This window comes from Lepidochelys olivacea (assembly GCF_965140295.1).
Source record: "Lepidochelys olivacea isolate rLepOli2 genome assembly, chromosome: 3".
Lineage (NCBI taxonomy): Eukaryota > Metazoa > Chordata > Testudines > Cheloniidae > Lepidochelys > Lepidochelys olivacea.
The window spans coordinates 25,411,727-25,555,905 of NC_140413.1; the positions used below are offsets into that span (position 1 = coordinate 25,411,727).

A 144,179-nucleotide genomic window follows, 5' to 3' on the forward strand; every position below is an offset into this window, starting at 1 on the left:
AATCATTTCCTCTTGAGTTTTCAAGGTGAGAGTTTTATTAGGAGACAACTGGCAGTCAAATAGATTCCTTATCCAATTAAATGTGGTTAGGTCACAATCAGTAACATATTTCAAAAACTGGGCTCAGAGTATAGAGACATGTTCAGTTACGTGTTCTTGTATATCCCCAATAGTGACATCATTGGATGAAAGAAAAGGAGTACTTGTGGTACCTTAGAGACTAACCAATTTATTTGAGCATAAGCTTTCGTGAGCTACAGCTCACTTCATCGGATGCATCTGATGAAGTGAGCTGTAGCTCACAAAAGCTTATGCTCAAATAAATTGGTTAGTCTCTAAGGTGCCACAAGTACTCCTTTTCTTTTTGCGAATACAGACTAACACGGCTGTTACTCTGAAACCTATCATTGGATGAGAATTCCAGGAGATTGTTCAGTGTTGAAAATATTTGAAAATTTTTGTTGTTGACTTGTGACTTCCAGAGATCCAGTTTTTTAGTAAAGGCATTAATTTTGTCATTGAGTTTGAGAATGTTAGTTTATTTTCCTTGTAGTGACTCATTCAATGAATTTAAACAACCATAAATGCCTGCTAGATATGCGAGTGCTACCAACCATTTGATGTCACTTAAATGCTTCGTAAGAGAGGAATCCACTTCAGTCAGAAAAAAATGCACTGCATCTCTCAATTCAAACAGATGAGTTGAACCCTTTCCTGTGTCAGCCAGCAAACCTCTGTGTGCAGTAATAAGTGCTGATGCTCCAATCCCATTTCTCCAAAGAGACTTTTAAAAGGTCATGAATTCAGTGGCTTTGCTTTAATAAAAATATCAATTGCTACATCTTGATTCAAAATTGATTTAAGATAAGGATCCATGTTCATGCTAGCAAGAGCCTCCCTGTGAATCATTCGGTGTCCACTAGGCTTCTGGGGCCACTTCTGTAAGTCTGCCTAGAAGTCCATGCTTGGTACCAGGCATAGCTTTTGCAGCATCTGTGCAGATTCCTACAGAGCTGTTCCAGTTAATGTGTTACCCCATTATAAAGGCAGTGCCTTGCAGAAGAGAAAGTCTTCTTTACCTGTGTTTTCTCAAATGTACCGAACATAGAACAGTAACTGTGCTGCTCCTGAAACATCGGTGGATTCATCAGTCTGTAAGGAAAAGAACTGCTCTTGTTAATCCTTTCCATCACTCGCTCTCATATGTCATTGGACATATTGTCAGTATGACAACTCATTGTATCATTTCATAGTGGAATAGAGCTCAGCTGAGTGGCAGAATCTTTGCCAATCATAATCTCACATATTTGTTTAGCTGCAGGAAGAATAAGAGAGGCTTTTTTGCCCTGGTGATTAAAAGTGAAACACCATAAGATGCCTCCAGAGTTTTGGCTGTCACAGTTGCTGATTTATGTTTAACAGTTTTTTGTTGCTCAAGTTCATGAAGAATTCTTTTAAAAAATTCAACATATATAAGTCACTGAATTTCATTTGGTTTTAGGGTGTTACTGCCCAAAACTTCACTGCACAAAACACGCTGGGGACTTGAATATCTTCTGAGCCAGTGTAAGTAAATCCAAATGCCAAAGAAAAATGAGTATTTTCTGTTTTTTGGGCTTTTTTACCGCTCAGAGTGGTTTCCTTTGTCAGTGAGGACCCTGGGGTTCAGAGGTGCATACGTGTGTCAATTCAGCTCTCACCCAAGGAAAAGGGCACCTTGCTTGCTCTGTCAGCTGAGCACTTGCTCTGGCTCACTGCCTGGCCACCTCGCCAGCCCACTGTCAGTCACCTTCTGCTGCCACCGGCCTCTCTGCTGTGACCTCTGCAGGTCAGTTTCTTAGTGATTTTCAGCTCTTTGCAGGCTGGGCAGAAACACTGCCCTATCAGAAGCAATTTCACCTCTCCTCTGAGCTCATTAACATAACAAAAATGCTCCTCATGAAGCCTATTTAGCTCTATCTTTGAACAGTGGGGAGGAATAGGTTAAACCAGGCTGGGGACTCTTCGGGAGTGTCCACATTTCCTGCCTAGGACACCTGTCCCCACCCCTCTTACTTTCACAGGGCTCTGGCATTCAAGCCCCTGGCTTAACAAGGTTCTTTCAGCTGAAGTTGACCCCCCTCATTTGGGACAAGTTAAGCACAGTTCTGCTCCCCTTTATTCATACAATACCGACAATAGCTACACTGATAACAGCATTTCACTACCCCTGCAAGTGATTTGTAACCCAACACCAGCCAAAGTTGATTACTTTGAGCAACATTGCTCTATCTGCTGGATATCTAAGCAGAGTAGATGTGTTTATGTAAATACAGTCTGCTCCTGAAGTCTCTCCCCCGCTCCTGAAGTCTCTCCCGTGCCCAGCTAGCTGTCAGGGGAGAATTCATTCAAACCCTGCTTACAAATATGCTACAAAAGGGTCACATTCCATGACAACAAGGCCATTGCTTAGGGAAATGATACAATCAAAATGGCCTTGTTGTCATGGAATGCCCAGCTCTGAAGGCAGAGCCACCGCCACCAGCAGCATAGAAGTTAGGGTGGTTTGATATGCAATTGCCACCTTTACCTCTGTGCTACTGCTGGTGTCGGCGCTGCCTTCAGAGCTGGGCACCTGGCCAGCAGCTGTCACTCTCGTAACCCCCCTTTTGGGCTGGGACCACCAGTTTGAGAAACGCTAGGCTAGAGAATCCATTTAGCAGCAGATCGGACCTTCCTGCCCCACCATCATACACAGCCCCAAAATAGGCATCCCAAATCTTGCCTTCCCTCATTCATTAGAACCACTCCAGTACCAGCCATAGGTCTTGTCTTCACTACAGTTTTTATCGGGATAGAATACAACTGTGACGTTTATAGTCTGTGCAACAATATAAATATCTTGGTTCAGTGTTGAGCTCTGATGGAAATCTGACTGCGGATGTTAGAAGTCACAGGAACAGCACTGGATGGAAATGGAGGGAGCGGACGGGAATTCTCTGTGGCAAAACTATGCAAAGAAAACTAAAATAATAATAAATAATAATAATAATAAGAAAGGTTAGGTCAGCCGTGACGTATGGGTCGGAATGATGGCCAATGAGGCAGAGAGAAGAACAACTGCTTTGCGCTGCCAAAATGGGAATGCTTTGTGGGTGCTGGGTGAGATGAGGTGATAAGCTATGCAATGAAATGGTACCGGCCATGATGCAGGTAGCCGCTATTATGGAAAAGCTGAGGGAATATTGACTGAGAAGGCTGGGTCAGTGCATGGTTTACTCCTCTGCTTACACTGGGCCTGGGGGGTCCCAGTGCCTGTTTCTTCACCTTACATTGGGATGGGGGGGTCCCAGGGCTTGCCCCCCCTTTACACTGGGGTTTGGGGTTTCCAGTACCAGTTCCCCCCCTTGCACTACAGTTGGGGGGAGGGGGGATCTCAGAGCTTGTTCCGCTCCCTTACGCTGGGTTTGGGGAGGGCCCCAGGGCCTGTTCTTCACCCCCCTCTCCCCCGGGTTTGGTTGGTCCCAGTGCCCAATGTCTGCCCGTTAGCTCGGTGAGTGGGGAGGTGCGAACCCGCGGCCCCGTCTGTCAGGCGCGAGGAGGCGGGGCTGGGGGCGAAGTGCCCGCCCATCGCCGGCTGGGAGGCTGTGATAGGCCACCAGGCGGAGGGGGTGGAGCAGTGTGTGCCGCGCCCCCTTGGCTGGGCGGGCGCTGGGGCTGCTGTCGCGCGCGGGGGAGGCGTTGGTGCGGATCCCTGCTGCCGGCGGAGCACCGCGGCTCAGGTAAGGGGTGAGGGGGCGGCGTCCGGGCGAGGTCCCTGCGCCCCGCGTGGGGAGAGGTGGCCCTGGGCCCGCGTCGCCGCTTGCGTTGCCCCGGGAGACCGTGCGGGTGGGCGCTGGGACATGTGGGCGCAGACCAGGCTACGGCTGCGCTCTTCCCTGCGAGCTGCCCCCGCCACGAACTGCCCCCCCCCCCGAATGAGGTGGGGGTCCTGCTGGCTCCGGGCTCCCCCCGCCACCTCATTCGCTGTGGAGGCGGGTGGCAACCGGCGTACTGGGCTGCTGCCCTCCCTCTCCCCCCCCCCCCCCCCCGCCACTTCACTGGGCTTTGGGTGGGGAATGCTGGGCTAATTTGTGTCTTCCCCCCCCGGTACATTAGGGGTGGGGCGGGCGCTGCAGGGCCCAGTCTGCTCCCCCTCCCCGCGTACGCGGGGGCCGCAGGGCCTGGTCTGCTCTCCTGGAGCACCTGCGGGGCTAGCACCGCACAGACACTTAAGCAAATAGGTGGGCAGTCAGATCCCCAAAGCGTGGACACGTTTATTTCAAACTATAGCAGGTGGATGAGGCAAGCAAAGTGGAGGGGGGAGGGAATAACGCACACCTATTTGGGTGGTTGAAGGAGTGGGTCCTTCGTGTCCACTGGGCTCTGTGTTGGTGTCCTTCCCTCCTTTATTATAACTTGTGCATCCAGAACACTGCAAAATGTATTTTAGGCTTTGAACTCACCATTTGCCTATAAATAAGGCGAGGCAGTACCAAGCTGAGACTCCATTCACCCTCTTTTCTTTTAAAAACAAAATGTACTTTGTTTTTATTGTCCCCCTGTGATCATTGAGACTGCTCAGGCCTCACCAATGCAGGAAAGTTTTACCAGTTACATTGGGATAGTTATATCTGTCTAAGCCCTATGAGGACATTCCTATTCTGGTATAAGGGTGCTTTTCTTTTTTTAGCTTAAACCTTTTTCCAAGTAAGATAAACTAAACCAAAAACTGCCTCTTGTACCAGAGTGGAGTGTACTACCGATACAACTAATGGTTTTAATTCATTCTCAGGTTATCCTGAAAAAATCTTTTTCTTCTAGCTGCTGTGACATCTGACTGTAAAGTGTCTTGACTTTTCCTAGACTAAACATGAAAATACTGAAGTTAGTTATGAGGATGGGTGGAAAAGACTTCTGTAACATTGACTCCACCCTCCTGGTTGAATCCCTAAACACCTCTCCATATTGTGATGTATCTGATGTTGAACTGATACCACACTTGATTTTACTTATTTTTTCTAATTTAGCTTTAAGGCAGTCTTCCTTTTATTTTATTGATCTGGCTTTCAATATGCTAAGCTCTCAGCATTCCTGTTTTATGTACTGACATTGTATGTTCCATAAAGCACTAGAAAGACTTTCACTTTGCACTTTTTTCCCTTTTTTATTTTTGTGTTGTCCTGTCTTTTTTATTATTATTATTTATTATTTTCCCCCTTCTCTTCTCCCAGCATCTCTCCAACTGCTTAGTTAGAAATGTATAATAATCTAAACATCATTTTCACTGTGAGCTCCTACCTGGAGGAATGAAATGCATTTGTCACATAAGACTGGAGAAAAATAAAGCTAATTCCTTGCCTGTTCTGTAAGGTGTGATGTTATTAAATTTTCCTTTTTGGTAAAGTATAGAGAATACTTGTACACCAGCAGTTTTGTCATTTTTCTCTTAGACATGATTTCTGTGTGATGAGAAAGTTTCTTTCCTAACTCCCCATATGTTTAGTTTAAATAAATAAAACTATGAAACTCTATAGAGACCAGGAATTTCTTAACCCTCCCAAGGCTATACTGTAATTTGTTCGTGGGCATAAAAGAAAATTACAGATTACATGAGAGTAACATTAAGAGCTTGATTTAAACCCACAAAAGTGGAAACTAACAGTTAAGGCTAAAATTCTTCCAAACATTACATTTTTGCCTAACTACTGCAGCACATCTAGTTTATAAGATTGTACCTAAATGCAGCTAACGATATCTAAGAGTTTTAGGATTGCTTATTAATTTATTTGCGTTCTGCGTACTTCATATTTTAATTTCCTTTTATGCTACTCTCTTGTATCCTTTATGTAGTAACTCTTGAATTCCTGTTTCCTTCCACCCTCAATTTAAAAAAAAAAAAAAAAAAAATGAAACATTAGAAGCCATTAAAAAGTCAGTACTTGTTAGTCAAAAGAAAAACATAAAGGTAACGCATAGGGGGAAACTGTAGTGATGTTGGATTAGTTGGATACCATTGCGTACTAACCGTTGGCAAATATTGACACTGTAATGGCCATCAGAGTAGCTGTAATTGTCATAGTGCTGGGGAGAATTCTTTATGGTCAGTGTGCTGAGGTTTAGAATGTCTTCATAACACTACTTTATATGCTCTGCTTTTGTCAGGCCCCAAAAAACATGTTGTTTAAAATTAGTGTTTAAAAATACATCTCCAAAGTATCTGGGCTAAACAGTGCAAATCATTTAGACTAGAATGAAAATTTCCACCTTAAAATAGAAATCCTTTTTTGCTTATGTATGAATAACTTCAGACTGGTTAGTCCTCTCCTATCAGTCATATTTATATGTATATCTGAATATCCTGTAATAATAGCTTTTAATTTAATTTGTTTGTGTTGGGCATGATGCAAAATGCTAGTGGCCTTCTTTAAAACCGTTTTAAGACTACATTCAGAAACTCCCTTTCTGCTACATATATAAAGTTTGATCATTCATTTGCTAATTAATATTTTTCTGTTTTTGTAATATTCAAAATCACAAGATTTCACTTTTCACAACTTAATCAGATTATTTAGCTGTAATTCTGAAAATAAAATCCTGAAAATAAATTTATTATGCTAATGTTAACCCTTAACTTTAATGTCCCAAGTGGACAATAAAACATGTAGTAAATATATGGGGATTTGGGGGCCAAGACCTGCTAGTGCTATCTATGTATGTAGTTCTACTGACTTCACTGCATGTCATGGTTTTGGCCCGTTATTAACACTCTGCTAGTAGTACATTTCATGAAACTCATTCCGTTTTACTCTTATTCCTGGGTATGGTGAATAGAGAAAATAATTTGAAATAGGTGAGTTAAAATATTCTATACTGAACTAGTCCAAAAGCTAAGGAAAAATGGGGTAAAATGGAATTTCTCTGAAATTATACATATGGTGCAGGCTATTGGGTTCTTATTTGTAGTTATAAAGTCAAACTATGATAGACAATAGTTTCCATAGAAAAGGGTGTAGGACATAATACTGCGAGCCACTGAGTGACCTCCATTTCAGTGAAAATGAAGAGCATGCTTTTATTTTTCTATATGTTTGTATGGTGCCCAATCCTAACTGGAGTTTTTTGATGCTACCACAATACAAATTATTTATTTACATAGGACAGTTTTTGGGGGGCCATATCTGATTGAGTATGGGGACACTCATACTCAATTCAGGTGTTTTTAACTGTTTGTAAAGTTTTGTTAATTTTGAGTTCTAGAAATGGCCAAAACAGGGGTAATTTTTATTTTAGCCTAAATAAATATCAGTCAATCCCAGTGAGATTCATATGAATAATCAGTTTTATTTCACAAACTGCTTTAATAATATACAAATCAGTAAAGCACTTTAGAAACTGCTGAGGTATGATTATCTAACTTAGCTCCTGAGTTATACTGATTACAGTCATTTCTCTGGGATTTCACTGTTTGTTCGCTCTCCTAGTTTATAGTTCTGTGTGTCTCCATGCAAATCAGCTTGCAGGATTAGGGGCCTTAGTCAATAGGAATAGTCACTGTGCTTGAAGTGAAGTGCACAATAAATCTTTGCCAGATTGAGCCCTAGATGTTTGAGAGATTCCTTTTCGTGTATGTGCCATTGTCTATGGCAGAGATTCTCAAACTGTGGTCCATGGACCACCAGTGGTCCGCGAGCTCCATTCAGGTAGTCCGTGGATAGTTCCCTCTAAGGTGCACGCCTGGGCAGTCGCACACAGAAGAATGAAGGGCCACCCACCTAATTAGTGGAGCCGTGCAGGTGTGGCTCCACTAATTAGAGGCCTGGACCCTGGAGAAGAAGCACATGTAAGGGGAGGTGGTGGCCCTGGGGGGAATAAGGGGTAGGTGGGTGGGGGCAGTGGGGTGAGAAGAGGGGGTGGAGGGAATGTGGGATGTGTAGGGCTGCGGCGGCCAGAGAAAGAGGCGACTTTCCCCAGCTGCAGGACTGTGGCTGCCTGGGAGAGACAGCCCTCCTTCCCAGCCTCAGCTCTGTGGCCGCCGTGGCAGGGGAGAGACCCCCTCCTTCCCAGCCCCAGCTCAAAGGCTGCTGCGGTGTGGGAGGGGGGAAGAGGGAGAGACCCCATCCTTCCTAGCCCCAGCTTGGAGGCTGACGCAGCACGGGGGAGAGGGAGAGACCCTGCCTCCTTCCCAGTCCCAGCTCGGGGGCTGCCTCAGCGGGGGAGAGGGGGCACATCTATCTCATTAGAAAGATAAGATTACTGATATTAAAATATGAGTTGTGTACTTTTATTTGTAGACCAAAAAATGTTAAAGGTTTTTTTATATATATTTATAGAGCTTTTATCCAAAGTGCTTACAATAGTTAACTGGTGGTACAAACGACATTTGGAAAGATCATTAAGTGGTCTGCTGAGACCCTCAGAAATTTTCAAGTGATCCTCCAAAAAGAAAGTTGAGAACCACTGGTCTACGGTACGATTCTGCTAGTATTGGAGGCCATTCTACCCAAAACTATCACTAATCCTGTTCGTTGTGGCACTTTATTGTGGGAATAAATATTGGCTCAGTTTGTGAATGTATTCCTCCTTCAGGGGTGGCCAACCTGAGAAGGAGCCAGAATTTACCAATGTACATTGCCAAAGAGCCACAGTAATACGTCAGCAGCCTCTCATCAGCTCCCCCCCGGCTCCTAGAAACTCCCACCCACTGGTAGCCCTGCCAATCAGCGCCTCCCCCTCCCTCCCGATCAGCTGTTTCATGGCATGCAGGAGGCTCTGGGGCAGGAAGGGGAAGGAGCGAGGGCATGGCAGGCTTGGAGGAGGGCGCAGGAAGGGGTGGAGTGGGGACAGGGCCTGTGGCAGAGCCAGAGGTTGAGTACTGAGCACCCCTTGGCGCATTAGAAAGTTGGCACCTGTAGCTCCAGCCTCAGAGTCGGTGCCTGTACAAGGAGCCGCATATTAACTTCTGAAGAGCCACATGTGGTTCTGGAGCCACAGGTTGGCCATCCGTGTCCTACTTTGATCAGGAGGACAGTATTGATGTGGCATGAGAATGATTGCTTATATATGTTGTGGAGTGTGTTTATCAGATTCCTGGGCTTAGTTCTCTAGCGCTCTGTGGTGACTTGTAAATTAATGAGTCCTAATTGGGCCTTAGATTTTGCATTCATAAACCTTCCTACTCCATTTGCTCCTGGGGGAATTCTGCACCTAAAAATTTATTTATATATATATATAAATTTTTATATATTTTAAAATTCTGCATATTTTATTTGTCAAAATAACACAATATAATCATGCCGGTTTCTATTATTTTGGTAATTTATTTTAAAATATCTCTCAGCAAATATGTTCATAACAATACAGACCAAATAAAAAGATTCTAGTAATTTTTTTGACAGATTTCTTACTAGGCACATTAATACAGAACTTTTGAGTAATTTAAATTACAGTACATAACTGTATTTCCTTCACCTGTCAGAAGCAGTGCAAAGGCTTGGGGGAGTCAGGGGTAATGGAGGACCTGAGAGAGGGAGAAGGAGCCTGGAGTGAACCTGGAGGGTTGTTGGGTAGGGGTGGGAGAAGTATGGAACAGGTTTTTGCGGGGGTGAGAGAGGTGGGATTGTGAGGGAGTTGGGAAGACTCCCCTATGCAGACCCTGGCTGAGCCCAAGCTGCTCCCATTCAGTCAGGCACGTGTTCCTCTGTTCCCACACCCCCATGGGTCTCTGCAGCCTCCTCCCCTATTACCATGTGACCTTGCCCTCGCACTCCCATTCAGCCCCTGGCTCAACGCTGTCACCCCACAGGCTTCTGAACCCCAGTCCGTGACCTCCCACAGCAGCCCTGCGTGCCCCACTCTGTCTGTTGTAACCTGGCTCAATGGGCAAGGTGCTGTGATGAACTTCTACTCCTGGGAGAATTCTGTGCAACTGTGCGCACACAGATTTTTTTTTGCCCAGAGAAAACACGTTCTGCCCCAGAAGTGCTGCAGTTCTTCCTTTTGCTAACTAGAGGCCGCTGTGGTGTCAGAACAGCTGGCTGAGTTCATGCTGCTGGCTGTTCCGATGCCAGAGCAACTTCTGGTGGGCAAAAGGCAGAAAGGAACTACAGCACTTCTTGGGCAGAACGTATTTTCTGTGGGGAAAAATAAAAATTATGCAGGACACATGAATTCTGCACATGCACACTGGTGCAGAATTCCCCCAGGAGTATCCATTATACTGTCGTGATAGTTCAGTGTTCTTAAGGGGGGAATTGTAGGCATACATTGGCGTTTTAAGACATAGAAGGTCCATGGTATACTGTAGTTCCCTGATGCTTTCATTTTGAAGCAAATTTAATGCATGGTTTGGAGGTTTTTTTAGTAGGAGTTTTTTGTGGAAAACATGGCATTTTTTCTCTCTCTCTAGCTTACCTTTTAGGGGCATTGTGCTTCAGTAAGTCTAAGGCAAGACTTGGCCAGATTATGACAAGATCATTTGTACATCAACTGACTTCTTTTTTTTTTTTCTTGAAGTTTTGTTTTTAGTGAGAGCTCTGGGTAAGAGCACAGTTTGAGCAGTGTAATTCAATCATTGATTTGTAGGTTGACCATGGCTGTTTGGATTGATACCATGGTCCTTTCTCCTATGTGTCACTTGAAGGCATGTGTTTGAACATGTAGTATTTTGTTTCACAGAGAATGAATTGGTACATACGCTAATTAATCCACCATCATTTCCATTTTCCAGAAGCCCAAAGTTCCATCTAGGTTGTCACATTGAAGAAAAGCTCAGTGTAAGCTCAAAAGCTTGTATCTCTCACCAACTGGCACTGGTCCAATAAAATATATTGCCTCACCCACCTTGTATCTCTGATATCCTTGGACCAACACAGCTACGACGACACTGCATAGATTGAATCAAAGGCTTTTGGGGGGAAAGAGAAACTTGAAATACACTTCCTAATTTTGTCTTTTTATATGTTGATTACCATTCTGTAGTGCAAAGATAGGGAGAATCTGTTCTGTGTTTTGTGTAGTCCGATGATATTGGCTCATCTTTTGATGATGATCAAGTAACTTGAATCTCTTACTGACATTTCTTCTAATACAGAAGAATCTGTTTTTGAGGGCTGAAGCAGTCCCAGCATGGTGGTTAGCCTGTCTCAGATAAATGGACTCCAGAACTATGTTGAAACAGTTCCTATAAGTCTTCTAGGTGTGCACAGTAATAAGATTGAAATTTTCCTTTGATATATTATTTGGGATTTGTTGGGTCTAATTTTCTGTGGATTTTATTTGAAATAATAGATTGGAATGGAAATGTCTGAAGACAGGTTACATAGGCTCCAAGGCCAGAAGGGACCATTGTGATGATCTAGTTGGACCTCCTGTATAACATAGGCCACAGATCTCCTCCCAAATAATTCCTAGAACATATCTTTTAGAAAAACATCCAATCTTGATTGAAAAATTGTCAGTGATACAGAATTGAATATGAACCTAGGTAACTTGTTCCAGTGGTTAATTACCCTCACTGTCAAACATTTACACCTTATTTCCAGTCTGAATTTGTCTAGCTTGCAGCTACAAGCCATTGGATTGTATTATATCTTTCTATGCTAGGCTGAAGAGCCCATTATTATAGTCTGTAGTCAAGTTACTTGTTGTCCTTCTCTTTGTTAAGTTAAATAGATAGGCTCCAGGAGCTCAATTTCTATAAGGAATATTTTCTAATCCTTTAATCATTCTCATGGCTCGTCTCTGAACCCTTTCCAATTTATCAACATCCTTCTTGAATTATGGGCATGAGAGCTTGACACGTTATTCCGGCTGTGGTTGTACTAGTGCCAAATGCAGAGGTAAAATAACCTTTGTACTCCTACTCCAGATTCTCCTGTTCATGCATCCCAGGATGGCATTAGTTCCTTTGGCTACAGCATCATATTGGGAGCTTATGTTCAGCATATTATCCACTATGACTCCCAAATCTTTTTCAGAGTCACTACTTCCCAGGATAGATTCCCCTATTCTATAAGTATGGCTTACATTCTTTGTTCCTATATGTGTACACTTACATTTAGTCATGTTAAAATACTTATTGTTTGCCTCACCTCAGTCCCTGGAAAAACCATGGAGCAGGTCCTCAAGGAATCAATCTTGAAGCTCTTAGAAGAGCGGAAAGTGATCAGGAACAGTCAGCATGGATTCATCAAGGGCAAGTCATGCCTGACTAACCTAATTGCTTTCTGTGACGAGATAACTGGACTTGTAGATGAGGGGAAAGCAGTGGACATGTTGTTCCTTGACTTTAGCAAAGCTTTCGATATGGTCTCCCACAGTATTCTTTCCAGCAAGTTAAAGAAGTATGGGCTGGATGAATGGACTATAAGGTGAACAGAAAGCTGGCTAGATTGTCTGGCTCAACGAGTAGTGATCAATGATTCCATGTCTAGTTGGCAGCTGGTATCAAGCAGAGTGCCCCAAGGGTTGGTCCTATGGCCAGTTTGGTTAAATATCTTCATTAATGATCTGGAGGATGGCGTGGATTGCACCCACACTAAACTAGGAGGAGTGATAGATATGCTGGAGGATAGGGGTAGGATACAGAGGGACTTAGACAAATTAGAGGAATGGGCCAAAAGAAATCTGATGAGGTTCAAGAAGAACAAGTGCAGAGTCCTGCACTTAGGACAGAAGAATCCCATGCACTGCTACAGACAAGGGACTGAGTGGCTAGGCAGCAGTTCTGCAGAAAAGGACCTAGGGGTTACAGTGGACGAGAAGCTGGATATGAGTCAACAGTGTACCCTTGTTGCCAAGAAGGCTTACGGCATTTTGGGCTGTATAAGTAGGAACATTGCCAACAGATTGAGGGACGTGATCATTTCCCCTCTATTTGGCATTAGTGAGGCCTCATCTGGAGTACTGTGTCCAGTTTTGGGCCCCACACAACAAGAAGGATGTGGAAAAATTGGAAAGAGTCCAGTGGAGGGCAACAAAAATGATAGGGGGTTGGAGCACATGACTTATGAGGGGAGGCTGAGGGAACTGGGATTATTTAGTCTGCAGAAGAGAAGAATGAGGGGGGATTTGATAGCTGTTTTCAACTACCTGAAAGGGGGTTCCAAAGAGGATGGCTCTGGACTGTTCTCAGTGGTAGCTGATGACAGAACGAGGAGTAATGGTCTCAAGTTGCAGTGGGGGAGGTTTAGGTTGGATATTAGGAAAACCTTTTTCACTAGGAGGGTGGTGAAACACTGGAATGGGTTACCTAGGGAGGTGGTAGAATCTCCTTCCTTAGATATTTTTAAGGTCAGGCTTGAGACAGCCCTGGCTGGGATGATTTAGTTGGGGATTGGCCCTGCTTTGAGCAGGGGTTGGACTAGATGACCTCCTGAGGTCCCTTCCAACCCTGATATTCTATGCTTGTGCCCTGTTTACTAAGTTATCTATATTGCTCTGAATCAGTGACCTATCCTCCACATTATTTACTCGAACTTTTGTGTAATCAGCAATGATTTTGTGTGTGTGTGTGTGTTTTGTTTGTTTTCTTTCAGGTCATTGATAAAATGTTAAATATTGTAAGGCCAAGAACTGACCCCTATGGGATGCCACTGAAAACACATGCACTCAGTGATGATTTACTGTTTAGAATTACTTTTGCAGTTTTTAATCCATTTAACGTGTGATATGTTAATTGTATATCATTCTGGTTTTTAAATCCAAATACTGTGCAGTACCAAGACAAACACATTACAAAAGTTTGAATATATTATGTCAGCACTATAACCTTTATCAGCCAAATTTATAATCTCATCAAAAAAGTTATCAAGTTAGTTTGACAAGATCTATTTTTCCATAAACTCATGTTGATTACGTTAATTCCATTACTCTCCTTAAATTCTTATTAACTGAGTCCTATTATCTTGCTGGGATTGATGTCAGGCTGATGGGCCTATAATTACCGAGGTCATCCCATTTACCCTTTATAAAAATTGACACAATATTAGCTTTCTTCCCATCTTCTGGAACTTCTCCAGTGCTCCAGAGCTGATTGAAAATCATAATTAATCTTCCAGTGACTTCCTCAGCTAGCTCTCTTAAAATTCTTGGATGCAATTTATCTGGACTTTATTAGCTTTTGTTTAATATCCTCCAGAGGTACTAGGATGAAGGATGTAGGATGAAGAGTATTTTTATTGCATGATGAAACTACATCATCTTTTCCCTCAAATACAGAACAGAAATATTTACTGAACACTTCTGCCTTTTTTGCATTATTAATAATGTATTATGGACATTACAATTACATTACATTACAATAATGTTGTTATGGACCCATATTATTGTTCCTAATATATATATATTTTTTAAAAACCTCCTTATTGTCCTTAACTCTACTGGCCATAGACTTCTTGTGTCCCTTGGCTTCCATAATCCGTTTTCTATAATTTTCTAACTTCTGGTTTATATTCCTAACAATGAGCTTTCCCTTTCTTTTGTTATATATTATTTTTAATTTTTTTGTAGCTGTCTTCACTTCCCCTCTAACTGTTTTTTTAACCAGCACAGTCTTCTTCCTTAATCATTGGATTGTGGCTTTTTGGGAATCTAGTAAGGTGTTCTTAAGTGATTCCCAATTATCATTCACATTGTTCTGAGTCAGTTCTTCCTTCCAGCTAATTGGCTCATGATTGTTTGTTTTCAGCTTTGTGAAATTGGCCCTGTTAAATCAAAATAAATAAATATATATAAAAATTAATTACTGGGTTGGACTCATTCTGCTTGTACATTATAAATATGATTTATACCAAATTATGATTACTTGTAGCTAAGCGAACATTAATTTTTTGTTCTGTGATCATCTCCTTGTTAGGACAAGTTCTACACTAATACATTTTTTCCCCATGTTGGCAGTACAATTTTGTAGTTGGGAAATTTGTAATCTGTAATGTTTAGAAGTTCCGAAGAAATTTTAGTACTGGCAACATGAGACCTCCAACATATATCATTTAAATTGAAGCCCCCCATGATCACATACCTTTTCTCCTATGTATTATGGATAGGGTGCATAAGGCGGTTAGCCTTTTCCCTATTGTGATTTGGTGGTCTGTTAGAACATTGATGCATAAGCATTCAAGATCATTTTCTTTTGAGTTATCAGTGACTTGGAAACAGGGAGGAAGGATTTTCTCATAGTATTTAATATTATTTATTTAAATGGCTTGTTTCTAGATTGGATCCTCTACATAAAATCTGGAAGTTGAAATTGCTAGGATTGTTTCTCTTCTGAGTTGTCATTATTTCTAGAAACTATTAGTGTCTAATGCTTCTTCAGCCTGATAATCCCCTCCTTCAGTGTAATTTGATTTCCTCTATTAGTATATCATTATGTAATTTTGTAGTTCTGCAGTTCTCAAACTGTGGTGTAGAGTAGACTGCTGGTGATTTCCATAGAGGATGTTGTGTGCTGCTTCAGCCTTGTTTTCAGATCTGAAGGGCTTGGACACCTGTAGGAACAGCTGGAAACAAGGCAGAGCCACCATAACGGATTCCAGTAGAGGCTCCTCCTGCATAGAAGAGGAAATGGGAGCTGTTTTATGTTCATCTACATTACATTTTTAATATCAGTGATGTAAGCTCTAGTATAGACCATGCTTAGGCATTTTCAGCACTGTCTCAGAGTAGGGTTTCACAACATGGTACTGAAAATGTCAGACGCTATCACCAGTGCAACTGTATCTGTGCTGGAGAGTGTGTATGAAATTCTGTAGTGTAGACAAGGCTTCAGGGACAGGAACTGTCATCTACCAGCTAGAATGGAGCTACCAATTGTATCAGGAGCTGTCAGTGAGACGGGAGCAACCCCTACCACTACATAACTCTCTTGTGGCAGTCCCCTTCTTCCTGCACATAGTTCTGGGTGTGGCAGGCTAGTATTGCAAGGGAGTGGGGGAAGAATCAATGAGTTGGGAGAGAAATAGTTGCACGTAGCAAGGGGAAAAAGTGTGACTTCCCTCCAGTAACAGGACAAAATAACAAACATAGCAAACACAGTAAACAATATCTAAATACTTTCCTAATGTTACATTTCCATATAAACAATCATAATTACCACAAGGATAGTTAGTGATTACAAATAAGATCAGGACTGGGATATTGGAAAACGGGGTCCATGAGACTCTCTCAAAGGTAGTCCATTTGAGAATCCCTGTTAGTGTGATAAGTATTGAACAGATTAGTGTCTATATGGTGTATGTCTTGAGGTTCTTTATCTTTTTCCTTTATATTTTTGCATCAAATATTACCTCTTTTTAAAAAAATTTCTGTTGTGTGCTTTTAATCATTTATGTTGGTTGATTTCAGATCTTGAGGTGAGTTTAGGCTATATTGTTTGATTAACTGATTGATTAAATTTTCTATGAGTAGAGAGGCTCATGGTTTGAATATTTTCCTTTTAATTGTATAGGTTTTGTGAACAGATCATAAAGGTTTTAGGTGTGTGGCTAGTTGCTTATCCATTAATATAATGGATGTAAAACCAATTAGTTACATTTTGACAAGCATGGTTGGGATTGGACTATTTATTTGTTCATTATGTCATAGATACTTGCATAGTGTCTTTTACTGAACTTAAAGAAAATCTACCTAAAAAAATTCCTTTTTGTTCTGCTACTGACTAACTCTGTGGGCTGCCAAGTCCTTGCAGTCACCACAATTGTAGTAAATGTTTATACTTTTGTGAAAGCAGTTATTCAGTATGATCTGTTTTATTTATAAATCAAAGGGTTACTGTCAGGTTAAAATTCACATTTAAGAAGCATATTCCTTGCTTATGTTTGAAATAATATTTGATTATGAAAACAAAATTAAAAACATTTGTCACTATTTATGCTGCTAAATGCAAAGAGCAAATCCTATGGCTCTAAAAATTAGACTAGTAAGTTTTCTAACAAATTTCACTTTTAGGTTCTCATGTACTAGCAGTGATAGGCTCGCAAAAAAAACCCAAAACCAAGTTGTTTAAAAATGGTCACATAACCCTGCATTTTGAATCATATTTGACCCAACAGTGTCCCTTGTTAAAAGTTTGCATTTCTTTCGGTTAGTTTTAAGGCTGTTATTTCAAATGCTTACACATGTTCTTAAGTTGGCCTGTGATCCTGCAAACACTTACACTTGATTAACTTTGTTTGCTGCATCAGTGCCCAAGAAAGCAGAGACAGCTTAGTTACAATATTAAGTGAAAATAGCTGAGTGACAACAGGTGGATTTTGGATCTGAGTCTGCAGCTCACATCCTATGGGGCTGGTGACTAGGCTGGACCTAGAAGTAATCTGTATAAGCAGCTATAGTTATGCAAATGTGTGCATATCAGGTGCATCATCTTATGAGTTGGGCCAGGCTTCCTAATTGTTGTATGAGTTACTGAGGCCCCAAACTGAACTTTGTCTTGCTAATAATGCAGGTCAACAACACTCACTGAAGGCATGCCACAACGGTGTGGAATGGCATTTACCTTTCTACAGTTTGGAGCCTTAAGAGGTTGACAGTGTTTTCTAGAAAGCCAAAGTTTTGTAACTTACATTATTAGTCTCTTTTCTGGTCCCTTTTTGTTGAGCTGCATTTGTTCAACAAGAGGATGTGGAGGTAGACACCAAAACATTATAGAACACATATAGTAATGTAGCCTAGTAAATACTGTATTACACAGTTGTGTATTTTACTTGCAGTTCTGAATCATTGTCAGTACATTTGACTCCAAAAGATAAATTCATATACTAGTGATATGGCATTAATACAAGAAGGGAATGTTAGGTAAGCAAATACAAATAAATGTCCTGCATCTTTTAGTTCTTAATATAGTCTTTAAAGTCTAGCCCAGAAATCATGATATATTTTGTGACAAGTAACTGCATATGTATTAGCAAAAATGTTGATTTTTGTGTTCTACGTTTGTGCTTTCAGTGTATGCACTTTTTTTTTTCCCACTGAAATAGGGATGAGTGAATAGGAGAGCAGCTCACAACATCCTTTTTCATATGTCGGTGCTGAAGGGAGCAGCTCTTGTAGTGGTGCTGACTTCCTTCTATTCTTTTGACCATAAAAGGAGAAAAACGCTACCATATGACTTGCACTGGAGAGAATCACAAGGCAAAAAATGCACGTTTTAAAAATCGCTTTAGGAAGTTTATTCTGTTACATTGCTTGCTGTATTCTATTTCATGTTTCTACTTTGGTAAAAATGTCTAAAGTAACTCAGATCTGAGGTCTTTTTATACTCCCCTTCCCTCCCCCCCCCTCCCAGTTTTGTGCATCTCTGTTCTTAACAATTTTTTTAAAAATAGAAAGGCCATATTACTGGTAAAGTGAAGAACAGCTTTAATTCTTCCTGGGAATATTTGATAGTAACATCTTCAATGAACATCTGCAGAATTGAAATATATTTTGTTCTGATGAATTTTTTTGTTAAACAACTTTGAACTGAGGCCCCAATTGCTCGTTCTTTCCCCTGATGAGAGAGGATTCTGATGGGGAGCTGGATGTAAAGAGGGTGGGAGGTAAATTCCAGCTCTTTCACCACCCATTTCTAAACCTTGCAGAAACATTTCTTCTGGGGCTGAGAAGAAAAGCTTTCCAGAGCATTCTCCCATCCTGTGTCAGTGACTACACACACAATCACTCAAGAATCACTTGGATTTTACAGCATACCATACAGTTTTGTCAATAGCATTGTTGTTTTGGCTACTTTAAGCTAAAATAGACCAGCAATTTGAAAATATATAGCAAAAAACTGGGATTATAGATTAGCAGCTGTACAAAATCCTTCCATTGTGTGAATATTTGTATACTGTCAAAAAATTGCACATACATTGCACAGTGGGAACCAGATTCTTTGCTGCCTTGCAACCCTGTGTAATCATTTACACTTATGCAGAATGGGTTAAAGCATGTTTTTTTGACTAGGCCAATGATACTCAGACCTCTGTGGTTCAGGAGCCAAATTAATGATCAACATTACCCAAAAGAGCTACAGTAGTGTGAATTCGTTTCATTTACTTTAGTAGTATATATTCATGTTTAAACAATATGACAGGAAATATTTAGTGTGTGTATAATTATATAATAAAAATTCTCACAGTAAAATGACCAAGTATTATTATTTTAATCACTTACAATTGGTTAATAACATAGTAAAAGCATCTTGATCGGTTAATAAAATCACCCAGAGTTTGAATATCACATGCTGCAAATAGTCGCAGGAGATGCATTGAAGAGCCTCTCACTTAGTCTGAGTATGTCTGAAATAGGCAGCAATTGATACCCACTTTGTACCTTGTGTAGCCATTTATGTAAACCACTGGAAAATCACACCACTGGTGATTAAAGAGCCATTGTTTTGTTTCTTTTCATCACAAATTGAGGGGAAACTATTGTATTAACTATGAAATTAAAATCTTAAAAATCTTGAGGTTGTGACTTTTCTTTAGGGGGAAAAAAGTTCTTTTAACAAATTGATATTAACAAACGAAAAGGATTATCTAGTCTGAACTAACTGCTATCGTCTACATCTACTAATCTGTTTTTGAAACAAGTGAAAACATAAGTAGATGTCACCCCCGCCCCATTATTCATAAACAGTAGCAAACATACAAACTCCTAAAAATTGGTGATTTTATTTTACATTCTCATTAGCTTCTCAAAGAGATCAAGTGTCCACTCCAGATCCCCACATAACAACCAGCCATCCTAATGAGTGGCAATGGAAGGCCATACGGTCAGCTGCTCTGTCTTGGCGTACCTTCATTGAAGCTAGTGGACCTATGCCAATTTATAGCAACTGACAATTTGGCCCAGAGTCTCTTCTGGTATTGGAAGCAATCCAAGGCGATTAGAATGAGGAGTCAGATGCTCAAATACAATAGAGGTGGGTACACTAGTTATTTTTATTATTAAACAGAGATTGAGAATTTCCAGGCTTCTAGGATAGAAGATGTACTTAAAATTCCAGATATTCCCCAAAGTGCCAAAAGTGTAGAGAGACTGTTGCCTTTGATCACTGCAGTATGTGGATTGATATACACTCGCTGAGGATCAGGACCTTTAACTTTTATCTAACAAAATATAGCAAACCTCTAATAACACTTTTAATGAAATGTAAAAAGGAGCTGCTGAGTACCCCTGTGATATACCTGGAAACTCAAAAAGATACTGTCTGCTGTGTCCCTAGTTAATTTTCAGAATTGTTGCTTCTGGAAAGCAGTGTCTCCAGAAATGGAATTGCAGCAACCCCCACTCAAGAGTATTATGTGAAGTATCACTTTTCAGGAAATTGTGATTCACAAACTTCCCATTGGTGCTGTGGGGTAAGCTATGACTGGTTTATCTTTAGACTTCTCAAACGATTGGCTATAGGCATCCAGCATGCCGACTATGGCTATTGGAGGAGGCCTTCCAGATAATTAAATTGAAGGCCGCAGCTTGGCTGCATGGTGATAGGCACACTCATAATCAGCTGAAGCGAAAATTTAACAGCTTACACTCCACAATCACGAGGCATATTATAACCAAGTGGCGGATGATGTCGAATTTGGCTTAGCCGGGGTGACTTGAAGCCAGCATTCTGTGCCATTTGCAACCTCAGCGGTCAAGAGGTAGTCACTACAAACTGCATCCTGAATGAGAGCCAAGGCCACCCATGTAAATCGGATGATGACCGTCTCTCATGGTGGGTGGAACATTATCACAGTGTCCTGAACCATCTTCCAGCTGCTGCTTATTCAGAGTTGGATGATCTGGCAGTCACTGCTGTTCCAGATCCAGACATTTGTACTGATGCATCAACAGTGGATGAAGTGAAGTGTGCCATCTCAAGCTGAAAAACAGACATGCAGCCAGTGCTGATGGCATCCCCTCAGAGCTGCTAAAATGTGCTATTGCTTCTATAGCAGAATCACTTCTGGCCATCTTTCCTCTGGTGTGGAGAACTGGAACCCTGCCAACTGCCTGGAAGGACAGTTTTATGATTTCACTCTATAAGGGCCCATGTTTGTCTAGGGAACTGGATGTCAGCACCTTTTACATCAGTATCTGGTATTAGGCAGGATTGTGTTCTGGCCTCTGCACTCTTTTGTCAGGCAATGGATTTCATAATGCAGCATTCTGTCAAGTCCATAGCCACTGAGATCGGTGATCTCTCGCTCACAGACCTTGACTACGCTGAAGACGTTGCTCTTTTAGTACAGAGCCCTGACAGGTTTCATGAGACACTCCAGCATATGGAGGAGGAGTCAGCGAAGATAGATCTCCATGTTTCGTGGTCAAAGACAAAACTGAAAAATCTAGGACCAGGTCCACCTGCGACTCCAATCTCTTTGAACAACGAAACCGTAGAATCAGTTTCTCGCTTTTGCTATCTGGGTTCTGTACTTACCAGCTCCTCCAGTTCTCAGGTGGAATTTCTCCATCGGATTGGCATCACAGCATCTGCCATGGGCCGTTTACAATGGATATGGAATCAACATCTTCATCTTAATATGATGACCAAATTCAGTATGTATTTGAGCTGTATCCTTCCCATACTGTTGTTCGATTGCATGGCACAGTGTCCATGTTTCGCAGACTGGACAAACCTGGAGACTTTCTACACAAAATGTCAATGTCTACCCTGGGCATAAAGTGGAATGACTTCATCTGTAATGCAGATGTTTGTTTGTTTGAGTCTACAGACTGCTGGGGCTATTGTCAGCGGGCGACACCTTATGCTTTTCAGACATGTGGCATCCTTGCGACAAGACGTTCCAGTGAATGCCATTCTCCAGGTAACTTGTAACATCTAGGATAAAATTCCACCAATTGTGGGGTGGAGGCAGAAGCAGACCTCCTAATACTTGGGTTCATCAAGTCAGTTCTGATGTTGGACTCAGGCTGTCAAGCCTTTGTGATTGCACAGGAACGGACCAAATGGCGAATGATTGCTACGGCCAATTGGCTAAGTGTTGAAGAGAAGAAGCTGGCTGTAGGAGGGATTCTAGCCACATTTAGAAAGTAAGAAGTGATATCTGGAAAAAACTGTTAGTATTAAAAATAATTTGAGGGACTCAGTATTGTGTAAGTGGTTTCTTTGGGGCATGTTTTATGTACAGCCAGCCTTTTGAAAAAGGTTTCTCATTTAAAAACCAAAACACTTCTAGTCACTTCAAACTTTTAAATAAAAATCTGTTAGCAGATTTTTACCCTGCTCTGTGCAGAGGATATGCACGCTGACTAGAGTCCAAATTTATCCCCATCTTCAGGTTTGCTTTGTAGTTAGTTAAAATAACAGCACCAACACACACACATAACCTTAGTGTGGCTGTTCCTAGGATTTCCTCTGCAGAATCTCCCTGCTTTTTGGAGATGCTCTTACTGCTTTTTATTATACTAAGCTTAAACCAACTGGACAAGCTTACCTAACCTCAAAGATTTGGCAAAAATACCTCTGCTTCTTAAGTAGGGTTCATACTGTTGGTATCCAAATGACTTAACAGAAGACCCCTAACGACAGGTGCAGGATCTCCCCTACATTCCTTTACATAATAGTTAAATAATACATGTCTGGTATGGCCAAATCCTTACCTTATTGAAACCATAAATCTTTACAACTTCAACATACCCTTAAGAGCTTCTATCTTTTTGTTTTCTGAAATCAAAATACAGAAAATGTAACTTGATTTTAGACCATGAAACTTGGTACCTTAAGTAATGAAATTCTGAATTTTGAGGTAATTTTGTAGTGCCCTTATTTAGAATCTGGTGTCGTCTTTATATTGCATACTACCTTATTTAACCATTCTGTTTTTGTCTGTGGTCTGCAACAGTCAAATTTGCAGTCCTGTGTTTAATCTACTTTGCTTTGCTCTGTACATGTAAGTACTTCACTATTTATGCTCTGTTGAATACTGATCATATGGCTTTCGTTATTTCTTAAACAGTGGGAAACTTTCATTGTAGCAGCTGTGTATTGTCTTAAGTTAAACTGGGTGCAGAGTAAGACTGTTCAGAAATCTGTGTAATAAGCTTGGCTCCAGGCAGGTTCACTCGACTGTTGTGCTGAAGATACTGAACTGATTCCTCCTATGCTTCATTTTAAAGTACATTTTAACCAGCATTAAATTGAGTTGCTAGGTGGCACCAAAATAGTAACAAAATTAAGGGTAACTCAAAGAGGACAAACATCACACGTTAATTTGGCATAATGCTTTTGCTAAATTTGAAAGTGTAGTGATATTGCATTTTATTGGCCTTACAGTGAAAGAGAAACCTACAAGTACTGGCAGCTGTGAGAGAGGTTTCAACATACTGTATGAATCTGATGTAACAGTTACTTGTACATATCTTTGCTCATTCCTACTTAGGACAGAATACTACAGAAAGGGTAATAATTTTGATAACATACTTTAACTATTTTCTTGTTCCTTTGTAATCTATCTGGGGCTCCACTGCAGCCACTTTTAAAGTAGTATTGAAAGTTTATTTACAATTTTGCATGTAAAGAAGACTGGTATGTGTTAAGTATTCTGCTTTAATTGACAACATAAGAATCTTTGAGGAATATTCAGTTCTTAGAGACTTTGCTCCCCTCTCTCACTGTGCAGTTTCCCAATGGTTGGCATTTTTCTCTCAAACAACCCAAATGTTACTCTGTGGGGAATTCTGCACCACTGGACAATGCAGAATTTTGCAGAAATTCATGTTGTGCATGCAGAATTTCCTCTTTCCCCCCACAGAAATGGGTTGCAGAGTTGCTGGCCAACACTAGGGGCCATTGGACCCGGCAGAGCCCCGCTTGTAAATAAAATACACTATCGGGGGAGAGCAAGGGAGCTGGAGGGTTCCCGGCAGCTATAGGTCCCAGCATGACCTGAAGGAAGGAGGCAGCGGCGCACAGGAACCTTTGTGCAAGCCTGGGACCAGCATCAGCCTGTTTCTCCCTCTGAATCTCTTGGCTCTAGGAGGGTAAGGGGTGTGAGTGTCTGAGTGGGACAGATGGAGCTCTGCAGCTGGCCTCTGGGAAGTAGAGGGTGTGAGCGTCTGGGCCAGGAGCCTGCAGCTGGTCTCTGGGGGGAAGGGGGCTGTGAGTGTCTGGGCGAGGGGAAGGGGTGGCTGGGCTCTGCGGGGGAAGGGGCGTAAGTATCTGGCTCCCCAGCTGGGCTCTGTGGCGAGGGGGAAGTAGGAGCTGGGTTGCCCTAAGGCAGGGGTGGGCAAACTTTTTCTTTTTGAGGGCCACCTTGGGGTGTGAAACTGTATGGAGGGCTGGGTAGGGAAGGCTGTGCCTCCCCAAACAGCCTGGCCCCTGCCCCCTACCTACCCCCTCCCACTTCCTGCCCCCCTCAGAACCTCTGACCCATCCAACCCCCCCTGCTCTTTGTCCCCTGACTGATTTCCCCCCCCATCCTATTACCCCCCCACTCTCTCTCCCCTGACTGACCCCCATCCACACCCCTGCCCTCTGGCAGATTCTCTCCAGGACTCCCACACCCTATCCAACCTCTCCACCCCACACACACCTCCTGCTCCCTTATCCACCCCGCCGCCACCGCCCCCTTACCATGCTGCTCAAAGCAGCAGGAGCTAGCAGCCCTACCGCCTGGATGGAGCAAGCCGTGGTGCCGGCGTGGCTGCAGGGGCGGGGGGACAGCAGGGGAGAGGCCGGGGAGCTTCCCCGGCCAGGAGCTCAAGGGCCAGGCAGGACAGTCCCACGGGCCGTAGTTTGACCGCCTCTGTCCTAAGGGCTTCTTTAATTCTCTAATCATGTGGGAATTTTTGTGTGTGTCTGTATTGTTACAGACATACTTGCTGATAGGTATTTTGAAATAAATTGCCAAATAATTGAAACTGGTGTTAGTGTTACTTTGACAAATAAAATTTGCAGAATTTTAAAATATTATGTGCAGAATTTTTAATTTTTTGACACAGAATTTCCCCAGGAGTAAAATGTTTCTTGCCTCAACAACTTTTGCCTTGCAGGCCATTCACACATTCATTGCTTGCTTTATGAAAAGTATTTCCTGACATCTGTTTGCATTCTTCTTTAAATTTTTCATTTTATGCCTCTGCACAGATAATAAGACAGTGTTGTGGTGGCACGATCTGTGTCACTGCCTCTGTGGTTTTTATATGCTTCATTTTAAATTGCTTCCTAATTCTCTTCTAGATATATAAACCTCTCCCTGATCAGGCCTTACATTCTGGAAATTCACCTCCTCACTATTTCTTATGGTATGTCTACACATCCCACAGGAGCGAACAAGCCTCCCAGCCTAGGCTGACAGACTCGGGCTAGCAGAGCTCATGCAAGCGCTCTAAAAATAGCTGTGTAGCTATTGCTTTGAAGTTGAGGCTCAGGCTTTTGAAACCACCCCCATTCATGCTTCAGAGCCTAGTTCCAGCCTAAGCCTCAATTCAAACATGTTAGTTATTTCCTGTTTAAATTCCTTTTGAGCATCTTTTTATTCCTCTGTTCTTTATAAATGTATTGCCTGTGATGTACCCTATTCCAGTATCAATCATACAGAAGCTGTTTGGTTTAATTCTTTATGCATTTAAATGTGGGGATTTTTTTCTTTGACTGCAATGAATTTAAAGATTTCCAGCAATGGCTTTTTTAATTCTTGGACAGGACTTGAAAAATTTGACACCTACCACTTTGAAGATGAAGGCAGCTTGAAAATATATCTGCGTTTTCATACAAATCTCTACTCCCTCCAAAACAAACATATCCTGAGCATTTTAAAGGAATGAGACCGTTTTGAACTACAGTATATTTAATTATGACATTATTAGCCTACTTTCAATTTAGTGGAAAATTAAATGAAACATTAAAACTAACTTACTAAGTCTCCCTTTCTGTTTTTGTACTTTCTTTCCCTTCCTGACATCAGTCTTCTGTTTTCTTTCATGCAGTACTAGGTTGCTGTTACGGCTGTAAGACTGATGATTATGACTTCTGCAATTAAAAGATTATAGTCTTTCACCTTGATCAGCTTCTTTTAAGCAAGAATCTGACAAATTTAGCTCCATATGTGTCCAAGTCGTAAAGAGTGTTTTTTAAAGTTAGCTAACTAGCTAACCACTTTTAAACAGTTTTTCTACAAAATGATTTATTTTTCTCTCCCATGGCCAAACCATGACTTTTTTTTCTCATTTTCCGTAGCAAACAATTTGATATCAAAATACTGTGTGCCAGACTTCTTTTCTAAACTAAAATTTTGAACTTTTCCCCATGACAACCGGATATAATTGTGCTGTATTTTTATTTGCATAGCTTTCAGTTCGTCCTCTCTTTTTCGCATGTCCTCCTACAAAGAGCTTGAAAAAGATCCCAGATGCCTAATAACTGGAGGACTATGTTTTTAAAAGGAGGTGCTTCACTGCCCAGTGGTAATACCCATTTGAGAATCCAATGTTCCCTTCCTTGTCCACTGTTGGGTAAAGGAAGTGGTCCTGGATTACTACCAGGTTCTGTCCCTAGAATTTGCTTGTGTGTGTGTGTGGGGGGGGGGGGGGGGGGAAATGTCTCCATTTTCACATGTTTTGGTTTTTAAGTTTCTGATAAACCTGAAACCCCCAGCCATCCTTTGGCTACTGGAAGGGGGAAAGGACATTCTTCTTGTTCCTGTCCTGGCCTGGCTGATGAGAGTAAATATGGTGATAGTTATTCTGCTTCTTCCTCGGGATGTTCTTAGTCTTCTGCTGCAAGAGGAGAGTGTCCAATACTGTATCCATCCCATAACTCCACTTTTTCTGTTGTCCTCACCAGTGAATAGCTTCAATCAATGCTGTTGTTTGATTATACTATGAGAAGCTGCAATGACAAGCAGAATAAAATTGCCCAGTGTTTTGTCAGTTTCACTTCTGCCTTCATGGTTCTCAATAGCTGCAATGGAAACTGACAAGACTCTGGTCAGCTTTAACTGTGGTGTAACATGGCAAAGCTCTGAAATTTTTTATTTAGCACTTTAAAAATGCATTATTAATAGTCAACTTTCATGTTCTGAGATAAATGACTCTTTACTTGAGATGTAGGTTCCTTTATGATGAATTATTGTGCAACAGAGTTTGTTACCAAGAAGACTTGCTCTAATGTCTTGTAGGCATTTGGTCAAATTCTCTTACATTTCGTTAATGATAAAAGGATGCGTTTTCAGACTTACTTATCTTATTGGTAACAATTATTTTAACCTGATCTCTAAAACTGACAAATTGCAGTCTCTGCCTAGATGTCTACAAGGCTATGGAACATCTCTACGGAGGTAGGGTTTAGCTCACGCCACAAAAATGTTGCTTTTTAATGTATCTCAGTTTTCCAGAAAATGGTTTCCGCTGTTAATTCTCAGCATCTCTGAAAAATCTGCTATTGAGTGCTGTAACCTACTGATGCCTTCAAAATTCTTACTAGCTATGATATTCCAAGACCTTTTTTGAGGCCGGCATAGAATGACTAATTAGAAAGACTGATTGATTGATTGTTTTCTCTCATGCAGTAAATTCTTGGACTCTGGTTAGGCGAAAGGAGACAGATTCTCTCTCTCTCTTTCTTTCTATCATGGAGTTTTGTTCGGGTGTGCAGACGTGCAGGCAGAACCATAACACTCTAGCAGTGGTGCAGGAATTGGCGCCACTGCCTTATGAAGCCCCACTCATGTGTGGCCCCCAGACTCACTGCTCCCAGAAAGGGTTTTTCCCTGCTCTACATCAGCTTCCCTTCAGAAGAGATTCTAAAAGGGCAGATAAGCCACTGAAGGAAAAACTACCAAGGCAGAAAGAGCCTAACCAATTCTGTTTTGCATGATGGGGGATGGGTGGCTTTTATCAATAATGGTTTCTTCCTTTCCTCCATATGGATCTGTTTTCCCTTCAGAGTTTTGAGAACAAAATTCACCTTCAGGCAGAGATCAAGCATGAAAAATTTCAGAGAGTGAAAACCTGTGATTAGATTGGAAACAGTTACTTTAGATTCTACTGTAATGACAGCTATAGAAGTGCAGCTCTGGGATTTCAAGAGTCAAGTTTTCTCCCAGTAGCTTATTTGCCTGATTACCTCTGCCTCTAAACTTGCACAGCAGAGGGAATAGTAAACCTGGATACTTAGAGAAGAGACTTCTCTTTTCTACTACCATATTAGAAATATTGTGGTTATGGGTGAACTGGCGTTTGAATTCAAACCTTTTGTTTAGTGGCTAGTAACTTTTTTAAGTTGATTTTGTGTCTGTACTAGGAAAAACATGAGCCTTCACAAGTAACTTTGTAAACAAAAAAAAACAACTATGCCGCTGTTCTTGAATTCTTGAGTATGGAATGAATGGTGGATTTTTAGCCATAAAAAAGAGAGATTGATACGCTAGAAATAACCCTGGTGTGTGGTTACTTTGTTTTTCCCTAATAGTGACTTGTGATTTTTTTATTATTATTATTATTATTTTATTTTATTTATTATTTTTAAAGCTTTGGTAATCTTCTGAAAGTATGAGAGCCAATCTCAGAAATCTTCCACTATGCAAAGGATTTTGGCAAAAGCAGTTCGTTTACATAAATACTTGTTTTAAATGAGTATAGATATTATGATGAGCAGCTAAATTTTACAAGGCATGTGTCTCACGCATTCCCATAATTTAGTTGAATTCTTAACATAATGCATATGCCTCAGCTGCATGAAAACAACCTGCACCAATCTTGGCAGCAATTCACCAATTTATTCCCAACTAATGTGTTGAGACAGTTCAACAATAGTTAAATATTTGCATGAATAAAAATTCAGATTAAATATTTAAAAAATTCAGCTCCACCACAGGTTTAAAATTGTTGTTCTAAGTCTGTTTTAACAATGAGTAAAGGCTTTCTTTGATAACCCAGTTTGTTTTCTTTTTAAGGTAGGGAAGTGTCATCTGCAAAGTTGAAGGAAAGGAAAAGCATAGTGATTCTGGGTGTGATTCCTGTGTGTTTTATGTGACAGACGGATGCAGAGTTTCTAAGTCCATTATTCTAGATTATTGAACCTGAACTGGAACTACTACCTTACTAGGTAAGAAATTGCTAAGTGTGTGAGTGATTTATATGCCTCCCCCTTTGCAGTGTTTAAATGAAAGTAAATATATATTCTGAAATGTAGCATATTGTAAACTTGTAGAGCGTGTATTTTTGTTAAATGTGTTTGGCTTTATTGGAGTGCCTGCACTTCTTAAATGATTGGTACAGTGTCCCCACCAGAGAGACAACAGCAACAGCTCTGCATGGACAACTTTGAAACAGCTGGAAACGTCAAAGTCTACTATGGAACTTTTAGTTCCCAGCATGTTAGAGCACTGTAGATTTATACCCCAGCTTGTGATGCTCTAAGTTGCCTTATAGATAATCTTTTGGTCTCCCTCCAAGAAAAGACTTTTGAGGCATCATGAATGAGAAGGGAGCCTGGTCTGAAAGACCCTACAGACTCCATGGTACTCTCTCCTTGACGATGACTTCTCCCATCACACTTCTCTGTGGGGGAAAGCCTTGCTATTTGGCTACTGCTGTTCACCCTTCAGGGGAACAAAAACTGAAGAGGAAAATATAATGCTCCTGTTAGCACTATTAATGATGTACAAGTTCTTGATAGGAAATGTTCTGGATCTCTAGGGCAGCATGTCGCCCAACTGTTCTCATCAGCTCTGACTTAGACAAGCTGCTCTTCACCAGTTCTTATTCTTAGCTTGTTTGAAAACTTTGGCAGATGTTGGTGTTTGAAGCGGACTGTCCCTCAGATAGTGACTTCTTGTCAAATCCTAAAGGGAGGGACAATTTTTTGTTTTCTTTGCATAGTGTTTATTTTTGTGGGACAAGGCTCATTAGAGGAAGTCAGTTTGGGCTAGTGGTTCCTAGCAGAAAGAAAAAGAGCCTGCAGCTGTGTGGAAATGAGTCTTTAGGATAGCTCTTCTCTACTCTGTCAACAGGACAGCTGTTTTGCATTATCCAGCATGGTATGCTATGAGCAAGTGATTCCCAAAAGAAACATCAAAGAAAAATCAGTGTTATGAGCAGAAACAAATCAGTTCATCACATCAGAAGTCTGTGTCATTGGGGATATCAACAAAACAGATTTGGTTCAGCCACACTCAGATAAACGCAGGGAACTCAATGCTAATATTATAGATGTGATGTAAAAGGAACAGAATAGAACCACCAGCAAATTTAAGGATTCACTTTTTTAAGGCCAGAAGGGACTAAAATGATCATCTAGTCTGACCTTCTTTATAACATAAGCAATAGAATTTCACTCAGTGAGTCCTGCCGTAGAGGGAAGTATTCTCTACCATGTAATATGACGCCATCAAGTCCATAAGTAAATACATACTGAGGTGCAGTCAGTAATCAACATAGATGCTTTGGCATTTGGGTCTCACTTATTTTTCTTTCTTGGCCCACATTACGGGGGTCCTTCATGAAAGAATCCTATGGGATTTAACAGAAAATTATTACTGGCAGCTTTCCACAGGATTTTTTTTTAAGTATAAAAAGACATAAAAGTATAGAAAGGGTATAGAGAGGATATTGCTCTCAATTAAATTCTAGGGCTCATGCTTCTTTGAGAGAGGGAATGGGGGCTGGGCAGCAGTGCAGCTCATGTGCTGCTGCCACTTTCACAGGCAGGAGCTGAGGGGCTGCATAGCCAGAAGCTATTGCTCTCAGCTGAATGGGGGAGAGGAAGTTGAGTGAGCCAGTGAGTGAATGGCTGAAGGTGGAGGGGTGTGTGCGTCTGTGTAGGATGGAGAAAAAGAGAAGAGGGGGGATTAATTAAGGCACAGGACAGAGATATTTTGGGTGGGAGGGAGTGAGGCAAGGAGGAGAAGGAAGAGGACTAAGGTGAAAGTACTGTTGAAAGAGGAAAGGATATAGGTGGGTGAAGGAAGAACAAAAACGAAGAGGGTCTAACACAGAGAGTCTGATCTATAATAAAATGTGGAGTAAAGGTAGTAAGGGGTAATGAGGAATAACAAAAGCATAAGATATAGTTAATAACCATTTTTTAAAGTTTATTGAATAAAGTTAAACAGCATTCTGGTCAAATACAAAACACTACTGTCTTTGTTCTGTTAAGTGTCAGGGTTGTGGCTTATAAAGGCTCTTTTGATATAATTATTTTTTTTCACTTGAGATACTGGTGTTTGTGAGAATTCTGCAAGCCCTGATTATTTGTTCATTTGTTTCCAATAAATTATATATCTAACACTTCAGTAACTTCTTACCAGATGACACATAAGTGTGTGTATATGTTGTCTACATTTGCAGGAACTTGTTTTAAGTTCTAAATGAGTTGCTGATTGTTTATCTGAACTTTCATAGTTTGTTGGATACTTTTCTTACTCAGAGGTGTGCTCATGAAACTTTGAAGACTTTTGCCACTTCACTCCATTTGCTACCAAAAGTGGGTTCCAGTAGAGCTATTTGAAAAATGAAGAAAAATTGCAAAAAATAAATTTGAAAAGCAGTTTCTACTTGGCAGGGTTTAAAAAGAACCGTGTGTGTGTGTGGTGGTTTTTTTTTTTTTTAATTGGCAAATGAAAACTTCCAGAGCTATTGTTACCAAACACTGTGTGGAACTGACAACACTTTGACATTGTTTGTTTTTTTTGCAGTTTTTCTTAATGAAGTATTTTGTTTGAAAGTTTCAATTCTTACCTTTTAATATGTATTTCTGGAAAACTAAGATTCTTAAAGAACTGGTGAGAGAACTACAAATGCATTTTTTTTTTTTACCATCTGAGCCCAGATAAAGTGAAAAACAAGTCCCTTTCTCAAAGAGCTTACAGTTAAAATATCGGACAAAAAAGAATGTTTAGATACCTTGTGCACTGTTTACAATAGTGAGATCAAGATTAGTATAATCATTGCATTGTAAGATTTCTGGGGCAGGGACTATTCTTCTTGTTCTGTTTGTACAGTGCCTAGCATGTTGGACCCTGGTCCATGACTGGAATTCTTGGGTGCTATTTCAATACAAATACATAATAAATAAGCAGCTTTCTAATCACACCCACTGTCTAGTCATTGTCAAATGTTCTGTCAGCATTGTGACATAAGCGAGTCTTAAGGAGAGTAATGTAATTGTAATGCCTTGTTATGTGTTTCTTTGGAGGAAGGATTTTGCAAAAAGGTGTAGGATTTTTAGAAAATGGGGAGGCATAGACTTATGCTCAATTTTATCTTCTCTGCTAGGTTGTTTCACAGTCAAGTGCCCGGATTGGAGAATACCTTTGAGTCCTTTGAGAGTATCACCCTGGTTATACTCTCAAGACTGGAGCTGTCTCAGTGGGCATGAATGGAGAGGTGTTCTCTGATGCAGCTTGTGCCCAGCCTATTGATAGCTTAAAATATTATGGGTAGGGTTTTCAAAGGCACCTTCGTGACTTAAGGGCACAAGTCCCATTGAGTTTTCATGCCCCAAAACCAGGGCTTTGAACTGTCACCAGAAGCAAACTGAGAGGCCTTAGGGAGTGAGTACAGTGTGAATTTTTTTTTAATGGAACTCATTTTTATTGGCCTGGTGTGAACTCTGCTGTGCCTACACAAATCAGGAAAAGTCCATTTTTAAAAACAGAATGGCCTCACTCCTGCAAGCGTTGAAGCATGCAAATTTAGCTATGCACATGCTTATGTATTCCCAAAATTGGGGCCTAAATAAGGTAATCGTTATCTAGGCCACAAGTCAGATCCAAGACTGCACTCTGCTCTTGTACATACTGATGCAAATTCTCCACTGCCTTCTGTTTGTGCCTAATGTAGTCATTTACAGTTGTGCAAAATGGACATAAAGTGCTACCAAAACCAAATAGTAGTGTTTCATGCCTACTTGCACTTACTCTTTGCAACGGTAAATGACTACACGAGGCAAATCAGGCCCATTCAGAGGCTAAGCTAATTCTAATGAACTAGCTCTTTGCCTGTAAACACTGTGAGTGCATCTTAGTCTGAAAATACTTCACTCTAAGTGTAGTATAATAACTTTTGGAAATACTAAGGGCAAAATCTTCAAATATTGCTGCCTAAAATTAGGCATCTAAATAGCTGGCATGATTTTTAGAGGTGTTGAGCACCCACAACTTGAATTAGCTAGAGTTGTGAGTTTTCAGCACTTACTTACAGATGCCTTGATATGCATCTAGGTTTCTAAATTTGAGGTATCAATGTATGAAAATATTATACAGTCCTTGGTTGAGCACTCTGCTTCCACTGTACTAATTTCAGAGTGGTAGCCATGTTAGTCTGCATCAGCAAAAACAACGAGGAGTCCTTGTGGCACCTTAGAGACTAACAAATTTTTAGGGCATAAGCTTTGGTGGGCTAGAACCCACTTCATCGGATGCATAGAGTGAAAATACATGAAAGGATGGGGGGTTGCTTTACCAAGTGTGAGGTCAGTCTAATGAGTTAAATCAATTAACCGCGGGATACCAAGGGAGGAAAAATAACTTTTGAAGTGGTAAGAGTCACCCATTACAGACAGTTGACAAGAAGGTGTGAGTAACAGTAGGGAGAAATTAGTATTGGGGAAATTTAAGTTTAGGATTTGTAATGACCCAACCCCACTCCCAGTCTCTATTCAGGCCTAATCAGATGGTATCCAGTTTGCAAATTAATTCCAGTTCTGCAGCTTCACGTTGAACTCTGTTTTTGAAGTTTTTGTTGTTGAAGAATTGCCACTTTTAAGTGTGTTGAGTGACCAGAGAGATTGATGTGTTCTCCTACTGGTTTTTGAATGTGTTATGATTCCTGATGTCATATTTGTGTCCATTTATTCTTTTGTGTAGCGACTGTCTGGTTTGGTCAATGTACATGGCAGAGGGGCTGCCACATGCTGTTTTTAAAAATGGATTTTTTATGATTTGTGTAGGCACAGCAGAGTTCACACCAGGCCAACAGCCTATTTTACACATCCACCTACCACAAACATTTAGTGCACATGGGCGAATCTGCAACCAATTCTTCACATCAATTAATTCAAGAGCTGTTTCAAGAGATTCCTGGGTGTTTTTAAACCCGTAAACCTGAACCAGAGTCTAGCCAGTCCCTGGGTTTCTAGGCACGCTCTCAGAATACAGATCTTCTATATGATACCCCCTTGAGAGAGCTGGAGCCTGCCTTCCAGCTGCCTACTCCCTCTTGGTCCAGCAGGGAGCAGATTCCTCTCTGCTTAAACACCTGCTATCCCAGATTCCACCCAAAAGGTGTGAAGCATCTCGTTTATAGTTTAACTCTCTCAGGGGCTGTCATAAATATAAAGGGAAGGGTAAACCCCTTTGAAATCCCTCCTGGCCAGGGGAAAGCTCCTCTCACCCGTAAAGGGTTAAGAAGCTAAAGGTACCCTCGCTGGCACCTGACCAAAATGACCAATGAGGAGACAAGATACTTTCAAAAGCTGGGAGGAGGGAGAGAAACAAAGGGTCTGTGGATCTGTCTATATTCTGTCTTTGGCGGGGATAGACCAGGAATGGAGTCTTAGAACTTTTAGTAAGTAATCTAGCTAGGTACGTGTTAGATTATGATTTCTTTAAATGGCTGAGAACAGAACTGTGCTGAATAGAATAACTATTTCTGTCTGTGTATCTTTTTTGTAACTTAAGGTTTTGCCTAAAGGGGTTCTCTATGTTTTGAATCTAATTACCCTGTAAGGTATCTACCATCCTGATTTTACAGGGGGGATTTCTTTATTTCTATTTACTTCTATTTTTATTAAAAGTCTTCTTGTAAGAAAACTGAATGCTTTTTCATTGTTCTCAGATCCAAGGGTTTGGGTCTGTGGTCACCTATGCAAATTGGTGAGGCTTTTTACCAAACCTTGTCCAGGAAGTGGGGTGCAAGGTTTTGGGAAGTATTTTGGGGGGAAGGACGCGTCCAAACAGCTCTTCCCCAGGAACCAGTATTAGTTTGGTGGTGGTAGCGGCCAATCCAAGGACAAAGGGTGGAATATTTAGTACCTTGGGGAAGTTTTGACCTAAGCTGGTAAAGATAAGCTTAGGAGGTTTTTCATGCAGGTCCCCACATCTGTACCCTAGAGTTCAGAGTGGGGGAGGAACCTTGACAGTGGCAAACAATGGTAGAGAAGCAGTTCTCTTATAGAAAGACTCTCTGCACAGTAGCTCTCTAATACATTTATGCTCTTTTACTTAATCATTTAATGCACAGGAGAGTGCAGATCATAGAAAACAATAAACACTGCACTTGTGTCCCAGCGTTCCTCACTACTTCAGGACAGTTTTTGGCCTGTCGCAGGTTGTCCAGAGCTCTTCTGCTTCCATGCTAGTGCATGGTTCATGGCTGCCACATGCTGGATTGCTTTTCCGTTGTGGACTGGAGAAAAATGGCCCGTGTGCAGACCAATTACTGCTCTTTTTAAAACCTTCCCCCTCCTCTCCCTCCCCGATTCAGATGACACCCTTGATCAACTTTCCCACATGACAAACCCTGTCAAATGACTTTGTTGCCAAGATGACCTCCACCTGGCTATGTCTGTCCTGGGCAGGAGTCACTCTATCTAGAGTGGATAGATTTCCAGCAATTAAGTAGTTAGTCAACTATCCGCTATTGGTCAGCCCTGTATCTCTGTATATTGGGGCTTCAGTCCACTGTGGAGGTGAAGAGGCAATAGAGAGGGTGAAAAGCTGCACATTCAAAATTAAGTTTGCAGCCTCATGCAGATATATAGTTCATAATTTTATAAATCATACAGACAGATTCCCAAATTATCACAGCATGATATGACATTTCTGTTTTGCATCTTTTTCATGATTGCTTTGTGCCTGGACATTTCTGCTATGTATTTACAATTGTGTTGACTGAAAGAATTACCTGGTAGTGCCAGGTTACTAATAAGCTTGAAACCTGTTAGTTAAATTGGAATAATGCTTAAATCTTTGATTATCCAAAATACTGTTCCTCAGTCTATTTTTAGGAAAATATTTGCATTGTGTTCAGATGATGATTTTTGCTGTATTGCTATAGTTGAGTAAATAATGCCACTTAGTGGATGACTGCTATCACTACAGCTTCTTATGAAGAATTAAATATGGTTCTTTATACTAAAAAGAAAAGGAGTACTTGTGGCACCTTAGAGACTAACCAATTGATTTGAGCATAAGATTTTGTGAGCTACAGCTCACTTATACTGTCATTTTCTTTTATTTCTAGATAGAATATGCTAAAAGTGTCACTTTTTCAAATGACATTACACAGGTCCAACACTCTGGTAAAAGGAGAAGATGGTATGAGTGGAGAAGAGGTTTGGAAAAAAGTAAAATTTTTAGAAGTGCAGGATGGGGATGGAAATAGTTCTTTCAAATTCTAATGGAGTCCTCCTTTGGTTTGCTATGAAATCTAGAGAGGAATTGAATATATTTTTTTCTAAACACAGAATTGTGTGATAAGATGCAGATGCCCTATTAGAAGTATGTTCTCTAGTACTTTCCACTGCCCAGCAAAGTAATAACCTATACCAGTGTATCTGAGCAAGCTATGGTATGAGATTTTGGATGTGTCCAAAAATCATGATGAAAGTAATTAATTATTAATAGATTAAGGCCAGTTTTTGAGGTGAGGAGCAGTGCGGCTTTAGACCAGGCAACGGTTGCGTCGGTCAGATATTTATGCTCTGACAGTTATGGGAGGAGAGAGAAAGAACTTAAGGCTGTTTGCTGTTCTCCTCTACTTCATGAAGGCATTTGATTCAGTTTGGAGGTAAGCATTATCGAAAGTAGCAAAATCCTATGGCATTCCAGATAAGATCATTGTAGTTATAAAAGCTGTATATGAAGACTCTTGCACTGCTATAAGAATTGGCGGAAAATGAAGCAACTGTTTCAAATCAAAGTTCAATGTAAGACATTGGGACAGGGAATCATCATTGATTTTCATTGTGGTTTTTAAACTGGATGAAAATGGAAAAATGTTGGAGGGTGTGACATTAGATGACATAGAGTTGAGCTCCTTAGTTTGTGCATTGTACAACTGGTAGGCATGCTTGTTTGAATTTATGATACTCTTCACTCCTCTGGAAAATTTGTGTACTTGACTTGTACTTGCAATAAATGCCAAGAAGATTTAAGTGGTTGCATCTTGGAAAAGGGGCAGTAGACAGTGTTGAAATACAGCAACGGTGAAGTCATAAACAAGTAAAATCTTGTGTACCTAGAAAACTTGGTTAGTGCCAATGGCTCCATAAAGGTTCTAAGGAGTTGGGCCACAGCTTCAAGTGCTGCATAGACATTGAAAAAATAGTGGCTGCTATAAACATTCATTTTGCTTCCAAAGCATGCTGACAGTATTATGCGATAGTTTAGAAGCAGCTGCTTTAAACGAAACAGACATCATAAGGCTGGAAGTAGTAAAGATGAGGTGTGGGGTTTTTTTGTTTGTTTTAAAGATGGCTGATGTAAAATGTTCTGATTTTAAGATAAATTGTTAGGAGCAGAATACAGTGTGAAATCAGGATATGGGATTGGTGATAATCGAAAAGATTAGGATGGTGAGGAGAAGACAAACATGATAGGAAGCCAAAGAAAATAGTGCAAATGCAACCGGTGTGATGTCAGGACACTGTATGCAGGGACACAACCAGGGTGGACTTATCGGAGGAACAAGCCAGGACAGGAATGAATTGTGACTCTTCACAGCTCCCCTTGTCTGCAGAGATGCTTTGGGATGAAGGAGAAGCATTCTGCTTTTGACCTTGTGCATCAAAGCCACTCGAAGTGCATTCTATTAACGTACACCCTGATATGACTTGTATTGTTAGATCATGGCTTCTGAATTTTAAAGCTAAAGTCTTAAAATCTGGATGTATGGTTAGACTCATAAATCCTTTTTTAGGGGCCGAAATAAGTGGCCTGATCTTTCTGCAGTGCTGAGCACCGAAAAGCTCTCATTGCCTAGCTTAGGCACCCGCTTTTAAAAAATTGTAAACTAAATGTTCAAAAACAAATAGAAGTTTGGATGGCCTCAATGGAATATATCCCTTACACTATGAAAAAATGATTCCTAATAGAAGGGGGGGGCAAATAATAAGGGGAAGTTACACTTTTTTTCTCTACTGTCTTGAATATATTCTTGTGTGCTGTTGTCTGGACGCATTTTCCCTAAATACATTTCCATTGCTTCTCACAAGCCTGGCTGTTTTCTTTTTTTTTTCTAATTGCTTTAGTGGGCTTTGGAACAGGCCCTGGGTTTCAACTGCAGAATTTTTAATGCATCAACAGGAAAGAACGCAATTTGATTTTCAAAACCCAGGATGAGTTATTGATTAAAGATTCCTGCCCCGCCCCTAAACTGATCAAGATTGCTGTGGAAGTTACTTAGGCAAAAAACATATAACTCCATATTTTTAGTCTCTTCAGAGTATGTTTTCATACTTCAAGTTTTTTTGACAGTTGTAATACAGTAATAGTATGGAATGTTTGGAATAATACAAAATACTTGAAATATGTCTCTTCCTTGTAGTTGCCCTTGAAAACAGCAGAGGGCACTATATAATCAACAAATGTCTCATTCCGAAGCTTGTTTTATCCCTTTTTCACATGAAGCCATATTGAATGAGCAAATGTCTATAGACTGGTCTGTGAGTTTTAAATGTCTCCTTCACAGGAAATCCACTGAGTAGCATTGCAGGGTTGTCAAAACAACTGCACAATGTCCACTTTTGTGCATGTGTTTAACTTTTCTCACATCACTGAACAATATGTTTTCTTTGTATAATGGAGCTTTCTGGTCATGGGCATCTTGTAATATGAAGGGAGTAAACTGAGAATCATAAATGGGTTTATATGATTAGTTACTATGCAAATTTGACCTAATAGTAGTGAATTGATCTAAAATAGTAGTGTATAACAAAGCTGAACTTGAACTTAAACTCTACTGTGTATCAATTTTATTGTCTTAATAAAAAATCATTGCAATTTTCATAGCTAAATTAACAGTAGTGTCTGATAGTGATTTGCCAGTTAAGTCTGTCCACATATTTTAAATTTCCTTTACCATTTTAACAAATTTAACTTTGAATTGCTAAATCTCATCGTGTGCTGTGACAAGGTGCTTTGTATTTGATCAGTTGCTGGATTTTTATTTCCAGACAATCTGTGGGATTATTTAACTGCCTTCTTCACATTGCAGATTTTCTTTTATGACGACTTTGGAAAAATAAGACTGTAAGATTCCCCCCCGCATGAGCAGTCTTGTGAAGCTGATATTTTACATTCTATTTTATTAAAGAAGATTCAAGTTTTGTCTTACCTAGCTAGGAGTTTCTAGGATGTCTGCTATTAGAGCAGTTCGATCTTTATTTGGATCTTTATTTTGCCCTTTAAGGAAGCTAATGTGGCAATTAGCAAAAGGTGATATGCAAGGAGAGAGAAATGGCCCTGAGTGTTTGTTTTGTTTGTTCTTCGACTTCTCCTGTCTTCAAAGTGCATGCATAGGGAGGTCTGCTTAGGCTGATATTAGACAGGACTTGAACTTCCAGTGGAGAAGACTGAGAGTTAGTAAAGTAACAGCAAAAGAGTCAAGAAAATTTTAAATTTGAACAATTGAGGGTGGGGTAGGGGGAAGAGTTAAACTGTCTAAAACTTGGAGGTAGGGTGGAGGGGGCTGTTCTTAACTGTTTAACTTGAATGGCTGGCTAACATTTTGGAGGAAGAAAGTCCTAAAGAGTCAATATCTTGGTCCCTAGATTAAAGTGTGATTGTTCACAGTATACACCTTTTGAGACATCCAGTAGGTATTCATAGAATTGGAAGGCACCTCGAGAGGTCATCTACTCCAGTCCCCTGCACTCATGGCAGGACTAAGTATTATCTAGACCATCCCTGACGGGTGTTTGTGTAACCTGCTCTTAAAAATCTCCAATGATGGAGATTCCACAACCTCCCTAGGTAATTTATTCCAGTGCTTAAACACCCTGACAGGAAGTTTTTCCTAGTGTTCAAGCTAAACCGCCCTTTCTGCAATTTTAAACCCATTGCTTCTTGTCCTATCCCCAGAGGTTAAGGAGAACAGTTTTTCTCCCTCCTACTTGTAACAACTTTTTGTTACAAGTAGGACTAAGCAAGCCCAATTTTTTCAATCTTCCCTCCGTCATGTTTTCTAGACCTTTTAATCATTTTTGTTGCTTTTCTCTGGACTTTCTCCAATTTGTCCACATCTTCCCTGAAATGTGGTGCCCAGAACTGGACACAGTACTCCAGTTGAGATCTAATCCATGTGGAGATGAGCTGAAGAATTACTGCTTTTGCCTTGTAAAACTCTAGAATGCTGCTTCTAATATTTCTGAAGTAAAAAGAAGAGGGTAAAACAAAACTTTCATGCCCTCCTTATAAATTGTCAATCAGTAATGTCAGTGCCAGTCATCAACCTACCCTCCTTATATTTGTTATTCATATCTTATTTAAAAAAAAATCTACCTGGCCTATGGTAATGCATGTTCTTAATGCTGCTTCCTTAATCTCTCTACCCTTCCCAGTCCTTCTTAGTGCTAGTTATACTTACTGCTGCATCTTGATTTAAATTAGGCTGTAAACTCTTCAGAGTAGGTCTATCCTTTTACTTTGCTGGTACTGCACAATGGAGCCCCAATCACTTTTGGGGCTTCCTTACATTTAATGTAATATACATAAGAAAAAATAGGAATGTGTGTTCGTGTTCTCTCTATCTCTCTCTCTCTCCCGCTCTCATATCTTTCCCTTGCTGTCACTCAGAAATAGTGCCAGGTCTTAAACTAACTAATCTGAAACTTCCAGGTGAATTAGAATCTTAATAGTAGCAGTCAAAATATGTATGATCTAAGTGCCCCACTAACCTATTTGCAATGTTGTAGAATAATGCATTTTATTCTCTGGAAGTGTCAATGGAATATGAAAGGGTAATATTACACAGGAGTCAATGACCATTGTTAATTTGTGTAACAGAACTATCAAATATAGTCACCACCTTGCATATTAAAATACTAAACCGACTTTATAAAGTCTTTATAAAGACTTAACATTTCATCCTTAATCACAATGTCTTGCAATATTATTGCATACAGTGTGTCAATAACCACTATTTCAGAATTCTGGTGCTATCACAGAATTTCTTGTCCAAATAAATTGCTTGCTTAGCATTTGTCAAGGTGGAATACTTGCAAGTATTAGTTCAGATTTGTGCTCCATAGTTTACCTAATTCATAAATACTACAAATAAATAATAATATACATGTTCAGACTGGGGATAATACAAGCATTAGCTACTTGGTGCTGACATTTGAAGTGCACATCACCAATTACCTCAGGATTAATATGGCAGGTTTGATTGAAATTAGATTTGATATTTTGACACATGCATAACAATGGTGATTAAAATATTTATTCATTTCTGTAGAACTAGGGTAAGATTTCTCTCAAAGCTCTAGGGTATGAAAAGGCTCATCTTTTTTTTTTTTTTTTTTTAAAGCATTTGTATTGAATTTGCTCTGAGTACAGTTCCGTAAACTCCATAAAGCACCATCAAGAGCTTGAATAACAGATAAGACAATCAATGTTGGACAAAAAGTTACATTATTAAAGTACTGTGTAAGTCCTTCTGTTCCTAATTTTCTTCTGTATTTGTACACTGCATTTGATCAGCAATGATACACTTGCATTTTCTACCGCTGCATGTTCTATAGGATATTTTCCAAATAAATCACTTCAACCAGTTAAACTTGCAAATTTCTGGGGAGGGCATTTATTGAGATGGCTTCTCTCTTCTTTCACTGTGATCTTGTTGTGGGTTAAGTGGAGGAACATCCTGTGATATCCTCTGTAAGACTTATCCCTGGCTGAAGAACAGCTGACTCAAACTCAACCCAGGTCTACACAATGTGGTTACATAAGAACGGGCCCTACCGGATCCATCTAGCCCGGTATCCTGTCTTCCAACAGTGGTCAATGCCGGGTGCTTTAGAGGGAATGAACAGAACAGGTAATCCGCAAGTGATCCATCTCCCATTCCCAACTTCTGGTAAACAAAGACAAGGGACTCAATCCCTGCCATTGACGAACATATCTTACATGATCTGATTTGAAGGGGGCGGGACTTTGAATTAGGCAAAACATTGTATTCCTTTTTCTATCAAAGGCATCTTCCCCATTTCTCAAAGTGAGCCAAAGCCTTGACATTCTTCTTTGCTTTCCTCTTAGTTTGGGTGACCAAATAACATTGATGATGGGATTAGGAGAAAGAACCTCTTTCATTTCCTGCCTGCCTGCATACAAACTTTACCTCTTCTTGATCTGTATGTCCATTAGATTGAAACTGGGTACACGGTACATAAAGCTGATTGAGGAAGCAGTGAAGAACCTGTGCAAAATGTTCCCATCCTGCCATCTCAACCACAAATACATTAGTCTGGTGCTCCTGTGCCTCCACTGGCTTCCATTCCACTTCTATTAACTATGTAAGGTCCTGGTCCTGACCTGCAAATCCATCAGGACTAAGATATGTCACAACCTCATTTCCATGCTGTCATAAATATAAAGGGAAGGGTAAACCTCTTTGAAATCCCTCCTGGCCAGGGGAAAGCTCCTCTCACCTGTAAAGGGTTAAGAAGCTAAAGGTAACCTCGCTGGCACCTGACCAAAATGACCAATGAGGAGACAAGATACTTTCAAAAGCTGGGAGGAGGGAGAGAAACAAAGGGTCTGGGTCTGTCTGTAGTCATCTTGGCCAGGGACAGAACAGGAATGGAGTCTTAGAACTTTTAGTAAGTAATCTAGCTAGGTATGTGTTAGATTATGATTTCTTTAAATGGCTGAGAAAAGAATTGTACTGAATAGAATAACTATTTCTGTCTGTGTATCTTTTTTGTAACTTAAGGTTTTGCCTAGAGGGGTTCTCTATGTTTTTGAATCTAATTACCCTGTAAGATATCTACCATCCTAATTTTACAGGGGGGATTTCTTTATTTCTATTTACTTCTATTTTTTTTTTAAAAGTCTTCTTGTTAAACACTGAATGCTTTTTCATTGTTCTCAGATCCAAGGGTTTGGGTCTGTGGTCACCTATGCAAATTGGTGAGGCTTTTTACCCAACATTTCCCAGGAAAGGGAGGGGTGCAAGTGTTGGGAGGATTGTTCAGTGTTCTTAAGATCCAAGGGTCTGGGTCTGTAGTCACCTAGGCAAATTGGTGAGGCTTTTTACCAAACCTTGTCCAGGAAGTGGGGTGCAAGGTTTTGGGAAGTATTTTGGGGGGAAGGACGCGTCCAAACAGCTCTTCCCCAGTAACCAGTATTAGTTTGGTGGTGGTAGCGGCCAGTCCAAGGTGTAATATTTTGTACCTTGGAGAAGTTTTGACCTAAGCTGGTAAAGATAAGCTTAGGAGGTTTTTCATGCAGGTCCCCACATCTGTACCCTAGAGTTCAGAGTGGGGGAGGAACCGTGACATGGTGGCACAGTGGTGGGATTAACCTGAAATCATTTTGAGATCCAGTTGAGATTTTTTGAACTAGAAATACAGATTTTAAAAAGGAATTTTTAGGAAGTCCAGGAAGCAGCTTTGAAACTGAAAGCAGCTTGGTTTCTCTCTGCTTTGTGGCCAAGCAGAGACAAAAGGGGATTATCTTGTGAATTGCAGGTTTTCTTTGCCTGGAGGCAGGGTACTTAACTCCTGCAGGGAAATTCACAGTCTTCCAACCCAGAGGTTTTTTTTTTTTTCTTTTCTTCCTAAAAGTAAATAGGGGGTGTGTGCTCTACCCATTTGCCTGGAGACAAAAGTGGCAGGGTTTTTTTTAGGATTTTGATTTTTTTTTGTTTTACAAGGAGCACAGGTTTGAAAAGGAATTTTTTTTTTCTTTGGGCTGGGTAAGCCGGTTTCCAAGTAGTTGGAGGTTTTTTGCTTTAATTTGGGCCCAGAGCAGAGACAAGGGAATTGTCTTTTTCTGTAGGCTGACAGTCACTATCAGAGAATAGGTATTCTATTCCAGCACAGCAAAATTTTACAGCCAAGTTTTGTTTGTTTATTTCTAAACCTCGGGTGTAAAGTTAGTTAAAAACAGAGAGGTTAGAATGGCCAAATCCTTGGCTCGACTACAGCTGGAATTAGCCAAATTTCAGGCTGAGGAAAAACAAAGGGAACATGAAAGACAGATAGAACTCATGCGGCTGGAGAAGGAGGTACAGGAGGCTGCCCACAAGAGGGAAATGGAGGCAAGGAAGCATGTGGAGGAGATGGAGAGGATAAAGGCCCAGCAGAATATACCAACAAACCCTAGCAATCCTTCTCCAGGTACCACTTCCCATCCCAGAAAGTTCCCCACCTACAAGGCAGGTGATGATACTGAGGCCTTCTTAGAAAACTTCGAAAGGGCCTGCCTTGGATACAACATCTCTACTGACCAATACATGGTAGAGCTGAGGCCGCAGCTCAGTGGACCCTTAGCTGAGGTGGCAGCTGAAATGCCTAAAGAACATATGAACAAGTATGAACTGTTTAAATCCAAGGCGAGAGTCAGAATGGGGATAACACCCGAGCAGTCTCGTCGGAGGTTCCGAGCCCTAAGGTAGAAACCAGACATGTCATTTACCCGACATGCCTACCACATTGTGAAACATTGGGATGCCTGGATATCAGGAGCAAGTGTTGAATCTCCAGTAAATTTGCTCTTCCTAATGCAAATGGAACAATTCTTAGAGGGTGTTCCTGAGGAAATAGAAAGATACATCCTAGATGGGAAACCCAAAACTGTAATTGAGGCAGGAGAGATTGGAGCCAGATGGGTGGAGGTGGCAGAGAAGAAGAAAACTGGTCGCAGTTGGAGCGGAGACCAGAAGGGACCACCCCAGACCACACCCTATTACCGGGGGCCGCCCAAAGCCCCACCTACCTCCCAAAGAACCCTCCAGACCCCTTATCGTCCCACCACCCCGTTCTCCAGCAACCCTCCTCGCCCCAGTGACCCGTCAGCTGGACGATGTTTTAAGTGTAACGAGCTGGGGCATGTAAAGGCCAACTGCCCCAAGAACCCCAACAGATTACAGTTCATTGCACCGGAATCACACCAGAGGTCCACAGGCCCAGATACCTCCCAGATACCCTTGGAGCGGAGGGAAACTGTGAGTGTGGGCGGGAAGAAGGTCACCGCGTGGAGGGACACCGGAGCACAAGTGTCAGCTATCCATGCTTCCTTAGTGGACCCCAATTTAATCAACCCAGAGATCCAAGTGACGATTCAACCCTTCAAGTCCAACTCTTTCAATTTGCCTACAGCCAAGTTGCCTGTCCAGTACAAGGGCTGGTCAGGAATGTGGACTTTTGCAGTCTATGATGATTATCCCATCCCCATGCTGTTGGGGGAAGAGTTGGTCAATCATGTGAAGCAGGCCAAGAGGGTGGGAACAGTCACCCGCAGCCAGGCTAAACAAGCCGTGAGGCCTAGCTCTGTTCCGGAAACTTCTATCAGGGCCCGGTCAGAGGTGATGGACCCGGACCCCAGGCCAATGTCTGCAACAGCAGTAGTGGATCCGGTCCCAGAGACCCAGACGGAACCAGTCCCAGAACCGGAATCAGCCGAACAACCAACACCAGACCCCGTGTCAGCACTGAATCCAGTACTTGCAACCTCAACACCAGAGGGCCCCACTGAACCTGAACTGGCAGCAGCCGATAACCCTACCCAAGAGGCTCAGCCGGAGCCTGAATCCCAACATAGTGCACCAGCGGAGAGCGGTTCACAGTCAACAGAAGCAGCTCCATCCTCTATATCGCTTCCAGAGGGACCAAGCCTAGGTCCACAATCCAATGAGGAACTGATGTCTCCAGCATCAAGGGAACAGTTCCAGACTGAACAGGAAGCAGATGAAAGCCTCCAGAGAGCGTGGACGGCGGCACGGAGCAACCCACCGCCTCTCAGCTCTTCTAATCGATCCAGGTTTGTTGTAGAAAGAGGACTTTTATACAAGGAAACTCTTTCTGGGGGACACCAGGAAGACTGGCATCCTCAGAGACAGTTGGTAGTTCCAACTAAATACCGGGCCAAGCTCTTGAGCTTAGCCCATGATCACCCTAGTGGCCATGCTGGGGTGAACAGGACCAAAGACCGTTTGGGGGGGTCATTCCACTGGGAAGGAATGGGCAAGGATGTTTCTACCGATGTCCAGTCTTGTGAGGTGTGCCAAAGAGTGGGAAAACCCCAAGACCAGGTCAAAGCTCCTCTCCAGCCACTCCCCATCATTGAAGTTCCATTTCAGCGAGTAGCTGTGGATATTCTGGGTCCTTTTCCGAAAAAGACACCCAGAGGAAAGCAGTACATACTGACTTTCATGGATTTTGCCACCCGATGGCCGGAAGCAGTAGCTCTAAGCAACACCAGGGCTAAAAGTGTGTGCCAGGCACTAGCAGACATTTTTGCCAGGGTAGGTTGGCCCTCCGACATCCTCACAGATGCAGGGACTAATTTCCTGGCAGGAACTATGAAAAACCTTTGGGAAGCTCATGGGGTAAATCACTTGGTTGCCACTCCTTACCATCATCAAACAAATGGCATGGTGGAGAAGTTTAATGGAACTTTGGGGGCCATGATACGTAAATTCGTAAATGAGCACTCCAATGATTGGGACCTAGTGTTGCAGCAGTTGCTCTTTGCCTACAGAGCTGTACCACATCCCAGTTTAGGGTTTTCCCCATTTGAACTTGTATATGGCCGTGAGGTTAAGGGGCCATTGCAGTTGGTGAAGCAGCAATGGGAGGGATTTACACCTTCTCCAGGAACTAACATTCTGGACTTAGTAACCAACCTACAAAACACCCTCCGAACCTTTTTAGCCCTTGCTAGAGAAAACTTACAGGATGCTCAAAAAGAGCAAAAAGCCTGGTATGATAAACATGCCAGAGAGCGTTCCTTCAAAGTAGGAGACCAGGTCATGGTCTTAAAGGCGCTCCAGGCCCATAAAATGGAAGCATCGTGGGAAGGGCCATTCGTGGTCCAGGAGCGCCTGGGAGCTGTTAATTATCTCATAGCATTCCCCACCTCCAACCGAAAGCCTAAGGTGTATCATATTAATTCTCTAAAGCCCTTTTATTCCAGAGAATTAAAGGTTTGTCAGTTTACAGCCCAGGGAGGAGACGACGCTGAGTGGCCTGAAGGTGTCTATTACGAAGGGAAATGTGCTGGTGGTGTGGAAGAGGTGAACCTCTCCATGACCCTTGGGCGTATGCACCGACAGCAGATCCAGGAGCTGTGCACTAGCTACGCGCCAACGTTCTCAGCCACCCCAGGACTGACTGAACGGGCATACCACTCCATTGACACAGGTAATGCTCACCCAATTAGGGTCCACCCTTACCGGGTGTCTCCTCAAGCTAAAACTGCTATAGAACGGGAGATCCAGGATATGTTACAGATGGGTGTAATCCGCCCCTCTGAAAGTGCATGGGCATCTCCAGTGGTTCTAGTTCCCAAACCAGATGGGGAAATGCGTTTTTGCGTGGACTACCGTAAGATAAATGCTGTAACTCGCCCAGACAACTATCCAATGCCACGCACTGATGAACTATTAGAGAAACTGGGACGGGCCCAGTTCATCTCTACCTTGGACTTAACCAAGGGGTACTGGCAGGTACCGCTAGATGAATCTGCCAAGGAAAGGTCAGCCTTCATCACACATCTCGGGCTGTATGAATTTAATGTACTCCCTTTCGGGCTGCGAAATGCACCCGCCACTTTCCAAAGACTTGTAGATGGTCTCCTAGCGGGATTAGGAGAATATGCAGTCGCCTACCTTGACGATGTGGCCATATTTTCGGATTCCTGGGCAGACCACCTGGAACATCTACAAAAAGTCCTTGAGTGCATAAGGGAGGCAGGACTAACTGTTAAGGCTAAGAAGTGTCAAATAGGCCTAAACAGAGTGACTTACCTTGGACACCAGGTGGGTCAAGGAACCATCAGCCCCCTACAGGCCAAAGTGGATGCTATCCAAAAGTGGCCTGTCCCAAAGTCAAAGAAACAGGTTCAATCCTTCTTAGGCTTGGCCGGTTATTACAGACGATTTGTACCGCACTACAGCCAAATCGCTGCCCCACTGACAGATCTAACCAAAAAGAAACAGCCAAATGCTGTTCAGTGGACCGGAAAGTGTCAGAAGGCCTTTAACAAGCTTAAAGCGACACTCATGTCTGACCCTGTACTAAGGGCCCCAGACTTTGACAAACCGTTCCTAGTAACCACAGATGCATCCGAGCGTGGTGTGGGAGCAGTTTTAATGCAGAAAGGACCTGATCAAGAATTCCACCCTGTAGTGTTTCTCAGCAAAAAACTGTCTGAGAGGGAAAGCAACTGGTCAGTCACTGAAAAAGAATGTTATGCCATTGTCTACGCTCTGGAAAAGCTACGCCCATATGTTTGGGGACGGCGTTTCCACCTGCAAACCGACCATGCTGCACTAAAGTGGCTTCACACCGTCAAAGAAACTAACAAAAAAACTTCTTCGGTGGAGTTTAGCTCTCCAAGATTTTGATTTCGACATCCAACACATCTCAGGAGCTTCTAACAAAGTGGCTGATGCACTCTCCCGTGAAAGTTTCCCAGAATCAACTGGTTAAAATCGTCCTTGAGATGTGGAAAATATTGTTAGTCTTTATGTACTTGGTAGTATATTTAGAGATGCATGTGTCTTATTAACTCTGTTTTCCTAGAGCTCCAGGAAGAAATCCCAGCCAGTGTCTCACCCTAGCTGAGATTTGGGGGGGCGTGTCATAAATATAAAGGGAAGGGTAAACCCCTTTGAAATCCCTCCTGGCCAGGGGAAAGCTCCTCTCACCTGTAAAGGGTTAAGAAGCTAAAGGTAACCTCGCTGGCACCTGACCAAAATGACCAATGAGGAGACAAGATACTTTCAAAAGCTGGGAGGAGGGAGAGAAACAAAGGGTCTGGGTCTGTCTGTAGTCGTCTTGGCCAGGGACAGAACAGGAATGGAGTCTTAGAACTTTTAGTAAGTAATCTAGCTAGGTATGTGTTAGATTATGATTTCTTTAAATGGCTGAGAAAAGAATTGTGCTGAATAGAATAACTATTTCTGTCTGTGTATCTTTTTTGTAACTTAAGGTTTTGCCTAGAGGGGTTCTCTATGTTTTTGAATCTAATTACCCTGTAAGATATCTACCATCCTGATTTTACAGGGGGGATTTCTTTATTTCTATTTACTTCTATTTTTTTATTAAAAGTCTTCTTGTAAAACACTGAATGCTTTTTCATTGTTCTCAGATCCAAGGGTTTGGGTCTGTGGTCACCTATGCAAATTGGTGAGGCTTTTTATCCAACATTTCCCAGGAAAGGGGGGGTGCAAGTGTTGGGAGGATTGTTCAGTGTTCTTAAGATCCAAGGGTCTGGGTCTGTAGTCACCTAGGCAAATTGGTGAGGCTTTTTACCAAACCTTGTCCAGGAAGTGTGGTGCAAGGTTTTGGGAAGTATTTTGGGGGGAAGGACGCGTCCAAACAGCTCTTCCCCAGTAACCAGTATTAGTTTGGTGGTGGTAGCGGCCAGTCCAAGCTGTAATATTTTGTACCTTGGGGAAGTTTTGACCTAAGCTGGTAAAGATAAGCTTAGGAGGTTTTTCATGCAGGTCCCCACATCTGTACCCTAGAGTTCAGAGTGGGGGAGGAACCGTGACACATGCCATCAAGATAGCTCCTTCTGGGATGCTGCAGCCTCTGAAGCCCAGGACAAAGTATGTAGGAAGTATTGGGGGGGAGGAGGTATTGTTTCAAGATAAAACATACCTGGAGGGGGTTGGATGTGGAACAAAAAAACATTAACACTAGACAAAAGACTTCCAGTTCAGAAAAATTAAGGTATTTATAATCTGAGGTCATCCCTTTTTATTTCATGATTTTGGTAAGGTATCTTTGGAGTGTGTATTTCTGTTGTTGCAGGCTCTGACAATGCTGGCCAGCTCTCTGGTGTGATGGAATCAGGGGAATTATTTATCATAGTGGGTTATTTATTACGCAGTGATATGTTAATCCCTTCAGATCTGTAGAATGCTTCCTATAGTTCTCTCTCCTGATTGTATGCCAACAGTCTGCGTGTGGATTCCAGACTTGGAGCATTATCTGTCTAGCTCTGTAGTATGGCAGTTCTCTCCTCTTTGAATGGTTACTCTTCTATTTGGAATTGTTTGCAACTTGCTCTTTAGCAATGATGTATGTCTTGTTCCATCCACTCTTACTCTCAATCTTGTGGCCTACTCTGTGCAGATCACATAGCCCTGCTTTCCTTTTTTCATTTGTTATTTTGTTGTAATTCAGGTATGTTACACCCTGCTACCAGTTAATGTGTGGGTAAATCTTTCCCGATTATTATTGATTTTAGTTTTTGTTGTGAAATTATTTATGCAGTTTTTTTAAAAGGATATGTTTATGGGTTGTAGTGGGGCTGAAATGACTGGCTCTTTGGGAATGTGTAATGGTGTTGCCTTTGGTGTGTAATCAGAATGATCAGTTTGTTGCTGAGGATAGGTGTAGGTAGTGCAGTATGAAAGTTCTCTAGGAACAGCCTCTAGCCTTATCAGAGAAATGCACACTCTTTTTATACTGTAGGATTAGTTCCAGTGATATTCTGGTGACCTACTATGGCCATTCTTCTGTCTCTTATAAGGTCCCACCTCTGTATGCATGTGTCTTCATCTATATATTGATTATTAAGAGTTATCAATAACAAGTGATCTGGCTGCTTTTATGTCAGGAAAAAATCAGTCTCGTCTTGGGGAGTATTTCCGTCACACACACACATTTTATCCACTCCATGTTCTTTGTCGTCTGTGGTCTCTTTCTTGAACCTCAGCTATTGAAGACAATATCCCTTGTTGGATTCTGTTCCGAATAAATTGAGAAATTGTACTTATGCTTCAGATTTAATACAACAGTTTTGAGGCAAAAAAGCCTTTTTAATGGATTCTAAAGGGTAAATCAGTTTCAGGCTTATAATGAAAACTTATTTGCAACCTTAGCTGATAAGTGTCTGCTCTAATAATGTGACAGACTGAAATTAGTATGCACCTTTCAATCTAGTCACTTGACCACTAATCATTGTAGCCCAGAACTACAGCTAAAATTTCAGATATCTAAGCCGTTTGAGATGGGTCAGATTGGACAGTGCGGGGGAAGGTGGTAATACTCTTGCAAGCTCTACCTACATAAGTCTAGGAAGAAAGAATGTAGGCCATTCCTATGGGGGGGGGGAATATACTGGAAAGCAGTGACTCTGGGGAGGCGATTTTACTTGTGTTTTATAGCATTGGTGAGACAAATACTGGAAAGCTCGGTCCGGTTCTGTCATCATTTTTAAAAGGGTTTTGAAAAATTTGGAGATGGCGCAGGAAAGACCCGTGGAAATGATTCAAAGATGAGAAAAAATGCCTTGTAGTGAGAGACTTAAATTTCTCTGCTTAGCTTATCAGAAAGATTGAGAGGTGTCTTGATTACAATGTATAAGTACCTTAATGAGGACAAAATACCAGGTACTAAAGTGATATTTACTCTGTCACAGAGAGGCTATACCAAGAACCAATGGCTGAAAGTTAAAGCAGAAAAAATCAAATGGGAAATCTGAGCAGAAAATGTAATAGTGAGTGTTTAACCATTGGAACAAACTACAAACATAAAGTAATGGATTCTCCATCTCTTGATATCTTCAAATCAAGACTGAATGCTTTTCCGGAAGGTATGCTGTCATAAATATAAAGGGAAGGGTAAACCCCTTTGAAATCCCTCCTGGCCAGGGGAAAGCTCCTCTCACCTGTAAAGGGTTAAGAAGCTAAAGGTAACCTCGCTGGCACCTGACCAAAATGACCAATGAGGAGACAAGATACTTTCAAAAGCTGGGAGGAGGGAGAGAAACAAAGGGTCTGGGTCTGTCTGTATGCTGGTTTTTACCGGGGATAGACCAGGAATGGAGTCTTAGAACTTTTAGTAAGTAATCTAGCTAGGTATGTGTTAGATTATGATTTCTTTAAATGGCTGAGAAAAGAATTGTGCTGAATAGAATAACTATTTCTGTCTGTGTATCTTTTTTGTAACTTAAGGTTTTGCCTAGAGGGGTTCTCTATGTTTTTGAATCTAATTACCCTGTAAGATATCTACCATCCTGATTTTACAGGGGGGATTTCTTTATTTCTATTTACTTCTATTTTTTATTAAAAGTCGTCTTGTAAAAAACTGAATGCTTTTTCATTGTTCTCAGATCCAAGGGTTTGGGTCTGTGGTCACCTATGCAAATTGGTGAGGCTTTTTATCCAACATTTCCCAGGAAAGGGGGGGTGCAAGTGTTGGGAGGATTGTTCATTGTTCTTAAGATCCAAGGGTCTGGGTCTGTAGTCACCTAGGTAAATTGGTGAGGCTTTTTACCAAACCTTGTCCAGGAAGTGGGGTGCAGGGTTTTGGGAAGTATTTTGGGGGGAAGGACGCGTCCAAACAGCTCTTCCCCAGTAACCAGTATTAGTTTGGTGGTGGTAGCGGCCAGTCCAAGGACAACGGGGGGAATATTTTGTACCTTGGGGAAGTTTTGACCTAAGCTGGTAAAGATAAGCTTAGGAGGTTTTTTCATGCAGGTCCCCACATCTGTACCCTAGAGTTCAGAGTGGGGGAGGAACCTTGACATATGCTTTAGCCAAACATAAGTTATTGGACTTAATGCAGGGATAACTGGGTGAAATTATATGAACTGTGTTATACAGGAGGTCGGGCTAGATGATCTGATAGTTCTTTCTGGCCTTAAACTCTGTGCATATATGAATAATTGCTGATTATCAAAATATGATTTTGTGTGGTCTCTGAGTTCCTTGAGCTTGGCTTCCTTGAATGTGCTCATTGGCTTGTTTACTGGGCTTCTTGACTGACTGACGTGTGGGTGGTGAAGCTCAGGGGAACATTATCTGGTTGTGCACCAGAATAGACATCACTTTCAGTAAACTCTGAAAATCTGATTTCCCTCCCGCCCATTCTTTCTTACATGAGGCAGAATAGATGTTGGTGAGTCCTACAAAGAGGTTGGTAGGAGTCTGAGAACATCCTTCCACAATCTAGTGTTAAGGCACAGAGTTTGTAGATTTTTTTTTTAAATCTTTCTATTGGTCTCCTTTGCCCCCTCCCCCTTCCCAGTAATGGTTAAACTTTCCCTCCCAGCTCTAGTTTCAGTTTAGCTGAAAGTTTTCCCACTTAATTTTTTTAGGGCAGGTGATGTAATGATCACTTTTTCCCTTCATTATTACTTGTAGCACATTGGTATATTTTGCTACTGATATATTAAGTTATAAAATTAGAAACAAATTTTATTTTAAAACAATGAAAACAAAGTAAATTTTACATCGTGCCCTGAAGGCAGTCATATATGTGAGAGCAAATTCTCAAGACTGGACGCTCTCCCAAAGACCCCCAGTCCTGCAAAGATTTAACTATTCCTGTAGTTTAACTATTTAGAAGTAAATATTCCTGTATAATTTAGCTATTCTGGTCAGTTTCCACCATGCATGCAAGGCCTGAGGCAGTAAGTGTCCTCCTCTTCTCCCCCCCGCCCCCCCCCCGCTCCATCGATTTCAATGAATGTAGAGAGACCAGGTGAGTGAGGTAATATCTTTTATTGGATCACCTTCTGTACGTGAAAGAGACAAGGTTTCAAGCTACACAGAGATCTTCTTCAGGTCTGATCCCAGATGCCCATTTATAAGCGTATATAACGACATAACCTCCTCAACCCTCACTGCTTTTTATTATGACCTCTCTGGTTTTATTGTTTTTTGTTTTGATTTGTTTTTTTGTCTAGAGCTTCAAAATGGAGCACTTAAGGAATAAATTGGGACTTGATAACTGTCCTGAAAAATTATGTAAATGAAATAGAAAAGAGATTTTTCTTATATGCTTGTGTAAATTCATAACTAAATTTGAACTGTTTGGAGAGCCGAAGAAAGCATAAATATATAGCTGAGATTCTGATGTCAGCACTTCATTGATTTAAAGCATACCACTGAAAGGTAAGTTATTTCTAGAATTTTAAGTGGTTTGGACTCTAAACAGAATTTGGAACCCCATTTAGGAGTATTACAGTACACACATTTTAATCAAGTGTATGTTGAGCTGGAGCTCATCTTTTAAACTGAGTCCACAGTACTAGAGAGCAAATACTTTCCAGGTTAGTGAAATAGAACATTGTGCTCTTCTAAAACTAAACTAATGATTATACATGATTTGCTAGTCTATCAGGTTTTCACTTGAGTATCTACTCTGGATGATCGAGGAGACAAGTTATAGTGACACCCCTGAGCTGAAGTAATTAGCTGCTATTTTGTAGAGTTCACCATTACTACAAAAGATTCTTTAATCTGATAAAGTTTACAAGCAAACTGGTAAACTTCTACATCTTCATTCACGATAAAGCTTAAAATACTGCATTTGAGATTTTTCCAGTGGAAGTTATTTTGTAGAAATTCTGCATTTTATACCCTGAAATATGGTAGAGCGGTCAGCTCTCCACACAAATGTATTTGTCTGAGGTTTGAGCTAGAACAATTGTGAAATATGAGACGTATTAACATGTTGTATTTATTAACTGTTAACACTGCTGTTGACCTTATGCTAGCAACACTCATAGCTTCCCCTGCCCCAGTAAGGATCCTGAATAGGCTTTTCCTATATTAGAATGTTTCAACTGGTGGAAACAACGTTGAAAATTGTAGTTTAATGTAGCTCAGAGTTACAGGCATTTTTAACATACTGTAGTCAAATATTATATGCACATAAATTTTTTGAGTGACTTTGAGTCAAAAACTAAAGGCAGGCACCCTGAGGGGAGGGGCGGATGTTTAGGGCGGCGGGGGGAGTCCTGCATTTTTTCTTTTCTGAAACATCCTTCCCCCTCACCTCCTTGTTCAAAACCTTTCTATTCATATCCCTGAAAACTGTGGTAGAACCTTGCTTAGGAACCTTGCTTAAAGTTAGCTGTCCCTAGCACAGCAGTGGGCAAACTTTTTGGCCTGAGGGCCCCATCTGGGTATGGAAATTGTATAGCGGGCCAGGAATGCTCACAAAATTGGGGGTTGGGGTGTGGGAGGGGGTGAGGGTTCCGGCTGAGGGTGCGGGCTCTGGGATGGGGCTGGATATGAGGGGTTGGGGGTGCAGGAGGGTGCTCCGGGCTGGGACCGACGGGGTGGGAGGGAGATCAGGGCTGGGGCATGCGGTTGGGGCACGGGATGGGGTCAGAGTTGGAGGCTCCGGGCAGCACTTACCTCAAACAACTCCTGGAAGCAGTGGTGTGTCCCCCCTCCAGCTCCTATGTGGAGGCGTGGCCAGGTGGCTCTGTGTGCTGCCCCATCTGCAGGTGCCTCCCCTCCCCCCACTCCAGCTACCATTGGCCTCAGTTCTCAGCCAGTGGGAGCTGCGGGGGCGGCACTTGGGGCAGAGACAGTGTGCAAAACCCCCTGGCTGCCCCTACATGTAGGAGCTGGAGGGGGAACATGCCGCTGCTTCCAGAAGCCGCGTAGAGCCACGGCACGCGCAGAGTGGGGCATGCCCCCGACCCCACTCTCTGGCTGGAGCGCCAGAGCAGGGCACCTCCCGTACCCTGCTACCCAGCGGGAGCTCAAGGGTCAGATTAAAACGTCTGAAGGGCCGGATGCGGCCCCCTGACCGTAGTTTGCCCACCCCTGCCCTAGCATGATTTCATCCCTTCTGGTGTAATAGTCTCACACTCTGCCTGGTCACGTGCCATGTGAGGCACATTGCGCATATGCTGAGAAGACTGTGCCTAAAATCCAAATTGAACTTCAATAACTTATTGGCTTGACAGGCTTTGTGAGTGTTTCCAACAGATACACAATGTCTCTTATTCCTGAGATTTATGGGCTTTCTAATTAGGAAGAGCTATATTTATGTTTCAGGTTGGGATACCAAGATGGATAAATGGATAGATGCTAGTTTCTCTAGAGGGTTGAAGGTGACTACGTTAGAGGTCTCTCCCACCATCTCCAGAATTAAACCAGTCTGCCTGAAATTTCATGTATATGATCTTAGCTCAACATAGTTTTTTTTTTGTTTGTTTTTTGTTTCCCCCCTCTCCCCCCTGCAAAGTCTAAAGCAAATCTTACATAGAGTTTTTGGGAATTATGAGTATTCAAAGATAAGGTAATCTCACTTTTTCAACACTATCCTAAAGTGTGTTTGGTTTCTCATAGCTCCAAGCTAACTAACTTGGTATATAGAGACTCCCAACTTGTTTATAATCTTTTGCTTTTTGTGAGAACTTGTGATTATGTTTAGTTTGTGAGGATGATTGTAGGTGGAATTTAGTTCTTTAAAAGCTTCCATGTATGTTGAGCTACTGTGGTGTGTATGCACATAAAGTACTGGTCTGAGTCTAAAGACTGCTGCCAAACAAATCTACTAACTCCATCTGGTTTACTATTCTCATAGTGGAAGAAGTGGAGTGCTATGTAGAAGGAAAGAATGGGCCCAATGTGAAGACTGGGAAATAGGATGTTTAGTTTTTTTTTTAAATAGTTGAAGTTGGATTTTCCATTTAATCCATGAACAGAAACCCTTAAGAGGATGTTGAACGTTGTATTCTAGTCTGTAAGTTCAGTAATTTGGGACAAGATTTTGTTTCAACCCCATATCTCTTTGGTTTTTATTGTCCTTTTGATTTTAGTACTACAAAACAAGGAGCAACATTGAGTAATCAGCGTCACCAAATCTTTTTGATATAGGAGTTTTCATGTTTTTGTTTATGTAGCTTTAGACACCAGTGATAGAGGATGTTGAAGTCTCCCCTTCTAGAACATCAGAAGTGGTAGCATGACCATCAGCAGTGATCACTATGAAATCACTATTTGTTAAACGATCCTTCTTTATGACGGGGAGCAAATGAAACTTGAGGTCAAAATAATTTAATTACCTGACTATTCCGAATGGGGGAAGGAAAATGCATTAAAATGGAAGCTCGGGTATATGTAACTTAAGTCCAGGAAAATTTACTTGCATGAAATGTATTTAGAATTTTTTTTTCCTTAGCCCTGGAGTGCTGCACTACAGTGAATTCATAACATATCTAGGGTGAGAAATAAGAATTTTAGTCTCAGACTAGTGTGTTTGTTTTTTGGAAAGGGAACTGCTTTCTTGCTGTTTCTAGCATGCTATCAAGCAAGCCACTCTTTGGATGTAGTGCTGACTTTGGAACTAGAAGAAATTGCTTCATCAGATGCTGTCTGAACAGTGAGGTAAGACAAAATTTAAAAGGAGTTGGAAGTGAGGAATCCAAAGTGGGACTAACTGGGTCATGTTAACTGTTTTCTTAAAGCAGAGGTTCAATAATAGTGCATTGCTTCTTCCATGATTATGAAAAGGAAATTGAGATCTGCATATTGTTTCTTCTGCATGATTCCGGTAGCAATGTATTACCATTGTTGGGAAGAAATGTTAAATTACTGAAGAAATACATGATTTACTACTGATACATGATTTACTACTAAACTAATTTTGGTTCCATTTGCATTTTGTTCATTTTTATAATCAAATTTGGAACATTAAACTCAATAGTTATAATACAGACCTTGCTTTGAAAGTTTAAAAAAAAATCTTTGTTTTTACATATGAGCTGGTATAACTTTCTGAAAAAACTGATGTTCACGTTTTAATATTTTGAATGCAATATGTTGCTAATTGTAAAGGGCTTGACAGTCTGCTTGTTAGAGGTGTTCTGGAAAGGAAACTTCTGGATAGTTGAATTCCATGAAAAATATACAGCCATTTAAAGCCTAATATGGCTTCCTAGATGAAGTGAGATCATATATCATTGGCTGTTAATTTCATTTATAACACTTTATGAAATAAACAGGGCTGCTTTAAAATCCTAGAAACATTCCACTACAAAGCTATTCCTATTCTTCCTTGTCATGGAAAAACATCCTTTAAATGTGTAACAGGCAGGTGTCATGTCACCTTTCATTCCCAAGGTTTATAGGACCATTGGAAAAAACCTCGCTCCTCAAATTGGGTATATGAACACTGTATGTGTGCTTAATAAGTCAGTCTTGTGTGTGGTCTAATACTCCTTTAAATGAAGAAAGGAGGAGGGGGAGAGAGAGAGAGATTAAACTTAAAAAACGGATGACTATCAGGTGCCAGTCCGAAGATCTATGGATGATAGGGTTTGACAAACATATATGCCATGCTAAAATTGTCATTAATGTAGTGCCTCACTTATCTTATAATATAGTACTTCTGAAAGAGGTAATTGTGTAGATGAAGGTAAAGGGAAATATTGTGGTCCTAGATTGCTATGGGTTTTGTCTAAACATGGAAGTTTTCCATATTAACTTTGTTTAACACTTTCTCTCCTATTATAACCCTTTTTCAGTTTAGCTTATCTCACTCACTCACTCACTCACTCACTCACTCACTCACTCACAGTGGGGTTAAACTAACCTGAAAAAAGTCTTTTTATACTCTGCCAGAATAAGAGTCTCCATATAGAAAGATTTAACTGGTATAATTGGTAAAACTTTCCAGCAAAGACAAGGCCATACTGAGGTCCTCTTTCATCTCTGTCAATGAGACACTCCACTTTTTCAGGAATTTCTGTCAATTTTTTTCTCTGACAGTGGGAGTCTTTTTTCGTTAAGATGGGGCCTGGGTGTTTCTTAAATCGCTAACGATGCATATGAGGTTTAAGGGGTTATCCATTTAAAAAAAAATGATACTACAATGAAGGGGTAAAGTTCTACAGTTTTTGTAGTAGTGCTTATGATGATAATGCTATTTAGAAACACAGAGAACTGTAACTTTTTGGTTCTGTTCCTTAGATTAATGGATGGTGGGTTTTTTGTTTTTTGGTTTTTTTTTTTCAATAGATGACTTCTTGGGTTTCTATTTTTAAATATAAATCCAGGACTGAGACCTTGTTTTTCTTTGGAATATTCCTGATTCAGCAATCGGGAGGATTCACAACCATTCAGGGTTTGTCAGTTCTGCAAAGTGAAGTAACTCCGACGTATCTTCGCCTAAATGTAAGGGTCAGTACAAATGCATGTACCCTGACTGCTGACCGTCTGTTTCTCGATCGGAGGTATTTCCAAGTATAGACAAGGCCTCACTCTTTCCGCATTGGTATGTAAATAAATACCACACAATTAAGTTCTGGACCTTACAGAAAATGTTTATTATTACCATGAAATTTAATAGATGTTGCAGACTGTGTCAAGCCCTTAGTTTTAACTTTCTAATTGTGCATATGCGGTATAATTATTTTATGATTTTGTTGCATTCACTAGGTTTGCTGGGATGGGTAATCTTCTTAAGGTCCTTACCAGGGAAATTGAAAACTATCCACATTTTTTCCTGGATTTTGAAAGTAAGTTCAAAAAATTACAATACAATGAGAGAATCTTTTCCATGACTTAAAAGCTAGTAGAGAGAACTTTTTAATGATCAAATAGAGTGGCAAGTTTCTAGCAGAATCAGAATATCCAAATCTATGTCTAAGATCATTCATTCACTCAGAATGCCTGTTCTTTCTTTTCTGTTTTTCAGTAACCACATGTGAAAGCTTTTTAAAAGTACTCACTTGCACAGAACTTGATCAGGGGGCAAATTTTTTCCTTGACTTTGAAAGTGAGCAAAACTTCTTGCCTGGCTTGCTGCCTTTATTCCTAATAATTTTTTCCTAATAGTGAATGGATTTATGCATCATACAGTATTTCAAAAGAGATTTGTAAACAAATTCATGTATGCTTCTGTTGAATATTGAATTCCGATAAATACTTGTAAAACATTTTACTGTAAAATGGCTAAAATCTTGTTGGGCAAAGAGGATAAATGTAAGAGTAAAGTCTCGTCCTGACTTGGTTTCAGTACAAATCGTATCTATCCTAAAAGTAAACACACAAATACTAATGTTTCTGATGAAAGGCTTTGATTGCCTTATCCTTTTTTTTTAAGGATCATGTGGTGGTGTTTTTTTTGTTTTTTTTTAAAACCACAATATTTTATTTTGTTACTTCATCATATAAAAGTTTTTTTTAAAATAAGTACCAAATATATCAATAACTACAACATAAATTGTTCAGATGGCACTCTTCTTTGCATTGTTCAATACTGAATAAACTGGGTGATTTTTATAACTCCTAAAAATGAAAATGTGGTCTGTATATATGCTTTATTGCATCTCTTTGTCACACGTCTGTCAGCTTGCAAAATGTAATGTTACATGCTAATTTTCTCACCACATCTGTACCTTGATGCAAGATAATTCATTTTTTACTGGTTAGTTCTCCTGCATGTATTCTAGGCATTCTCTTGAAAACTGGCCATCACATTTTAAAACATAGATTGAATCTTAATTTTGCTACTTATGTTAAATGCCTTTTTAAATTATACCAATGCATGTTGGCATGGCTTTTTTTCTTAGAATATTTAAATACCTTTATTAAACAATGGTTCTGGCAGAAATAATTAATTACAGACTTCTATCAAGTTCTTTTGGAAGAATGACAAGGACAATTTCAGTCTGAGTCCAAATTTCTACTTGTCCTAAAATACTCTGCTTAAAGAATTTGATACCCACCTGTTTTCTAAAGTCATACTTTTAAAAGATTAGATCCACTTAAAAAAAATCTAGTCATTTATTTTTAATTCTTAACAGAAAAACAATGGCATTATTTACACACTCAGGTCAACATGTTCTTAAATCAGTGCCTGTTCAAGAAACCACTTGAGTGTGCTTTCCTGAATTGAGGCTACAGCTTGGAAATAGTGTTAGTTGGACATACAACAATTTCCCCTCCCAGAGCTTAATTTACTAAGTTATGAAGAATCATGCTGGTACTACCTGTAGAGTTTAATCTGTTAGTTCCAATAAATAAACAAATAAATAAATAGCGCAAGTAGAAATTTGAGTTTGTAAGCCTTGCATCCTCTCTCTTGTCCAATTAATGTAAATACTTTTTATTGTAAAAGTGGGGTGTCAAACCTTTGTAATCCGGTCTATCAAACATTAGAGTATTCTAATTGAGCTCTACACCTGCCTCTATGCTTTTATAGGGGCATCTTACTGCCTTGGGGATGCACTGTTCAATCAGTACCATCATGTCATGGATTGGGAAAAAACGGTATTTCTGCCAGAACTGCAGACTTGGCAGGAGACAGGTGGTCTGGCTGTAGGAGGCCTTGAAGGAAAAAATACCTATTTTTAAAATCTTGGCACTGGAACTGGATTTTCCTGAAGTATGTTGCCAACAAGAAATGAAGTGGGGTAATGCAGAGAACACCCACTCCCCAAGGACAGCGACTAGTTATTATTATAGGCACATGTATATACTTGTCTGCCACTCCCAACTATGGAGGAGCAAAAGTGCCTACAAATTTAAATTAGTTGACACTGCTGAGTGAAAGGTTAATAATTCTGTGGTTTTGTTATTACTTTTAAAGGTACTACATGATTGAATTGGGTGAAGTCTAAAATGTATAAAATAAATACATCAGAAGATTCCCTTAGCTGCATGCTTGAATGTACTTTACATTTACCCCATTATAGCATAAAAAAGAGGCTCTTAAACTAATGTGTATGCATAAGAATGTACTTGAATTCTTGCTGTTCTTGTTTTCTAACTTCCTGTATTCTTAAGGTTTCTAGTTTTAGGTTTAAGTCAATTAAAATGCCACCAAAGCTGACACTTCAGAAGGCTTTTCTAAAATACACACTAACCAATATCCTCCCCCAACTACTTTTTTTGCATTGTTGAATTTTATTTGAGGGGGCGAGCATACTGTAAAGTTACCAGGAACTCATCCACCATACTTCTGGACTTGGGAAGTGGCCCAGTTTATTTTGATACACAGTGAAACAAGATACTGCCCTTCATGGGAACCTCCTCGCTTTAGAGACCACCCTAAAGAATTCCCAAATGTATGCCCTGATCCTGCAAGCACTTTGCTCATATTTAAGTCTGAGTAATGCAGTCAGTTCTATGGGACTACTCACATAGTGGTAAACACACGCATAAGTGGTGGAGGACTGGGGCTATATTGAGCACAATTCTGTTCCATGTTCATTAAGAGACCAGCTCTGTTCTGCAACCAGTTGTTGTTGGTCCCTTGCATGATTAAGACTGTCTTCACTGTATTTCAATAATAAGATAATTTTCACTCAGAAAATTAATTTGCCTAAAAAGCAAACAATAGAAACAGGAAAAAATAGAACTGTCTCACTCACACACACACCCTCTTTTATAGCCTCTGTGCCCCCATCACTCCTCATTATTTATATAGGGGCAAGTTTTCAATTGTATCTTTACATTTTATTAAGATATATATTATAGCTATTCTTCTCAGAATATAGTTTTACATCTGAAAACAGTTGAGTTCAGTCATCTTTCAGCTTTTTATGAAGTTAACACATTTATTTTAGGACTATCAGAACTCTTTCTACACTTCATTGCGTGAAACACACAGGCTTTGTGTCACAGACCTTCCTGTTTATCACAGGTGCAGAATAGCCAAGCGATGTGTCAGGATGGTTTGGAGATAGGGGATGCATACAGTGTATGTGTAGTCTTGGTTTTAGATTTATAGTTCTTAAAGTGAGATTGTTATGTAGCAATTAAACAGTAAAAACAATTTTCACCTTGAGTGTTGTCCAGCATATCTGGAATGTAACTTTAAAAGTGCTGAGACTTTAATGAATCTGACCATGTTCTACTGCTTTAGAGATTATGATGAGAACCAGTAGGGAAGGGCTAATAAACGTTAGATCTTTGTTACTCAGATGTTACTCTAAATGTGTCAACTGAAATCATAAACCCAAACCAGCTCTGTATTCCTCAAGCTTAGGTAATCATCTAAGTCCAGAAAGGTCTTAGTACACTTAACGTACTGTAATGACATGTCTGATTTACTGCCCTCTTAGTCAATATTAATTTTGTTTGGGACAACTGCCTTTGGTAAAGCTATTTTATTTTGTGATTGTATGGTCTCCAGATTGGAATTTCTGGCATGACAGTGTTTTCCCTGACTCCACGGCTTTGTATTATCTTGATAGTCTATGGTTTGAGGACCTCCAATAACTGGTAATATTGGCAGATTCCTCAATGCATTTCTCCCTTCCTGACACCATTATTTCTTACCTGGCTCGAGCCATTTGCTCTTCATCCACCTGCTGACCTCTCTAGGCACTGGGACATGTTGGTGATGGCATGGCCTGCCTCCTCAGAGAAGGAAATAGACAGTGGAGTGTCACCAGCATCAGAGGTTCTGGGGTTCTTCAATATCTGCATAACAGAGCTTGGAGAAATTGAGTGCATATTGAGCCTTGCAGTACTCCCTATGCTAGTGCCTTGGTGCCCGGGAGTAAAGGCCCCTCCCCCAACTTCTCAGTGGGTTTGGGTAAACAATGAGTACCAGCAGAACTATTTCAGTGCCATATCTAGATATCTGACAGCTGATTTATGATGACTTCAGGGATGCTGACAGAGAATAGATACCAATGGAGCTTGGGTGTTACCGCTGTCTCAATTATCTTGCCAAGAAAACGAGGCTGAGGGTAATGCAGACAAGGATACAGGAAATGTATGACAAATCAGGATGCTTTCAAAGTGGTAAGATACATTCATGCTAAAAGCCAAATCCTACCCCATACATTCTATAATGGAGTGCAGATGGCACTCTCCAATGCATTTGGACCCTTGATGTATTAATACTGTCAAATATTATGGAGGAGTCCATTGTTAAGGTAGTGTTGAGCTTTTCACTTAAAGGAGGACTAAATTTGCTGTGTTTCACATATTAATTATTGAATTCAGTCTCAAAATTTAACACCACTATTGTTCAGGGGAGAAGTAAATTTTATGGAACGTTTTCTGGATAAAATACTTGCCAACTTCTCTGGAGAAAACAGATTTTTTTTAAAAAATCAACCATCTATGAAATTTTAGTCCTAAGTATGTCTGATATTTATTGTTAACTATAGCTGCACAATCACAGTCACTACAAACTGCAGAGTTCACATATGTTCTATACCAGTGTCTTTTCTTAGGCACGGGCCACCACTGAAATTTAAAATTCAAACAAATTAAAGAAAGTTATTCATTATAAGAAGCGTTATTTCCACCAAAAGAAGCAGATGGAACTATCCCACTGTAGGATTACTTCTGTTTTCAGGCACTTTCTTCCTGGTCCTGCTGCTTGGCCTGTCTCCCTGCTTCCTATCTCCACTCCTCCGAATTCACTAGCCTGATCATGGGGATGTAGACTGAGCTGTGGCATGATGAAAGTAGAATGACATACATGCAGTATTACTTGATACGGCTGCTCCCCAGATGTGCTGCTTAATTTGTCCCCTATCTGCTTTAAAATGATGTGGCATCTTTTGGTTTGGCTGAGTACTCCTGCCTGTAAACAGACTCAAGCCAACCACCACTCTAGCCTTTCTCTAGCTCCCTGGCCCACTCATTCCGGGCCCCTGGCAGATGTGATCGCTTCCACCAATGAATGTCTGCACCTGACACATCTGCTTGGTTCCAAAAGACTGAAGCCTTTTTCTGGCAAACTACAAGTGGACCCCAAGAAAAAAATTGCCTCCAGAGTTTAGGTGATGGCCTGCGGTGCACACTGTGTTTGTAAGAATCTCTTCCCTCTCTGCTCACTATTAGATGGTGTAAAAGATCAGATAGAGAAGGAGACTTGCAAATTAATATACCTGAGGAGCAGAGCTTAATAGCTCAGGTCCTGAGGGTGCTCTTTCCTCTGAACTTCCCATGGCTTGCTGAAGAGGAGTCCCAATGTGACAAACCTGAGCATGTTAGCTGCACCCTACAAAGATGGGTGGGAGGGGAGCGCCTCTGGAACATGGCTGGAGGTTAAATGATCTTATACTAAACACACTGCCACTCCCAATTATGCTGTTAGAAAACAGGCTGAAGTCCGGGGTGTGTGTGTGTATGTGTGAGAATCAAGATATGGGTTGAGGACAAATGGTTGAGCTGAGACTGTGTAAGGATGTAGGTGAGCAAGAAGCATGTGGACAGGGAAGAGGGTGTCCTGTGCTAAGTCATCAGTAAATGAAGGGCTCCCTAGAGTATCTACAAAGCAGCACATGGAGAGCTCTTGATATGCCAGTGCCTCAGTGCAGACATTCCAAATTCATACTTTATGGATGTAACATGTTGTTACAGGTATTTCTACTAACAAAATATCTTAATCTGGCCCAGGTCTGAGTTCATGTTTTGTATAAGTGCTCTCTAATCATAGAGTGTGTGCATTGTGAGTGATGTTATAATTGAAAGAGTTTGTGGTATAGCTGTGGAGTTTGTTGTGCAGTGAATTGTGTGTTTTGTGTGGGAAGACCTGGGAATTAAGGCTGGTTTGATATGACTGTTTGCTTAACTGATGATTTCCTTGATTATTTTTAATTCGTTGTGTTAAGTGGGATGTGCATTTGAACATTAACTCCGTTAGTTAAGATTTTTGTTGATAACCAGAAGTACAAATATAGGTTTCAGAAAATATGCACATATATCTAGGTAAATAAGGACAAGTTGGTTACTTATGTTAATTTTCTCAAGGCTGCAAAGATTCCTTTTCTTGTTCAGCATATATTTGACTATACTGTATTTAAATCAAGTCAGTATTGGTTATCTCAGTTCATTCAGTATCAAATACAATGTATAAAATGGGTCAAATTAGCTATCCTCTTTCTTAAACATTTTTTTTACCAGATTCATGAATGAATCTTGGATAAATTTAGAGGAATGATAATCTGCATGTATGCATTTACAGGGTTTTATTCTAAGCACATATCACCTGTGTGCCAGGGCAGCTAGATCTCTACAAAGTGATGCTTCTCGTTAAAAGGGGAAGTGTTTTAGCTCCGTGCATTCCTTCTTTGGGTTCTCTTTTCCTACAGTTATTAAAATGAAGTCCAACTGAGGCAAAAAATGTTGTTTCAGCCATTGCACAGAATAACTGCTCTTCAATAGCTTCCTTGGGTGTGAAGTTAATTTGCAGACAAACATACAGCACTGTGATTTGGAAAAGCAGTCTGGAGAATGTTACCTTTTTTAAAAAAAAGGTATTTGGGGACAGCAAATTCTGTTTACTGCATTTTGTAACTTAACAGGACACTGTACTCTCAAAATGTAATCTCTGCATCAACTCAGAAATATATATCTTTGTAAATTATCTTGCAATTCTTCACTAGCCCTCGGGATATATCAGCTGAAAAGTGGGGCTTATGTGAGATGACATATCACTTCATGTCATGGATACAAAATGTCACACTGGATTGCAGTCCCTAATGCTTTCTTTGGCAAACCAATCTTTTTGAGGTAGTTGAGGTAGTGCAGATCTTACTTACAGCCAGCTATCTTCTCCCAGCAAAGTAGCATATTACATGTTTGTTAAATGCTGATTCTCCATAGCTGTTGTTTCTGGGTTGACCAGTAATCCTATAATTTGATACAGATTAATAGCAGGACATCTTCACTTTAGGATTTGAAAAATCCTACTATGTAATTTTCAATTAACAATACATAAGACTCCAGTCTACTTCCAACTGCTCTTTCTTTTCATCAGTTGAAGGATCTCACTATTGTCTCAAACATCTATCACCAGCCTGCTCTTTTCATCTTTTTGTCCTTAGTGTCTCAAACTCTTTTGACATAAAATTCTTGACTTTCTTACTAGGGCTATTTGGGAAAAAAAATGAGCTGGGGATTCTTGAATATTTGTGTGAAAATTCTCTCTCACACACACACCTTTTTAATTCAAAATTTGTAAAATTTTGACTAGCTCTACTGTTGGCTGAAAAATAGGTGAGAAGGATGGAAATCCTCTCAGCTTTTTCTTTATCCAAATTTTGAAATTTCATTAATTTAAAAAATGTTGACCAGCTCCATTTTCTTACATTTCATCTGTGGTGCTTAGGGATTTCAGGTACAGAAGAATCCTTTACCTCTCTAATAATTTTTTTTCATGTAACCAACTATGTGATCAGTTTAATTTTTCTTCTGGTGTTTTCCTGCATTATCTTGACAAGGAAGTATACTTCTAAACTGGAGCTGGAAGTAGGAGCTAAGGAGGTAATACTTTATTTATACTTCTCTGTAATATTGTCTTGCAAGCAAAGGGAGTTCTGCATACACAGGAGTAGTTTTCCTGAGTTGGGCAGGTACTGTGATGATCAGTGCCATAAGAACCTAGACAAATTTTTTAAAAAAAACTAGACAGGCAAAAATTAAAGCTGTGAATCACAGCACATATCTCAATATAATAGCTGAGTAGATTCAGCAGCTTCCATCATCATCTTTCACTCCAGACTTGAAACCAAATAGCAGTGCCCAAGACAGTCTCTCCAGCAAATGATATCCACTTCAGGAAGCAAGTCTTATCTTCTGAGAGTGGGGGGGGGAAGTAATTTCAAAAGCCCTTCTGTAAGAGTAGGATGCAGACCAAATAAACATAAGCCATATCACTTTGATAAAGGACTACCAGTATAATCTTTCATTACTTCCAGCAATAAAACAAATGAGCATTCTTCTTGAAGCACGAGGCATTGGTGATGCGGGCATTCTCATTCAAACAGATTTGGACTTGGATTGATTAGACACCTCCTATACTTCTTCCCCTTACCCCATCAAATTTGGAGTTAATAGGTAAATGATACAGAACCAGAATCTTAACTCCCAATTGGTCATGTGAATCTTAGGTATCACAACTAATGAAAACTTTTATTATCACTTATGGTGAATTTCATGATGTGCATTTTGTTAATTCAAGGGGCACTGTACTGTTTGGGTCTGACCATGTTTAAATTAATGGCTAATAGACTGAATCCTGAGTACCTGAGGCTATTCTCAGCAGGCTCTGAATTTTCTCTTTCTCATAAAGGATTTACTGCCAGAGTTTATTGCTGCCCGTGGAGGCCCTTCTTCAGGGGGTACAAAGAAAGCTGAACAAAATATCTTTCTGGGAATTCTTAGGGAATACTTTGGAGTTTTCTTAAAGCAACAAAAAGAGTCAATTTTGAACTTTGAAGGAGTTCTGTTTTATAGCAGCTTCACAAGTTATTTTGGAAGTTTTTTCTTGAGCAGGTCTTCTCTTCCATGTACTGCTTCTCTTCTCTCCCCCTGCCCTTAAAATACTTTTTTTCTAAAAGCAGGGGCTCTTCCAAAACGTTCAGTTCCAAATGGTAAGTTAAAAAGTGCCCTACAGAACTTGACACTCCATTTTTGAACTATTAGCCAATATTTGTTCTGATTTCTATTCAGGTGACTTTCAAAAATTATGATTAACTTTGGAACAACAGAGGAGAGAATTTGGGACTGTTAGTACAAATAACCATTTTATTCCCAAGAGATGCTAAACCTAAGACCAACACTTTCGAAGTAGATGGTCTTAGGTCTGTATTTAGGCACCTAAGTAAGCAGCATTTTTCTTTCTTCTTCTTCCAGGCCAATTATAGTTGTGGTTGTTTAGCATCGTTGAAAATCAAGCTGGTGACTAGCTGCCTAAATGGGAATTTATGTGCCTAATTTGAGACACAAGGGTCTGAAAATGTTGACCTTCCTGAACTCTTCTTCTTTTTTTTTTTCTTTTTCTTTTTTTTTTTAATTTTAAACACCCCGACTGGTATGCTGTCATCCAAGACACTTTTTATTCATATCCCAGTGATTTCCGAGCAAAAAAACAGTGGAGCTTCAGTTCAATTCAGTTAGAAAAGTTATTGGGTCTCAGTTAGTTAGTTTGTCAGCTAATTACAATTTGCAGAAATAGTCATAAAGCTTCCAAGGATCCCCTCTTCGGGCTAGCTACCAACTTGACTGTGGTCAGATATTGTCAGCCCCATTGCTCGAAGCATTTGCAACTTCTGGATGGAGAATCAAGTCTCCTGTTAATACATGAATAGAGGCATCAACCATTAGAAGAAGTAGTAGATATCTGTAGTACATTATGTTCTAAGAACTTAAGACAGTTGGAACTTATGCTCCTCCTATTCCCCTCAGATCTGCAGAGTGAAGGCCTGAGAGCATGCGGATGCTGAATGGGTTTGACCAGGCCCTTTGCTTAGGCATCCACTTTTGCAGCTTCACACTGGGGAATGCAGTTCTCCCATGAATCCCAGGTTCTGTTCCTTTGCAAATGTATTGCATCCAGGAAGTAATGTGTGTTGTGAGGTTGACACTCCCTTAATGGCCTATTGGGTACTTCTGCTCAAGGAAAGTACCAGGGCTACTTAAAGTTCAAGAAGTTGGTATGCGGGTGTTGTGAACTTCCTAGACTCTGAAAAAACAGACATGCAAGTTCCTTTAACATACATAAAAGTGCTTTTAAGTAGCAATAATTTCTCCCTTATGTGTTCCTTCACCCTTCAAAACAAAAAACCTCACAAAAGGTGCATTGGTCCTTGAAAGACCAACAAGTTTAGAAGGGAAAGCTGCGTTTGGAGTTGGAACCAGAAAAAGTGAAACCACTGCCTCTTACTTTTTTGTAAGCACCTCAATGAAATGCCTTCACTGCAAGCATCCAAAATAAATTCTCCTTGCACATGATCATACTCATGAAATTTCTGGTTACTTGGTTTCATTTTGACTAATTTGAGTTTCCTACCTTCTAATCGAGTTTATAAGGAAAGCTGATTTAAATCTTAACCATAGAGAGGTTAACATCTGTATCCTAATACTTTTTAGGGGAAAAAAATCATTGCATTTAATGGTGTTTGGAGTCCTTTTAAGTATAGTATTTGCTGTAACAAGTAATGCTGGGAGAGAGGAGTATTCAAGCTCATAAAATACCTTTTGTATAATTGCTTTTGATAAATGAGGGTGGGGACTCAATGTTACTGTGACGTTAAACTTAAAGACATGACTACAGCATACATACAGTATCTTTCATTCTATGCTGTTTTCTGTATTATTAGTGCTGGGTGATGAGCTATGCATTACAGCTGTGCAGTAATGGGCAGTGTTGACAAGTTGGGCTCAAAGCAATGCCTTCAAGGCATCATGCTCTCTTAATGTTCATGTCAGTCAAAGCCAGACAGGTGTGATGCTTTTGGCAGATATGATGCCTCACCCAGTGACATGCCAAGATTGGTCTGCTTTAAAAGGAGACATTTTAACTTGCATTTGGCTTCATTTTCAACTCCCTGAAGAGGCCACCCAAGACCTTGCATTACCCCAGCCTCATTAACTTCAGTGCCTTTGCTCCACATCACAAATTTCTTTGGGACAGCAGGATGTATTGATTGGCTTTATATTGTCCTCATGTCGTACAATTTTAGTGATATCCCAGATATTTGCACCAGCTTCACCACAGAGACCATCCTTTTGTATATTTGACTGATAAGCAAGGTGCTGCCTGACAGTGGCTTTTGCACAGCTAATGTTGATGCATACTTGGCAGTTGCTACACTTCCAGCAATTGCATGGTCTGAAACATCATTTGAATCAGGGATGTTAGACTCTGAGGAAACTGAAGGCAAGTTGGGTTTTTTCCCCTCTATAAAGAAGGAGGAGACACAATGATTTTTTTCCCCAGAACATCTGACTCCAGTGTTAGTAGGAAAATGGCCTGGATTGTCCCTTCTGCTTCAGAGCCATTAGGACCCCATGGCAAGCATTTTGAGGAGTACATCAAGAGACTGCTCTTACAGATAGCGTAAATGATTACCACTGGTCTGTTCATGACTAGTTCGTTGAATAACAACATCCTTGCATCTCCCTGTTTATCTCTAATGGGGCTGATGAAGTATTTTTTTCTCAAGGGGTTACAATAGTTATGCTTACCACCTTCCCCATGACAATTTGCTGGTGGAGGCTGTAAAAGGCAAAGCCAATCTGGCCACTTTGGAGGCTTTGATACAGGATTTACCAGTTGGTAGTGCTGGCAATTCATATTAGGCAAGCATCACTTGAAGCTGGTGATGTCTATTTTATTTCCTCCAAGAGAGATGCAGTGAACTTTCAATGATAACCAGTGAGCATATAGGCAACGAGACTTCACCAGCATCACTTGAAACATCAGCACCTGATGTGTCACTGAAGGCAGTTGTATCTAGCATGGGTGCTTGTTGGCTCTCTTGGCTGTGTTCATACTTTTACAGTAGAACTCAGAGTTATGAACACCTTGAGAATGGAGGTGGTTCGTAACTCTGAAATGCTTGTAACTCTGAACAAAATATTATGGTTCTTTTAAAAGTTTACAACTGAACGTTGACTTAATACAGTTTTAATTAATTAAAGTCTTGTATTAATTTAGGAAAATAGAAGTGAATTATCTGGGCTGTCACAGTTGTCCTAACTAGAGGGAATTTCATGGATGGGGATGTCTCCTGCTGCCAGGGACTGACAGGTCTGGTTCTACTCTCAAGCTGCAAGGAGGCTGAAGTAGCCATTGTAATGGATTTTTGGACCTTATTACTCAAAGAAAGGAAACTTTCAGTTAAGCACAGTTAGGTTGTCCTAGTTTCTAATTTATTTACTTCTGAAAAATGCCTCTAACTTTTTTCTGTGCAATGTTGTTGTAGCCATGTGAGTCCCAGCATGGTAGAGAGACCAGTTGGATGAGGGTATATCTCTTATTGGACCAACTTCTGTTGGTGAGAGAGAGAAGTTCTCGAGCTTACACATGAAGAGCTCTTGTTCAGGTGTAAGCTTGAAAGCTTGTCTCTCTCACCAACAGAAGTTGGTCCAAGAAGAGAGAGAGTACCTCACCCACCTTCTCTCTCAATATTTTGAACATTTGAGTTTATTGACTTGAGAGGAGTGGGGGGGAATTGAGCAAAGCCACTGGTTCTGATCTAAAGCCCACCAAAATCAATGGGAATTGACTTGGATCAGCTTTGGATCAGAGCCTGATTCTGATCTTCCTTTCTTTGATATAAAGGAATAACTTCTTTGAAGTTAGTGGAGTCATACCAGAATAAAATCAGAATCAATTATGACTGATCCAATTGGAGTTAACTCCATAAATGGAACTGAATTATGTTGACATTCATATTTCATTTATAATGTGACATTGTGTATTTGCTCTTTATGTTTCTTAGATGCACAGCCTACAGATGGAGAAAGGGAGGTATGGAATCAGATCAATGCAGTTTTACAGGATTCTGAAAGCTTGCTTGCAGACCTTCAGGCTTACAAAGGAGCTGGACAAGAAATAAGAGATGTATGATAATATAGCAATGACATTTCTCTTGAAGAAACATCAAGTAATAGCCTGCAGTATTTATTTCTACTTTGCATGCCAGATAGTTCACAAAAGTTATTTATATTAAAAGTACTCAGTAAAACTGTACTTATAAAATACATTAGATATTTAGAATTTACACTAACTATTTCAATGATAAAAGAAAAGGAGTACTTGTGGCACCTTAGAGACTAACCAATTTATTTGAGCATAAGCTTTCGTGAGCTACAGCTCACTCAATGATAGGTACAGTATGGTTAGTAGTGTTTCATTTAGACATCTTAATGTTAATACAATTAAATACTGTACTTTGCTTCTGAGAACACATTTTATGTACCCTTATGGGGGAAAAAATTAACGTCCATATTTAGAAAAAATTTCAATATCATTAAGGCACTGTAAAATTAGGAAAAATGCAAAATAGTTTCTGTTCTATGTAAGACTGTAAAATGACACCATAAAAATACATCACAATTACAATTCTACAGATGATCATCTAAGGAAAAGCTTCTGAAATGCTCCAATTATCTGCTAGCATTCAGAATTGTATTGATCTACTTTAGCTCTCACTTGACCTGGGGTGTTTTCCAAGTTAGGGGTGAGGGTCTCTGATACAAGATCTTCATGATTATCATTAGTGAGAGCAGTTGGTTACTTAACAGCCAAAACCTAGTTCTAAAGTAGTGACGGAACTCCCATTCACTGCGAAGGGCCCAAGCTTTGACCCTGTAAACCCTTTTCAGTGTGAGTGTAGTACAAATGGCCTTCGTTAATGTTTCTGCTATGGATAATTTGACCTAAAAAGAAAAAGAGGACTTGTGGCATCTTAGAGACTAACAAATTTATTTGAGCATAAGCTTTCGTGAGCTACAGCTCACTTCATCGGATGCATGCAGCAGAAAATACAGTGGCGAGATTTTATATACACAAAGAACATGAAACAATGGGTGTTACCATACATATTGTAACAAGAGTCATCAGGTAAGGTGAGCTATTAGCAGCAGGAGAGAGGTGGCGGGCGGGCGGGGAACCTTTTGTAGTGATAATCAAGGTGGGCCATTTCCAGCAGTTGACAAGAACGTGTGAGGAACCATGTGGTGGGAGGGGGGAATAAACATGGGGAAATCATTTTACTTTGTGTAATGACACATCCACTCCCAGTCTTTATTCAAGCCCAAGTTAATGGTGTCCAGTTTACAAATTAATTCCAATTCAGCAGTCTCTCATGGGAGTCTGTTTTTGAAGTTTTTTTGTTGAAGAATTGCCACTTTTAGGTCTGTAATAGAGTGACCAAAGAGATTGAAGTGTTCTCCGACTGGTTTTTGAATGTTATAATTCTTGACATCTGATTTGTGTCCATTTATTCTTTTACATAGAGACTGTCCAGTTTGGCCAATGTACATGGCAGAGGGGCATTGCTGGCACATGATGGCATATATCACATTGGTAGATGTGCAGGTGAACGAGCCTCTGATAGTGTGGCTGATGTGATTAGGCCCTATGATGTTGTCCCCTGAATAGATATGTAGACATAGTTGGCAACGGGCTTTGTTGCAAGGATAGGTTCCTGGGTTAGTGTTTTTGTTGTGTGGTGTGTGGTTGCTGGTGAGTATTTGCTTCAGGTTGGGGGGCTGTCTGTAAGCAAGGACTGGCCTGTCTCCCAAGATCTGTGAGAGTGATGAGTTGTCCTTCAGGATAGGTTGTAGATCCTTGATGATGCTTCTGAAGCATGCTGCTGTATGTGGGTGCTGCATTTTGAATGAATAGTTTTAAAATAGTTCCCAGGACTTCATTAAATGATAGTTTCTACCACAGCTGAAACAGATGCCTTGATATTTTTGTTTGGCTATTTTTTAAAAAGCCCTTGACCTTGTATTTTTGGCTCTTTTTTTTTTCTTTCACACAATAGCTTTTGTCTTACAATTGTTCTAGATCTTTTTCAAGAAATATTTTAAAAACTACCATATTGGATATCTTCCTATATTTATATTTAAAAGCCTGGTTCTTTATTCCAGTGTCATATGTATATTTACAGTAATATTGTCATTGCAGGCAATACAAAACCCAAATGATATCCAACTTCAAGAAAAAGCTTGGAATTCAGTGTGTCCTCTGGTTCTGAGGTTGAAGCAGTTTTATGAGTTTTCACTCAGACTAGGTGAGTGCCTCATATATTTCTTTTAACCGATATTATTTTCATATACAGATATGCAAATTTTCTCTTTTTCTGAAAGCTTAGAGCAGTGGTTCCCAAACTTGTTCCGCCGCTTGTGCACGGAAAGCCCCTGGCGGGCCGGGCCAGTTTGTTTACCTGCCACATCCACAGGTTCGGCCGATCGTGGCTCCCAGTGGCTGCGGTTCGCTGCTCCAGGCCAATGGGAGCCACTGGAAGCAGCGGCCAGTTGGTCCCTCGGCCCGCGCCGCTTTCAGCAGCTCCTGTTGGCCTGGAGCAGCAAACCGCAGCCACTGGGAGCCGCGATCAGCCGAACCTGCGGACAGGGCAGGTAAACAAACTGGCCCGGCAGGGACTTTCCCCGCACAAGCGGCGGAACAAGTTTGGGAACCACTGGCTTAGAGAGTTGTACCATTAATTCGACTATAGTGCCTAGATTTCTATCTTCTGTGAAGCCTGTAGGTTCTGTTTTCACACATCTGAACATAAATATATCCAGATGTAATTTTTGGAATTTATTAAAAGCAGCATGAAGCCATATGCGTTAACATTTAGGGTTCTAGCCAGCCCTTGAGTATGTTTTCACTAAGAGAGAGCATCTAGAAAGAGCTGGGAAAGAGGGTCTGGGTTAGGATTCCTGAGTGGAATGGGGAACAAGTATAGACAACCTTCAGGTCCACTAGGCTGCGTTTTCCCCTCCCAAAGCCTTTGTAGGAGATTATCCCTGCATCCTGTATTGCCAGGTCCCTCACTTTGCACTCATAATCCTCATGTTGGATCCCAGTGGCATCGGTGACGAAGGTTGGATACTTTTTTGGCAGAGTCCCAGAAGCATCTTCATATTGAAGGGTGGGGGTGACCATTAGGGGGAGTAAGGTGGATGAAAAGTCTGAGGGACTGCATGCAATAGATCTTTCTTTAGCATTTGTGTATGGGAAGGACTGTCAAAAAATTAGGGATGTGGAAGGTCTCTTTTGAGAGAGGAGAGAGAAGACCAAGATGATGTGAAGAACTGGGAGTGATGGCAGAGAGTGAGGAGCCAGTTGGTGGTGGTGGTTGTTGGTTTTGACCCTATCCCTCATTTTAGAATCCTAAGGACAATTACTAATTATGTCCTTAGGGCTCCGCAGTTTACAGAGGGCCTTTCTTCTTGAAAAATTCTTATTTAGAAATCAAGTTTGTTACAAAAATAGTTATACATATGGCATAAAGCATCAAGATACAAATTGACATTGTGTCAAAAATGCAAAAGCCATGACTTACTACATATTGTGCTTTTTATCTTCCTTAGAGAAAACACTACAGAGCTTATTAGAATCATTGACCTGTCCACCCTATACTCCAACTCAACACCTGGAACGAGAACAGGCTCTAGCCAAGGAGTTTGCAGAAATATTACATTTTACTCTCCGCTTTGATGAACTTAAGGTTAAAAATATTTTTTAAATATACACTGAAACATTTCCTTGCATTTTGAAGTGTGTTATATACTGATTCTTTTTATCCATTAAGATGAGAAACCCAGCCATTCAAAATGACTTCAGTTACTACAGACGGACAATAAATCGCAACAGAATAAACAATATGCATGTAAGTAAATGGAACTTGGACTTTTTGTTTTCACTCTGGAGTTTATGGATGTGCATTCCCGCCACTGGTGGTAACGTTTTTTGCAGTGGTTTACAAGATGCCTACATTAAAGGCCATATTGTCAACTCCTTACATTGGTGAGCAATTAATCAGACAAGTTGTACCATTGACTGTAATGAGACTACTCACGTAAATAACGGCTCACTGGTGTGAGTATACAGTTTATCTGTTTCTCCCTGCTGGTAACATTTTTGAAAGGAGTGTCATTTATTAACTATTTTTTCTTCATATTTTTATCAGATAGACATTGAGAATGAAGTAAATAATGAAATGGCCAACAGAATGTCTCTATTTTATGCAGAAGCCACACCAATGCTCAAAACACTCAGCAATGCCACAACACACTTTGTATCAGAAGTAAGTGATAAGATTTTTTGCATTATTTTCTAACATTTAGTTGTACAATTTGGTTTAATGATCATGGTTGTGTTTAATTTTTCTAGAACAAAACCCTACCGATTGAGAATACAACAGATTGTTTAAGTACTATGGCCAGTGTATGTAAAGTAATGTTGGAAACACCGTAAGTTTATTTATCAGTTCAATCTTTTTGGGGGAGGGGGGAGGGGTCTGCTTAAGTAGCCATCTAGCATGTGAGCAGTTTTTGCAAACTAAGTCTAGTATGTATGCCTTAAATTAAAATATCTTTCTAATATCTTAGATTTTTATAGAGCAACCAGCCTGGTAGTTGCTCTATAAAAGTTTAAGATAGATATTTTAATTTAAAGCATACATACGAGACTTATGAGTAGACAAAGAACTAATATAAGCAAGTCATGCCTCCTGTCTTGACTAGTATGAATATTTTTCGTTAATACATTAACAGTTTTGCCCAGGGAGGTTCACAGCATAAGGCTCTGATTCAGCAGAGTGTTAGAATTGGTACATAGACTTCAGTGGGACTACTTGCATCCATAAAGTTATGTGCATACTCCTGTGTTTTGCTGGATTGGAGGTCTAATTTCTTAGAAGATTCCCAAACAATTGTATATGAGGTAATCTTCCTGTAGTTGATATCACAAAACCAGATACTTCAGTCTGAGCTATGACATTTTTATAGACAAACTGGTGGAAACAAAGATAGTCTTTTTGGGTGGTGGTTTGGGTTTTTGTTTGTTTCTGAAAATACTGGAGGGTCTGGAGAAGTATATATTCTATTTCTTGATCAGGGAACTCGTTTATTTAAATTGAATCTCCATTTTGCTGTAAATCAGCCAATGGAGAGAGTTTTCACTCAGTTGTGATGTTTGGTCAAGTCTACCTTCATTGCAACAGTTTTTATATAAAATTTATCTAAATAGATAGAAGATAAATAGAACAACAACAAAAAAAGACATCTTGAAATGCTCCTCTGCTTTGATGCCTACAAAAACGGCTGTGATATGACCATGGCTTACCAAGTTGATCCTAGTCATTGGTTACTCTGTGCTCCCTCCCCAATTTGTTTGTATCCATTTCCTATTCAGATTAAGGAAACTCTTGGAAGTAGAGACCATCTTCTCATTATATGCTTGTACAGTGCCTAGTACAATGGGTTTGGTCCTCTAGGCATTACCACAATATAAACAGCAAATATTATCAGTACCCCCATTGTAGAAGAGAGGGATGTAAATAACAGAATAACTGATTTCTTCCCAAGCACAGGACCCCGTTGTACGTTAGCAAGGAGTACATGTGTCCAATATTCTGCAAACATTAATTCAATCCTCATAATACAGCTGTGAACTCCTAGATCAATATTTTCACATTGGGAAAGCATAGCTGCAAAAGAAAATGCCTAAAGCCATATAGGGAGTTGGTATCCGAACTGAGAATCCCTCTGCTCAGTTTCTGTACTCAGTTGACAAGAACAAAGGGAGAGTATACTAAAATGACAAAAGGAACATAGACTATATTGTCTTTACCTTTAACTCAAATGTCATTACTCCTTTTAGAAAGGGACTATTACATAATTTTACTGGGTCCAAGGGATTTATTTAAATAAAATAAGCTAAAGATTGTGTGATGAGGAAGCCAGTGCTTATTTTTTGGCCTTTTTTAATTGTAGTCTAGTTGTAGTTTTCATTTTGTACAATCCATCTTTATGAAAGGAATCCTTTAATTTTACTTACTGTTATGGCTTCTGCTGCAGTTTATCTACCAGTTCTAAAATGTCCTGGCATGATGCTTTTAGGCAGATGGTGGGAGGAGATATTGAAGGTCAAAGAAGGTAATAGTAGTACATCTCCAGTGAACTCTCCTTCCATTTACCCAAACATTCCAGGAGCTATGACATACTAAAAATTATCATTGTCCTAGGAATTGAATTAACAAAGCCTTAAATATGATAAAATGTAAGAAACAATATTTTATTCTTACTGATGGGGAAAAAAAATCTCGTGACCTTTTTTAATTCATCCTCCCTCTGCTCCATATTTCATATCTTAGTGACCCTTAATCTTAGCTAAGGGTTATTACCGAGGGTTGTGGTGGTTTCTCCATCACTGACAATTTTTAAATCAAGATTAGATGTTTTTTCTTAAAAAGATGCTCTGGGAATTACAGTTAAACATGTTCTTCGTTCAGAAGAGAGCAAGAAAAAGTAACTTATGTTAGATGATTCAGTTTTTGTTGCCCATCTTGACATCTGATAGGAAGCTGATTTTCATAAGTGTTGAGCATCTGCCACTTTATTTTGAGTGCATTAAATTTTTCGTACCCATCTTGACACCTTAATCAGTTGCTTTTCAGAATTTAGGCCCATGAGCTTACAGAAAGAGGTAGCATAATTCAGGAGAATTTTAAGGGATTAAAATCATTCAGATAGAGTGGCTAATAGGTATAATGGAATTCCAGTTGATAAGCTAAAGGGGTGTTTGTTTTGTATTTGCTGGCCACTTGGGTCAGGAGCAGATGTTTTCACTGAAAATATGCCTATCCCTATACTAGTTACAGTTATTCTTCGCAAGAGATTGTATTGCCATCCTGGTACAACTGTTGGTTTTTAAAGACAATAAAATAAGGAATGGGACATTTTCAAAATTGCACAGCTTTGTCCTGTCTGCTTCATATAAGTTTTACCACTGACTTCATTGGAAGCAGAGTTAGGCAAATGCTGATTGCTTTCAAAAATACCAACTGAAAACTTTTTTAAAAGCATAATTTTAACATTGATTTTTAAATCATAAAGGAGACAGATGAATAGTTATCAGACATTTCCCAATGTCAGTGCTCATAGCTGGTTTCTGATTATATGCTATTATTGTTACTACATTATTTAAACAAGAAAAAAATAGAGTTCAGGAACTCAAAGTAAAGGAATTGTGAAGTACAGCTTCTAGTTTTTGAAAATTAACAAGGTTCACCATTCTCCTATTGGTGACTTTCATTTAAGAAATCAGCAGAAAAGTCGCCAATTAAAACAATAAAGGAGTTAATCTGAACCTCTGATGTAGGTAGTGGTTGAGAAATATAGCATAGACTAGTCTCAGGCCTCTTTTTTGCTCAATTCATTTTTCACCTCCCTGATGATGATTTCAAGGAGTAACTGTTGTAGTGACTGTTTTAACTTTGCCATCCACATATAAGGGTATGTCTACACTACGAAATTAGGTTGAATTTATAGAAGTCGTTTTTTTAGAAATCGTTTTTATATATTCGAGTGTGTGTGTCCCCATAGAAAATGCTTTAAGTGTATTAACTCGGCGGAGTGCTTCCACAGTACCAAGGCAAGCGTCGACTTCCGGAGTGTTGCACTGTGGGTAGCTATCCCACAGTTCCCGCAGTCTCCGCTGCCCATTGGAATTCTGAGTTGAGATCCCAATGCCTGATGGGGCTAAAACATTGTCACGGGTGGTTCTGGGTACATATCGTCAGGCCCCCATTCCCTCCCTCCCTCCCTCCCTGAAAGTAGCAGCAGACAATCGTTTCGCGCCTTTTTTCTTGAGGAAATGAGACTCAAAAGTTTGCAGTTCTTTTCCTGTCTACCTGGCCAGTGTATCTGAGTTGAGAGTGCTGTCCAGAGCGGTCACAATGGAGCACTCTGGGGTAGCTCCCAGAGGCCAATACCGTCAAATTGTGTCCACAGTACCCCAAATTCGACCCGGCAAGGCCAATTTAAGCGCTAACCCACTTGTCGGGGTGGAGTAAGGAAATCGATTTTAAGAGCCTTTTAAGTCAAGTTAAGGCTTCATCATGTGGACGGGTGCAGGTTTACATCGATTTAACGCTGCTAAATTCGACCTAAAGTCCTAGTGTAGGCCAGGGCTGAGGCTTCCATTTGAAAGGCAAATGAAATCTTGATAGGAATGTTACCTGTTCACTGCTCATATTTAAACAACAGAAGTAGCTTTACTTTGAATTCCTATCGTTTTGGCATTCTAATAGTGAATAATGAGCACTGTCTATCTTTATAACCTTCCATATCTGTGGAGACCTCCAGCAAATGTCTAAAATTCAGGGTTTGATAGAGATGATAATATGATCTTTGAAGAAGTAGTGGAAGATTTTACTGTACCATCAGTTGTTTTTTTTTTTTTTTCTCTCTCTCTCCCTGTAAGCTGCCAAGTTGATTGATTCAAGGATCATTACTGGTGTTGGTTTCCTTAAAAGCTTATTGATTTACATTTATTGATTTCCATGCACTAATACTCTAGTTTGAGAATAAAGTTCTCATGTGAAACACATGAAAGAATAAATTGTGCTATGCAGAATCAGTCAAGAATTCTTTTTTTCCAGAGAATACAGAAGTCGGTTCACCAGTGAAAAGACTCTTATGTTCTGCATGAGAGTAATGGTGGGTGTTATTATTCTCTATGATCACGTTCATCCCGTGGGAGCTTTTTCTAAGACATCAAAGATTGACGTAAGCGTAATTTACAAAGAAGATTTTTTTAATGCTCTGTAGATTAGCTAAATATTTGTCTATAGATTTCTTCCATAGAAGTTTAGGCTTTTATACGACTCATTTTCAGTTGTTTTCAAATTTTGTATCGGACACTGGTGCTCATTTGTCGTGTATTAAGCAGTTCTGTTGCTTTACTAGATGTTCTATTACAGTAAAATTGCAGTGTAGACATTCTGGGATAAACTAACCCTGTAATTTGTCAGTTCTAAAACTCACTTTTTGGAAGTGTTTTTAATCTAAATAACCAGCTATTCCATGCGGTTACTAGTTTGGCTGAGACCCAAACTAAGCCTAAAGTTTATCTGTTTAATGCTGACTGAGAACTTTTAGCTTAAGTTTTGGTGAGCATAGTAATGAAGTGAAATCAACCTTTAATGTCTTACATATATACAGGAAAAAGTACCTACCTATTTACACAAGGTGCTTTGGACAAATTTAATTCTACAATCAGTTAAACAGCTAACCTTCAACAAAACTAAACTACAACTGACAAAAGAAAAAAAGTTTTCCCTAGCAGCTTCCCCTCCCACATACAAAAAAAATTTGGGCATCTGTGTTTTTTTTTTTATAATATTGGTGATATTAGCTTTCATAGTCTATTTCATCTGTTGATCTCAAAGCACGTTACAAAGACTCTTTCACTGACTCCGTATTACAGTGAGGAAATTGAGGCACATATAGGCAAATTGACTTTCTCAAGGTCACAGAGCAGGACAGTGGTAGAGGTGAGACCAGATTTCCTTATTCCAGTGTCTTACCCAATGGACCATGCTGCCACAGAAATACAACACTTGAAATGTTGCCAAAAGCCCAATTGTATATGATTAGCTTTCCTAATATATATATGACGATTGTTTCACAATGCTGTTATCAAATAAATGTGAATCATTTGCCTGGCACTTTATTATGTATTCTAATCCAAGTTTATAACAGTATAGGTAGCTAGATACAAAGTAAAAAGGAATTGGTAGGCAGGAGACACTCAAGTCAGTTTTTAGAGTGTGCAAAGGGGACCCAAATCTTAATTTCAAGTGTAAAGTGCATGTCCTAGTATGAATACTTCCAGTATTTCAGACTCGTCTATTCAAATGGAAGGTCAGTTTTCTGTAGAAGGCAATTCTCCTCTCCAAGCCAGCAATCTCTTGGGAAAAGTTTTGGCGCACTCTACAGACAGTGGAGAAAATGAGCCATTTCTTGCCCTCTGAGTTTCCTAGGTTCTGATTGTTTCTGTTCTTGAAAAAAGCTGCTTTCCTGCCGAGTAACTTGGGTGACTGTTTTGGGCAGAGCTTCTGCCTTAAGCTGCACCCATCTATCTGTGGATTGCTGTGAGCTCGACTGGATTTCCCATACAGGGAGAATGAGTAACTGGCTAATGTCCATTTGATTACTCAGTGAGTAAAGGCTGAGACAGACATTTTCCAGATCATCTTGTGCAGCTAATCCATAGACCTGGCACTAGTTAAGAGCATCTGGGAAGTGCTTAACTGAACCTCCATTTATTCACCTACAGATTTAGACACGCATTGGTATCTCAAATTGAGAGGAAAGACTGACCTGTGGTTAAAACTCTGCAATGGGTCTTGGCAGTAGAGCTGTCCAGACGATTCTGTTTCCCAGATTTTGAAGTTTTGAAATTTTGTTTTCATTCTGCATAGGAACAAAACCAAAACATTTTAAATGTTTTTGCAAAAAACAAAATTGTCAGGGGAAACAGTAGGGGTTCTGTATGGCCACCACCTGGTGGTTAGGATAGTGGCTGGGGATGTGGGAGACCCAGATTCAAGTCCCTGCTCTGCCTGATTTTGAAGTGATCTGGGATGAAAAATTTTGTTTGGAATCAGGTGGGGCAGGGACTTAACCTGTGTTTCCCACATTCCAGCCATGCCCAAACCATTAAACTATAGTCTCCTCTTCTCTCTCTCTGCCCCCCCCACCCTCCAAAATAAAATAAAATAACCCTTTCCTAATTAGAGTTTTAGAGAAATACACATCTCCATAATGTGGTATTCAGTTCAGTTGTAATCGTGTCGGTCCCAGGATATTAGAGACACAAGGTGGGTGCGGTAATACATTTTATTGGGCCAACCAACATCTGTTGGTGAGAGAGACAAGCTTTTGAGCCACGCAGAGCTGCTCTTCTCTGGCACGGGTTGTAGGGCTTAAAAATTGCTATGTAGACATTCCGGCTTGGGCTGGAGCCTGAACTCTGGGACCCTCCACTCTTGCCCGTTATTTAGTATAATGACATTTTACTGTTCATGTTCACTGGCTGTATGAAACGTATCTGGAAATAAAGCTGACCTGTATTGGTTAGGTTTTTATCTGTTTTCAGATACTGCAAATTCTATATTGTTCAATAGTCATATGCTTCTGTTCCCAGATGAAGGGGTACATAAAAGTTTTAAAGGAACAGCCTCCTGATACCGTGGAAGGCCTTCTGAATGCTCTCAGGTATGTACAGGGGTAGATAGAAGAGTATAGTGTGAAGTGCTCAGGCCATATGGTAAGGGGGCAGGGAGGCATGCACAGATCTAAGGTACGTAGATGTACTAAACGAGGATTCCAAAAGAGCAGAATATATTTTGATTATTTCTAAGCAAAATTAATGAGACTGTTTTGAGAGCATGGAGATGAAATGGGTGAATGGTAATGGAACCACTGACTGTCTTCTATGAAAGTGTTAATATCCAACCATACAACTACACCATCCATTTTAGAGTTATGTTCCCAGCAGTAGCTTTGTTTTCCATAGGGAAAATGAGGAAACTATGTTTAATATACATAAACCTACTATATTTAGTAAAACTTCATATTAATTTGCAGAACCGCTAACAAAGCTTTGAGGATGTCCTAATTCATGTTCATTATTTGTATATTACACTTTCACTTTGTATTCCTAGGTTCACTACAAAACACCTGAATGATGAGTCTACTTCCAAGCAAATTCGAGCTTTGCTTCAGTAGTCCCTTCTGAGACAAGTGGATCTATGTATTGATCACAGAAGATGTGTATGTTTACATAATTTAATACAGATTGGTGTTAATACTTGTGTGTATGTTCTTCACATCACTGAAATCTATGAATCTTTAGTCATAATATGACTGACTTTATGTAGCACAATCTCCATTTACATGTCCGCCTTATCTTTTTACATCAGCTACATCTATAACAGTCTGTTGTCGTCTGTGTTTGTTTAATCCAAAAAAAGCCGCCTCTTTCACAGAAGTAAGCAGTAGTAAGGACAAAATGGACTAAACCATAGGGGTGAAATCTTGCAGGAGAAATTTAATATGAATTAAAATAAAAGTGAAATTGTCTCATTTTCTTTTTTCGTGTGCTGTTTAGTTGGAAATTTAGTTTTACATAAAGTTCTCCATTGAATTTTTATGGAATGAAGGTTATTTGAATGTTCAGCACCATTGTATGAGACGCAACATGTTTTGTATTAGGCAGAAGGAAAAGTGGCCACTTACTGCTCATTCTTGCCTGGCTGATAACAGCCAACAAATTCTCTTGCCAAAGACGACATTTTGTCTCTTCGGTTTATGATGTAACCCTTTCCATTCCACAGTTGAGAAATTAATATCCTGTTTCAGGTTTAATGTACTTACTTGTAAAATGCAGTTCAAGACTATCCTCCTATTCAGACAACTTTGTATTACTGAAGAAGAAAAATACTCTTAGGCCTAATGCCTGAAGCTTGGAGAATAAGGAGGAAGTACTAAAGCTTTGTGTACACTTGAAATCTTATGCCAATTTCCCAAATAAAATCTAAGGGTCTGTCTATACTGAAATAAAACACCTGCAGCTGGCCCAGGTCAGCTGACACGGTCTCAAAGGGCATGCAGGCTATAAAATAGCAGTGTAGATGTTGGGTCTTGGGCTCGTAGAGTCCCAAACCCTGGGTTCTAACCCAAGCCTGAATGTCTACACTGCTATTTTATATCCCCAATCCCCACAACACGGGCCAGCCACAGGTCTCTTTGTAGTGTAGACATACCTTAAATGGGCAAAAAGCCTTTTTGCTGGTATAACTGTCTGTACTAGAGCCTTCTGCTGATATAAAAACATTGTAAAGACTCTCTCACCCCTAACTGACATTATTATACCAGCAAAAGTTTCTAGTGTAAACCTGGCCTTATTAGAGCAGGAGTGATATAAAGAGGGTTTGACTGTGTTTGGGAGTTGAGCTATTTGTCATTGCCCTTAAAGTCAAACTCCTTTATAGGACTTCTTATCAGCCAATACCATGTGAAAACTGAGAAGTTTCAGTTGCTTACTTAGCTGTTGTTTTCAAATGTGACTTATACTTTCAAGAAGTTGAGTTCCTCACTGAGTTACATTTGTTCTTATTTTCTCCAGTCGAAGGAATAAAGGTCTTTTGCAAAAACCAGAAAAGTGCTCTTTTGAGTGTCTGAGTGACCTGCAGCAGCTGTGAATTTTCTAGCAGAGAGGATCACGTTTTCAAAAACGTGCACTAAATTTTGCATGCTTGGCTTACATGTTGCATGTAAACTCTAAGGCATATGCATAAACCCTGATTTGTGTATCCGTATATATGTCGGAGTTTGTGTGCAGTCACTGGAGTTTTCATGAATGTACTTCAGAAAATGTGGCCCTTTAATGTTTTCGAGGTGTAATGCTGCACGCTAGAAACTGTACTGCACTGCTACGAAGTTACTTATCAATGTCAGTTCCTAGGCAGTATTTAGTTTGCAAGCTCTTTGGGGTAGGGGATTGCCTTCTGTTTTATATTTACACAGCACTTATTACTCTGAGGCTTCAATTCTGATTGGGGCCTCAAGAAGCTAACGTAATGCAGATAATAATCTTTCTGATTCTACTATACAGCTGCTGCTGAGTACTCAAGTGTCATCAGAAACAGTTTAATATAAGGATATTTACCAAATGTTCTTGAAAAAAGTACTTTTGCCATTGTTAGCTAAATGGACTATAGATTTGTAGTGGATCTGGTAGATTCTTTATTTGCTAAATTTCCTAAAGTTAATACTTGCCTATCTGTAATTATAATTGTTAAACATTGAAGTCTTTTAAGAGTCAAAAGAGGAGAGCTGTATAATAAAGAAAAATGTAAACCTGAAAGCGTTCTTAAAGTTGTCATGCGCTGTTCGCAAATGTCAATGCATTTCTTTGCCTGATGTGACGGGGCTATTTTGTACAGAAGTTTGTTTGAAATAATAAAAAGTTTGGTACATTCACAGCATTTGGATTGTCTGTAATTTATACAGTGGGTAATAAGAAAGGAGGATATGGATTGACATTTGAAAGTTCCATTCAGTATCCCTAAATATACCCAATTTATAAATGTTATACTTTTTATACCAGTAATATTATAGATACTACAGTTGTTGGACACTTGAACAGCTCTGCTGGTTGAATCTATCCTATATAATTACTCTTAGGGAAAGTCTGCACTATTGCGCAGTGCAGGATTTGCGCAGAAATTAGTATTATGCTCAGAATGTGTTTCTCCCCCCCTCCCCCAAGAAATGGGCTTCAGAGCTGCCAGCTGCCACTAGGGAGCACTAGATCCAGCAGAGCCCAACTCACAAATAGAAGACGCTGCTGTGGAGAGGGAGCTGTAGGATTCCTGGTAGCTACAGTTCCCAGCATGCCCTGAAGGAAGGAGGCAGCATGCAGGAAACTCCATTCAAGCCCAGAACCCAGCATCAGGATGTTTCTCCCTCTGGATCCCTGGGCTCTAGTGGGATAGGAGGTGCGTGCAAGTATCTGGCTGAGGGTGGCACACCTGAGCTTTGAGTGCAAGGGTTCTAGGAATCTGGGTTGGGGGAGGTCCTGCAGCTGGCCTCTGGGAAGAATGGTTGTGAGTGTCTGGCCCACCAGCTGGGCTTGGGGCGGGGGGGAGAGGGTAGAGAAACAGGAACTGAGTTGCTGTAGGGGTTTCCTTAACTCTCTGCTCCTCTGGCAATTTTTTATATCTGTATTGTTAAACATAGTTGCTGATAGGTATTTTGAAATAAATTACCATAATAATTTAAACTGGAATGATTATATAGTGTTATTTTAGCAAATAAAATCTGCAGAATTTTAAAACTGTGTGCAGAATTTTAAATTTTTTAGCAAAGTTTTTAACTTTTTGGCGCAGAATTGCCCCAGGAGTATGTAATATACCTTTCTGTGTGGTGGGCATTATACAAGAAAAAGCCTCCAACTTTTACTTTACATTTTTAATTGTTTTTAAGCGGCTTGACATTCGATTACTACTACATCATCTGTCTAAGGGCTGAATTCGAGTCCTTCATCCTGCAGGATGCTTAACCCTTTCTAGTCCTGCGTCACACCACTGTTTATCGTAGAACAAGTGCAAGTACTTACATATTAATTAGAGCAGGGACTGAACCTCCATCTTCCAGGTGATGCCCCTAACCACTGAGCTATAGTCATTCTCTCACTCAATGACTATTTAAGTATTTCATACAAAGTAGAACAGCTTCAACAGGAGAGACCCATCCCACAATATCCTACAATGCAGTAGTTAAAGAACTCAGCTGGGAGACGGATTCATGTCCTAGCTCTGAATCTGTCCCTTGGTCTCTTGTATCATGGGCCAGTGTTCTAAGCAATAACCTAAAAAAAGGTATCCCGCACTCCTCCTCAGCTGTTTTCTGTGGGCCTGATCTAGTAGGCAGCCATGCTGGGACTTTTCTCTCTCTCTCTCTCTTTCTCTCTCTCCTGTTCCCATCAGGTCTCCCTTTTCTCCTATTGATCGAAGACATTCTTGCCTCATGTAGCTAATGCTCCAACTCTCAGGTGCAGTGAGTCTCAACGAGGATTCCTGGGTTCTCTTCCCAGCCTTGCCACTGACAAACTGCGGTAAACCACTCACCCAGTTTTTGCCCCACTTAAATAAGATGAGATTAAAAGACAACTTGCTGCTGCATCTTTCCAAAGGAGTTTTATTTGACCAAATTAGAATCCAGGTTTTAGTTCACATTTCAGTGTTCAGGAGACTAAACAGTTGTGTGCCAGAGCCAGAGACCAGGAAATATTATGGAGCAACCAATGCCTGAGGCCCCTATGGCAGAAGGGAATTGATTTAGATGACCTGCTCAGATAACCCTTGCAGATTATCAGCGCTCCATGCGGCAGAGGAAGGCTAAAAAGTTGCAAGGTTCCTGTCAATCTGAGCTGGGTGAAAATTCTTTCCTGGTACCATATTGGGTAATCAGTGTGAGCCTGAGCATGGGAGCATCTGCTAAGCATCTGGGAGAGAGGATTCTCTGTATGTCCTTGGAGCATTGGTTGATCTCATCCTGTGGCCTGATTCCAGCTGCGGCCAATATCTGATGCTTCAGATCAGATGAAGTTTGAGGGGCAAAAAGACCCAGAATGCAGCTGGCCAAATGTGAATCAGGGAAAAAATTCCTTCCTGACCCTTGTAGGTGACCTTCTGAAGCCTGAGGTTAGATTGTAGTGATTGACTAAATGCAGAGCGGCAAGTGTTATGTACATGATGAGGGCAATTCCTGTTCTTTCCAGAGCCCACGAAGGGGGGGAATGAACAGGGGAAAGGGAAGGAGTTATGGCCTTTATTTGGCAGTGAAAATGGGAGGCAGGAGAGGGTAGGGACAGTCCCTCCAATGAACTGTGCGCTTACACAAAACAAATCCAAACAGGAAAATTCCATGTGATCTTCCTTCTGTTGTGTGAGAGCAAAGCACGCTCACTGTACTGTCCCATTATGGAATGATGGCCTTGCTAATGGGCTCCAATCGCTCGTCCGGCTCCCTCTCTGTGTATAGACTGAGGATGCTTGTGCTGAGGACATGTGGAAACAAATTAGCATTCTTGTTATAATAATGTAAACGTCTCTGCGACATTGACTGGTTTGACACTTTGGGGTCCAACCCAGACTAGTAAGGGATTTTATCACTGCCTGCCCTGTGTATCAGAGCCCTGACACCAACAGCATGCTCACAGCACAGTAGCCTCATCCTGGTTTCCACCAGCCTGGTTACTCCTTGCAGAGTGACACCAACTCTCTCCCAGTTCTGAGTTCTCCCCAAGAATGTCTGTCTCTGCAGTGCCCAGCCCTTCCTATTGTAGCACCCACAAAACCTTCTCAACTTTGCCGTTCCTTTCAAGAGACTGTACACAGCAGCGTATTAAGTGGGATTGACAAATCCTCCACTTCAGTCAAAGCACTGAGTTGGATTATGGTAAAAGTAAAACAATTTTATTAAGAAAAGGACATAGGTTTAAGTGATACCAAGTATGAGGAATTGGCATAGAAAGCATTGCAAACAAACAAAGGGAAAAATACATTTCTGAGACTAAAACTCAACAACCTAGAGTCATTTGTTCAAAGAAGTTTTTCTCACCAGTCATTCTTCCAGCCTGGCTACCCTGTTCCTCAGCCAGGACCCAACACACAGTGCTCAAAGCACTTGGTTTCTGTGACTCCTCAGGTGAAGGCTAACTATGGGGTTTGTTCCTTTTCTTTTTATAGTAAACCTTTGAAATGTATTCTTTGAAAAATAAGCTCAAAGGTTCTCACTCCTGCTGGAATGTAGATGCCATGCTGTGTTTTTCCCTGCTTGATAGCTTTGTTTACCTTATGTGTAAAGGTGCCTTCATTGTTTCTGATGACCAGACTGGTCAGACAAGCAAATACACGTTCCTTTGTCTAGGGCAGACTGACAAGCAATTCACAAGCCCAAACACATTTAAAAAACATAATTCTAGCATCTAGTTGTACACACCCTATTCATACACCACACAATGATTTTCAGGACCAGCATGTTACTAGTTCATATATGATACCTTACTTGACTCCTTTTAGATGCAAATCATGACAACACTGTGTTAGGTGTGGTGAATATGTCAGGCCTGACAAGAATTGCTGACACAAACTGGTAAAACACCAGTTGGCCCCTGTATCAGAACTGTGTCTTTCCTTCCTCATTCAGACTCCCGTTGACGGTGATGCCATCCCCAGTGGGCTATTAGTAATGATATAACTGGCGAAATGGTTGCTCCCCGGTCCATGGGGTCAGGACCAATGAAACTGAAGGAGAGAGGCTGGATCGGACAGAACCTCTCAGGGTTCAGTGACACCCCTTTATTCAGGCAAACTGTTCTGAAGAGCTTTTGACAAATTCAGTTACGGGATTCTTTTTCAGTAGAGCTCACCGAAAATTGAATTTCCATCTTACGGGAAGATCAGATATTTTGACACTTGTCTTTGTCTTAAAACAGGATGTAAAGTTGAAGTAATGAAATATTTTGAAGAAGAAAAAGTTCCCCAAAAGTGTTTACTCAGACTTAGCATAATGTTGCATTTCATGTTAGTTTGGCATTAAAGAACATCTCCTTTTGGTGTAGTAGTGCCTCAAGAGAGTTGTAGTTTGGGTATCTTTTACTCCTACTCTCCCTTATGGGGTTGGCTCCCTCACGTCTCCCACAGTCCCGTGACACTCAAGATACACCAGGTGGATCAGCAAAAGGCAAAATTGGACAGCGAGGATGGCTAACCATTGGAACAGTTTATGTATGGATGCAGTATTATTATCAACTGTCCATTTGTATTATAGTAGAACCTTGGGGGAAGGGCCTCACTGTGGTTGGCTCTGTACAAACATATAGCAAAGAGATGGTCCCTGCCTAAAAGAGCTTACAGTCATAAATTCTCCATCACTTGGAACCTTTAATTCAAGATTATATGTCCTTCTAAAAGACATGATCTAGTTCAACCACAAGCTGCTGGGCTACATGCAGAAATCACTGGATTAAATCTGTGGCCCTGTGTCGTTCATGAAGTCAGATTAGATGGTCATAATTTTCCTGCCTGACCTTAAAAAGTTATGAATCTATGAAGTTATAACTTTCAAAATATCATATATAAAAAGACAATAAATAATTGCCATCTCTCATAATTACACTCCAAAACAACAATCTGGTTCTGATTGATCCCTCACCTATAAATCGGGGATTATTCTGCTGTAAAACAGATGGGAGAGCAGACTGAAGTGCTCTGGTGTTTGTATTTTTATGGGTAGGTGAAAAATTATGATAAAAATACTTTGCTATTTTTTTTAATGAGGACTCTTCTCCCTTTCAGCTTTTTGTATTCTCCTGCCAGCTGGCTTAGTTGATATCTAGTGCTATCATAAGGGGATAACTGAAATAAATGGGACTAGTACCCATGAACTGGGCAGTACAGAGCCCTTAGAATTCACCACCCGGATTAAAGCTCCATACCGCAGTGGAATTGGTGGAGATCACTTAAAACTTTTCAGTATTTTAGGAACAAAACTATAATGACCTAAGGATGAGTGCAATAAATTGGGCAATCTTGTGTTGTGTCTTTCTTTCATTCCCCACCAGTTTTTACCTATATAATGCTTAACAATGTCCATGTGTACTTTACAAGCATAAATTAATAGCCACACAACACCCATTTTGGTGTAGGTAAATCAAATTTTCAACCTTATTATGCAGATGATGAAACTAACCGTAGGAGGATGAGACATACTCCATGCCACCGAGTGAGGTATTGTCAGAGCAAGGATTAGAGTTTAGGAGTTCACATATTCTAGGCCTCTCACAAAACCACCTCTTGCCAGTATTATAGTTGTGTATGCTGAAAGAGTTACATATATTCCATGGCCAATGGACTGCTCGGAACTATTTGATTGTATGGGCATGGGAATTTGAAAAGCCAAGTCCTGGAATGCAGAAGAATTCCAGGGCCCATGGTTGTAATTACAGGCAACACACACTACAATATGGGAACCAGTGGGCTGAAACAATTATAAGATTTCCACTTGCAAATAAGTGAATGAAAACCATTTTGTTTGCATTGAAATATGACTCCAGTTCTCCTCAGAGATCATTAGCCAAAGCAATAGTCAACTCTAATGGCTCCTTTACAGACTAAATACAATAATCTGTGACTGCAATATTAACAAAATTCTTTAAGCCTGATTCTATCATCACATCAGTTTTACACCAGTGTAACTCAACTAATTCCAGTAGAAATAATTCTAATAGATGCTAGTATAAATGTTACGCTTTGTGTTTTCTCACTCATGATCTTCCTCTTTAGTTAAAATAACGAGGAGTCCTTATGGCACCTTAGAGACTAACAAATTTATTTGGGCATAAGCTTTCGTGGGTTAGAACCCACTCCATGCATCTGATGAAGTGGGTTCTAACCCAAGAAAGCTTATGCCCAAATAAATTTGTTAATCTCTAAGTTGCCACAAGGACTTCTCGTTATATTTGCTGATACCGACTAACATGGCTACCACTCTGAAACCTCTTTAGTTACTTATTACTATAAAATAGAGGCTTCTGTTAGTGCAGATCAATGTATAACATAAGAATCTTGTTGAAATCTTCTACTCATAATCTGTCTGTAAATGGAATCTAGAAATTAACAGCCAAGAAAATGTTTCAGAAAAATTAATAGATGTTTACAAAATGCTTTATTTGCTGAACTAGACTGAATAAGGCTGAGTTTAATGAAGATAATGATGATAATATCCTAGACTTTTTCCAGTTGATCTAAATTTAGGGCCAGCGGATGTAAATTTGGGAAATGCTTTATTTACCCCACTTTGTAAAATTGTTAAGCAAGACACAAGGTTAAAAAATGCCCTGTTTTATAATACTGCTTTTTTTTCTTTTGCCTTCAAATCCTGGTTTTTTTTTAGTATCTCTGTTATTTATGATTGGACAACAGTAAGATTACCATGTCAACGCACACTTTTATGTGGTTGGGTGCTAACTGCAGTAAGTGTTAATCTCCTTTCAACCAGAATGATTTTCTAATTGAATAGTTTGTTTGGGAACACCACATTCTCAATTGGGCACAGAGTGATCATTTTACATTTTCGTAAACTAGGTCACAGGCAAAGAGTACTGCAGCTCAGTTCAGCACATTGGAATATCTTAGGCTGAGGACCATGGGTGGGATCCACAAAGGTAGTTAGGCTGAGCATGATAGCGCCTAACTTTTAGGCACATAGAAAAATCACAGGAACAACACTGTAATCCACAAAGCTGAATTAGGCACCTAGGCTCCCAATTCTATGAATGGGGGGAAATCATGCCTAAAAATGCAATCTGCAAAAGCCAGCCCACTAGGTGGGAAGCCACCTAAGCTCATCAATGGGGGATACCAACCAATGGAATGTGAGCAAAGCTAAATCCAAGCTTCAGGGAGGTGCCTAGCTACCTGGAGTCAGTGCCTAAGGTGCGTCTTGAAGGATGAGTTAGGAGCCTGCCTTGCTCTACTTGAAATGGCCAGAGAAGGTACCTACCTTATCACATTTAGCTCAGTGGTTAGTGCACCTGCCTGGGATGTAGGCGACTCAGGTTCAAATTGCCCCTCTCTACCACAAGGGAAGAAAGGATTTGAACTGTGATCTTCCACCTCTCAGCGGAGGGCTTTACCCATTGGGCTACAGATTCATACTCATTCTTACCCCAACCCTCAACAGGAGAGACTGGGGGAGGCCCACATCAGAGTATCTCAGATCCCTCTCCTGAGAGATGGGAGACTCCTGTTCAAATCCTTTCTCTCCTTTAGGTGGGGTGTGGGGGTGAATTGCACTTATGTCTCCCATACCCCAGGTGAGTGCTCTAAGCATTGGGCTAAAGGTTATAAAACGGGCACCTTCTCCGGCTGAGTTTTGAATAAACCCTGATCTGGTAGGTGGGCGTGGGGCATAACTACCAAATCAGACCCCACCTGAGACTTAGGCGACTGAATCTCTGTCTTTCCCTGGGCTGTGAATTGCTCTGGGACTTAGGCAGGAGAGAGGCATCTGGACATCTAAAGGGAGGTAGGACCATGCATACGAAAAGGCTGAACCATAGGTATCAAGGGAACTTTTATTTGAGAACTTGGGCACTGAGTAAGTATAGGCACCTACATGATTTGGCAGGAGTGTTGTGATTGCAGTGGGGCCAAAACTGTGACTTAGGACCCTACGCCTGAGACTTAGGCGCCTAAGTGTGTGGGGTATGCCAAGGTGCCTTTGTGGATCTGGGTTTGTGGGTGTGTGTGTGTGTGTTGAATCCCTGCTGCTTGCTTGCCAAAGGACTGAGCCTGCACCTGTCCATGTAACTGGCAACATTCCCTTGACTCGCTGAGTAAAGGTCTGAGCCCTAGGATTAGACAAAAAGTTTCCGTTTAAACTTAATTTCTATTGGAAAATTTAGTTTTTGACTCAATGAAAATTTTTCTTGAAAATATCTGCTCTGGTTTTATTTGAAAGCTTTTTTTTTTTTTTTTAAGTTCTCAGAAGACTTTGGGTGAACATTTTGGGGTTTTGGTTGCTGAAAACATTTCAGCAACTTGTCAACTGAAGTTGAGATTTTCTAGTGAAACTTTTGACAAAAACAAAAAAGTTTTTGTCAAAGCTTTCCGGGTGCTGGAGGGAAGGAAATACTTTTTTTGACCAGCTGTATCGAGTAGATTACCTACTCTCCACCTCCCAGCCATCTCCATTTACCACCTCTGCTGCTATGTCCTGTTCACTAACTCTTCTCTTCTCTGCTGTAGTTCATATTTTACTCCTGTTTAGTTCTGTTACAACTTTTTCCACATCTGAATATTCCTCAACTATATGAGCAGCACCTAGATCGGCCTATCACACGATTCACCCATCGTTAGGTCAGAAATCGGTTAAAACATGTATGTTTTAACTTATTTGTGCCCAACCAACACAAGCTGGAGCGAATTGTATTACAACCAAGTTTCTCCATACCTGAATTAAACTCACTGTTTTATAGTGCACACAGAGATAGTAGTATAGAATCATAGAATATCAGGGTTGGAAGGGACCTCAGGAGGTCATCTAGTCCAACCCCTCCTCAAAGCAGGACCAATCCCCAACTAAATCATCCCAGCCAGGGCTGTCTCAAGCCTGACCTTAAAAATATCTAAGGAAGGAGATTCCACCACCTCCCTAGGTAACGCATTCCAGTGTTTCACCACCCTCCTAGTGAAAAAAGTTTTTCCTAATATCCAACCTAAACCTTCCCCACTGCAACTTGAGACCATTACTCCTCGTTCTGTCATCTGCTACCACTGAGAACAGTCTAGATCCATCCTCTTTGGAACCCCCTTTCAGGTAACTGAAAGCAACTATCAAATCCCTCCCTCATTCTTCTCTTCCGCAGATGAAACAAACCCAGTTCCCTCAGCCTCTCCTCATAAGTCATGTGTTCCAGTCCCCTAATCATTTTTGTTGCCCCCCATTGGACTCTTTCCAATTTTTCCACATCCTTCTTGTAGTGTGGGGCCTAAAACTGGACACAGTACTCCAGATGAGGCCTCACCAATGTCGAATAGAGGGGAACGATCACGTCCCTCAATCTGTTCCAGTTAAATCAAGCATAAGTACCCTTGCAGAATCAGGGCCTTAGAAATCATCCTCCCCAACTAGGGTGATGAAATACCCCAATTTTATAGGATAAACCGGATATTCAGGGCTTTGTCTTATATAGGCACCTATTACCCCCCACCCTGTCTCGATTTTTCACACTTGCTATCTGGTCACCCTATCCCCAATAGAAGAATTCAGAAAAGCAGACTTTGACTCCCTCAGGGAACTGATGGGCAGGATCCCCTGGGAGAATAACATGAGGGGGAAAGGAGTCCCGGAGAGCTGGCTGTATTTTAAAGAATCCTTGCTAAAAATATTTAAAAAATATTGCTCAGGCATGCGGGAGTGAAATCAGAAAGGCCAAATCACACCTGGAGGTACAGCTAGCAAGAGATGTTAAGAGTAACAAGAAGGGTTTCTTCAGGTATGTTAGCAACAAGAAGAAAGTCAAGGAAAGTGTGGCCCCCTTACTGAATGAGGGAGGCAACCTAGTGACAGATGATGTGGAAAAATGTACTCAATGCTTTTTTTTGCCTCTGTCTTCACGAACAAGGTCAGCTCCCAGACTACTGCACTGCGCAGCACAGCATGGGGAGGAGGTGACCAGCACTTTGTGGAGAAAGAAGTGTTTCAGGACTATTTAGAAAAGCTGGACAAGCACAAATCCATGGGGCCAGAAGTGCTGCATTTGAGAGTGCGAAAGGAGTTGGCAGATGTATTTGCAGAGCCATTGGCAATTATCCTGGCGCAAGTGCTAGAGGAGCCAACTAGGGGGGGCGCTTTTCTTGACCTGCTGCTCACAAACCGGGTAGAATTAGTGGGGGAAGCAAAAGTGGATAGGAATCTGGGAGGCAGTGACCATGAGTTGGTTGAGTTCAGGATCCTGACGCAGGGAAGAAAGGTAAGCAGCAGGATACGGACCCTGGACTTCAGGAAAGCAGACTTCGACTCCCTCAGGGAACGGATGGCCAGGATCCCCTGGGGGACTAACTTGAAGGGGAAAGGAGTCCAGGAGAGCTGGCTGTATTTCAAGGAATCCCTGTTGAGGTTACAGGGACAAACCATCCCGATGAGTCGAAAGAATAGTAAATATGGCAGGCGACCAGCTTGGCTTAATGGTGAAATCCTAGCGGATCTTAAACATAAAAAAGAAGCTTACAAGAAGTGGAAGGTTGGACATATGACCAGGGAAGAGTATAAAAATATTGCTCGGGCATGTAGGAATATCAGGAGGGCCAAATCGCACCTGGAGCTGCAGCTAGCCAGAGATGTCAAGAGTAACAAGAAGGGTTTCTTCAGGTATGTTGGCAACAAGAAGAAAGCCAAGGAAAGTGTGGGCCCCTTACTGAATGAGGGAGGCACCTAGTGACAGAGGATGTGGAAAAAGCTAATGTACTCAATGCTTTTTTTGCCTCTGTCTTCACTAACAAGGTCAGCTCCCAGACTGCTGCGCTGGGCATCACAAAATGGGGAAGAGATGGCCAGCCCTCTGTGGAGATAGAGGTGGTTAGGGACTATTTAGAAAAGCTGGACGTGCACAAGTCCATGGGGCCGGACGAGTTGCATCCGAGAGTGCTGAAGGAATTGGCGGCTGTGATTGCAGAGCCATTGGCCATTATCTTTGAAAACTCGTGGCGAACCGGGGAAGTCCCGGATGACTGGAAAAAGGCTAATGTAGTGCCAATCTTTAAAAAAGGGAAGAAGGAGGATCCTGGAAACTACAGGCCAGTCAGCCTCACCTCAGTCCCTGGAAAAATCATGGAACAGGTCCTCAAAGAATCAATCCTGAAGCACTTGCATGAGAGGAAGGTGATCAGGAACAGCCAGCATGGATTCACCAAGGGAAGGTCATGCCTCACTAATCTAATCGCCTTTTATGATGAGATTACTGGTTCTGTGGATGAAGGGAAAGCAGTGGATGTATTGTTTCTTGACTTTAGCAAAGCTTTTGACACGGTCTCCCACAGTATTCTTGTCAGCAAGTTAAGGAAGTATGGGCTGGATGAATGCACTACAAGGTGGGTAGAAAGCTGGCTAGATTGTCGGGCTCAACGGGTAGTGATCAATGGCTCCATGTCTAGTTGGCAGCCGGTATCAAGTGGAGTGCCCCAAGGGTCGGTCCTGGGGCCGGTTTTGTTCAATATCTTCATAAATGATCTGGAGGGTGGTGTGGATTGCACTCTCAGCAAATTTGCGGATGATACTAAACTGGGAGGAGTGGTAGATACGCTGGAGGGGAGGGATAGGATACAGAAGGACCTAGACAAATTGGAGGATTGGGCCAAAAGAAATCTGATGAGGTTCAATAAGGATAAGTGCAGGGTCCTGCACTTAGGACGGAAGAACCCAATGCACAGCTACAGACTAGGGACCGAATGGCTAGGCAGCAGTTCTGCGGAAAAGGACCTAGGGGTGACAGTGGACGAGAAGCTGGATATGAGTCGACAGTGTGCCGTTGTTGCCAAGAAGGCCAATGGCATTTTGGGATGTATAAATAGGGGCATTGCCAGCAGATCGAGGGACATGATCATTCCCCTCTATTCGGGGAGGCCTCATCTGGAGTACTGTGTCCAGTTTTGGGCCCCACGCTACAAGAAGGATGTGGAAAAAATGGAAAGCGTCCAGCAGAGGGCAACAAAAATGATTAGGGGACTGGAACACATGACTTATGAGGAGAGGCTGAGGGAACTGGGATTGTTTATTCTGCCGAAGAGAAGAATGAGGGGGGATTTGATAGCTGTTTTCAACTACCTGAAAGGGGGTTCCAAAGAGGATGGATCTAGACTGTTCTCAGTGGTAGCAGATGACAGAACAAGCAGTAATGGTCTCAAGTTCCAGGGAGGGAGGTTTAGGTTGGATATTAGGAAAACCTTTTTCACTAGGAGGGTGGTGAAGCACTGGAATGGGTTACATAGGGAGGTGGTGGAATCTCCTTCCTTAGAGGTTTTAAAAGTCAGGCTTCACAAAGCCCTGGCTGGGATCATTTAGTTGGGGATTGGTCCTGCTTTGAGCAGGGGGTTGGACTAGATGACCTCCTGAGGTCCCTTCCAACCGCAGTATTCTATGATTCTATGATTTCTAACATAGGATTCCTTAGAGTGGACCAGGATCTTATATGAGTTTTACAGAAAATAGTGTATCTGGTCTCAGTTACTGATATTTGGCTAGCTCAGTTTATGCTTTCTAAGGTGATAGATGCCATGGTGAGGTCAGCCATTTAAACGCTTGTAAAAGTAATAACTAATTGTGGAACAAAACTTTTGTGACCCCAGACCAACCTTATTAGGATTTACATTAAATTCTTATTATGTGTATTAGATTAAAAGTATGTATTCATTATGTTGATATTTTGATTGCATACATTTTTATTGAAATATTTGTTCATAATAATATCTTAATATGTATACCCTTAAAGATTATTTCCAGCTCCTAGCTCAGCCAATTCTGTGTAGCTGTGTTTTAAAATTACAAAGTAAAGGCCACATTTGTTTAATTTAATCTGTCAAAATGACATTTGTTTTATTAATTAATGAGTTAAATAAGCTAATGAAGATTTCTTTGTTCAATGGTTTCATGTTAAGGCTTACCATTCTGATGATATCTTGCACAGCTATGATTATTTTAATTAATTTAGTGGGATATGCATTTACGCTTGAATAATTAATCTTTATTTTTATCACTCATGACATAATTGCCCAGATCCTCAACTGATGCAAATTGCTCTTGTGCCAGTGAAGTGAATAAAGCTATTTCAATTTACATTTGACCCAAATAATTTAAGCTGATTTGAGGTCAAACCAGCTACCACCAGTCTTTTTTATTTTACAGTGGCAATGATTCATATCAGAACATCTAGAGATAATTAAATGTCAAGGATTTTACATTTGGTAATGAATAGTAGATAGGAACCCAATAAAAAAATAAAGAGCTACACCCCTTTATAAGTGCATTGACCTTGTGGCTCTGCCTGCTTTCCTGCTGTTTGTTCTCAATGGGTTTTTTATGGTGCTAGCATTAAGATAATACAGCCAAAGTTATATAGAAAAGAGAAATTAATGACTTTAATAACTGATGGCCCACTCTGAATACTGAGAGTCTAGTGCACATGAGGATGTGTGGGGTCCAATTCTCTCACTTACACACATTTTACATAGTGTAAGTTCCTGGCTTCATTGAAATCAATGGCCATTGACATCAGTGGTAATGCTCTTGATTTATACTGGTGTGAGCGATATCAGAATTAGATCTTATGGCTCCAGTTTTGATGTGACTAATGATCTCCTTGTTGTCATTTGCTTTTTAACTGATAATAAAACAGTCTTGTTTCCATTGTTTAGGTTATATGAAGTTTTTACACTATTAGACTTTGGAATGACAACTAGGTCTTGTGAGACAGTGCTAAAGCATTTTTGCCTTCAATAGGTTTGTCTAGCTGTAACTGAATGGAACTTAATAAACAAGTCTGTGGATAATGCACAAATCGGAATAAAATCCAGCTCACAGTACATGTGTTGGCTACACAAAGTGAACAGGAGTAAAATACAGTAAACATTTAGGACTTGCCTACATGCACATTCAGTTTGTGGCAAGCTGGGGTGTGAATCTGCTCTGCAGTAGTCTGCTGCGGACCAACTGACCACCTGCACTCTTCTGAAGCACATTAACAGCTCTTTAGAACACTTTGATCTAGTCATCTTTGAAACAGGACTGGCTCAAAGTGCTCTAATGAATTGTTAACATGTGGGGTACACACACACAACTAAGCCAAAGAAGGCTAGTGTGGGGTAGATTTGCACCCAGCTTGCATTGAACTAATTGTGTAGAGAAACTATGATGAGGTGTCCACTCCACACAAGGCAGAGATGGTTAAAGTAGGTTAATTAATCTGATAGGCTGCACCTGGGGAGAGCCAGCCATTGAAAGACTGATTCATGATGGAGTCCAGCTGAGGAGGAACAGGTGGGTCTGCTATAAAGCCAGGAAGTTGGCAGTAAAAAAGGCTGTAAGGAAGTAGTTTTCAGTCAACCTTTGGGAGAAGAGAGGTGTGTTTTAGGGCTTTGGAGTTGAGTAGTTACTCCTTGGGATTTGGGCTGGTAAACCCAGGGAGCCAAAAGATGTAGGAAGGATTCCAGGGAAAGAACAACAGGGTTTGGGGGGAAAAAAAACAGACTACAGTTGCTAGACACAGAGTCCCTGGGACAGAACCTGTAATAGAGGGTAGGCCTGGGTTCTCCTACCAGCCACTGGGCAAGTGGTACAGACTGGGCAGTGGAGAAGAAGATTGCCTGGGACTGTTGTCTAATAGGACTTCTCTACCCTAGAAGAGAAGGACTATAGTGACCTAGCTGGAGGACCAAGCCATGAAGAGAATACCTTGAGTCACAGAGAGAGATGGCAAAAAGGGGTATCAGCCCTGAAAGGAGCAAAGTTCCCCAGAGCAACCAGGAGGAGGCACCATAATGGTCCTCTGACACAAGTCCTTATTTTAGCCACTACAGTCAGCAGCTATTATTCTGAATTAGGATTGTAATTCAGTATAGATAGTATTCTCTGTGGAAAAAATACAATTAAGTAGCTTTCCGCTTTGACCAGCAAAGGGAACAAAATTTTCAGTTTTGCTTTGTCAGAAAAAAGATTTAAAATGAAATGAGAATTTCTGTGGAAAGAGACCTTTTGTGTGAAAATCGAGAATTGAGTGTCAACAATATTTTCATGGAAAATATTGCTTTTGAAGAAAGCCCAGTCTGTAACCATAATCTCTTTTCCATTAAAATTTTTCAATGAACACTAGTATTTATGTAGCTCACATTTATTCTGCAGAATCTAAGATGTCACTTTTTATAGGAGTGAAAGCTTCTAGTCCTCATGGTTGTGGCACAAACTTTATAAGTGCTCTCTGCCTGAGTTTGCTGGGAGTCTGAAACAATGGCTCTGTCAGGGAATATATAAAACATACCTTCAGGACACATCTATACATACAGTGCCTCTGCATCACATCTGGTGAAGACCCTCCATACCAATGAGAGAGAGCTCACCTATCAGCATAATAAAACCACCTCTTTGAGTGACAGAAGCTATGTCAGCAGGTGAAGTTGTCATACAGACAAGCATTGATGTAGACAGTACTATGTCGGTGAAACTTGCGTCTCTCAGAGGGAGCGGTTTATTCACCCCGCTGAGTAATCTAAATTATGCCAACATAAGCTGTAGTGTAGATACAGCCTCAGCTAGTCTGCAAAGCTTCTTGCTTCTCTTCCTTCAAATCCCTCCCCAAGAATCAATCAGGTATGGTGCCTACAAGTAATCAGCCATCAAAGTTATTAAGCTGAGTGAAAGTTGCAGCTTGCTTTCTTTTTACATATCGTAACTGAAGAATAACAAGCGGAAAAGAAGAATCGATACTCCTTAGCAGGATAGGGGATGCTGAATTTAGACTAATTCAGATGAGGATTCTTTCATATCTTATCAGATTCAGTGTGAAACAAGAGTCAAGTAAGTAGGCACAGCTCCCAGTGAAATAGCAATTTTTATCCTAGTGCGGAAACTCTCTTAAGGCTCTGTGTGTGCCTGGGAAGCTCATTTTTCATGGGGTTCTTGTTCCATTGTATTACACACTATGGTAATTGTAACTGCCTCTTGCTGGGTGTACTCCTTTGACATAGCTTTTATTGACTTCCCAAGTCAAGAAGCATAAAAATGAAAGATAGTGTTTTAACCCCTACAGTGGTGGCCACTTACCTCTGTGATCTCTAAAGCAGTATGAAAACAATTCATGGCCAGAGTGCTGGTAGGAGAGCAGTTAAAAAGACATTCTCTCAACTACTTTTTAATGTGATTTAATATTATTTTTACTAGCTGCCTCCTCCTCCTCCACTTAAAAACTTGAAAATAAAACCCCTTTCCCTGGCCTATTCTCTCCTTGTCATCTGGTGCAGGGTTTATTTCTTCCAAGTCCTCTTTTGCAGTATGTCCAAGGGAACTGAAGTGAACCCTTGGAAGTCTATACTTCTGAATGCTGCCAGCAAAAGACATCGCATGAAATATATTACATATGATTCCCAGCACAAAAGGGGAACCCTAACTGTGGTTGTTCCCTGCTTTGTTTATGCACCAATATCAGCACAATTCTGGGAATGGCCCTCTCCTCCTGGACTCCCAGCAGACTCAGAGGTGGCTTTGTCTGGGTCAGCATGGAAAAGAAACCCCCTGGCCTCTCTACAGATGGCACTCAGACCCTTGTTTTCCTCCCCTCCTCATGGACCCCTCCTCATGGGCCTGAGGAGGATGGCTTAGGCTGATTGGTTCGGCAGAAGGATTCAGCATAAGTCTATTAGCTCCTATGCACCCAAGGGGAGGATTTATAAAACCTTTTGCCTCCTTGGGATTACAATAGGACTGTTTTTTTTTTCCTTTGCTGTGAGCATCATGCTAGTTGCCTTTTCGGGGCTGGGAAGGGAATTTTTCCTCACTGCCAGAATAGTCTGGGAGGGGTGGGGTTTTTTTGCCTTCAACTCAGCAGCCCAGAGACCTTGTGAGTAGGTGAAGCTGTGATATTCATTTTGTTGCAAGTTGGCATGTGCCCACTGCAGGTACTTGTTCAAGAAGGGGTTGGAATTAGAAGTGGATTAGAGGAAGACATCTCCTAAAGAAGGTGAGGAAGAGGGTTTTTCCTCACTCCCTTAGTCTTCAGATAAAGGGATGGTAATAGGGGCTCACCAATGGTGCTGGGACCAGGTTAATAGGGTGTGGGACTGATGGCTGCCACTCTAGCAGGTGGAATGGAAGGAGGACCTGCACTGGATGAGTTATGCTGGATAGTTGCCAAATGCATAAATTAATAAAATGGCAGCCCAGTTAAACCACATTCCTGGCATCCTGTTGTGCTTATTGGGTCCTGTGATAACTGCCCCACCTCCAGCACAGCATAGGGAGTACATCAAAGATGCGAGAAGATATATCAGGGGAAGAGCAGAGCTCTGTTCCACCCTATTGATCCACTGGCATATGTTAGAACTGTCTCTAAGATCGACTGGCCCATCAAATCAGGCAGCCATAACTAGCACCATGACAACTGTTGCCCTCTCCTCCATAATTTCCTCTCATAATAATCCCTCTGTTCATTCAGATCCCCCCGGTGTGTGTCAATGGGAGAGACTACAGAAACAAAGCTCCATAATAATGGGGAGTTTCAACCATCCCCATATTGACTGGGAATATGTCACCTCAGGATGGGATGTAGAGATAAAATTTCTAAACCCCATTATAATGCCTGCTTCTTGGAGCAGCTAGTCCTGGAGCCCACAAGGGGAGAGGCAATTCTTGATTTAGTGCTAAGTGAAGCACAGGATCTGGTCCAAGAGGTGAATATAACTGAATTGCTTGATAATAGCAACCATAATGTAATTAAATTTAACATCCTTAAGAGGGGCGGAGAGAATACCAAAGAAACCCACCACAGTAGTATTTAACTTCAAAAAAGAGGAACTACACAAAAATGAGGAGGCTAGTTAAGTGGAAATTAAAAGGAATCGTCATGTGAGTGAAATGCCTGCAAGCTGCATAGAAACTACCAAAAACTTCCTAACAGAGGCTCAAACTAAACATACATTTTTTTTTAAATTTGGAGTAAGAGGACCAAAACTAAAGAGCAGGGTAAAAGGTGATCAGAAGCAAAAAAGCATCCTTTAAATATTGGAAGTTGAATCTTCGTGAGGAAAATACAAAGGAGCATAAACTGTAGCAAGTCAAGTGTAAAAGTATGATTAGGCAGCCAAAAAACAATTTCAATGGCAGCTAGCAACAGACACAAAAACTAACAGCAAAATATTTAAGTACACCAGAAGCAGGAAGTCTGCCAAACAATCAGTGGGGCCACTGGACGATCATAGTAGTAAAGGACCACTCAAGGAAGACAAGGCCCTGGCGCAGAAGTTAAATGAATTATCCATTGCAGAGTATGTGAGCAAGATTCCCACATCTTCACCAGTCTTTATAGATGACAAATCTGTGGAACTGTCCCAGATTGAGGTGTCAACAGAGAAGATTTTTGGGAACAAATTGATAAATTAAACAGTAATAAATCACCAGGAGGGGAGGGTATTCACCCAAATATGAAATGAAGAATTACGAACTGTGGAATGTATCCTATTGTTTAAATCAGCCTCTGTACCAGATGACTGAAAGATAGCTAAAGTAATGCTCATTTTTAAAAAAGGCTCCAGAGGCAATCCTGGTACTTATAGGCCAAATTCACTACCAGGCAAATTGGCTGAAAACTCCAGTAAAGAATTGAATTATCAGACACATAGATGAACACAATTTGTTGGGGAAAAGTTAAGATGGTTTTGTAAAGTAAAATCAAGCCTCCCCAATATATTAAAATTCTTTGAGGGGATTAATGAGCATATGGACAAGAATGATCCAGTAGCTATAGTGTAGTTGGACTTTCAGAAAGTTTTTGACAAGGGCCCTCACCCAAGGCTCTAAAGCAAACTAAGCTGTCATGAGATAAGAAGGACGGTCTTCTCATGGATAAGTAACTGGTTAAAAGACCAGAAACAAAGGGTTGGAATAAATGGTCAATTTTTGCAGTGGAGAAAAGTAAATAGTAGGGTCCCATGGGGATCTGTACTGGGACCTGTGCTGTTCAATATATTCATAAATGATCTGGGGAAAGGGGTGAGCAGTACGATAGTAAAGTTTGAAGACAACACAAAATTATTCAAGATAGTTAAGTCCAAAGCTGACACTGAAGAGTTATAAAGGGATCTCACTAAACTGGGGGACCGGGCAACAAAATGGCAGATCAATTTCAATGCTGATAAGTGCAAAGAAATACACACCGGAATAAATAATCCCAACCGTACATAAAAATGATATGGTTTTTTTTAGATGTTACCACTCAAGAAAGAGATCTTGGAGCCGTCATGGATAGATCTCTGAAAACTGCTCAATGTGCAGCAGTAGTAAAAGAGCGAACAATGTTAGGAATCATTAGCAACGGAATAGACGATAAGACAAAAAAATCATAATGGCACTATATAAATCCATGGTATGCCCACGCCTTGAATACTGCCTGCAGTTCTGGTTGCCCCATCTCAAAAAAGGCATATTGGAATTGGAAGAAGTACAGAGAAGGGCAACAAAAATCATTTGGTGTACAGAACACCTTCAGCACAAGGGGAGATTAGAAAGACTGTGACTCTTCAGCTTTGAAGAGATGACTAAAGGGGGATAGATACAGGTCTATAAAATCATGAATGGTGTTGAGAAAGTGAATAAGGAAGTGTTATTTACCGCTTCACATCTTCACACAAACCAGGGATCGCACAATGAAATGAATAGGCAGCAGGTTTAAAACCTAAGGAAGCACGGTGGATGTTGTGAATGCCAAAAGTATAACTGAGTTAAAATAAACATAAGTTCATGGAAGATAGTCCATCAATGGCTGGTAGCCAAGATGGTCAGGGACACAACCCCATGATAAGGGTAACCCTAGACCTCTGACCGAAAGAAACTGGGACTAGATAATGGGATGGATCACTTGATGATTGCCATGTTCTGTTCATTCCCTCTTCAGCATCTGGCACTGGCCACCACCAGAAGACAGGATACTGGGCTAGATGGACTATTGGTTTGACCCAGCATGGCCGTTCTTATGTTAAGTCTAGCTTTATTATCTTTTATTGACAATAAATAAATAAGATATCCACTAAGATATGTCCATGCATAATCGGAGCATCTGTTTGGTGGTAAAACTGCCCCCTCTGTCCTTTCTCACGCTGTCTCTTCCTTTCTTTTCCATTCTATTCAGGGTCTTAACCATCCTTATTATCATCATGTCTGAGCACCTTCCTGAAATGCATTAAATGATGTGACTACCAGGGGGCTCATTCTCTCCCCAGGAAGAGAATTGTGTGCACAGGGAAGTCGGTTTCTTTGTTGTTGGAGAGGTCTTGTTTTTTAGTTTTTCATGTACATGCTACTCTGCATATGTGTTGGGAAGGCAGGCCAAAGAGGTGCACCTTGGACTTGCAGCAGCAGGAGGGGAGGATTGTGACGAGAGTTCCTGTGAAATGTTGTTCTGCAAGCTGATCTCCCTCTGAGGAGGCGCTCTCCTGCGCAGATAAGCTATATTCTTATGGTAGGAAGTCCCATTGTGCCCAAAGAAGCAGAGACATTCCACTATGGTCCTCATTCCAGAGCTTTGGCTAATCTTCTAGATATGCTGGGCCCAGGCCATGGAGTGCCTTAAAATAAGGATTGAGAGCTTAAACTTTAATCTATATGCCTAAGAAGCTAGTATAGATGGCGGTAGACAAGCTTGATGTGCTGTTGTTAGCTTGAGTAGCTGAGGAGAAGTGCTGCTCCATTCTGAGGTAGTTGGAGTTTGCTAAGGGTTGACAGCTTCACGCCCAGGTACATTGCATTGCTGGAGTCCAGATGGGAGGTGACAAAGCTGTGTATAACAGGATGGGATGGAATCTCCTTCCCTAGCCACGTAGAGATGGTAGAAAGCATTACGTGCAGATACTGCTATGTAACAGCTTAGCATCAATGAGGAAGTCAGGGACACATTTAAATGACAGACTGAATTAACTGATTGTGGGTGTGCAATCAAAGGAAAATGTACCATGACTGCAAACTCACCTACACTGGTCACCTTCACTCACCCTGGTGTGTCTGAAACTTGGGCTGCTCTCCTGCAAGCTGATGGATGGAACTTCATGACTATGATTGGATTAGTGTTTAACCAACAGCACATATTAACAATTATAATACATAGACACCCTCCCCCCCAAAATGATTGGTGTATATGCGCCTAGTACTCTGAGTCCTACCAGGCTGAGGTGACAGCAATTGCCAAAGCAGAAGCGCTTGGATCACAGTGGGAACAACGGACAATAAAGCCAGTGACCTGGCTCCCATGTAGCTGTTTCCTTAGAATCTGATCTAAAGCCCCTTGAAGTCAATGTGTTTTGGACTGAGCCTGTTATGAACTTTAAAAAGAAAACACAACTAAAAAGCAGTTATTTCAAGTTCTAACATTTTTGCTTATTCTTCATGTACCCCAATGAATCTTCCTTTTTCTCTCTGGTGGCAACAGGCTACCTGACAGGTTAACCAGCAATGCTAGCTTCTCCAGAAGGGTTCAGCAGTTCATCCTTACTGGGTTACTTGGAACTCCTTTTCACTTACTCTCTCTGGGTCTCTCTTCCATCTGTGTCCGCTTTGAACAGAGATCCTGTCCAATGCTACTATGTTTTAAGACATGCTCCATTTGCAGCAGCACAAGTTTTATAACCAGCCATAATTGTTTAGAGCTGACCAAAAATACCCCAAATAGCAATCTGAACATGAATGTGTACACTCATCACACATCATAATTTTAAGTATCTTTGAGAATTTTTCTGGTTTAATAAAAGAAATAGAGAAAATCAGTTAATCTATTTTCCCCATCAGCAAAGAGAACACATCACACCAAATATTTAAGGAACTATGCTTATTCCTGATTTAAAAAACAAACAAACAACCCACTATATCATCCCTACAGCATTCAGTAGAGTTGCAAATATTGAATAAAATGTTCTGAGAATATTTGAGTTTCAAAATAAATTGGCCTCAGTCATTTTCATGCCCCTTGTTGCATATGCTTTGCTTTATCTTTCTGGGAAACAAGTTTACTGGTAAGAATGTCTGTGGATAGGGTTATGGACTCTGTGTTTTTTAGAATATTCATAGAAAGTGAATTTTATTTTTTTAATTATGAGGAATTGCTTCAAAAATCTGATTCTAAGACTTCTGCTCATCCTTTCAGGGAACAGGAAACACCTCATGCTGTCCGACTTGAAATTTGAATATTGGACATTTGCAATAAAATGCTCACAAGCTACCGTCAAATTATTTATTTTAAAAAAGGTGAATAATTTTGAATTATGAATTTTGAAGAAAACTATGATCCATTGATGGACAAATTGCCTTACTGAGATTAAACACTCAGATTTTATATTCGCTTTCTGGTCAGCCTTCATAGTAGAGCTGGATGAAAGTAGAGCCTGCTCCAAAGCCTGAGAAATAAATGAGTTTTTTCCATTGACCTTGTTTGGATTGGGATCAGGTCCTCAATGAATTTTGCATATTTTCCAGCAAAGTTCCCATTAAAAGTATGGGAATTTGTTTGAGTAAGGATTGTAAATTGGGCCCATGAAGTCTAAATAAGGTGTTTACCATGTTGGTAACTTCCTTTCATTGGGTCACATTCTGCTCTGACTTAGGCCTGTCTCCTAAAAACCTTTTCTTATTGTAAAACTCCTGCAACTCATGGACCATATTCTCTACTGAAATAACCCCACTGAACTCAAAGTACTTACCCCAGCAGAGAATTTGACATCTTGACTAAAATATGTCAATACTCCTATGAGCAAGAGGTTGACAATGAGCTCTGTGTCAGTCATACGGTATATCATATATACATATATCATAGCATAGAGCAGGGTAGAATGTGGTCCACTGTAGAAAAAGAAACGTTTGCTACAGATGCTACTGAATATTATACACTATGATCTATAGTCTCACCTACCTAAGCCTTTGATTTTTCGTCAGGTTTTTCATTGAGTCAGTTTTCTCCTTTATTACCAAATGATATTCCCTGTCAACTCAAATGTGCTTCCTGCAGTTATTTCTTAGAAGGGAAAAATAGCAAATCATAACTTTTCACTTAAGAGTTTCTGCTTCTAGTCAGATCTGCTTTTGTCTTATGTAGAAGGAGGGAAAAAAGCCATTATGTTATCTCATGTTTCAGCTCAGTCTAGCATAGCTTTGCTTAGGGGGGAAAAAGGTTGAAGGAAAAAAGGAAAATGTCAAAAATGAATAATAAATGGTATATAAACAGAAGCAGATTTTCTGCGATACATTACCCCTGATAAACTTGATAATGTTTCCCAAATGTGTTGACTTGGTTCAAAGCCAAGTTGACTGGTCAGGTTTTATGCGCTATTTTGAATTTTTACTGCTTAAAAAGCTTGACATCATCCTGTAGGAATTCCCTCCTACTGCATAGCTGCATCTAGTTATTTGTATGTTAAAATTCATCTTTATATTGATTCATATAAAACATGTGTTACCACAGAGGCAGCAAAGAGTCAGAGCTGGGTGGGTAAAACAAGCAGGATTTGCAATGAAACCTTTTTTTTATTTTTTAAATGAAATATGTTTTCCTTTGAGGTCACTCAACTGTTTGATATTGTAGACTCGAAGGTCTTTCCATTCAGTAAACTTTCCTTGCCCTTTATGCAGTGAAATCTGAATGTGAAATGTGAATGCAAGCAACTACGGACAAGGGAACATAGAGACTTTTGGGTTTCACAAAGCCTTTAGAGCTATATAATAAACTCGGGAGGCTTTGCAAAACCATTTAGCTTTTATTTAATACATAGAAACAAAGGGCCTGATTCTTCTCCCCACCAGCATTACACCAATAAAACTCTGTTAACCTGAGAATTTACTCCAGAGTTACGTCAATGTAAGTGAGGGTAGTTAAATTCAAAGTAAAAAGAAACTTGCTCTATCTCAGAAGAAAATATTAAAGGGCTACAAGATTTTAAAGGGCATTAAAATGGACCAAAGACACAAAGGAGATACTGGTAGTAGGAAAAAGTAGCACCATCAGTGTGTTTATGTATAGTGAAAAGGTTGAAATCAATTGTAATATTACAAAAACAAAAGGGACCTACACACTAAAATGTACCCAATTTAAAATAGAAAACTACTTTAATGTCATATGTAATTACCCTGTAGAACTCACTACAATAGGATATTCTTGAGGCAAATAGCTGAATAAGATATTAAAAATAGATAAAATGTTTAAATGAATAATGGTAGCCCTAGTAACTACATATGCTATCAAGCAATTAAAATATTAATCACAAATGTGCTGTTAAACAATAATAGAATACCATTTATTTGAATATTTTGGATGTTTTTTCTACATTTTCAAATATATTGATTTGAATTATAACACAGAATACAAAGTGTACAGTGCTCACTTTATATTTTGATTATAAATATTTGCACTGTAAAAATGATTAAATAGTACTTTTCAATTCACCTCATACAAGTATTGTAGTGCAATCTCTTTATCATGAAAGTTGAACTTACAAATGTAGAATTGTTTTTGAATGCAGTTATATTTTTTGTACATAAAACAGTATAAAACTTGAGAGCCTACAAGTCCACTCAGTCCTACTTCTTGTTCAGCCAATTGCTACGAGAAACAAGTTTGTTTACATTTACAGAAGATAATGCTGTCCACTTTCAATTTACAATGTCACCTGAAAGCAAAAACAGGCATTTGCACGTCACTATTGTAGCCGGCACTGCAATATATTTATGTGCCATATGAGCTAAAGATTCATATGTCCCTTCATGTTTCAACCATCATTCCAGAGGACATGCGTCCATCCTGATGACGGGTTCTGCACGATAATGATCCAAAGCAATGCGGACCAACAGATGTTCTTTTTCATCATTTGAGTCAGATGCCACCAGCAAAAGGTTGATTTTTCTCTTTTCGTGGTTCGGGCTCTGTAATTTCTGCATCAGAGTGTGGCTCTTCTAAGACTTCTGAAAGCATGCTCTACACCTTGTCCCTCTCAGATTTTGGAAGGCACTTCAAATTCTTAAACCTTGAGTCGAGTGCTGTAGCTATCTCTAGAAATTTCACATTGGTACCTGCTTTGCATTTTGTCAAATATGCACTGAAAGTATTCTTAAAACGAACATGTGGTGGGTCATCATCCGAGACTGCTATAATATGAAATGTATGGCAGAATGTGGGTAAAACAGAGCAGGAAACATACAATTCCCCCTCAAGGAGTTCAGTCATACAAATTTAATTACCACTTTTTTTTTTAATGAGAGTCATCTGCATGGAGGAATGTACTCTGGAATGATGGTCGAAGCATGAAGGGGCATACGAATGTTTAGCATATCAGGCATGTAAATACCTTGTGATGCCAGCTACAATAGTGATATGCAAATGCCTGTTTTTGCTTTCAGATGACATTGTAAATTGGAAGTGGGCAGCATTATCTTCTGTAAATGTAAACAAACTTGTTTCTCTTAGCAATTGGCTGAACAAGAAATAGGACTGAGTGGACTTGTGGGCTCTCAAGTTTTACATTGTTTTATGTACAAAAAATATAACTGCATTCAAAAATAATTCTACATTTGTAAGTGCAACTTTCATGATAAAGAGATTGCATTACAATACTTGTATGAGGTGAATTGAAAAGTACTATTTAATCATTTTTACAGTGCAAATATTTGTAATAAAAAACAAAGTGAGCACTGTACACTTTGTATTCTGTGTTGTAACTGAAATCAATATTTGAAAATGTAGAGAGAAATCCAAAAATATTTAATTTCCATTGGTATTCTATTGTTTGTTTGCACTCTTAACGCTGTGATTAAACAGCCATTAATTCACAGTCCTAGTAGTTAAATTACATACGATAAATATAACTATGCACCATCATACTTTCAGGCAAAAGCTTTTCACAGAGGTCAGGCAGCACTTCCCCAGGACACTGAATCACACAGTTAAGTAAATCATGGAGATGTTATGCTTTGCTTTGAAACATCGGGTATAAACATCTTAGATATATTAGCCTAAATGTACCGCTGCTCTGTGTTGATATGCCAGTTTCCATATTCCTATTAAAGTAATTTTAAAGCCTCCTGTCCTTTAATGATTTGGAAACTAAAATAAATCCAGAGCCTGCTTCCATTAGCATCAATGGCAAAACTTCCATTGACTTCAGTGGGAATAGGACTGGGTAGATAGGACCCAACCCTGAAATGAACTTAGCATGAAACTCATCTGGAAGGTACTCAGATACTATGATAATAGCCCACTTGGAGCTCATAAAAAAACTGCTGTTATAGTTTGCATTCATATTTTCATCAGGAAAACAATATGCAAAGTCTCTTTCTGTAATTACTTATTTTAATAATCATAAATGCCAGTAACTTTTTGATCATTTTCCCTAAAATGAATGACCTTTGCAGGAAGAAAAAGTAAGGTAAAAGGCATACTGTATTTTAAAGAAAAAAATGTAAGCCAATAAAATTTCAACAAACTCTTTTAAATTAATGCCCAATGCCCACTGTGTTTTTGAAAAGTGGTGACAGTTTGTTCTGCAGAAAGTACTGCTCTCTTTCCACCCTTTTACAGTTTCCATCTCTTTTTTTTAAAACTGGCAGTAGTGGCGAGAAATTGGGGCTTAGTAGAACCACCTTGGCACCTGCAAATTCTAACATTGTCTGAGCCTTTTAAGTGGGGGGAAAAAAACTAGCTACTCTTATCATTTAAGCGCACAGAACTCAACATTGAACCCATTTTAGTCAAACTGATTTCCATAGGAGCAGAAGCAGGACCAATATATACAACCTTCCCTTCATGATTTACAATATCCATCATTCAGTTACATCTTTTTTTCTTACACACACAGTCGTACTTTCCAGGACTGTGCAAAACACTGGCACCTAAAACTGTAATGAGTCATATGACCAGGAGGTAGAACAATCATTTACATACCGGGCCCCTGTTTATAAATACTGGACTGAAACAACATATCTTGATTCGTACATGAATCCCCTGCAGCACCGAACAGGTGCATCGGCTGAACAGTATTCATCACTGTGAAATCCTAGCATATCTGACAACATATTGGCATCTGGGCAGGGTGGACATTCAGGATGCTTGAGCTCAGATTTCAAAGGCAGAAGAGGGAATCCCTCCTTTTAGCAGCTGTACGTAGTACAATATACCATATATAACTAGGATATTATCGGGCTAGACTAACTGTACACTGTGCCCTGAATAGAGTGTGGTGCCTAACTGTACCTCCCCAGAAAAAAGTACAGAATGAACTGACACTCACAATTGCGCCCCTGCCCCTTGCTGAAGGGAATAAAGTGGAATAAGCTACTTTGTCACTTTTCATGCAGCAGCTTATTACCCTGATCTGCTCAGCCAAGCATCTCCCAGACCTTTCCACTCTTTGTGCTTCTTGACCAGGGAGTATCAGGCAAGTGGCTTTTGTTCTCTACCCCACAGCCAGAGTCACCATCTGAGCAAGCTGGAGTAAAGAAGTAAGGGAGGTCTCACACCTCACTTCCTTCGTATTCCCTTGTGTGGCTGAGCAAAGGTTCCAACAATCTAGCCCAGAGAGTCCTTTCCTTTTTAAAAATGTATTTAGTGCCAAAAATTGCATGTGACTGTACAGAACAGACAGTCCCCACCCAAAGTGTGACCTTTCTCAAATATCCATTCAGAAGACTGAATGCAAGTGGGAAAATCTTAGCTGGGGCTCATTACTATTGTCTAATATTACTGCTAAATTCACTTCTTGTGAGGATCGCTGATGGGCCTCAAGATGTGATTGCTTTTTACAACACACTTTGCTTCTGTGATGACTTTTGGGCTCACTTTGCACCATCTTGCTCCTATGTCTGTGTAATATTTGTGTCTGAACTGTTTCGCCCCTCTAACTATATTATAAATCCCCTAAAACAGGGACCATCCTTCAGGGCAGCACCAAGCCCTTGGCCAGCACTTAATAAATAAATTAATATTAATATTTACACACTGTTAGAAACAGTCTTATTTACTGTCTCCAGTTTTATTTAGTGTATTTCCTTTTTCAGTTAAAAAGTATGAAGTTGAACAGTTAAGAGTCTTTGACTGGAAGCGTTGCTCTAACGTACCTTTTTGTACATTCATAATTAGCCAAATACTAGGATCCTGGCTCAGGTTGTACTGAATCCTTACTCAGGCAGAACTCCCACAGAAGAGAGTGGGAGGTTGATCAAGATAGTGACTTTGGGGCTGGGTCCATGCTCTGACACCTCCCGCAACACCATGGTACCTGAGCACCTTCCAATAGTGCATTAAGAGGCATGGTGAACATCTATCACATGAGATATGTTGTCTTGTTCCTTCCCAGGAGGGAAGGGGGGAATGTGTGGGCAGTGGAGTATTTTGTTTTTGTAGGGGGTTGGGGTGCTTTTTAGGGTATTGCATTTCGATGGCATTAAAGCCAGTGGAATTACACTAAAATCTAACTGATGTGAAGGAGAAGAGAATCAGGCCCATTAAACTGTGTTTACAGAGGGGTTTGGTTAAGGAAAACCCTTCACTAAGCCATACGCACATCATCTTCTATGGAGTGTGGGTTGCATAAAGTTTTATTGTTCCCTGTTCCAACTCACTCAAAGGTTGTTTTCTCTTTTTTCCACCCCACCCACCCAATCTTATATGCTGCCTGTTCTCTTTTTTTATTCTTACTGCTGCTGTGTTTCCTTTTTTGGCCTCTGGGCAGGATGTAGCAGAGCCTGGGCTCCCACCCCTCTGCACATGAACAGCATATCTCTCTTCTAAAACAGCCTGCAAACCACAGGAATGCATCATTACATCAGCACCAGGCAAGGCCTACCAGTTTCTCTAAATAGTTCCTTATATCCCTGGCCGCTGAGCAAACCACAGGGTGGTGAGGTTGGTGGTTTAGCGTCTAGCCTATGTCAGCAGTAACTCACATGTCCTTGCTTTTACTCTATAGGTACATTAAAAAAGATTCCCAGAAAATAAAAAAGCCCTTCATATCGGATTCAGTGCTTGCTTTCAAATATATTTGTGCTCAATGACTTAGTCTAAAGAGGGAAAGATTTTTTTTTTTTATTTTTTTCCAGGTCAAATCAATGAATGCAGAGATGAAAGTAAAGATTTGTTCACATAATTTAGCTTTTATACTGCATCCATGCTTACTAAATCCATCATTATAGTTACTGGATTTCCTTTTATTTTTGGATTGATTACTTTGACTGGTAGATAATAATAATTATAGGTTTGGCCTAAGTATCACTTATTTTACAACATTCCCAGATTATATTAATTATAATTAACATTTGTAGCACACCACTCTCGTGGAACTAGGAATAAAGAAGATGGATCAAATAAGGAAAGTAGGCCAAATTTCATCCCTGAGGTCTTTTCATATACTTTGGTGTTAAACCACTGATGACCTTGGTCAAGCCTAGTATTATCCCTATGTTATGGATGGGGAAAATAAGGCACAAAAGGTGATATTCATCCCAGAAGCTAATGGAAAGCCTGTGTATCCTTTCAGTGCCATTTAAACCCTTCAGAGGTATTGTTTAGTACTTATAGTAGCATCTAGAAGTACAGAATGGAGCAACCCTTACATTTTAAATCAGATGGTTTCATTAGAGGGAAAAGGTAAATGGCATCATGTTTTCCTTTACCCAAACCTCTAGGAAGATAGTTAGTTGTCTTTTTGCACTCATATCTTGCTCTGCTAAAGGTAAATCTTGTTTCTTTCTTCCATTACCAGAAGAGGATATCCTTAGAGAGAAACGGTTCCAAGAAGCAAGCCTTTTGGAGGCAGGTATCCCTCCAAATTGTATGAGACACAATTAGATTTCTTTAAATTTAATCATAGTCATAGGGCTAGAAGGGATCGCAACAGTCATCTAATCTAACCCCCTACCAAGATGCGGGATTTTTTGTGTCTAACCCATTCCAGACAGATGGCTATCCAGTATCCAGCCTCCTTTTGAAAACTTCTGGCGAAGAAGCTTCTACAGCCTATCTACCCAGTCTATTCCGTTGTCCTACAGTTCTTACAATTGGGAAGCTTTTCCTGAGATTTAATCTAAATCTGCTATGCTGTAGTTTGAACCCATTGCCTCTGGTAGTGCCCTCTGTGGCAAAGATAACAACTTTTTGCCATCTTTTTTTGTGGCAGCCTTTCAAGTACCTGAAGACCACAATCATGTCCTTTCTTAATCTCCTCTTTTCCAAACTAAACATACCCAGTTCCTTCAGCCTTTGCTCATAGGGCTTGCATTCCATTCTTTTGATCCTGTCACTCGCCTCTGGATCCTTTCCATTTTCTCTATATGCTTTCTATACATCAGTGACCAAAGCCGGACACAGTATTCCATCTGAGGCCTAACCAGTGCTGAGCAGAACAGTACTATAACCTCCTGTGACTTGCATGCTATGCCTCTGTTAATTCAACCTAAAATTGCATTTGCATTCATTCTGTTACCATGTATACTTCAGTCATATTTTCTCCTTTCCCCTGGACTTCTACTCCACATGAATAAAGATGAAAAATTTGGGGCCTGGATTTCAATGGATAGATCTGTTGTAGATAATGAATTCCATAACTTTCATTACAGTGTATCAAAACTTCATTGGAGCAAAAGTCTCAACTTATTATTTCTGTCTATATAAACAACTAAATCCAAAATTTAGGTGTCATAGGCATACTCAAAACCACTGTTCAGCTGCCTCCTAATGTCCCATAGGTGTCTAAATTTATGCTGGTGGTCATGTGAAAGCCACCTAAGTCCTGAAGTTACTCCACAGCTAGCAAACTCCTTGGAGCCCTAGTTCATGCCTAAGCCTTGGTGGGATTCTCAGATTGGTTGTTTTCCCCAATCTGTCTCACCAGTAGGACCTGATCAGGCAGGCATGCTCAGAGTACACCTAAGGAGTACAAAAGACAGTTGGAGTAATCAAATCAGAAATTTTGGGGTCTGTCTGCAGGGGTTTCCCCACCCAGAATATCCAGTGGACCAGGGCACTGACATGGCAGACCGAGGTTTGAATTGCCACTCCGCCTGATTTCAAGCAGGAAATTGAGCCAAGGTTTTCCACATCCCAGGGAAATGCCCTGCTCACCAGGCAACAGGATATTGGAAGGGAGAATCTCTCTCAATATCTCCTTTTGGAACTGTTCCGCTTCGTATAAGTAAATAAATATTACCATGGCCACAAATTCCCAGCAGAAACTTCCATTGGCATGAGGAAAGATTGAGCATAGATATGCTGGATCTGTCTTATTTTTCCTACCCTGGGATATGGGGTGGAGAGAGTGACTGATGGAGCTATGCCAATTTTCCACAGGCATAGGATCCATTAAGGCAGCAGTCTGGACACAAGGGTCGATCCTCGGGCCGGTTTTGTTCAATATCTTCATTAATGATCTGGAGGATGGCGTGGATTGCACCCTCAGCAAGTTTGCAGATGACCCTAAACTGGGAGGAGTGGTAGATATGCTGGAGAGTAGGGACAGGATACAGAGGGACCTAGACAAATTAGAGGATTGGGCCAAAAGAAATCTGGTGAGGTTCAAGAAGGACAAGTGCAGAGTTCTGCACTTTCTTGGTGACACTTCATTATAGATTTTCTGACGTGCTGAGGATTTACATTTCCTGTTGACTACTTAAGTGAGTAAAGGTTTGCAGAATCAGCTCCTTAATTCATCCTAGTCCTAGAAACATGGAATAGAACCTTTATTATACATTTTCCAACCCCTGGTTCATATAAGAATTTATAACCTATGACCCCAATGGGCACTAGGGAATGAATAATATTTACTTATTACATTTTGTTTTAATGATGCTTAATGCAAGGCTAAGGTATATTTTTGGTCTGGCTGGAATGAACAATCTACACCATTTCCAGGTTAATGCACAAAGCCTTCATGCAGAATCAAAGGGGGGCCCATTATCCGTTCATGTTTAGAAGTGACTTCAGTCAAATATGAATCTATCTAATCTATTTATAAGGGAATTATAAAGGTAACCTATATATTTCAAACTCCACTTCCTGGCATACTCAATAGTTCTGTCTAGACTGTGGGTTAAAGAGGGGTGGGATGGGGCCAGCCAGGCCAAACTAAACTCTGCTCTAAAGATCAACACTTTCTTTCTTATAGAAATCTGGGAACTGAACTAAATCCTAGATGTCCTCTAATGGTTTCATAAGCATATTTTGAACTATCAGAAACAAACCACTGATCATGATGCAAGAACATAAAAGGTTGTTACAAGGAGGAGGAAGAAAAATTGTTCCCTTTAACGTGTGACGATGGGACAAGAAGCAATGGGCTTAAATTGTCACAAGGGCAGTTTGGACATAAGAAAAAACTTCCTAATTGTCAGGGTAGTTAAGCACGGGAATAAATTGCCTAAGGAGGTTGTGGAATCTCCATCATTGGAGATTTTTAAGAGCAGGTTAGAAAAAATACCTTTTAGGGATAGGATAATATTTAGTCCTTCCATGAGTGCAGGGGACTGGATTAGAAGACCTCTCGAGGTCCTTTCCAGTCCTATGATTCTGATATTGAGGTTAATTAATCCATGTGTAATGTACATCAGTTATTCAATTTCAATGTGTACAGCAACAAGGTGAATATTTTGACCTATGAAGACAATCTGGTCCTGATCACAGATAATCCTGAGAGTCTCTTCCGACAGAGCAGACATCTGAGCTATTAGTAATTAATTACCTTTGAAAGTCATGGAAGATGGGAGGAATTTTGGAGGACTGGAAAAGGGAAAATATAGTGCCCATCTATAAAAAGAGGAATAAGGACAACCTGTGGAATTACAGATCAGTCAGCTTAACTTCAGTAACCAGAAAGATAATGGAGTAAATAATTAAGCAGTCGATTTGCAAACACATAGAAGATAATAAGGTGATAAGTAATACTCAGCATGATTTGTCAAGAACAAATTATGTCAAACCAACTTAATAGCTTTCTTTGACAGGGTAACAAGCCTTATGGATAGGGGGGAAGCAGTAGATATGGTATATCTTGACTTTAGTATGACTTTTGATACTGTCTCGTATGACATTCTCATAAATAAACTAGGGAAACACAACCTAGATGGAGCTACCATAAGGTGGGTTGTAAAACTGTTCCCAGAGAGTAATTATTAGTGATTCACAGTCAAGCTGGAAGGGCATATCAAGTGGAATCCTGCAGGGATCAGTTTTGGGTCCAGTTCCATTCAATATCTTCATCAATGATTTAGATAATGGCATAGAGAGTACACTTATAAAGTTTGCAGATGCTACCAAGCTAGGAGAGGTTGCAAGTTCTTTGAAGGATAGGATTAAATTTCAAAATGATCTGGAGAAATGGTCTGAAGTAAATAGGATGAAATTCAGTAAGGACAAATGCAAAGTACTCTGCTTAGGAAGGAACAATCAGTTGCACACATACAAAATGGGAAATGACTGCCTGGAAAGGAGAACTGCAGAAAGGAACAGTGTAACCCTGTGGCAGAAAAAGTAAACATCAGTCTGGGATGTATTAGCTGGCGTGTTGTAAGCAAGTCACGAGAAACAATTACCACACTGATTAGGCCTCTACTGAGTACTGTGTCCAGTTCTGGGTGCCACATTTCAGGAAAGACATAGACAAATTGGAGAAAGTCCAGAGAAGAGCAACAAAAATAATTAAAGGTCTAGAAAACATGACCTCTGAGGGATGACTGGAAAAAATTGTTTGTTTAGTCTAGACAAGAGAAAACTGGGGGCAGACATAACAGTTTTCAAGTACATAAAAGGTTGTTACAAGGAGGAGGGAGAAAAATTGTTCTTAACCTCTGAGGATAGGACAAGAAGCAATGGACTTAAATTGCAGCAAGGGAGCTTTAGGTTGGACATTAGGAAAAACTTCCTAACTGTCAGGGTGGTTAAGCACTGGAATAAATTGCTTAGGGAGGTTGTGGAATCTCCATCATTGGAAATTTTTTAAGAGCAGGTTAGACAAACACCTGTCAGGGATGGTCTAGATAATACACACTCCTACCATGAGCGCAGGGGACTGCAGTAGATGACCTCTCAAGGTCCTTTCCAGTCCTACAATTCAATGATTCTAATTAGGACTAGAGTGAACTGTTAGGTCCAGCCCCATGTCTAGCAGTATGTAGTTGCAAATCCCCAGCAGAAGCATGGGGAAGTAATTGTGCCTCAGAGATACTCCTTTTTGGAGCTCCCCTTATCTGCTGTGGGAAGAGTATGCTGAGTCAACTCTTAATCAGGCAGAACATGTCCCTCCATCACAGCCAACCAGCTCTGCTACCCAGTGTGTGGGTGGTTGAAGACATGGCTCTGCCCTGTCCCATCTGCTCCCTGTCCACTTGCACACAGGAAGGGGATATGGCATTAGATGTGTAGCTCCTGCTTTTCCCTTTTCCCCACTACTCCTGGACCCAAGAAGGTGCTGTGTGGCTATACAGCAGTGTTCAGGGGCAGGCAGAGGGAGTAGGTACTGTGTGGCCAAATACAAGCAGTGCACAATCCAATCATAATAATAATAGTGTATGATATGTTATTATAGTACCTTTTAATTCAAAGGATCCCTCTACAGTTTACAATATTCACACTGAACACAGCAGTGCTTCAGTTAGTAAAAAAGACAGCAAACCCCTGAGAAAGTGATTGTGTAAGCAAGGCAGTAGAGGATAGATGGCCTTGTGATTAAGTCACTAGAGTGGGACTCGGAAGATCTAGGTTCAACACCTTGGTCTGCCACAGGTTTCCAGTGTGACCTTGGGCAAGTCACTTAATGTCTCAGTACCCTAGTTCCTTGTCTCTACATTGAGGAAAATACTATTTCCTTTCTCCCACCCTTTCTCTATCTTGTACGTTTTGACTATGAACTCTCTAGGGCAAGGAGTGTCACTTACTGTGTGTTTGTACACTAATTAGGAACGTGGCATGGTCATGGTGAGATCTTGTATTATACATAATAATGTGTGCACCTCAAAAGGGTTATTTCCTTTCCTCCGGCTGACAGCGGTGAGACCTGCCCATATCCTCTCATGTCCATGTTTATGATACACAGGATGGTCATCCCATTAACCACTCAAATGCAGCCAGCCTTAGCCTGAAACATGGCTGCCAGTTAACAGCATGCAGCAAGCCACCCAACAGTTTAGGACACGAAGTGAAGAAGAAAATGAATTCAATTGAAATTGCAGTGATTGTGCTGCAACTGTTTTGTAATGTGATTTTTTGGAGCAACGGATGCTGTAAGTTACACCAATGTAAATCTGGAGTAAGTCCCTTGGAGTTAATGGGGTTTGTCAGGGTTTCCCCCCACCCCACTCTGAACTCTTAAGGTACAGATGTGGGGACCTGGATGAAAGACCCCCAATGCTTACATTTTACCAGTTTAGGTTAAAACTTCTCCAAGACACAAATCCCTTTCCTTGTCCTTGGACTGGTATTGCTGCCACCACCAAGTGATTTATACAAAATATTTAGGGAAGGGTCACTTTTGAAATCCCTAACCCCCCAAAATATCCCCCCAAGCCTCTTCACCCCCTTTCCTGGGGAGGCTTGAGAATAAACTACCAACCAGTTCCCTTAGCAATGTGAGCACAGACCAGACCCTTTGTTTTCAGGACACTGAAATCAATCCGGTTCTTAAAAGAAGAACTTTATTTAAAAAGAAAAAAGTAAAAAAATCACACCTGCAAAATCAGGATGGAAGCTAATTTTACAGGGTAATAAAAAGATTCAAAACACAGAGGATTCCCCTCTGGGCTCAGCTTCACAGTTACAAAAACAGGAATGAAACTGCCTCTGTAGCACAGAAAAATTCACAAGCCAAAACAAAAGATAACCTAATACATTTCCCTGCCCTACTCACAGTTTCTGTGGTTTTAGATGGATTATTCAAGGTATATTTTCAGGAGATATTGTACCTGCTTGGCTTCTCCCTCCATCCGGAGAGGGAACAACAAACAAATCCTTCCCCCAGATTTCAAAGTATCTTCTTTTTCATTGGTCCTTCTGGTCAGGTGCCAACTAGGTTATTTGAACTGCTTAACCCTTTACAGGTAAGGCAATCCAGTACAGCTGCCAAGGATACATAAACATTGCTACCCTTCCCCCTATATTCATGACAGGGTTACACTATTTTGACATCAGTGTAAGAGGTATGAATCTGGCTTTATAATTCTGCAGGTTATCCTGTTGCTTAAGTGTCCCATGGAGGGAAACCACACACCATGTGCAAGATGGTCAGTCTGGTGCACAGCCTAAGTATGCTAGTTGCAAGTCTCCTTTCAGAGTTCAGCATAATGATCTAGGTGTCCAATACTCTATAGGGTGCAGACCCAGTCACACACCACTCTGTGATGAAATCAGTACCAGGCTTAAAAGAGGTGGAGAGTAGGGTATGGATGCCTCCAGGGTAGGCAGAGTGGCCTTAGCTCACCTTGTTTGGAGTTAGATACTGCAAGATTTTTTACCTTCAGCCATAAATTGGCCGTGATCTGCTTTTACACATCAATTTGGCTTGCTCATCTTCCATTGAAACTGCTGACCTACAGTCAAATTCAGCAAGATGTAAGGGCACAACTTAAACACTGCCATGGGGCTGCATGCGGCAGAGGCCAGTGGAGCAGATGCGCAAGGTGTCTCTGTGCTCCCCGTGCATTGCACAAGGACTTTTTATGCACAGAAAGGCTAAAAGTGCAGTGATGGGGCAGGCTTAGGGTGTGTGGGGGAAGCATGGACAGATTCCATTACAGGAAGGGGGGACATGATGGAAAAAGTTTGGGGACAACTGCTCTAAGGGGTGGAATTAACAAAAAAAAAAAGACCCTCTACCAACACCTCCCCCACTCTCCTTTTGTGACTGCGTAATGCTGTATTAACAGATACCTGCACACCTAGCTGCCAGATTATAACACCTTCATTAGACAAGTGGGTTTTGTGTACATACATTTTTCCTCTTACACGTTCAGGTGTTAGAATCTAGGGTGTTCAAAACATGCACACTTTGATGTTATTATGTACACACAAAAGAAGGGTGGTATCTGGAAAAAAGGCCCTTGATGTATACTGGGCCTAAGATTTGTAGTTTTGGAGTATCCAGGTGGGCATTTTTTGCAGCGCTAGTCAGACACACTCAAACCAGGAACTTTCCCATACAGAATTTTGAAGGGTGTTTTTACTACACCTTCTGCCTGTATTCTTCCAGGACCCTGTGCTCCAGTCTCATGTGTCATTCTTTGCATCAGATGCACATCTTGTGCCAGATCCACAGCTGGCATAAATCAAGATAGCTTCATTGAATTTAATGGGATTATGCTGATCTACTCCAGCTGAGAATCTGGCTTTAGAAGTATAGCATTCAGTTCTGAAGAGTATGTCAGTTTATAGTTTAATTGAATTCTCTTTGCAGCAATATAGGTGCCCTAAAAACATTTTTGGTGTTAGACTATAAAATAAAACAAAATGGCAAAAATCTACAGGGCACAGGAGGTGACAGATTTTATGGACTTTGATTTTTTTTTTTTTGCCAATACTTTGGAGGATAGAGCTAAAATTTAGAGGGATCTTGATAAACTGGAGAACCCGGCTATAGTCAACAATCAAATTCAACAAAGACAAATGTAAATTACTACACTTAGGAAAGAAAAAAAACAAATGCAGAATGGGGGGGAAACTGGCTTGGCAGCAGCACTACTGTGAAGGATCTGGGAGTTGTGGTGGATCACAACATCAATATGAGTGAGCAATGCAATGCTGTTACGAAAAAAAAAAAAGCAAATGCAATTTTAGGTTGCATTAACAGAGGCACAGCATGCAAGTCATGGGAGGTGACAGTACCAGTCTACTTGGTGCTGGTTAGGGCTCAGATGGAATACTGTGTCCAGTTTTGGTCAACAATGTATAGAAAGGATCCAGAAGCAAGTGACAAAGATGATCAAAGGGATGGAATGCAGTCATATGAGCAAAGGCTGAAGGAACTGGGTAGGTTTAGTTTGGAAAAGAGGAGATTAAGGGGGTGGGGGCATGATAGCAATCTTCAGAGACTTGAAAGGCTGGCATAAAAAAGATGGAGAAAAATTGTTCTCTTTAGGCACAGAGGGCAGGACAAGAGGCAACAGGTTCAAACTACAGCATAGTAGCTATAGAGGAAAAACTTCCTAACTGTAAGAACAGTACGACAACGCCTAGGGAACTTGTGGAAGCTACTTCACTTGAGGTTTTCAAAAGGAGGCTGGATCGCCATCTGTCTTGGATGGTTTAGACACAACAAATCCTGCATTTTGGCAGGCGGTTAGACTAGATCAGTGCTACTCAAAGTGGTGGTCCGCGGACAGGTGCCGGTCTGCGAGCCATCGGCTGCCGGTCTACACACACATTGGAAAAAAAATTGCTGGTCCCCCACATCAGATAGCTTGAGAAGCACTGGACTAGATGACCTTCATGATCCCTTCTAACCCTATGGTTCTATGATTCTATGATGGGTTTGGGAGTCAGGGAAATATTTTCCTAAAGTGGTTCCTGGCAGTGAAATCAATGGGTGTTAAGCCTCTAAATACCTTTAAAAATCTGATCCTAAGAGAGCACTGAACTCACAACTGCTGACACCATCAGTGGCTTGCCTGATGAATAGGAACCCAAAGCACCAGCAGCCTCTTCCTCCTCCTCCTCCTCCTCATCATCAAAATGAAGATAAATGAAAGGGGATTAAGTCCCACATTAACATTGTGCTTAAACCAAGTCAATAGCAGCCAAATACTTCAGATTCCCCAGGAGCTACAGTCAGATACTGCAGGATGGGTTTTAACATCATCAACTTTAGCAAGGCAATAAACATTTTTATACATTTTGGTCTCTCGGTCCAAACTTCATGTATAATGATTTTAAGAAAAGCATTGCAGATATTTGGGATCACATATCCGATCATCCCTAGGGGCACTCTCAGACATAAACAGAATGGAAGCATCCTATGTTCTGACCCTTAGAGCAGGAACAGCAGAAACCAGGGATGGATAAACCACACACAGCATTTAATCCACTGAATAAATGCTACCTGGTATACTGGCTGTTCTGTTCTGTTCACCTGTCCTTGCTCTTACTGACAGCTGCTGCTGTCATCAGACCGGAACTAAGTACATTGATCTGCTAATCAGTGCTTCTAGCTGGATCTGGTTGAAATGGGATTGTGTAGGTTGCTTTCGTAGTTTGCCTGGCCAGTTCTGGGGGCATAACAGGGGATGCACTCCCAAGACTCTGCTTTCTCCTAGCTTCTCCTTGTCCTGACGTGCATCCCTATGGCCACATAGTGTTTGCACAACCCTGAGACCAGGTTCTGGGATTTGCCCAGGTCCCTGGTCAAAGCACTGAGTGCACAAGGGGAGGACGGTGTCTTGCCTCCATGTGTCTACCTCACATCAGTGCAAGGACCAGGGACAAACTGGGCCTGTTCTAAACAAAAGCTAGATACCTCACTTCTGCCTCCTTGTGCAGTCTTATAAACAAGACGCCAAAAAAAAAAATCCTTTTGCAGATCACTCTTCATAAACAATTGTAAAGGTAGGGAAATATCATCTCTGCTTGTATCTCATCCCTCCAACTTATTCTTCTTTCTCTTAGATATTACAATGCCTTTTTATTTCAAAGCCACTGTCAGGTGCTAAATAATATCAAGCTGACCCAGGAGCAACTCAAATAAGAACTTGAACAAATCCAAATGTCAGCTAGTGAAACACCCTTGGTATTCAGTATCCTGCTTTGAAAAATTGTTGTCCCCTAGTTCCTGGTAATTTATACCATGCATGGCATAAAAAGAACATAATTCACAAGATCAATAACAAGCTGAGAATGTGGAAAACATAGGACCAAATTCTCAGTTGATGTAAAGCAATGTGATTCCATTGAAATCAATGAAGATATGTCAATTTCAACCGTGTGGGGTGCGGGGGAAACGTTTTGGGGAGATCAGCACAGGGGTTTAATAAACAAGTGCTAGAAAGTTCAGTGTGGTTTTGGGGGATTATATTCTCTCACCCCTTTGCCACCTTAGTTTTCTTTGTCCTTAACAGTTCTTGGCAGTCCACAGAATCATATGCACTCCACATGTGGGAGCATAAGGGTGAGGAAGGAGAAAGCAGCTTTCAGCTCCCTGCAGCAACCTGTTCTAATTGTGCTTTCTCAGCGTTACTCAGTATCATCTGCTGCAGAACTGTGAGGTCATCCTCAGAGACATTTCACAATAAGGCTGCTGGAGGTTTGTTCCAACCCAAGGAAAAAACATTTCCAAATACCACTCTGAGGTTTCCCTGATCAATGTACTTAGAGAGAATTGTAATTCCATCAGGTAAAATAAATCTAATAAGATTTAAAAAAAAATCACGGAGGCAATTGCTGCCTTTGCATTACTAATGAGAAAACCTTACTTCAGGGACTAAGAGAACTGAAAAAAGCCATCAAGTATGGATGGGTGAAATCTAGTGAAATCAAATGCTGAAATCTGAATGCTTGTATGGGAAGGATTTTGTTATGTTAATCTTTGGCACAAATGATGATGCGATTTACCTTACATTGGTACAGATTTCATAATATTAAATAGGGTGTAATATGTTATAGTAATAAGTTAATGTTATTAGTAACAAAGGTAAAGATGGGGAAAATACTGCTCACCTCACTCATGTGAGTGGTTTCAATTAAGCTATTGCAATTTTCTGTGTGCTAAGTGAGCTGTATTAGGTTTGGTCTATACTTAAAATTTGTATCAACATAGCTACGTCAGTCTGTGGTGTGAAAAAATCAGAAGCAGCAGTCACATAACCCCCAGTGCAGACCCAGTGAGGCTGACAGAATGTTGCTTCTGTTGACATAGTTAATGTCGTCTGGGGAGGTAGAGTTCCTACACCAATAACAACCCCCCCTCCCCCACAAACCGTTCTGTCTGTATAGGCTTGATGTACACTACAGGGCTCTGACAGTATTGCTCCGCCGGTGCAGACTCTGTAGCATAGACATACCCTCAGACTAGTTTTGTGTTGTAACTACATCTGATGGTCGTGTTCACTGTGTCCCTTTAATTAAGTAACAATAGTGAAGCAAACCCTGAGATCCTGACTCAGTTCTATGCAGTCCTTACTGAGGCAGGCAAAGTACCATGGATTTCAGAATCTAACCTAGTAACTTTATACTGGGCTATTTCAGTGGCAGTTCTGCCTGCTGAAGAATATCAAGACAGCTTGGATTCCAAAGGACTTTAAAGACTGTAGACCTGATTTAGAAAAAAACAACCTCTCCTTTTGCTCCTGCAAACAACTTTGCCCAACATTTATTGGTGAGTGAACACTGGGGGAAAGGGAAGACGAGTTGAGAACCTGTTTAAAGATCAAGTCCTCTCCATATATCTTTAATATAGAGAGGATCCCTGACATATTACTGAAATGTCTCTGAGAAGGAACACATCTTAGGTATTTATACCATTACCGTAATATCTGAGCACCTCAGAATCATTACAAGTATTAATTCTCACAACACCCCTGTGAGGAACAGAAGTACTATTATTCCCATTTTGCAGATGGGGAAATTGAGGCAATGAAATGACTTTGCCCAAAGTCACACAAGAATTATTTATCAGAGCAGAGAATTGAACTCAGATACCTATCTCCTCAGCTAGCAATGTAGCTACTGGACCATCCTTCCTCCAGAGACCAATTTCTCCAATTAAAATCACAGTTTGGTAGAACATGATCACTCAGATTGGAATTTTACCAGGCCTCTGATCTTATGAAAAGTGCCATGGGGAACTTTTCATGAGCGCCGTTGTCAGGGCCTCAGATTTACAACTGCGCCATAAGAGAACACCTCCAGTCCTACAGCTCCCTTGACATTGTATTGGGGAATTAGGCCCTGATTCAAGAAAGCTGTTAACCATCCCCTTGCCACAATACTGACTCATGTCATTCAATTTACCTGAATAAACTCACTGATTACTTGCATAGGTAACTACTATCCAGGGTGATAAATGGTTGCAGAACTGGGCCCTCCATGAGAAGACTAACACTTAAGTCAACTCTACCAGCACCTGAGTTTTCTAAGGACTGACCAAGCCCAACTCTGTTGAACTTCTTTCAGCAGCATTGGACGTGGCATGGCTGCAGGCGAGCTTCTAATTTCAAAATACAGTTTTATACAATTATTGTAGGTCTATGAAATATAAACATCGACACTAATGGCAGAGGGCCATGTTCTTCATACAGTTGGTCAGAAACAGCCCTGTCAGCCTTTTGAGGTGCTGCCATCACTAAGTTTAGAAGGAAATCCTCTGAAAACTAATAATCAGAAATAAGTTGCCAATTTCCCTTTAAAAGCCTAGGCGACTCAGCTGTATTCACTGCCACTTCATTTTTCCCCCCAGTCCATCCAGCTATCGTTTACATTCTTGTTCAGCATCATAGTATATTATTCAGCAATGCCACAGCACACATTTTTCACGGTTTGACTGAAAGTTTGGACTTATAAACCTGTCAGCTATATAGCTCTATTGACTGGAAGGCTTCCATATTAATCAATTTTGCTCTGTTCCGCCGAAGTGTTAGTCTTTGTGTACTTGACTTGGAAATGCTGGGAATACTAGGAAAATACATGGCTGCTCAATCAAGGTCTATCAGGGACAAGTATGGATTATTTTTCACTGCTTTCCCCCACAAGCTTTTTATGCCTCTGAATAATCATCCACCTCCATCATTCATATGGACAGAGAACAAAACACTGAGTCCTCTCTGTGATTTATGACTAAGCAAGGGAAAGAAAAGGTAGCTGTACTTAGTAATTGTGTTTGCAGGGAAAACACACAGTTATATTAAAACATAAATGAAGGGCACCATAATGACCTTTCTATACTATTCTTAAAGGGCATGGACACGTGCATACTCTCAAACTGTACATATAAAACACACCATTAAAAACAGCTCTTTGTAAACATCACTTACTCCTTAAGTCCATCATACAGTTCTAGCCTCCCTGTACCCAGTTTGAAGGCCTGTAACTAATTACACTGTTAATCTCTCCCCTCTAACATCTCTGTTTAATCCCACATGGTCTTTCTTGTCTCATTATTTGAAACATAATAGAAACCTGGTGAAATAATCCAGGTTAAATGGTTCAGAACTTCCTGCTTTCCTGTCAGATCTGCTTTTTTAGCTCACAAAGTAAAGTCACTGCTGTGCAGAGAGGACAGCTAAGGTTTAAATTCTTTTGTTTAATTAATACATATCAGTTTGAAGTGCTATATCCCAGAGGACTTCAAGTACCATAGGGCAGTGCTCTAAGTTAACGTCTGTTTCTCTGAAGTACGAACCAAGCTTCTGTAAAGGTATGTAGTAGGCATTTGTTCCTATGGAAGCAGCTCGGCAGGGAATAGAAACCTTGACAATTGAATGCTTGCAGTGCAGGATACATAGTACTTGTCCAGTTAGATAAGAGGTATGAGCACTGGCTAAAGTACTTGACTAGACCTAATGAGAGCTGGATTCAGTTGTCAGGTAGGATACTACCTTCCTGAGATACCTTGAGTAAATCTGTTAAATCACTGCGTGCCTGTGTCCCCATTTGTAAAACTCTACTACACAGGTGTGTTGTGGGAATAAATTCATTAAAATTTGGGTTGTGCTCAGATATTATGTTAATGGGCAGTTAGTTTCTCAGATACCATAGTGATACGCACAGGACCAAAAATTAAAAATAATAGAATAGGGTATATAATGCCTATACATGTGCAGGGCCATGAGGTAAAGCTTTACATGAGTAATGCCAATGAAATCAGTGGGGCTACTCACGCTATCAGAGGCTCGTTCACCTGCACATCTACCAATGTGATATATGCCATCATGTGCCAGCAATGCCCCTCTGCCATGGACATTGGCCAAACTGGACAGTCTCTACGTAAAAGAATAAATGGACCCAAATCAGACATCAAGAATTATAACATTCAAAAACCAGTCAGAGAACCCGGCTGTTACTCTGAAACATTTCAATCTTTCTGGTCACTCGATTACAGACCTAAAAGTGACAATTCTTCAACAAAAAAACTTCAAAAACAGACTCCAACAAGAGACTGCTGAATTGGAATTAATTTGCAAACTGGATACAAGTAACTTAGGCTTGAATAAAGACTGGGAGTGGATGGGTCATTACACAAAGTAAAATTATTTCCCCATCTTTATTCCTCCCCCCCCCCCCACACACACACTGTTCCTCACACGTTCTTGTCAACTGCTGGAAATGGCCCACCTTGATTATCGCTACAAAAGGGTTTTTTTTTTCACTCTCCTGCTGGTAATAGCTCACCTTACCTGGTTTCAGAGTAGCAGCCATGTTAGTCTGTATTCGCGAAAAGAAAAGGAGTACTTGTGGCACCTTAGAGACTAACCAATTTATTTGAGCATAAGCTTTCGTGAGCTACAGCTCACTTCATCGGATGCATAAAGTGGAAAATACAGTGAGAAGATTTATATACACACAGACCATGAAAAAATGGGTGTTTATCATACACAGTGTAAGGAGAGAGATCACTTAAGAGGAGCTATTACCAGCAGGAGAGTGGAGTGGAGGGAGAGAAAACCTTTTGAAGTGATAGTCAAGGTGGGCCATTTCCCGCACATTTCCAGGAGTTCCTCAAGAACGTCTGAGTAACAGTGTGTGGGGGGGAATAAACAATGGGAAATAGTTTTACTTTGTATAATGATTCAACCACTCCCAGTCTCTATTCAAGCCTAAGTTAATTGTATCCAATTTGCACATTAATTCCAATTCAGCAGTCTCTCGTTGGAGTCTGTTTTCAAAGTCTTTTTGTTGAAGAATAGTCACTTTTAGATCAGAAATCGAGTGACCAGAGAGATTGAAGTGTTCTCTGACTGGTTTATGAATGTTATAATTCTTGACATCTGATTTGTGTCCATTTATTTTTTTTCAGTTTTTCTCACTTACACAAAAAACTGGGGGGAAAAATGTTTCAGGTTGAACAAAATTCTAAATTCAACTTGAAATGAAACATTTCTGTTTTGTTTTGGGTTAACTAGAGATTTTGCTCGACTTGGACTATTTTTTTTTCCAGTTTATTTGGTTGCGGGGCAGGGTGAGGGAGGGAATGGGTGTGTAACAGGGTGGCTTGGCTGGAAAGCCTGGCACTAAACCTACTGTGATGACAGGAATAGGCTTATCTGAGAGGAATCAGGTGATTTCAATATAAAAGGAACAGAACACTGCAGCATATGGGGAGAGGGCAGTTCAGGAAGCTGTGGCTGAATCTGCAGAGTGAGGCTAGTACTCTACCTAGAGACACCTGGGAGAGACTGCAAAGAACCTAGGCTGGAAGGTCTGTGAGTAGGAAGAGAAACCTTGGGTTAGGTGTGTGGACTTCTGAATGGACTTTGTTTTGTGGGTTTGAGTTTTGTTTACAGTTTATTTTACTTTAATAAACCCAGTCCCCAAGTAGGGGTATTTTTTGACCAAGACAAAGTCTGAAGTGAAGTTTGTTTGAACAGTCCAAGAGTGGAAACTGAGACAGACTGCCTATAGCATGACAGGAGGGGATGTGTGAGAAGCAGCTGGCCCAGTTATGGTGGGGAAGGGATTACCTATTTGGTTGTTTTTTGTTTTTTTTTAATAAATCTAGCTCATTTTCTAAATGAAATGTTTTGAAAGTTGAACTGTTTCCTTTTGAAAATGTCAAAACAAATGCTTTGACTTAAAACAATCAAATATTTTTTTGCTAAAGCTCTTTGCTGAATTCAGCCTGAATCGATTAATAGTTTTGATTCTCAGGAAAATGCAGTTTTAGGTCAAACTATTCATCAGACAACTTGCACACAGCTGTAGTCCCTATTTGATATTTACCTTCCCTTACAAGCCAAGTGATACCAAATGCTTGAAATGAATTGTACTTTGAACCTAAACCATGAGGCCCTTTACTTAGTCTGACATTCTTGGCTTAGATCCCTCTGATGTGCATCTGTCACCTAAGGTTTCCCTTAAGGTGATTAGAAAGTACTGAATTATAATTGGTTTCAGAGTAGCAGCCGTGTTAGTCTGTATCCCCAAAAAGAACAGGAGTACTTGTGGCACCTTAGAGACTAACAAATTTATTTGAGCATAAGCTTTCGTGAGCTACAGCTCACTTCATCGGATGCTGTAGCTCATGAAAGCTTATGCTCAAATAAATTTGTTAGTCTCTAAGGTGCCACAAGTCCTCCTGAATTATAACTGTGAATTGCACATTAGTGACACAGCTCAGTCTATACAAGCCACTACATGATGATCTCTTTCTCAAGGGCCCTGAAACTCTTGGGAGCAGCAACAGCATCTCTCACTTTGCCCTTTTAGGGGTCCTAATGCACAGGCCTTTTAGATTAATTTCCTCTTACTATGAATGGTATCTCTCTGTTCCTTGCATTGCAAACCCCAGAGGCTAGAGACATATATACCATTTTCTCCTGTATTAGCTGAGATTGATTGTTTTCCCTTTTTGCTTCCTCTCATCCAGCAGATGTGCAAATTACCAGTCATAATATACCCTGTATTGATCTCTAGGTGGTGCTGCTGTATCAGAGGCTGGGCCATCTGTCAGCAGGAATGCAACTAGCTGGCACCAGCAGCTGAAAGCATCTGACTAACTGCACACAGACACAGACAGTAGAAGACAAAGGAAACTGCAGAGAGCAGCGGTGCTGAGAGAGGATGCCTCATCATCAGCATCAGCAGCTAATCTGGCTCTACCGATTCATCTGCAATGCAGATCCTATCAATTTTCCTGCTGTGACAGCAGCCGGCTAGATGCTGATTAAGGGGATTCTGGGGGGCTTGGAGGGGAGGATAAACCAAGAGAAGGAATCAGCAGCAAGAGGAAAGAGTAGGATTAGAGAAAGCGGGACTGTGAGAGGCAGTATAATGGCTACAGTGTGCCTGACGATAAACCATACAGTGTTCTATGAAGACATTAGGAAGTTGTGTTAGTTTCTGCTAATCCATCACCTGTCAAGGGTCTGTTTCACTAGCCATAAGATTAAAGAAAGCAGCATTGTCTATTGTCTTCAGTACTGGTCACTCTGGAGCTGTTCCCACATTGCAGCTTTGATGCTAATCCCAGTTTAGTGGGGGGCTGTCGAGACAAACATTCCTTATAACTGCTGCAATTTTGTAAAATCATTTTGGGATAGACTTTCTGCTGAGTTATCTTCCCTATCATGTTGCTCCATGTCTCTGCAAGCAGGTCTAATCTTTTTCCCATCAGTGACAGGGCTCCAAGGGCATGCATGCACACATGCATCCCCCACCACCTTCCCCCCCAGTGGGATCATTTAAATTATGGACTGTGAAAAGCTACACACAACTTCCTGCAAGGTTAGAGGGGGCAACTTTTAAGTTCTTTAAACATACAGCAAAGGTCCCCTTTAGTGCAGAACAGACATATCTTGGAAATGAATGCCATGTCCCAGCTCCATGACCCATGTACTTTTCCTCTTTGCATTCATTATTTTTACCCAATACTTTTATCATCCTTATTTTTTTTAAAAAAACCACCTAATTCTTTTCAGGATCTTTTCCCCTAGGGCTCAATGAAATCCACACTGACCCCCAATTACCCCCCAAAGGGACCCCTCCCTAATTTGCATTTAATTTTAAAAGCTCTTCTACTTCTTTGGCTGACAAAATAACTTTTCACTGGGGTCTTTATTAAAGCTAGAAATGATCTCTGAACCTTGAGAAATCAACACCAACCTTATAGAGAAGTTTTGTTCTATAAACCCTACATGTCTCTGTTCACTATTTTCCTTCTCGATAACAAATATAAGGCTTGATTCTGCTCTCACTGATTTCAACAGAAGGGAAGCAGGCCCTTATTCTGTATTTGTAACAGCTATACATGAATTTCAACTAAAAGAGCATTGGGTTTCATCAAAATTTAGGAGACAGTTCATAACATGGAGGTTGCATTGTAAAGCAAACTGCAAAAGGCGGAAAAATAAGAACAAAAGAAAACAGTTTTTAAAGAAGTTAAATACGTACAATGTTTGGAACATAAAATACTGTGAGAATAACTTCAAATTCAAAAGAGAATAGAGTTATATGAGTTTCCTAAGGTTGGGTCCATTTTAGGCTATCCTATATCCCTAAGATTGTGAACCAAACCAAATTCAGTATAACATATGAAATGGCAGCAATTCCCTTTTGTGTCACAAAAGTGTGAATTATCAAAGGCATTTCATAGTTGGGAGGTTCACTGCTTTTTAATGTATTTTCTTGGAAGATTTTAACTTGCAAATAAATTGAACATTATATATTCTGAGTAAGACCTCAAACACCAAAACCTAATTATGCTACATAAGGAATCAGAACTTTAAACAAACCAATCCTAGGGTACATAATTTATTTCTTAACTATGTTCTTTTATTCATTCATGCCTTGGGCATGTGGTGTCAATAAATTTAAAACATTAGAATCATTGTATATCAATATTAATAATAGCAGACCTTACAAACAGGAGGAGAATATTCTACTTCTGGGAAGATGTGTCTGTGAACTTGCACTTGGAACAGCAGCGTTCTTCTAAATGGTGGAGGAATGACTACAATGTATTGTAGCTCAGTGGATTCACACCTGGTTGGCTTATTGCTGCCCATTTGAGGACCCTGGCTTCTGCCTCGTATCTCAGAAGGCAAGATCCAATTGTGCGAGGTGCTGGACAAACAGTCAGCTTGGAGTATGGTTGTGGGTTCAGGAAGAGGCATGGCCAGTGGTTATGGGTCAGAGTTGACGTAGCTTAGGTCGACTTATTCTGGTGTCTTCACTGTGCTGCGTCAACAGGAGATGCTCTCTGGTTGACTTCCCTTACTCTTCTCGCAGAGCTGGAGTAACAGGGTCGACCAGAGAGCACTCTGCTATTGATTTAGTGGGACTTCATTAGACATGCTAAATTGATCCCTGCTGCATCAATTGCAGCAGCATCTCCCCGTAGTGAAGACCAGCCCTATGTTACTTAGGAAAATAGGTCCACTAACTTTCAGATGTCCCAAATGAAAGTCAATGGGACTTGTTCCCCTAAGTGACTTAGGAGCTTTTGGAAATCCCACCCAGATTGTGTACATTGGAGAGAAAATTTTAGCATTTAAGGCTGGAATTTTCAAAGGGACCTAAGGGAGTTAGGCACCCATCTCCCATTAAAATTGTGGGGACTGGACACCTCACTCCCTGAAGTTCCTCTGCCAATTCCAGCTTGAGTCAAAAAACAATGCATTGTTTCTAGGTGCTGTAGTGAATACGTTTAAATCATTTTGGCTGAGAGATACAGATCTGCACTGAGCATAAATCCCATAATGCTAAGGGAACCACCACGTTTGCAAAGGATAGGACTGTAATATGCACTGAATATGGAAGAGGGACATGTGCAAATTCAAAGTAATTTGTAAGAATTAATACTCAGTTAGTGAGAGATTTAACCACTCCCTTGTCCTCTCTCATGCTACTCAATATTACCTGGGGGGGGGGGGTGTAACTTGTACTTTATGGTTTACAAGAGCAATAAAGCAAGGCCACCTAGCCCAGAAACTACTTCATGCAACAGATTAGACAAACCGGGAGTTTCATACTGTACCCTGTCAGTTAAAGTGGCTTTTTAAGAATCTCAGCCCGTGAGGCTTGACTCAAGTAATGTTAGGAATGCTGGCTAGGGCAGCTGCATGGATACTGAACTGACATGTCCTAAAGAAGTGAGACGTGATCCAAGAGCAATGTGAACAGTAAAACGTTTGTTAGGACGGGTCAGGACAGAAAATGATCAATACCTGCTATTTTTAATAGTCCTCCTCAGCTCTGCCTAGCAGTGAGCTGTCCACAACATGTTTTATTGATGCCACTATGGGCTACGTGAGAAAGATGAACTCCAGGCTTAAAGATTTTCAGATTTGCTTTATTGCCTTTTCAATAAGTGGTAATCTTTTTCCAATAGGAAAAGAAATATCAGCAACCCTTTAAATTATAACAAAATGTCTGAACTATACCTTAACTAAACATTTAATTTAGAATTAATAGGAAAGTAATCATGTAGCCAATAAATCTCTGTTGATTACAATTATTAGGCTTCATTGCCTACCACATATAATAGGCCCGTAGCATATTACATAGTTTTTAAATCTCTCAAGTCATGTTGTTAAATCTTCAGTAATCATTATAGGCAGGCTGGTAGTTCTGTCTATTTTTAAGGTTGTCTGACACATCCCATCCTAAAACCCTGTTTTTAGTTGCTTATACCTTTGCCAAACTTTAATTGTTTAAGCCAAAATTTTCCATGCTGGGTGTCTGTCTCAGACTGATTTTTGGAAAATTTCAGCCAAAACAGTTCAGCTGTTCTGAAAAAAAGATTAGAGAAAAATAAGTTAAAGACCTCTGGCAGCCTTCTCTTGGAAAAACTCTAGTGCCACCAGGGTTTTGGGGCAAAGACTTGACATTTGATAGGATGGTAACCTGTGTGTCAGGCAAGTGTCCTTTGCCAACCCCATGAAGATCAGCCCGAATTTAGACAAGTTGTAAGCCTTTGAAAAATTGCAATTTGTACAAGCTCAGGAGACTAGAAAGAGCTTCGTATCTAAATTTCCCAAAGATTCCATCTGCACTGAGCATTCTCTGGTCCAAGGCTGAGTAGGATTGTCCTACAGTTGTGGGTCTGAGCTGCTGAGAATGAGCCTGGGACCAGGGAATGGGACAGAACTGGACACTGGAACTGAAAACAGGGAGAGACTGTCTCTCTGGTGCTATCCCTGCCTGCCCACCACACCTCCACCCCTTGCTAGTCCCAAGTAGTAAGAAGGAGGAACCTGTCAGATTAGAATGCAGAAGTCACAAGGACTGGACCAGTGGGGATGGAGGAGAGGTGATGGGGGGAACTGGGACTGCAGAGGCGTGAAGGTGGAGATTTCAACTGGTTTGTTGGGCAAGGAGCTTGAAACTGGAGCCAGGGAAGGAAATGAAGGCATAGGGGATAGATTCCTCTACTGTTAGCAAATATCAATGAAACCCACTGGCAAAATGTCTGTCTCACTGCCCTCTAGTGCTGGTCCACACAGAACAGGGGTCCTTAACCTTTTTCTTTCTGAGTCCCCAAAACATGCTAATAAAACTCCAGGGTGCAGTGTGAGGGTGGGTTCTCAGGGCTTCAGCAGCAGGGGTTGGGGAGCTCAGGGCTTAGTGTGACTAGGGGTTTCTGCCTTGTGGGTTCAGGGTTCTGCGCTTCAGCCATGAGGACTGAGGGAGCTCAGGGCTTTAGCCCCTGTGAGGTAGTGGGGCTTGGGACCCTGGATTTTAGCCCAGTGGGGGGGGGGAGGGAGAGAGATTGGGGCTTCTGCCCCATAGGGTTCTTGGGCTCAGGGCTCCAGGCTTCAGCTGTGGGGCAGGGCTTGGGACTTTAGCCCTGTGTGGGGCCAGGGCTCTAGGCTTTCTGCCTTGGGCCCCAGCCAGTCTATCACTGGCCCTGCTTTGTGGACCCCCTGAAGCTGGATTGAGGCCCCCCAGGGGCTGTGGATCCCCAGTTGAGAACCGCTGACATTAGTTAGTTGGTCAACACAAGTGGCAGAGGTGCTCTGAAAGTTCCAATCCCGCTGATGAACCATGTGATGCTACATGATGGTATTTCTGTTTTTTCAGCTTCCTTTTTTAAAAACAGCACATTACATGCAAAAAAAACAAAAATAAAACAAAAAACCCTATGTGAAAGAAATGTTGTCACTGTTGAAAATATGCATTATATTACAGTCTGTAATTACAGAATCATGTACTATTTTTTCTACAAGACCCCCTGTCATAAATAAAAAGGGAAGGGTAACCACCTTTCTGTATGCAGTGCTATAAAATCCCTCCTGACCAGAGGCAAAACTCTTTCACCTGTAAAGGGTTAAGAAGCTAAGATAACCTCGCTGGCACATGACCAATGAAGAGACAAGATACTTTCAAAGCCGGAGTGTGTGGGGGGGAAACAAAGGGTCTGTCTGTGTGATGCTTTTTCCAGGAACAGATTAGGAATGCTCTTCATAACTCCTCAGAACTTCTGCTAAATTAGTAAGTAATCTAGCTAGAAATGCGTTAGATTTCCTTTTGTTAAATGGCTGGTAAAATAGGTTGTGCTGAATTGGATGTATATTCCTGTTTTTGTGTCCTTTTGTAACTTAAGATTTTTGTCTAGAGGGATTCTCTATGTTTTGAATCTGATTACCCTGTAAAGTATTTACCATCCTGATTTTACAGAGGTGATTCTTTTACTTTTTCTTTAACTAAAATTCTTCTTTTAAGATCCTGATTGCTTTTTCATTGTTCTTAAGATCCAAGGCTTTGGGTCTGTGTTCACCTATGCAAATTGGTGAGGATTTTTATCAAGCCTTCCCCAGGAAAGGGGGTGTAGGGCTTGGAGACATATTTTGGGGGGAAGATGTCTCCAAGCGGGCTCTTTCCCTGTTCTTTGTTTAACAGGCTTGGCGGTGGCAACATAGGGTTCAAGGACAAGGCAAAGTTTGTACCTTGAGGAAGTTTTTAACCTAAGCTGGTAAGAATAAGCTTAGGGGGGTCTTTCATGCAGGTACCCACATCTGTACCCTAGAGTTCAGAGTGAGGAAGGAACCTTGACATGGTGGCAGAGCAGTGGGATAATTGAGATTTTTTTTTTAGATCATTTTGAAGCAGAAGCACACTAGGATTTTAAAAGGACATTTTTTTTCCTTTGGGCTGCTTGGAAGCAAGTTTTAAGCTGAAAGCTGTTAGAGGTTTATTTTGTCTCTGCCTGGGGGCCGCAGCAGAGACTAAACGGATTTGTCTTTTTTGAGCTGGAGTTTTCTCTACCTGAAGGCAGGGTACTTAACCTCCTGCAGGGAAATTCACACGTTTTTCACAGACCTGAAGAGGTGCGTGTTTTTTTTTGTTTTTTGGGGTTTTTTGTTTTGTGTTTTTTTTAAGCTAAGAGCAGCTAGAGGGGTTTTCTGTCTATTTGCCTGGAGACAAAGGTGTTAGGTTTTTTTTATAGGATTTTTCTGTAGGCTGAGAATAGATATCAGAGAACATAGGTATCATATTACAGCACACCAAAATTTTACAAGCCAAGTTTTTTGTTTTTATTAACTCTGGGGTGTAAAGTTAGTTAAAAACATAGAGGCTAAGATGACAGAATCCAAGGGGGAAAAGCCAAAGAGGCTGCCCACAGGAGAGCTGTGGAGGTAAAGGAAAAAGAATGGAAGCATGCTGAGGAGGAAAGGGAGGCTGCCCACAGGAGAGAACTGGAGGCAGCGAAAGAGGCAGAAAAACCCCAAGAGGCTGCCCACAGGAGAGCTGTGGAGGCAAGGGAAAAAGAACTGGAGGAAAAGGAAAAAGAAAGTAAGCATACATCGGAGATGGAGAAGGCAAAGGCTCAGCAGAATAGCAATCCTTCTCTAGGTACCGCTTCACACCCCAGGAAGTTCCCCACCTTCAAGGCAGGCGATGATACTGAGGCCTTCTTAGAAAACTTTGAAAGGGCCTGCCTTGGATACAGCATCTCTACAGACCAGTACATGGTAGAGCTGAGGCTGCAGCTCAGTGGACCCTTAACAGAGGTTGCGGCTGAAATGCCTAGGGAACACGTGAACAAGTATGAACTGTTTAAAACCCAGGCGAGAGTCAGAATGGGGCTAACACCCAAGCATTCCCATCGGCGGTTCAGAGCCCTAAGGTGGAAACCAGATGTGTCATTTACCCGACATGCCTACCACATTGTGAAACATTGGGATGCCTGGATATCAGGAGCAAGTGTTAAATCTCCAGAAGATTTGCCCTTCCTAATTCAAATGGAGCAGTTCTTAGAGGGTGTTCCTGAGGAAATAGAAAGATACATCTGAGATGGGAAGCCCACAACTGTAATTGAGGCAGGGGAGACTGGAGCCAAATGGGTGGAGGTGGCATAAAAAAAAAAAAACTAGTCGCAGCTGGAGCGGATACCAGACGGGACAACCTCAGACCACACCCTATTATCGGGGGGCAGACCAAGGCCCCAGCTACACCCCAAGGAACACTCCAGTCACCTTATCGTCCTGCCACACCATTCTCCAGCAACCCACCTCTCCCCAGTGACCCGTCAGCTGGACAATGTTTTAAATGTAACAAACTGGGGCATGTGAAGGCCAACTGCTCCAAGAACCCAAACAGATTACAGTTCATTGCACTGGAATCAACCCAGAGGTCCTCAGGCCCAGATGCCTCCCAGATCCCCTTGGAGCAGAGGGAAACTGTGAGGGAAGAAGGTCACTGCATGGAGGGACACCGGAGCACAAGTGTCAGCTATCCATGCTTCTTTAGTGGACCCCAATTTAATCGACCCAGAGATCCAAGTGATGATTCAACCCTTCAAGTCCAACTCTTTCAATTTGCTTACAGCCAAGTTGCCTGTCCAGTACAAGGGCTGGTCAGGAACGTGGACTTTTGCAGTCTGTGATGATTATCCCATTCCCATGCTGCTGGGGGAACACTTGGCCAATCATGTGAAGCTAGCCAAGAGGGTGGGAATGGTCACCTACATCCAGGCTAAGCAAGCTGTCACATCTATTCTGGAAACTTCTACCAGGACTCGGTCAGAGGTGATGGAACCGGACCCCATGCCAATGTCTGCAACAGCAGTAGTGGATCCAGTCCCAGAGACCCAGACAGACCCAGTCCCAGATCCGGAACCGGTGGAACAACCAGCACCAGACCCATTGCCAGCACTGAATCCAGTACTTGCAACCTCAACACCAGAGGGCCCCACCGAACCTGAACCGGCAGCAGCCGATACCCCTACACAAGAGGCTCAGCCGGAGCCTGAACCCCAACATAGTGCACCAGCAGAGAGCGGTTCAGAGTCAACCCCTACATTGCTTCTAGAGGGACCAAGCCTAGGTCCACAATCCAATGAGGAACTGATGTCTCCAGCATCAAGGGAACAGTTCCAGACCAAACAGGAAGCAGATGAAAGCCTCCAGAGAGCTTGGACTGTGGCACAGAGCAACCCACCGCCTCTCAGCTCTTCTAATCGATCCAGGTTTGTTGTAGAAAGAGGACTTTTACACAAGGAAACTCTTTCTGGTGGACACCAGGAAGACTGGCACCTGCAGAGACAGTTGGTAGTTCCAACTAAATACCGGGCCAACCTCTTGAGCTTAGCTCATGATCATCCTAGTGGCCACGTTGCAGTGAACAGTACCAAAGACCATTTGGGGAGGTCATTCCACTGGGAGGGAATGGGCAAGGATGTTTCTACCTATGTCCGGTCTTGTGAGGTATGCCAAAGAGTGGGAAAACCCCAAGACCAAGTCAAAGCCCCTCTCCAACCACTCCCCATCATTGAGGTTCCATTTCAGTGAGTAGCTGTGGATATTCTGGGTCATTTTCTGAAAAAGACACCCAGAGGGAAGCAGTACATACTGACTTTCATGGATTTTGCCACCCGATGGCCAGAAGCAGTAGCTCTAAGCAATACCAGGGCTAAAAGTGTGTGCCAGGCACTAACAGACATTTTTGCCAGGGTAGGTTGGCCCTCCGACATCCTCACAGACTAATTTCATGGCAGGAACTATGGAAAGCCTTTGGGAAGCTCATGGGGTGAATCACTTGGTTGCCACTCCTTACCATCATCAAACAAATGGCCTGGTGGAGAAATTTAATGGAACTTTAGGAGCTATGATACGTAAATTTGAAAATGAGCACTCCAATGATTGGGACCTAGTGTTGCAGCAGTTGCTCTTTGCCTACAGAGCTGTACCACATCCCAGTTTAGGGTTTTCACTTGTATATGGCCGTGAGGTTAAGGGGCCATTACAGTTGGCAGGGAATGGGAGGGATTTACACCTTCTCCAGGAACTAACATTCTGGACTTTGTAACCAACCTACAAAACACCCTCCGAACCTCTTTAGCCCTTGCTAAAGAAAACCTACAGGATGCTCAAAAAGAGCAAAAAGCCTGGTATGCCAGAGAGCGTTCCTTCAAAGTAGGGGACCAGGTCATGGTCTTAAATGTGCTCCAGGCCCATAAAATGGAAGCATCATGGGAAGGGCCATTCACGGTCCATGAGCACCTGGGAGCTGTTAATTATCTCATAGCATTCCCCACCTCCAACCAAAAGCCTAAGGTGTACCATATTAATTCTCTAAAGCCCTTTTATTCCCGAAAATTAAAGGTTTGTCAGTTTACAGCCCAGGGAGGAGATGACGCTGAGTGGCCTGAAGGTGTCTACTATGAAGGGAAAAGTGCTGGTGGCGTGGTAGAGGTGAACCTCTCCATGACCCTTGGGCGTATGCAGCGACAGCAGATCAAGGAGCTGTGCACTAGCTATGCACCAACGTTCTCAGTCACCCCAGGACTGACTGAACGGGCATACCACTCCATTGACACAGGTAATGCTCACCCAATTAAAGCCCAACCTTACCGGGTGTCTCCTCAAGCTAAAACTGCTATAGAACGGGAGATCCAGGATATGCTACAGATATGGGTAATACGCCTGTTTGGCAGCACATGGGCATCTCCAGTGGTTCTAGTTCCCAAACCAGATGGGGAGATACGTTTTTGCATAAGCTAAATGCTGTAACTCACCCAGACAACTATCCAATGCCACGCACAGATGAACTATTGGAGAAATTGGGATGGGCCCAGTTCATCTCTACCTTGGACTTAGCCAAGGGGTACTGGCAGGTACCACTAGATGAATCCGCCAAAGAAAGGTCAGCCTTCACCACACATGTCGGGCTGTATGAATTTAATGTACTCCCTTTCGAGCTGCGGAATGTACCCGCCACCTTCCAAAGACTTGTAGATGGTCTACGAGCAGGATTGGGAGAATATGCAGTCGCCTACCTTGACGATGTGGCCATATTTTTGAACTCCTGGGCAGAACACCTGGAACATTTACAAAAAGTCTTTGAGTGCATAAGGGAGCCAGGACTAACTGTTAAGGCTAAGAAGTGTCAAATAGGCCTAAACAGAGTGACTTACTTTGGACACCAGGTGGGTCAAGGAACTATCAACCCCCTACAGGCCAAAGAGATGCTATCCAAAAGTGGCCAGTCCCAAAGTCAAAGAAACAGGTCCAATCCTTCTTAGGCTTGGCCGAATATTACAGGCGATTTGTACCGCAATACAGCCAAATCGCCGCCCCGCTGACAGACCTAACCAAAAAGAAACAGCCAAATGCCATTCAGTGGACCGAAGAGTGTCAGAAGGCCTTTAACCAGCTTACAGCGACACTCATGTCTGACCCTGTGCTAAGGGCCCCAGACTTTGACAAACCATTCCTAGTAACCACAGATGCGTCCGAGTGTGGTGTGGGAGCAGTTTTAATGCAGGAAGGACCGGATCAAGAATTCCATCCTGTAGTGTTTCTCAGCAAGAAGCTGTCTGAGAGGGAAAGCAACCCGTCAGTCAGTGAAAAAGAATGTTACTCCATTGTCTACGCTCTGGAAAGCTATGCCCATACATTTGGGGACGGCATTTCCACCTGCAAACCGACCATGCTGTGCTCCAGTGGCGTCATACCACCATGAGAAATAACAAAAAACTTATTCGGTGGAGTTTAGCTCTCCAAGGTTTTGATTTCAACATACAACACATCTCAGGAGCTTCTAACAAAGTGGCTGATGCACTCTCCCGTGAAAGTTTCCAAGAATCAACTGGTTAAAATAGTCCTTGAGATGTGGAAAATATTGTTAGTCTTTATACACTTGGTAGTATATTTAGAGGTGCATGTGTCTTATTAACTCTGTTTTCTCCTAGAGCTCCAGGAAGAAATCACAGCCAGTGTTTCACCCTATCTGTGATTTTGGGGGGCGTGTCATAAATATAAAGGGAAGGGTAACCACCTTTCTGTATACAGAACTATAAAATCCCTCCTGGCCAGAGGCAAAACCCTTTCACCTGTAAAGGGTTAAGAAGCTAAGATAACCTTGCTGACACATGACCAAAATGACCAATGAGGAGACAAGATACTTTCAAAGCTGGGTGGGGGGAGGCATACAAAGGGTATGTCTGTCTGTCTTTTGCCGGGAACAGATCAGGAATGCTCTTTATACTTCCTCAGAACCTCTGTTAAGTTAGTAAGTAATCTAGCTAGAAATGCGTTAGATTTCCTTTTGTTAAATGGCTGGTAAAATAGGTTGTGCTGAATGGAAT

At 41.0% G+C, this 144,179-nt stretch overlaps 1 protein-coding gene across 12 annotated transcripts; it reads left to right on the forward strand.

Annotated features, from left to right (window-relative positions):
• The first annotated feature begins 3,645 nt into the window (after positions 1-3,645).
• CYRIA (CYFIP related Rac1 interactor A) lies at positions 3,646-86,165 on the forward strand. Of its 12 annotated transcripts, XM_084625096.1 has the most exons (14): positions 3,646-3,761; positions 28,911-29,062; positions 57,161-57,273; positions 59,326-59,405; positions 72,090-72,211; positions 74,285-74,390; positions 75,697-75,833; positions 75,918-75,995; positions 76,296-76,412; positions 76,499-76,578; positions 80,772-80,898; positions 83,321-83,391; positions 83,841-83,949; positions 85,304-86,165. In XM_084625096.1, exons 4-13 carry the CDS (start codon positions 59,336-59,338, stop codon positions 83,902-83,904), a joined length of 972 nt encoding a protein of 323 aa, XP_084481222.1. In that variant the 5' UTR covers positions 3,646-3,761; positions 28,911-29,062; positions 57,161-57,273; positions 59,326-59,335; the 3' UTR covers positions 83,905-83,949; positions 85,304-86,165. The 12 variants fall into 12 exon arrangements, with proteins under 12 accessions (XP_084481222.1, XP_084481215.1, XP_084481225.1 ...); XM_084625089.1 differs by having other exon boundaries at positions 83,841-86,165; XM_084625099.1 differs by having other exon boundaries at positions 80,772-80,829; positions 83,841-86,165.
• The last annotated feature ends 58,014 nt before the right edge of the window (positions 86,166-144,179 follow it).

Excerpts from the sequence above, each read along its gene's own strand:
- CYRIA (XM_084625089.1), top strand. The coding sequence starts at position 59,336 with ATGGGTAATCTTCTTAAGGTCCTTACCAGGGAAATTGAAAACTATCCA. Across the intron at positions 72,212-74,284 it reads CTGGACAAGAAATAAGAGAT|GCAATACAAAACCCAAATGA; the intron begins GTATGATAATAT and ends TTGTCATTGCAG. Across the intron at positions 76,413-76,498 it reads CAACACACTTTGTATCAGAA|AACAAAACCCTACCGATTGA; the intron begins GTAAGTGATAAG and ends TAATTTTTCTAG.